The sequence below is a fragment of the Oncorhynchus mykiss genome, chromosome 17, assembly GCF_057628025.1.
Source record: "Oncorhynchus mykiss isolate SJ-2025 chromosome 17, ASM5762802v1, whole genome shotgun sequence".
Lineage (NCBI taxonomy): Eukaryota > Metazoa > Chordata > Actinopteri > Salmoniformes > Salmonidae > Oncorhynchus > Oncorhynchus mykiss.
The window spans coordinates 9954783-10078709 of NC_143038.1; the positions used below are offsets into that span (position 1 = coordinate 9954783).

A 123927-nucleotide genomic window follows, 5' to 3' on the forward strand; every position below is an offset into this window, starting at 1 on the left:
TGCAACCACAACTAGTTTCTTTTGATCACCTGGCAGATGCCTGGAACTGATGTGGTTGGTATTTTCTATTGACAATTCACTGTTTATCAGTTCCGGACCATTTCCTTGTCAATCCACACAATACAGTTGAAGTCGGAAGTTTACATACACCTTAGCCAAATACATTTTAAACTCAGTTTTTCACAATTACTGACATTTAATCCTAGTGAAAATTCCCTGTCTTAGGTCAAATAGGATCACCACTTTGTTTTAAGAATGTGAAATATCAGAATAATAATAGAGAGAATGATTTATGTCAGATTTGAATTATTTCATCACATTCCTAGTGGGTCAAAAGTTTACATACACTCAATTAGTATTTGGTAGAATTGCCTTTAAATTGTTTAACTTGGGTATAAAAAAAAATGCTAACCTTACACAAGCTTCCCACAATAGGTTGGGTGAATTTTGGCCCATTCCTCCTGACAGGGCTGGTGTAACTGAGTCAGGTTTGTAGGCCTCCTTGCTCGCACGTGCTTTTTCAGTTCTGCCCACACATTTTCTATGGGATTGAGGTCAGGGCTTTGTGATGGCCACTCCAATACCTTGACTTTGTTGTCCTTAAGCCATTTTGCCACAATTTTGGAAGTATTGTCCATTTGGAAGACCCATTTGTAACCAAGCTTTAACTTCCTGACTGATGTCTTGAGATGTTGCTTCAATATATCCACATAATTTTCCTCCTCATGATGCCATTTATTTTGTGAAGTGCACCAGTCCCTCCTGCAGCAAAGCAACCCCACAACACAATGCTGCCACCCCCGTGCTACACGGTTGGGATGGTGTTCTTCGGCTTGCAAACCTCCCCCTTTTTCCTCCAAACATAACGATGGTCATTATGGCCAAACAGTTCTATTTTTGTTTCATCAGACCAGAGGACATTTCTCCAAAAAGTATGATCTTTGTCCCCATGTGCAGTTGCAAACTGTTGTCTGGCTTTTTTATAGCGGTTTTGGAGCTTTGGCTTCTTCCTTTCTGAGTTCCTCAGTTATCTTCACAATGTCCTTTGCTGTAGTTCTGGGATTGATTTGCACTTTTAGCACCAAAGTACGTTCATCTCTAGGAGACAGAACGTGTCTCCTTCCTGAGCGGTATGACGGCAGCGTGGTCCCATGGTGTTTATACTTGCGTACTATTGTTTGTACAGATGAACGTAGTACCTTCAGGCATTTGGAAATTACTCCCAAGTATGGATTAGACTTGTGGAGGTCAACAATTTTTTTTATGAGGTCTTGGCTGATTTATTTTGATTTTTCCATGATGTCAAGCAAAGAGGCACTGAGTTTGAAGGTAGGCCTTGAAATCCATCCACAGGTACACCTCAAATTGACTCAAATTATGTCATTAGCCTATCAGAAGCTTCTAAAGCCATGACATAATTTTCTGGAATTTTCGAAGCTGTTTAAAGGCACAGTCAACTTAGTGTATGTAAACTTCTGTCCCACTGGAATTGCGATACAGTGAATTATAAGTGAAACAATCTGTCTGTAAACAATTGTTTGTAAAATTACTTGTGTCATGAACAAAGTAGATGTCCTAACCGACTTGCCAAAACTATAGTTTATTAACAAGAAATTTATGGAGTGGTTGGAAAACGTGTTTTAATGACTCCAACCTAAGTGTATGTAAACTTCCGACTTCAACTGTACATCTTATACATGGCTTGGACTGTAATAACATCTCATCTAATTGAATTTGAAGGAATAATTACCAGCTCCCTTACATCACATCCCACTGTGCACAGACGTCAGTTCAAAATCCAATTTTGATTAACATTTGTTTGTCAACATACAGTACATGAATTCAAGCAGTTTTTGCGCAGTGGAATTTCTGCTCATGATACTTTGATCATAAATATGAGAGCGATCATGAAACACACTTGTTTGAAACATCCCTGGAAGAAATTGTGCTTTCTTGTTACAGTACCGTACAAAGTTCAGATTAGTATCAAAAGTAAGTTGAACACATTCTCCTCCTCATCCCAAAAAGTCTGTAGAAATGTATCTGGCTTGGGACTTGTGTGAGGTGAGAGAAGGAACATTTCTCATAGGTGACGAATTCTACTCATAGCCCTCATGTTAGCGTATTCTAGACAAGGAGAGGAGAAAACCCTTGACCTCTGCCCAGAGTTTCAGACACAGCATGGCATGATTGGCATCAATAACTATCTGTGAAAGTCAAAACAACGACTGGAATGCAGGTCTCAGTGGAACTGGGGCATCTCCAAGGGCAATGCAAGATAGCCAAGCACTAGCTGGATGTGAATTTCAACAGCGCGGCTCTGACTTGGGTCTGCACACAGTGCCATGGGATCAAACACTATCATAAATGTGCCAGTGCTAGCATCCCTGTTGTGTCATTGAGATAGACGGCCACTGACATCACACCACATCTCTCTCCTCGTTTATCATAGCGTGATTCATCATACGACCATAAAAAATGTGCCGCAATAACTGTCATGACAAGGGAGCAGTTTGTTTCACAACTATTATGAAGGGGTGTTGTTGCAGTGGAGAAAGTTGACAACACATCAGGAATGGAGGCTGGTAAGGGGCCAGCCAGTTGACTTAGGCAACAGTCAGACTGGTTCTCAGTGTCAACCACAGCCTGTTCTTATCAGCTATATGCTACTGACAGTAGCTACTACACTGCTGTGAGATATACGTGGGGTCAAGAAAGACAAAACAATCACAGCTTACCTTCATTTAGCTAACCGCCGTGATTATACACAGCTGCTGTACAAATAGTGGAAGGAAGACACATTATGACATTCTTAATAAAATCAGATAATGTATCTCTCTTGGTGGCGAGATAATCAAAAAGCAAAGCCATCCAGGATGTTTAGTCTTCATTCTGTTGTTGCATTAACATGTAATGTTCCCTTGACCAAGGAACTTAACCCCCTAAACTGCTCATTGGGCACTGCACTGTGGATGCCCTCTGCTCCAGGCTCTCCAACCTAATGTGTGTTTGTGTGTGTGTGTGTGTGTGTGTGTGTGTGTGTGTGTGTGTGTATATGTGTGTGTGTGTGTGTGTGTGTGTGTTTGTGTGTGTGTGTGTGTGTGTGTGTGTGTGTGTGCCGGAGGGGATGGGGAAGAAGCAGAAGACAAATGTCCATCCCATCTGGACTAATACAGTAAATCGTAAACAGGTGTGACATATAGATAAGCGTGTAACAAAGTGGAAGATGATAAGTATACAGTAGTCTTGATTTGTTCTTCATTAATATGTCTGTTATAGTTAGTGGAAAGTCATTTGCCTTCATATGCCCATAAACAGGCATTCCCCACAGGGAACCGCACGGTGTACACAATGCAACATACTTGTCACACCTTAAACATTGATATTTGTTTGGTTCAACCAAATGTGGTACAAATAATGGTAGGCCTATATAGCAAGTTACCTAACAGTGATGTAGCGAGAGTATTGAATAACACTGCTACAGTAACTGTCAGAAAGGAATGTGAGCTGTGAGGCACATTTTCCAATCAAGTTGGCACTGCAAGTGAAGGTACGACTCAATTCAAACTTTGAATGCTTTTGTAAAAGTCTAGTGCACTTACCTGACCAGTGGGACTTTGACAAACTAGCTACTTTTCTATAGTGTGCTTTCATTCTGGCATGTTTACAATTCCAAAAATCACTGGTGTTGGTCTTAGTGACTAACACATTCACTGATTCAGATAAGGATTTTAGTGTACCACGGTGTTACCACACTGACATCCAGTGTTTGATTCTCTCCATTACAATGAGCGTGAGACAGAGAGCGAAAGAGAACACACGCCCTATCTTTGTGGAAAGTGCGCCCTCTATCCATCTCTATGCCTCACACCAATGGCATTGAGTTCAAGGTGGTTTTCCAAAGTGGATGGTGTCCTCTAGTGGAAGAACACTAGAATAAAGGCTCTCCTAGTTGAAATGACCACATGCCAATATGTTTGCACCTCTGTGAACTTCGTACTCCAATCCAGGGATGGAAGGTATCGCTGTACTCCTAAATATCCCACAACAATTTACGGCAAATCCAGAGGCTATAAATACTACTACTTTTTATTAAAACTGCCGTTTTGGTTCTCATGCTTGGAAGCTGATAGATCATTCTTGAATTTGGGTGGCATTTGGGCATGGCATTTTAGGCAAGGTTGCCATTCCACCATGCTGAATTCTCTGAATCTGCAGAGAGAAATAAACATTCTATATCTCACTATTTCTAAGCACAACTCAAATATGAATGAATACGATTGTAGACTGAATGAATGACGGAATCATGTAGATTGTGGCCGAAAGGCTGCTGTCTAACTTTACGGCATACTGGGAGGTCCATAGTAAAAGCACTGATGGGAGTCTGACCACTACCAGCAAATAGGGAGTCAAAATGGTGGGACCTTTCCTTAGCTCACCAGCCTATCAAGCATGTAGAAGAATAGCAAGAACAACGTATAACCAATACTGACCATCAGGTGGGACTTCCATCGGTGCCATCCGACCATACATGTCTGTCATGAACAGCTGTGGTCCGGGTTTGCCACTCTGGCTGAGGGCCTCCGTTATGTTCCCATCCGGGTTCATCTGGGGGTTAGGGTCACCCCACAGACCTGCTGTAAGTAGGGGGAAAACTTAGACCCCAGACATCTACCATTGATTGGCTGAAGCAGTATGAGAAGTTAAGTCTCATGTAGGCACCTGCTAGAATATTTATACCCTTGGGAAGACTGCCAGAGTCCCCCAGATAGCCTGTGTTCCCCATTGGTGGAGGGGGGTACATCCCAATTGGTGAGGGACGTGGTAGAGGTTTTCTCTGTAAAAAGATATATCAATACAATTGAAAAACAATTAGTAAAAGCAATTTAATAACACACAGTTCATTCAATTGCTTTGCTCTGATTTAAAATGTCAGTTGAAAGTTTATACCTCCTCCTGTGGTACGCTCACATCCAACCACCTGTTGAGCATAGGATTCCAGACAATATGACAGAGAGAATTATAGGAATGAGAATCAATCTTTAGCCATCTACCATTTTCTATCTTTAACTATCCCTCGATAAACATTTTCCATCTACAAACTCAGTGTGCAAAATATACAAAGATTCTGTGTATTAGTCCACTACTGTTTCAGGACAGGCTATGAAGAGCAGGTTTCTTACAGATTTGAGGAATCCTCTGGCAGGAGTGCCTCCTTCTTCTGGCAAAAGCCAAGCCAGCCCTCTCCGCTGGTCTTGGCCCTCACAATGAGAGGCTCAGCAGCAGGTCCGCTCTGGACCACAGGTCGTTGAGCGGGGCAGTTGGGGACCGCAGGACATTTAGTCACGGGCTGTTCTTCCATTCCTGGCTTAGGACATCCACGTATCTGCTCTGTGGGTCTGTGACAAGTAGGACAGACGGACACAACCTCAACCCTCTGTAGGCAGTACAGGGCACCAGCATGATTAAAGGCAGGTTGACATTTATTGGGATGATTCATGTACTGAAGGCAGCTCTTCAGGGTGGTCACAAGCTGGCACAATCACAAAGTCATAAAATCACATTAAAACATACCCCTAACCTTAACCACACTGCTAACCTTATGCCTAACCCCAACCTTAAATGAAGACCAAAATGCACATTTTGTTTCCATACATTTTTTATGATATAGCCAATTTTGACATTGCGGCTGGCCAATCTAGCAGAAACCACTCAGCGCTGCCTCCAGGACAAGATTCATCCCAATAAACGTTGAAGCCTCAGTCTCCATAAATTACACTATTCCTGTTAGTTACATGCACACTTACTCAAAGTCATACATGGGAGTCCTCTATGTTCACTGCTGTTAAAAAAAAGATTGTCTTTACTCACCTCTTCCATGTGCGCAGGTTGTTGGAACAGGTTGAGGACCACAGGGATCCCCTGGCCATCCGGGCCTCATGGAGGGTGGTGGTGGAGGAAGATAGGTCTGTAATAAACATCAACCAAACAACCAAAATATGACACTTCTTATCATTAACATGACACTGCATATCAATGATATGACACCTCACTGTTTCAAAAAAGAGTGAGGTGAGTGACTTGAATATACATCTTGAAGTATAAGCTACATATTGCCTGCTTCATGGGAAATAAATATGTTGTACTGTACACCGATGGATAGAGCACTGGGTGAGATCTGTCATTTTCGTTGCATTTACCTTTGGGAGCCTCCTCACTGAGTACATTGGCACTGACGGTGCCGCTACTGGAGCCTCCGTAGAGAGCTTGGGTTCTGCCTGGGCCCTCGCTGCTGGGAGGCACACCAAGCCACCACTCCCCTGATGACTCAGCTGCTCCCTCTGTTTCAGGGAGACCTCTACCCTGGATGGCTCCAGGCCCAACTCCAGGCCCATCACCTCATTGCATTGAGGAATCTCAGCCACAACTGGGGGGACGGCCTGATGCTGATTTCCCCTCAGTAAAACTTCCTGGCACAGCTGTGTTAGAGGACCAACTGGATCCCTTGGATATCCTGGGCTCATGGTGGGAGGTGGGGGTGGAGGTAGAGGATAGGTCTGTAATAAACATCAACAAGGCATCCATAATATGACTGTCGGCTGCCTATGATGGCAGATTGACGAGGGCAGCATTTTCTAAGCTAAACTGACGAAGATACACCTCCAACAACAACACATAGAACCTCATGTAATTCTGCTCAAAAACAATGACAATTTCTCTCAACCAGTGGAAAATGGGTTTTTTAGGTGAGCGCTGATTCCGCCCTTTGATAAGCAGTGCCCACTTTGTCAAAGGCAAGGGCGCAAAATATTTTGCTTGTCCGTTCCCCAGGGTGCTGTTGTAGAGATGCATCTCTGAAGCGCTCCACCAACGTTTCATCAACAACAACAACAAAAAAGCATGTGGCCTTTTCTGCAGCCTGCAGGCTGGAGATAAAATGTATGACAATGTGATGAGACGGGACACTTGTTACGTTTTCTCCGATTTCTCCGATTAAGTAGCCTAACCTAAATGGCACTCATTAACAAACAACATATGCTAAAAATAGGACAGTATGGAATGGACAATTACAACTGTGGTCCAGGAGTTTCACCCCATTGTCATGATCGGTGGTTTCAAGTTTGTGTCCTGATCATAGAGAGAGAAAAAAAATACTCCTGCATTTTCCGCATTGTAAACACATTGCAAATAGGCTCGCGATAACTCTTGATAAAGTTGGGTAGCAAATATTCAGAGCTTAAATAGACAAATTATTCACAGGAATCATTACTATTAAAGCCAATGCAATGGCCTGTTTTACAAACGGTAGGCTTACCACATAGATGGGCATTCATAAAATCCAATTTCAGGCAACACTGTAGGCTACACCTCAGTAAGCATGGATCGAAGCTGATGCCGGTCCGGACCAAATCTGAACCAATCATAGACGTCTATGTTTGGTTCAGATTTGGTGCGGTCCAGACCAACCTTGATTTGGCCCAAACATAGACATCTATAAATGACTTATTTCAACTTTTATTCAGAACCCAAAATTTGCCTGATTTCAACATCAGGAAAATAGGTTTTTTCACCTTTCATTCAGAACCTAAATTGAACCTAACTTCCCCGTCTGGAAAATATATATTTTAGACATCTTTTCAATGTCATTTTGCTTACTGTGACTAAAATAGTTTTACGGAGGTCAGCATTTTTTGGTCTTGCTTATGGCGGCAGAACCGCAAGGACCGGCCCTGGACACTGATATTAGGCATTTGATCATTTTCCATAGCTCATTGGCCCTTAAGACCCTCACAAACTTTTATAGAAGCACAATTGAGAGCATCCTGTCGGGCTGTATCACCGCCTGGTGCAGCAACTGCACCACCCTCAACTGCAGGGCTCTCCAGAGGGTGGTTCACCCAGCTACCATCCAGAAGGCGAGATCAGTACAGGTGCATCAATGCTGGGACCGAGAGACTGAAAAACAGCTTCTATCTCAAGGCCATCAGACTGTTAAACAGCCATCACCACCAGATTACTCAACCCTGCACCTTAGAGGCTGCTGCCCTATATACATAGACATCTGTCCAAAAATGATGCAGAAAAATGAATCCATGCTTTTGTCACTTCTAGGTTAGAAGTGCTCTACAATGCTCTACCTTCCGGCTACTCGGATAAAGCACTAAATAAACTTCAGTTAGTGCTAAATACAGCTGCTAGAATCCTGACTAGAACCCCAAAATTTGATCATATTACTCTAATGCTAGCCTCCTTACACTGGCTTCCTGTTAATGCAAGGGCTGATTTCAAGGTTTTACTGCTAACTTACAAAGCATTACATGGGTTTGCTCCTACCTACCTATCTTTCCGATTACATACCTACACGTACACTACGGTCCCAAGACGCAGGCCTCCTAACTGTCCCTATAATTTCTAAGCAAACAGCTGGAGGCAGGGCTTTCTCCTATAGAGCTCCATTTTTATGGAATGGTCTGTCTACCCATGTGAGAGACGCAGACTCGGTCTCAACCTTTAAGTCTTTATTAAAGACTCATCTCTTCAGTAGGTCCTATGATTGAGTGTATTCTGGCCCAGGAGTGTGAAGGTGAACGGAAAGGCACTGGAGCAATGAACCGCCCTTGCTGTCTGTGCCTGGCCGGTTCCCCTCTCTCCACTGGGATTCTCTGCCTCTAACCCTATTACAGGGACTGAGTCACTGGCTTACTGGTGCTCTTTCATGCCGTCCCTAGGAGGGGTGCGTCACTTGAGTGGGTTGAGTCGCTGACGTAATCTTCCTGTCTGGGTTGGCGAGCATTCATTAAGAGACCATTCATTAAGCTGAAACTGATTAAAAAATACTTGAGGCCCACTTTGTCCCAGAACAGGCTTTGCAGTCTTGCCCTGCTTTTCATGGAGCCCAAAATCCCTGGCGGCACCCCTGCCTAGTAAACAGTATCTATGCACACCAAAGAAATTGAAATATAACCATTAAACTTCCACCTGAGGTAATGCTTTCATTTTCTATAGTACCCCTCATGTTCAGGGTGTTAAACAGTAGGTAGGTATTTGAGTACTCACAGGAGGGGCATCCATGATGGGCAGTGTCCTTTGTAAGGCCTTAATCCCTTAGCGTACAATATATTGGTCCACAATAGACATCCAAAGACAGTCCACAATAGACATTCAACTGACTTTGGTCATAGGCCTGGATAATGAGACAGTACTGGTTGCTATAGTTCATGAAAGCCATGTCATAGTTAACGATATAGTTTATGTCATAGTTCATGTCATAATGATGTATCATCAGGGCCGCCGGAAAACGTGTGGCGAGGCGACATTTGCCACACCACTTTTCAATCAGCAAAATAAATCAGGGAGATGGACCTGGAGGAGCGAAGAGTGCGTGTGGAGCAGGAGGGTAGAATGAGGTCAGACAGGTACTTGGGTCCAGAGTTGTGGATAGCTTGGTAGGTGTGAAGCAGGATATTGTAGTCGATGCGTGAACATATGGAGAGACAGTGGTTGAACAGCGCTGGAATGATGTGCTCGCAGGAGAGGGTGTGGGTGTGGGCACGTGCAGCACAGTTCTGGACATTTTGTAGCCTGTTCAGGCACTTGGCAGATGCGGCAACAAAAAAGGTGTTACAATAGTCTAGACGGATGAAATAAAGGTGTGGATGAGTCACTCAGCTGCAGGTTGTGGCAGCATAAGTCGTAACTTGGAAATGTTCCGTAGATTAAGACATTTTACTTTGGTCATACTCTTGATGTGCGCTTCAAACGAGAGCCGACTGTCAAATATCTCACGCAGGTTGCGAACCTCAAAGGAGGGGAGGACCTTGGCACCATCAATATTGAGGCTGTAGCTGCTGGTGTGGTTTATGATAGTTCGAGAGCCAATCAGGATGACCCTCTGTCTTTTTGCAGTTTACAGTGTATTCAGAAAGTTCTGACTTTTTCCACATTTTCCACATTTTGTTACGTTACAGCCTTATTCTAAAATGGATGAAAATGTTTTTTCCCTCAATCTACACACAATACCCCATAATGACAAAGCAAAAACAGGTTTTTAGACATTTTTGCAAATGTATTAAATATAAAAAACGGAAATATCACATTTACATAAGTATTCAGACCCTTTACGCAGTACTTTGTTGAAACACCTTTGGCAGCGTTTACAGCCTCGATTCTTCTTGGGTATGACGCTACAGTACAGTACAAGCTTGACACACCTGTATTTGGGGAGTTTCTCCCATTCTTCTCTGCATATCCTCTCAAGCTCTGTCAGGTTGGATGGGGTGCGTCACTGCTTGAGATTTTCTACAACTTGATTGGAGTCCAACTGTGGTAAATGTAATTGATTGGACATGATTTGCAAAGGCACACACATGACTATATAAGGTCCTACAGTAATAAGGTCCTACAGAAATTGTCCATAGAGCTCCGAGGCAGAGTTGTGTCGAGCCACAGATCTGGGGAAGGGTACCAAAACATTTCTGAAGCATTGAAGGTCCCCAATAACACAGTGGCCTCTATCATTATTAAATGGAAGAAGTTTGGAACCAACAAGACTCTTCCTAGAGCTGGCCACATGGCCAAACTGAGCAATCGGGTGAGAAGGGCCTTGGTCAGGGAGGTGACCAAGAACCCGATGGTCACTCTGACAGAGGTCCAGAGTTCTTCTGTGGAGATGGGAGAACATTCCAGAAGGACAACCATCTCGGCAGGACTCCACCAATAAGGCCTTTATGGTAGATTGGCCAGACAAAAGCCACTCCTTAGTAAAAGCCACATGACAGCCAGCTTGGAGTTTTCCAAAAGGCACCTAAAGACTCTCAAACCATGAGAAACAAGATTATCTGGTCTGATGAAAGCAAGATTGAACTCTTTGGCCTGAATGACAAGCGTCACGTCTGGAGGAAACCAGGCACCACTCATCACCTGACCAAAATCATTCCTACAGTGAAGCATGATAGTGACAGCATCATGCTGTGGGGATATTTTTCAGTGGCAGGGACTGGGGGACTAGTCAGGATCAAGGGAAAGATGAATGAAGCAAAGTACAGAGAGATCCTTGATGAAAACATGATCCAGAGCGCTCAGGACCTCAGACTGGGGGCGAAGGTTCACCTTCCAACAGGACAATGACCCTGAGCACACAGTCAAGACAACACAGGAGTGGCTTCAGAACAAGTCTCTCAATGTCCTTGAGTGGCCCAGCCAGAACCCCGACTTGAACCAGATCAAACATCTCTGGAGAGACCTGAAAATAGCTGTGCAGCGACGTTCGCCATTCAACCTGACAGAGCTTGAGAGGATATGCAGAGAAGAATGGGAGAAACTCCCTAAATACAGGTGTGCCAAGCTTGTAGCGTCATACCCAAGAAGTCTTGAGGCTGTAATTGCTGCCAAAGGTGCTTCAACAAAGTGCTGAGTAAAGGGTCTGAATTCTTATGTAAATGTGATATTCCCGTTTTCTTTTCTAAAAACATGTTAGATTGTTGAGGGAAAAAAATATTTAAACCATTATAGAATAAGGCTGTAACATAACAAAATGTGGAAAAAGTTAAATGTCTGAATACTTTAAGAATGCACTGTATAGCCTATTAGCTATGCAATTGTAATGTTATACCCCTGAAAGGGGGGAAATATGAGAAATTATTCATTCTGACACGTAGCATCAGCGAAAGTTCAATCAGATGTAATGATGAATTGCATAAAATAATCAACTGTTTACATAGGTATCTCTTTTTTCAAACTACGTAGCGTTCACATTTTGTATTCCTAGGCATTACTAATAAAACTCTGCACAAACAGACATAAATGGAGCACACATGATTGGATTATCACATTCACATGAATTACTAGAATATTACTTACGATTTTGTATTAATATAATAAACTATAAAGTCCAGTGAGCAAATCGAGATATGATGAACAATCACGGTATAAACGAAAACATGTCACATTTTAGAACTGTATTGTTTGCATTCTGATTGCAATTTAATGGAGGCCGAAAATAAATACGCCATGTGGAGATGTTCATATTGAAACATATCTTCTTTTTTTTCGGTTCCTTACTTGTTTGATAAGATTAGTACAGATTTTCTTAGTGGACCCTGCATGGAGACCAGACTCCAAGTTTGTGAACCACTGTACTAACCTCTCTCTGATTGCTTCCTCTCTCTCTCTCTCTCTCTCTCTCTGTCTCCTCTGTTTCCTTCTGCATGCATTGCAGGCTGCTTCAGCCTCACCACTGACCGCCAAATCACTGTCTGTCTCAGTAGCCTGCTCTCTGTAAAGCAAAGTTATGAGAACTTAGAAGCCTATTTTTTTGCTCCTGCTAAGGTAGGCTCGGTTTAAAGTTAGCTTATTACTTCATCCTTCTAGCTGGCTAAGTAGTAAGAGCCCTTCAACGTTACTGCAATAGATGTAAAAAATAAATAAACACATTTCAAAGCCATGCCTGTGCACGTGACTTTCCCCACTTTAGGATGATTTCTCCTCTTCTCAGCTGTCTATCACAGCCTCCTGGTTTCCACCAATCAGAGTGCCCGAATGCACATTTGGACTCTGACCCCTCCCACTCAAGGTCAGAGTTGTTATCGTTGTCTGCAGACAATGATGCAAATTTGGCTGCCGACCAAGTTATCAGTGTGTTTATTTTAGGAAGAAGTGAGTTGTCGGGTTTATTGTCAGGTGGGTTAATGCTACTTTATGGTGATTGGCTGGAAGCAAGGCCTCATTATCTTGTTACATCTGTAGCTGAATAATACTGCTGCATATTATGTATACTGAACAACAGAAATATATATTTCTGAATGTAATAAAACCCTTTTGTGGGGAAAAATTCATTCTGATTAGCTGGGCCTGGCTCCCCAGTGGGTACATATACAGTACAGCTGTTATGTGAATATCCCTTCGTAGATGCCATGCCTCTATTTCCTGTGTAGATATTCCTTTTGCATAGCTTACAACATTGTATATTTAAGCAATAAGGCATGAGGGGGTGTGGTATATGGAAAATATACCCCGGCTAAGGGCTGATCTTAAGCAAGACGCATCGCAGAGTGCCTGGACACAGCCCTTAGCCGTTGTATATTGGCCATATACCACAAACCCCTGAGGTGCATGATTGCTATTATAAACTGGTTACCAAAGTAATTAGAGCAGTAAAAATACATGTTTTGTCATACTCGTGGTATGCGGTCTGATATACCACGGCTGTCAGCCAATCAGCATTCAGGGCTCAAACCAGCCAGATTATAATTGAACCACAAGTTCATCCTATGTAAACTGATGATTTCTGTCTGTGAGTGTGAATACTATAGTGTGTGGTGGTGATGAAGATAATAAAAGTCCTGGTCTAAGAAGCATCCGTACTGTTCTGGCCGGACAGTCTGTAGCGAGTCAGAACCAATTATATCAGCATTAAGTACTAGCGTGTGAGGGTATTCACAGCCAACCACTCAGACAAGCTCCAGCTAGCCATTTTTACAATAGAAGTCTCCTAACTGACTGACGTAAAATATCTACAAGCGACTATTTACCTGTTCTGTACTCATTCTCCGAGTCGTTTTTATTTTTAATTAGAGCTCAGTCAGATCAAGAATAGCTTATAATTTTTCTGAGCTTTGATCAGTGTTGGGAGCAATATTTAGATTTTGACCCATCATTTAATTTCTTTATTGTGTACAAAATATACAGTACCAGTCAAAAGTTTGGACACATCTAGTCATTGCAAGTTTTAAAAAATAACTATTTTCTACATTGTAGAATAAAAGTGAAGAAATCAAAACTATGAAATAACACATATGGAATCATGTAGTAACCAAAAAAGTGTTAAACAAATTACAACAGATTTGAGATGTGAGATTCGCCTTGATGACAGCTTTGCACACTTTTGGCATCATCTCAACCAGCTTCATGAGGTAGTCACCTGGAATGCATTTCAATTAACAGGTGTGCCTTGTTAAAAGTTAATTTGTGGAATTTATTTCCGTCTTAATGCGTTTGAGGCAATCAGTTGTGTTGTGACAAGGTAGGTGGGTATACAGAAGATTTGGTAAAAGACCAAGTCCATATTATGTCAAGAACAACTCAAATAAGCAAAGATAAATGATAGTCCATCATTACTTTAAGAAATGAAGGTCAGTCAATACGGAAAATGTCAAGAACTTTGAAATTTCTTCAAGTGCAGTCACAAAAAACATCAAGCACTATGATGAAACTGGCTCTCATGAGGACCACCACAGGAATGGAAGACCCAGAGTTACCTCTGCTGAAGAGGATAAGTTTATTAGAGTTACCAGCCCCAGAAATTGCAGCCCAAATAAATGCTTCACAGAGTTCAAGTAACAGACACATCCCAACATCAACCATTCAGAGGGGACTGTGTGAATCAGACCTTCATGGTCGAATTGCTGCAGAGAAACCACTATTAAAGTACATCAATAAGAAGAAGAGACTTGCTTGGGTCAAGAAACACGAGCAATGGACATTAGACCAGTGGAAATGATTGCTTTGGTCTGATGAGTCCAAATTTGAGATTTTTGTTTCGAACTGCCATGTCTTTGTAAGACGCAGAGGATGATCTCTGCATGTGTGGTTCAAACTATGAAGTATGGAGGAGGAGGTGTTATGGTTTGTGAGTACTTTGCTGGTGACACTGTCTGTGATTTATTTAGAATTCAAGGCACACTTAACCAGCATGGCTTCCACAGCATTTTGCAGCGACTATCATGTGGGAGTATCATTTGTTTTTCAACAGGACAATGACTGCTGCTCCAGTTTCAACTGTTCTGCCTTATTATTATTCGACCATGCTGGTCATTTATGAACATCTTGGCCATGTTCTGTTATAATCTCCACCCGGCACAGCCAGAAGAGGACTAGCCACCTCACATAGCCTGGTTCCTCTCTAGGTTTCTTCCTAGGTTTTGGCCTTTCTAGGTAGTTTTTCCTAGCCACCGTGCTTCTACACCTGCATTGCTTGCTGTTTGGGGTTTTAGGCTGGGTTTCTGTACAGCACTTTGAGATATCAGCTGATGTACGAAGGGCTATATAAATACATTTGATTTGATTTGATTTGACCCAACACACCCCTAGGCTGTGTAAGGGCTATTTGACCAAGGAGAGTGATGGAGTGCTGCATCAGATGACCCGACCTCAACCCAATTGTGATGGTTTGGGATGAGTTGGACCGCAGAGTGAAGGAAAAGCAGCCAACAAGTGCTCAGAATATGTGGGAACTCCTTCAAGACAGTTGGAAAAGCATTCCTCATGAAGCTGGTTGAGAGAATGCCAAGTGTGCAAAGCGGTCATCAAGGCAAAGGGTGGATAAATCTAAAATATGTTCTGATTTGTTTAACACTTTTTTGCTTAGTACATTATTCCATATGAGTTATTTCATGATTTTGATGTCTTTGCTACATTTCTACATTGAAGAAAATATTAAAAAGTAAAGAACAACCCTTTAACTATTAGGTATGTCCAAACTTTTGACTGGTACTGTATATATTTTATTGTTATTTTTTATTTTTAAATTAGAAAAAATGACCAAGGTCCGGACCTCGGTGTCCTCATATGTAGTTACGGCCCTGATGTTTGTCTAAGGTTGGTGAGGTTGTGATTATGTGAATTTCTATGTGGATGTAGATATGAAAACACGTTTTCCCCTACAAAGATGACAACCACATTTTGTTAAAAGGAAAACACTTATTTTAGTGCAGGTCCCATAAATATTTGCCTTGATGATGACAGAGTTCTCTAAAGCCCTCTCAAAATGATACCATTTGATACTTGGCACCATTGAAAATCAAAGCCAAGACCAAATCATACAGTAGGAAGTGCTTGCTGCCATCTGGTGGAACACAGCTGAATGAGAGGAGAAACTATTTGAGAGATCATGTTCAAAACAAATACACAATGATCAAATACAGTAGATACTGAAACACATCTTTTATTGTGTATTTTGGGACAATTCAACCAAACATCATACATGATCATTTGATCAACACTGAAATATGGTAAAGCATGTTTGTTTTGTCAACTTAAATATGCTAAATTTATCAATCACTACTTTCACATCCCTAGCTCACACTCACTTTGTTTTCTCATCCAATATACACTGCTCAAAAAAATAATGGGAACACGAAAATAACACATCCTAGATCTGAATGAATGAAATATTCTTATTAAATACTTTTTTCTGTACATAGTACATAGTTGAATGTGCTTTATCAACCCATGGAGGTCTGGATTTGGAATCACACTCAAAAGTGGAAAAGCACACTACAGGCTGATCCAACTTTGATGTAATGTCCTTAAAACAAGTCAAAATGAGGCTCAGTAGTGTGTGTGGCCTCCATGTGCCTGTATGACCTCCCTACAACGCCTGGGCATACAGTGCCTTGCGAAAGTATTCGGCCCCCTTGAACTTTGCGACCTTTTGCCACATTTCAGGCTTCAAACATAAATATATAAAACTGTATTTTTTTGTGAAGAATCAACAACAAGTGGGACACAATCATGAAGTGGAACGACATTTATTGGATATTTCAAACTTTTTTAACAAATCAAAAACTGAAAAATTGGGCGTGCAAAATTATTCAGCCCCCTTAAGTTAATACTTTGTAGCGCCACCTTTTGCTGCGATTACAGCTGTAAGTCGCTTGGGGTATGTCTCTATCAGTTTTGCACATCGAGAGACTGACATTTTTTCCCATTCCTCCTTGCAAAACAGCTCGAGCTCAGTGAGGTTGGATGGAGAGCATTTGTGAACAGCAGTTTTCAGTTCTTTCCACAGATTCTCGATTGGATTCAGGTCTGGACTTTGACTTGGCCATTCTAACACCTGGATATGTTTATTTTTGAACCATTCCAATGTAGATTTTGCTTTATGTTTTGGATCATTGTCTTGTTGGAAGACAAATCTCCGCCCCAGTCTCAGGTCTTTTGCAGACTCCATCAGGTTTTCTTCCAGAATGGTCCTGTATTTGGCTCCATCCATCTTCCCATCAATTTTAACCATCTTCCCTGTCCCTGCTGAAGAAAAGCAGGCCCAAACCATGATGCTGCCACCACCATGTTTGACAGTGGGGATGGTGTGTTCAGCTGTGTTGCTTTTACGCCAAACATAACGTTTTGCTTTGTTGCCAAAAAGTTCAATTTTGGTTTAATCTGACCAGAGCACCTTCTTCCACATGTTTGGTGTGTCTCCCAGGTGGCTTGTGGCAAACTTTAAACAACACTTTTTATGGATATCTTTAAGAAATGGCTTTCTTCTTGCCACTCTTCCATAAAGGCCAGATTTGTGCAATATACGACTGATTGTTGTCCTATGGACAGAGTCTCCCACCTCAGCTGTAGATCTCTGCAGTTCATCCAGAGTGATCATGGGCCTCTTGGCTGCATCTCTGATCAGTCTTCTCCTTGTATGAGCTGAAAGTTTAGAGGGACGGCCAGGTCTTGGTAGATTTGCAGTGGTCTGATACCCCTTCCATTTCAATATTATCGCTTGCACAGTGCTCCTTGGGATGTTTAAAGCTTGGGAAATCTTTTTGTATCCAAATCCGGCTTTAAACTTCTTTACAACAGTATCTCGGACCTGCCTGGTGTGTTCCTTGTTCTTCATGATGCTCTCTGCGGTTTTAACGGACCTCTGAGACTATCACAGTGCAGGTGCATTTATACAGAGACTTGATTACACACAGGTGGATTGCATTTATCATCATTAGTCATTTAGGTCAACATTGGTTCATTCAGAGATCCTCACTGAACTTCTGGAGAGAGTTTGCTGCACTGAAAGTAAAGGGGCTGAATAATTTTGCACGCCCAATTTTTCAGTTTTTGATTTGTTAAAAAAGTTTGAAATATCCAATAAATGTCGTTCCACTTCATGATTGTGTCCCACTTGTTGTTGATTCTTCACAAAAAAATACAGTTTTATATCTTTATGTTTGAAGCCTGAAATGTGGCAAAAGGTCGCAAAGTTCAAGGGGGCCGAATACTTTCGCAAGGCACTGTATTCCTGATGAGATCCTTAGGGATCTCCTCCCAGACCTGGACAAAAGCATCCGCCAACTCCTGGACAGTCTGTGGTGCAACGTGGCGTTGGTGGATGGAGCGAGACATGATGTCCCAGATGTGCTCAATTGGATTCAGGTCTGGGGAACAGGCGGGCCAGTCCATAGCAGCAATGCCTTCCTCTTGCAGGAACTGCTGACACACTCCAGCCACATGAGGTCTAGCATTGTCTTGCATTAGGAGGAACCCAGGGCCAACAGCACCAGTATATGGTCTCACAAGGGGTCTGAGGATCTCCTCTTGGTATCTAATGGCAGTCAGGCTACCTCTGGCGAGCACATGGAGGGCTGTGCAGCCCCCCAAAGAAATGCCACCCCACACCATGACTGACCCACCGCCAAACCAGTCATGCTGGAGGATGTTGCAGGCAGCAGAACGTTCTCCACGGCGTCTCCAGACTGTCACGTCTGTCACATGTGCTCAGTGTGAACCTGCTTTCATCTGTGAAGATCACAGGGCGCCAGTGGCAAATTTGCCAATCTTGGTGTTCTCTGGCAAATGCCAAACGTCCTGCACATTGTTGGGCTGTAAGCACAACCCCTACCTGTGGACGTCGGGCCCTCATTACCACCCTCATGGAGTCTGTTTCTGACCGTTTGAGTAGACACATGCACATTTGTGGCCTGCTGGAAGTCAGGCACAAAGGCGGAGGTAGCGGTCTTGCTGCTGGGTTGTTGCCCTCCTACGGCCTCCTCCACGTCTCCTGATGTACTGGCCTGTCTCCTGGCAGCGCCTCCATGCTCTAGACACTACGCTGACAGACACAGCAAACCTTCTTGCCACTGCCCGCATTGATGTGTCATCCTGGATGAGCTGCACTACCTGAGCCACTTGTGTGGGTTGTAGACTCCGTCTCGTGCTACCACTAGAGTGAAAGCACCGCCAGCATTCAAAAGTGACCAAAACATCAGACAGGAAGCATAGGAACTGAGAAGTGGTCTGTGGTTATCACCTGCAGAACCACTCCTTTATTGGGGGTGTCTTGCTAATTGCCTATAATTTCCACCTATTGTCTATTCCATTTGCTCAACAGCATGTGACATTTATTGTCAATCAGTGTTGCTTCCTAAGTGGACAGTTTGATTTCACAGAAGTGTGATTGACTTGGAGTTACAGTGTGTTGTTTAAGTGTTTCCTTTATTTTTTTTGAGCAGTGTATACATATTTTAGGCATTTAGCAGATTCTTATTTAGAGCAACTTACAGGAGCAATTAGGGTTAAGTGCCTTGCTCAAGGGCACATCGGCATATTTTTCACGTAGTTGGCTCAGGGATTCAAAAGAGCGACCTTTCAGTTACTGGCCCAACGCTCTTAACCACTCGACTACCTGTAGGCCCGTTCTTCACTGTCTCCAATCTCACTCCTAACTCAATAACAGGCCGGCTCAAGCATGAACCATTACATAGAGTACTGTTTATGCCATAGCTCTGAGTCTTACTCAACTGTCCTCAGTCACACTGTTTATATTGGTCTTGTCCCACCCTGTCCCAATAAGAATTCACCATTACAATGCTTTTATTACCCCAGTTCCTTCCCACCCTTGGAACTTGAAACCGTTCAATTGAGTTATTCACCTCCCTGTTTATTGACTCCAGTATCTTTATAATCGTCTGTAATTAAAGTCATTTGTTTGGGGAATTTAGACCGTGACCTCAAATCATATATTTTATTGGAGCTGTCTGACTGCTTCAGTGTCGTCAGCCGAGATCAAACTTTATAGATTATCTCAACCTTATAGATGCAAAAGGTGCTACATGTACAGGGCTGTGATCCACACCCATTAGACTAACTGTCCTTTGACAATGGCCGTCGAAAGAAGTGGACCAAAGTGCAGCGTGGTGAGCGTACATTTTTATTTTATTTAAAATGTCGCCAACAAAACAACAAACGAAGAAACAACCATGAAGCTTACAGGGCTAAAGTGCCACTAACAAAAGTCAACTATCCACACTGAAGGAGGGGAAAAAGGGCTACCTAAGTATGATTCCCAATCAGAGACAACGATTGACAGCTGTCCTCGATTGTGAACCATACCCGGCCAAAACATAGAAATAAAGAAACATAGAAAACAAAACATAGAATGTCCACCCAAATCACACCCTGACCAAACCAAAATAGAGACATAAAAAGGCTCTCTCGGGTCAGGGCGTGACAGTCCCAGGATTATGTTTCTTTAAAGGAATCGCATAAAGAGTTCGCAGCCTATTCATTTGTCCGTGTTGATTTGTTAATGACATCATACTGAATCATACTATCATCTAATGTGCATTTGTTGAAAGAGCATGTTAAATGGTTGGGTGAAATTGAATGATATCAAATATAAACAAAATGTTATTATGAAGATAACATTATTACACTACAGAATGTGTCAAACTCATTCCATGGAGGGCCGAGCATCTGTGGGATTTCGCTCCTCCCTTGTACCTGATTGATGAATTAAGGTCACTAATTAGTAAAGAACCCCCTTCACCTGGTTATCTAGGTCTTGATTGAAAGGAAAAACCCGCAGACACTAGGCCCTCCATGGAATGATTTTGACACCCCTGACCTATAGTATAAAATAAACTGATGTGTTTATATATTTATTTTTTATTTCACCTTTATTTAACCAGGTAGGCAAGTTGAGACCAAGTTCTCACTTACAATTGTGACCTGGCCAAGATCAAGCGAAGCAGTTCGACACATACAACAACACAGAGTTACACATGGAGTAAAACAAACATACAGTCAATAATACAGTAGAAAAATAAGTCTATATACAATGTGAGCAAATGAGGTGAGATAAGGGAGGTAAAGTCAAAAAAAGGCCATGGTGGCAAAGTAAATATAATATAGCAAGTAAAAATTGTAGTTTTGCAGTGGAAGAATGTGCAAAGTAAAGATAGAAATAATGGGGTGCAAAGGAGCAACAAAAAAAAAAACATTAGGGGGAAAGGTAGTTGTTTGGGCTAAAATATAGATAGGCTATGTACAGGTGCAGTAATTGGTGAGCTGCTCTGACAGCTGGTGCTTAAAGCTAGTGAGGGAGATAAGTGTTTCTGTTACTTCCCTGAAAAAGGGGAGAAATAATCACGAGAGTGATACGGTATCATTTCCTCAATAATAACTTTTAGTGCAATCATTTTACAAAAGTAACACATTTTACAGAACACCAGATCTACAGGAAATAGATAGTTTTTAGGGTGCAAGGCTTATTCAAGTCACAACAGTATACACTAATTCACTGAAACAGTTACTAATGTCAATATAACTGTCAAGCACAAAGCTTTAACTCAGTAAACCATAACTGAATTTATCAACAGGCAATAAAGTATTTGATAAACCATTATACAAATAACACCGCAAAATATCTTATTAACAACGCACATGTTCATTCACAATCGACATAAAATGGCAGCTACTCTCAGTACGAAGCTATTCTTCGCTACAACCGAGCAGGGCTCATATTACTCTCTGCAAACTTAATTCTAACTTCCTCAAGATGTTACTAAGACACACCTTAAACACTCTTGACATGTTAGCGAGTTATTGCATTTAAATTACTATTTTTTTATCATCAATAACGTACCTGAAAAGGGGAGAAATAATCACGAGTGATACGGTTTGTTTCCTCATGGGTGGAGACCAGAGCAATCGATTTTAGGCTTATAAATTAAGAGCATTTAGTAGATCACAGATTAACACTTTTACCCTTTCATTAGGCACCACAAAATAAAGTAATCAATATAACGTTTACACATTCCTCTCACAATTCGTACCCTTTGTACGCTTGACGGATTTGAACTTCAACACAATTATATGAATGTTATCAATCTCTATCCACTGATACTGAATGCATGATATTTTTAACCTTAGATGTTTTAAGATCCTTACATACTATGAACTTACTAATACTTTTTAATGTATAACAGGCTATGAATATTTTCTTTAACCTGTCACATTTCCAGTTTCAGAGATTTTTGCAGTTCGTTCCAGTCATTGGCAGCAGAGAACTGGAAGATGAAGTGGCCAAAGGAAGAATTGATTTTCGGGGTGACCAGAGAGATATACCTGCTGGAGCGGGTGCTACAGGTGGGTGCTGCTATGGTGACCAGCGAGCTGAGATAAGGGGGGACATTACCTAGCAGGGTCTTGTAGATGAGGAGTATGAAGCGAGGGCCAGCCAACGAGAGCGTACAGGTCGCAGTGCTAGGTAGTATATGTGGCTTTGGTGACAAAACGGATGGCACTGTGATAGACTGCATCCAATTTATTGAGTAGGGTATTGGAGGCTATTTTGTAAATTACATCGCCAAAGTCGAGGATCGGTAGGATGGCCAGTTTTACAAGGTTATGTTTGCATGAGCCGCAGGAGTGAGGGATGCTTTGCTGCGAAATAAGAAGGCAATTCTAGATTTAACTTTGGATTGGAGATGGTTGATGTGAGTTTGGAAGGAGAGTTTACAGTCTAACCAGACACCTAGGTATTTGTAGTTGTCCACATATTCTAAGTCAGAACCGTCCAGAGTAGTGATGTGGGACGGGCGGGCAGGTGCGGGCAGCAATCGGTTGAAGAGTATGCATTTAGTTTAACTTGTATTTAAGAACAATTGGAGGCCACGGAAGGAGAGTTGTATGGCATTGACGCTCGTCTGGAGTGTTGTTAACACAGTATCCAAAGAAGGCCCAGAAGTGTACAGAATGGTGTCGTCTGCGTAGAGGTGGATCAGAGACTCACCAGCAGCAAGAGCGACATCATTGATGTATACAGAGAAGAGAGTCGGTCCAAGAATTGAACCCTGTGGCATCCCCATAGAGACTGCCAGAGGCCCGGACAACAGGCCCTCCGATTTGACACACTGAACTCTATCAGAGAAGTAGTTGATGAACCAGGTGAGGCAATCATTTGAGAAACCAAGGCTATCGAGTCTGCCAATGAGGATGTGGTGGTTGACAAAGTCGAAAGCCTTGGCCAGGTCAATGAATATGGCTGCACAGTATTGTTTCTTATCAATGGAGGTTAAGATATCGTTTAGGACTTTGAGCGTGGCTGAGGTGCACCCATGACCAGCTCTGAAACCAGACTGCATAGCGGAGAAGGTATGGTGGGATTCTAAATGGTCGGTAATCTCTTTGTTGACTTGGCTTTCGAAGACCTTAGAAAGGCAGGGTAGGATAGATATAGATAGGTCTGTAGCAATTTGGGTCAAGAGTGTGTCCTCCCCCTTTGAAGAGGGGGATAACCGCAGCTGCTTTCTAATCTTTGGAATCTCAGACGACACGAAAGAGAGGTTGAACAGGCTAGTAATAGGGGTTGCAACAATTTCGGCAGATAATTTTAGAAAGAAAGGGTCCAGATTGTAGCCCGGCTGATTTGTAGGGGTCCAGATTTTGCAGCTCTTTCAGAACATCAGCTGACTGGATTTGGGAGAAGGAGAAATGGGGAAGGCTTGGGCGAGTTGCTGTGGGGGGTGCAGTGCTGTTGACCGGGGTAGGGGTAGCCAGGTGGAAAGCATGGCCAGCCGTAGAAAAATGCTTATTGAAATTCTCAAATATTGTGGATTTATCGGTGGTGACAGAGTTTCCTATCCTCAGTGCAGTGGGCAGCAGAGGAGGTGTTCTTATTCTCCATGGACTTTACAGTGTGCCAGAAATGTTTTGAGTTTGTGTTGCAGGATGCAAATTTCTGCTTGAAAAAGCTAGCCTTGGCTTTTCTTTTACCTGTGTATATTGGGTTCTAGCTTCCCTGAAAAGTTGCATATCACGGGAGCTGTTCGATGCTAATGCAGAACACCATAGGATGTTTTTGTGTTGGTTAAGGGCAGTCAGGTCTGGAGAGAACCATGGGCTATATCTGTTCCCGGTTCTACATTTCTTGAATGGGGCATGCTTATTTAAGATGGTGAGGAAGGCATTTAAATAAAATAACCAGGCATCCTCTACTGAAGGGATGAGATCAATATCCTTTCAGGTCGATTAGAAAGGCCTGCTCGCTGAAGTGTTTCAGGGAGCATTTGACAGTGATGAGTGGAGGTCGTTTGACAGCTGACCCATTATGGATGCAAGCAATGAGGCAGTGATCGCTGAGATCTTGGTTGAAAACAGCAGAGGTGTATTTAGAGGGCAAGTTGGTTAGGATGATATCTATGAGGGTGCCCGTGTTTACGACTTTGGGGTGGTACCTGGTAGGTTCATTGAGAATTTGTGTAAGATTGAGGGCATCAAGCTTAGATTGTAGGATGGCTGGGGTGTTAAGCATGTTCCAGTTTAGGTGTCCTAGCAGCACGAGCTCTGAAGATAGATGGAGGGCAATCAGTTCACAAATGGTGTACAGAGCACAGCTGGGGGCAGAGGGTGGTCTCTAGCAGGCGGCAGCGGTGAGAGAATTGTTTTTAGAGAGGTGGATTTTTAAAAGTAGAAGTTCGAATTGTTTGGTACAGACCTGGATAGTAGGACAGAACTCTGCAGGCTATCTCTGCAGTGGGTTGCAACAGCGCCCGCCTTTGGTCGTTCTATCTTGTAGGAAAATGTTATAGTTAGGGATGGAGATTTCAAGATTTTTTGGTGGTCTTCCTAAGCTAGGATTCAGACACGGCTAGAACATCCGGGTTGGCAGAGTGTGCTAAAGTAGTGAATAAAACAAACTTAGAGAGGAGGCTTCCAATGTTAACATGCATGAAACCAAGGCTATTACGGTTACAGAAGTCATCAAAAGAGAGCGCCTGGGGAATAGGAGTGGAGCTAGGCACTGAAGGGCCTGGATTCACCTCTACATCACCAGAGGAATAGAGGAGGAGTAGGATAAGGGTACGGCTAAAAACTATGAGAATTGGTCGTCTAGAACATCTGGAACAGAGAGTAAAAGGAGGTTTCTGGGGGCGATAAAATAGCTTCAAGGTATAATGTACAGACAAAGGTATGGTAGGATGTGAATACAGTGGAGGTAAACCTAGGTATTGAGTGATGATGAGAGAGATATTGTCTCTAGAAAGGTTGGATAATGTATAATGAGCAGGGCTAGAGGCTCTACAGTGAAATAAGCCAATAAACACTAACCAGAACAGCAATGGACAAGGCATATTGACATTAAGGAGAGGCATGCTTAGTCGAGTGATCATAAGGGTCCAGTGAGTAGTGAGGTTGGTTGGGGTAATGGCAATTCAGACAGCTAGCCGGGCCATCGGTAGCAAGCTAGCATAGGATGGAGGTCTGTTTTTAGCCACCTCATGCGTTTCCGTCGGTAGATTAGTGGGGTTCCGTGTGGTAGAGGGGATCAATCCAATTGGCAAAATAGATATAGTTATAGTGACCCAAGAACAATTGTCCGATAGACCTATTCAGATAGCAGCCGATGAGACAGCTAACGATTAACGGGCCGCAGATGGGCATTCAGGTAGCGTCGCGACGGAGGGGCCAGTTGGATAACTCCCTCGGGCAGATAACGTCAGTAGTCCAGTGAAGAAAGGCCCGGTGGGGCTCCGCATCGGCAGTAAAACACAGGTCCAGATAGGTGATTGTAGCTCAGGAGTGGCTGATGGAACTCTTCAGCTGGCTAGCTCCGGAATAATTGATGTTTGCTCCGGGATCGACGTAAACCAATAGTGACACGGATAGCAGCTAGCTAGCTGCGAGATCCAGCTGTAAATGTCCAGAGCTTGTGGTTGAAATCCGGGGATATGCAGAGAAAAATAGGTCCGGTGTGTTCTGGTCTGAGTAGCATTGTACAAAACTGGTGATAGCTTTTCGAGCTAAAGGATGGCTGATGACCACAAACCGTGGTTAGCTGAATACTAACGTTAGCCAGTAAACTGGCTAGCTTCTGGTTAGCTTCTGGCTAGCTTCTGGCTAGCTTCTGGCTAGCTTCTATTGTGGATTTCAGATAAATTCTTATTTTATTTTTTTAATTGGTGAGGCGGGTTGCAGGAGAGTGTTTTGAAGTTGAATTTTTGGAAAATAAAATATATAATGATATGCGAAGAAAGATGTAAATATATATATATACACGGGACACGACAAGACGAGGACGTCTGACTGCTATGCCATCTTGGTAAGAAAATATAAGAAAAAAGTTATAAGATAATCTCTTTAAATGTTCCTTGATATTTTATCATCCCCTTTTGAACAATGTTCTTTTCCAATGATAAGACAGTGGACTGAGAGGAAAAATTATTTGAGAGATCATGCTCAAAACAAATAGACATTGATCAAATACAGTAGATACTGAAACATCTTTTATTATGTATTTTGGGACAATTCAACCAAACCTCATACATTATCATTTGATCAACAATGATATTCAAAGGCATGTTTGTTTTGTCAATTGAAATATCAAATATGGTCAATTTATCAAAGATTGCACAGTGCTGTACATTCACCGAGCATACAGGCAACACCAAAGCGATGCCATCCAGAGGAGATTAAAACATTTTAACATTCCTGGTATTCCTTTTAGCTGTAGGTGGAACCAGGCTTTTAATGACAGGTGGGTTTGGGTGGGCAAGGGATCTATTTTTTCGGGACCTCCATCTCCACATCCTCTGTACGGGAGACCACCTTTCCATCAACCATCTCCTCAATCACCGTCCTCACTCTCTTTGTCACCACTGGCTCAGCTACAAAGTAGGGACAAATAACCATTAGTACACTTAGGGTTGGGCATAGCTAAAGAGGAGAAGCACAGAGCTATGAGAACACATAGCAGCTTAACACATTCAAATCAACCAAATCCTTTGTGTTCTAGAGTGCTTCACAATTACTACCGCTGGGTTCAATCAATATGGAATTTGATATGATAGAAAATGGTCTCGCTCTACTTACGTTTTTTGACCTCAACAATCTCAACCTTCTTGGTGATGACAGCTCTCCTGGTGTGAAGAAGATATTTTAAGTGTTAAGTACCTTCATACTGAACAACTCTACATTAATCTCTCTACTCTGTAACACAGTCTCTATTGCCCAGTTCCAAATTGACCCATGGCCCCTTCCCCTGTGCACTTCTTGTAGATCTGTAATGATCAGATAGGCTGCTGTAGGTCATTTGCGTAATGATGATTGCTCCATCTTGCTCTCTAGTAATATTCCCACCATAGTTCTTGCATGTATCCAATCCTTTTAGATTCAAAGTGCCTACAGCAGGTGTTGTGTCAAAGGGATAGGGGAGGGGTTGATTTGTAATTGGGTATGTAAAATGCACATTTATAATTTACATTGGGGATGTGAAGCCCATGTAAATCCCATTGGGTATGCAACTTAGGGATCTGCAGCCTTCTCTTCTCTCCTCTCCTCTCCTTACCCGACATCCTCTCCGTCCAGCAGCCTCCTGTACTCTGCGATCTCCATCTCCAGCCTGGTCTTGATGTCCAGGAGCATGCGGTATTCGCCGGCCTGCCTCTCGATGTCCGTCTTCATGCGACCCAACTCCTGCTCCAGGCTGTTGACCATGCCCTGGAGCTGGTTCAGCTGCATGCTGTAGCGGGACTCTGTCTCATTCAGCTGTCCCTCCAAGGCTGATTTCTATAGGGAGAGGGGGAGGAAGAGGAAGGGTTAAAGACTTCAGACGATTCAACAAGTAGTGTTGATTTAGGCTACCCACACTGACATCAGTGAATGATTGAGGTGAAGTTCCTGGTGAGCAAGTGTTTTTAGAACTCAGTTTTGAGGATCACAGCTGTGGTATAACAAAAACTGTTATCCTCAACTTAACTTCATATATCCATCAATCAAAGAGCTTGTCAAAAATGAAATGTAATATTATTATAGTTAGTGATCATTACAAAGCTCGGAGTTGACTGGTTGCTTCTCTCTTCTCTCTCTGCAACTAATCCATAATCTTCAGTTTCTAAAAGGTAAACCTGAGGACTCATATGTAACCCGTAGGGTAGGAATGTATTTATGAGGTCTAAATTATCATATTTTTACTGTGAGGTGTCAGTTGTACTGTACTGTTCAACTGAAGGTGGAATCTTGTAAATGTCATGTATTTCCGAATTCCGAGTAATCTTCTACAGTAATTACACCTAGTCTAGCTCTAACTCAAACTCATACGTGTAGCATCAACTAGGAGGCAGAGAGGGGTGTGACGTTAGGGGGGTTGAGGAGGCTTTTGTTTCCTCACCAGGCTGAGCTGGGACTGCAGCTCGATCTGCAGGGCCTGAAAGGTCCTCTTGAGCTCGTTGATCTCACTGCGGGACGTCTGGAGGGTCTCTGTGCTGCTGGTCACCACCTTGTTCAGCTCATCAAACTGGGACGTACACAAGGAACACGGTAAGGGTTGTGTAACTCCACTTGTTCTGGTAATATGCACAAAAGTCATTCTCCGTGGTCTGATATCTCTATATTGACATGATCAAACTAGTATAAGATAGCTTCAAGTATGTGATCACAGTAATTGGTTGTTTATAAGCACTTTAAATACTGCCCTCATAGGACATAGTGTTCCTTTTAAGATGTGCATTTTCATATTTTCTAAAACAGAACAGATGGATCAAGAGTTTCTCCCTAGACAAGGTTGGGCTCTTCTTCTCCTCACCTTGCCCTTGTACCAGGTTTCCATTTCGCGGCGATTCTTCTCGGCAATGCCCTCATACTGAGTTCGGATCTCCTCCATCATCAACGCCATGTCCTGCTGGGGTGCTGCATCCACCTCTACGTTCACTGAGCTGACGTTCATGTGAGCCCGCATGGCAGCAATCTCCTATAAGGGGCACAGAGTGATGACAGAGGTCAACACCAGATGAGAGGCCAATGGAGGTTGCCACTGGGTAGGCTGTCACTGGGTAAGATAAGATACAACTTGACTGTCCCAGACAGGGAAACTGTCTAGCACAATTACATAGGGGTGTGGGGTAAAATTGGGTCACAGACAGGTGGTGTCTCAGGTTCAACCCCATCTTTCATAACCTAGTTACAGTGTTCATGGTCAGCTTCTCTGACATTCTGTATAACCGTCCTAAAGTAAGTATATGATAACTTACACTCAAGGTACTCCAACATGAAATAATACTTGTGACCATGTGATCTCAAGTGTGGTTTTAACATCTATGCCATACTGCTGCAGTGCTTGTGACAAATTTGCTGACAGCTTTAATGCTACCCAAACAGAGACAGCACAGACACTTCAAACAAAGTCTGTTTGATCTCTTGTTTGCATTGTCATTGATACAGCCAAAGACAACACTGCTTGGCATGCGATGAGAATGAATTATGTCTCTGACAACTCCATTTGACTCTCACAAACCACATTGTTTTCATCTAGGTAAAATGTATAAGAATTTTGAACTGTGGGGAGGTCTTGCTATTGACAGTGCTGTGCCATGACTCTTGGGGATATGGTATGATAAAAGAGGGGCTTTGTAGGGGCTTACAAGGCCCCTACAGTGCCCTGAGGAACACCCACCTCCTCATGGTTCTTCCTGAGGTAGACCAGCTCCTCCTTCAGCCCCTCAATCTGCATTTCCAGGTCTGACCGGGACATGGTCAACTCGTCCAGAACCTTCCTCAGTCCAGCAATGTCTGCCTCCACTGACTGACGCATAACCATTTCATTCTCAAACCTTTCCAGAGGGAAATGGAGTTAACCAGCATTATTAACAGTTGCCGCCAACAGTAAACATACCAAATGGCACAAATCCAGTCAGACCAGTTTTATGTGCAGTTGACCGCTGATGATGTATCTAAGGTGTACAGTAATGTGACATTTAACATCACGTCATGGGCTCATTGACCTTGAGTAATGTTATAGTAGGTGTGGCTTCATACTGTAATAATGGTATAAAAGTTGCATGACTCAAGTTTACATATGACGTATAGTTCCCATTCCAATCCTGATTTAAAGTATTATTCTAAGATGAATTCAACAGTTGTTTGCTGCTTCCATCTTATAGACCCTTTGTACTCACTTGACTTTGAAGTCCTCTGCTGCCAGTTTGGCATTGTCTATCTGCAGGAGGATACTGGCATTGCTCAGAGTGGCAGCACTGATCTGAGAACAGGACAACAAAAAATGGTTGGTACATGGTACATAAAAAAGGAAGACAACTACACACAGTCAGGCTTATCACAATGATTACATCATTTGCTTGCGTGCTAAGGAGACGCCTATCAGAGCTATAATAGTGTGTTAGTAACTTATTGATTAGCCTCCTACCCACGCATATAAATACTGTAGCCTATCTATGACAAAGGCCACACCGTTATGTATGGGAAATGAAAATAATCAGCATGACTTGGATCACATCAGATGAAATAATACAAGATGCTATTGAACAGTGGTATGATTCAATCCGTGTCATCATCACGCTCACGGCTCTCCCGCTTGAAAGAAGTAATGTAGGCGGCGTGAGTGTGAGTGTGAATGTAAATGTTGACAGGGAGATAAGTTGAACAGAAGTGGTTTCACCTGCCAAGCCCTTTTTTTGGTAATTGCTTTCTTTCAATAGAGACAAATATACTAAACAACACTCATGACATGTAAGTCCTATAATCCACCACTACTGTAAACGTGGTATGATTCCTCTATTAAAGTCAAGGGTTTACAAATTCACATCCTGAGGGCACACTTATATTGCAGCCTGACAGCTTCATAGATGCAGTCAGTCAATGAACAGTATGACTAGAAGCTAGAACTGAATTGTATATGAGAATATATGTTGTTTCCTGCCTGAGTAGAAATGTTTAGACATTTTACTTTTGTAAATTATATATCCTAATTTAATTTTTTCTCATCATAGAAAACTTAATCCAAACTCAATAGTAAATAGGGGTGAGGTTGATGAAACAAAATGTAATAATATCAATCTCGCTCAATATAGAAATATACTGTATTTATGATGCCCTAAGAATACGCACCTTTCTGCGCAGGTCGGCAAGAGTAGCTTCGTATTTACTGTAATCTCTAATGACCGGTGTCTTCTTCTCGTACCACTCGCGGATTTGACGCTCGAGCTGAGTATTCGCCGTCTCCAAGGAGCGCACCTTCTCCAGGTAGGTGGCCAAACGGTCGTTGAGGTTCTGCATGGTGGCCTTCTCGTTGACCGACACTGCATTACTACCATAGCTGCCATTGTCACCTCCAAGCGCACTGGACAGATCGAAACCGCTCCTGGTGCCCGAAGCATAAGATACGCGGACACTCTGTCCCCCTGCCCCTCCATAGACGCTTGGTGCCCGTGATGCGATGCGACTCTGGTAACCTCCTCCGAGAGACATGGAGGATGAGCCTCGGCTGCCTCCATAACTTCGAAGTGATAAAGCACTCATGGCGACGTTGTGATGATGGGTATGTAGAGCTGACAAAACCCGGAGTGGTACTTCGAAGAGATGGTGGTGAACCAGTTCAAGCCTGATAGCAGAATATATACCCCCTTGGAGGTGGGAGCGGCTGGATGTCGCATTGAGATAATTATGTACGTGAATAGATATTCATTAGGCATCCAACAGGTGTGTCCTTAGTCAGCTCATTAAAAAAGGGAACTAAGGTGTGGTGCGCGTGAGAGTTAGCTGGCATTCTCCCTACATAATTGTTTTCACTTTCCTGTACAGCCTGACATCTGTCACGGCATGATAAACCTCAGATAAGCAAGTTATGAATATGATAAGATAATAGCTCACGTTTTAAGAGATAACAAACGACTGGAACCCGCAACAGAAAGTCTGCTTTCCCCTCTAGTCACCGAAAAATTTAGGATACAGTAAAATAGGCTCCTCTACCTAAACTTTGTAGAACAGTAGGCTAGCTCACATGACATGCTCATGTTGGTAGGCTATATTTTGAGGAGATGGAAGGATCATAAATATTTTTTAAATACAAATTATACATTTCATCAATATTATGTTTATTTTTCAAATGTTATTGGGCAATTATATTATGTTCAAGGGTAATGGTAACAGGTTTAGAAGTCTCCCAAATGTGGAGGCTAATCCAAATCTGACGTCCTTAGGTCTAATAAAAATAGGTAACGTTATTTCCTCATAGTTAGTGAAAATATATAGGTGTTCCATTCAGAAAATGTAAATGCATTGATCATCATACCATAAAAGTAGTCGGTGACGTGACATGGGGCGTTGATAAAGAGGAATTTATGAAATGGTTACCCTGATATTTATTTGATGGTTCACTATGTTAAAGATTCAAATAGGAAGTTACAAATTGTTAGAGAGATGTCACTTGAATCAAGAGGACATTCAGGACATGAGAGAGACTTCAGGAATACAATAACTATTACCTTCAAAAGGGTCTCTAAACTTCACATCAAAGTTATAGTTGGTTGCCCATTATTGCACAAATACAGGTATTTGTGGATTGCCCAAAACAATACACAGAAACACACTCATATACACTGAGTATACCAAACATTAGGAACACCTTCCTAATATTGAGTTAATTTAGCACAGATAGCATGCGGAAAGATTGACATGCCATTTATAAAAAATATTGATGTGCCCTTTATTAAAAAGATTGATATGCCATTGATGTTAACTGAATTACACAGAAAACTGGTTTCATGTTTGGCTTCTGCCGTAGGCCAGTGTTGGTATACGGGCCACTAGACGTCTTCTCCCGTCAAACTCAAGTCTCTGTTATTTTGTCAACAGGTGCAAAGTGTGAATCACGAGCTAGGTGTTTCCCAGATGTTGAGCGTAAACACAACCTTTCCATCCCTCTATGGAGTTGTTTTCACAGACATGTCCTCTAGTATAAGTCATTTGCAATGATATGATTAGCATGTAAAATAGAAAGCAACCACAAACTGGTGTTGTTCTTATTACTTGCCCCTAACGGTTACTGATACTGATGTACTTTTCACCTCTGAATTCAATCCATCAGTCTTTTGGGAAATCAAACACTATTATATGTTCAATAGCATGTTGTATGATTATATCTGACGGAAGGCTGCAAGTCATGCTTAGGTATCATTTTCATTATCCATTACTATAAAGCCTTTGCCATACTGTGGTTATGGTATATCTGTGTGGGTAGGCTAATTAATCACTTACTAACACACCTTCATAGTTCTAGCTGTTTAAGGAAAATTAAACATTCAAACACAGCATCCCTTATCTTTCAATCCCTGTTCTGATTTATATTATATCGTCATAACCTCAGAATAACACACTTGTTTACACTTTGAGAAAGTGTTATTGTGTTTGTGACTGCATGTGACACAAGAATAGTATAAAAAAAAAACTTTACTGGCTCAGATAGCCGACCAATCAGCCTGTTACCAACCCGTAGTAAACTTCTGGAAAAAAATAGTGTTTGACCAGATACAATGTTATTTCACAGTAAGCAAATTGACCACAGACTTTCAGCACTCATATAGGGAAGGACACTCAACAAGCACGGCACTTATACAAATGACTGATGATTGGCTGAGAGAAATTGATGGTGAAATGATTGCAGGGGCTGTCTTGTTAAACTTCAGTGCAGCTTTTGACATTATCGATCATAGTCTGCTGCTCAAAAAACGTATGTTCTATGGCTTTTACACCCCCTTCTATAATGTGGATGAAGCTGTTTAGGCCCCTTGCTTTTTTCAATCTTTACTAACGACATGCCACTGGCCCGTGTGTCTATGTATGCGGTTGACTCAACACTATACACGTTAGCTACTACAGCGACTGAAATGACTGCAACACTTAACAAAGAGCTGCAGTTAGTTTTGGAATGGGTAGCAAAGAATAAGTTAGTCCTAAATATTTTCAAAACAAAAGCATTGTATTTGGGACAAAACATTCACTAAACCCTAAACCTCAACTACATCTCATAATGAATAATGTGGAAAATGAGCAAGTTGAGGTGACTAAACTGCTTGGAGTAACCCTAGATCGTAAAATGCTACGGTCACAACATGTTGATACAACATTAGCAAAGATGGGGAGAAGTCTGTCCATAATAAAGCACTGCTCTGCCTCTCCAAACAGGTCATGGACAAAGTTGTGAAGAAGTACAGATCAGGGTTGGGTTATAAAAAAACATCAGAACCTTTGAACATCCCACGGAGCACCATTAAATCCATTATAAAAACAAATTGAAAGAATATGGCACAACAACAAACCTGCCAAGAGAGGCCGCCCACCAAAACTCACGGACCAGCCAAGGAGGGGTATTAATCAGAGAGGCAACAAAGAGACCAAAGGTAACCCTGAAGGAGCTGCAAAGTTCCACAGCTGAGATTGGAGTATTTGTCCATAGGACCACTTGAAGTCGTACACTTCACAGAGCTGGGCTTTACAGGAGAGTGGCCAAAAAAAAAGCCACTGCTTAAAGAAAAAAATAAACAAACACGTTTGCCAAAAGGCATGTGGGAGACTCCCCAAACATATGGAAGAAGGTACTCTGGTATGATGAGACTGAATACGCAATGTCTGGCGCAAACCCAACACCTCTCATCACCCTGAGAACATCATCCTCCAGTGAAGCATGGTGGTGGCACCATTATGCTGTGGGGATGTTTTTCATTGGCAGGGACTGGGAAACTGGTCAGAATTGAAGGAATGATGGATGGTGCTAAATACAGGGGAATTCTTGATGGAAACCTGTTTCAGTCTTCCAGAGATTTAAGACTGGGACAGAGGTTCACCTTCCAGCAGGACAATGACCCTAAGCATACCGCTAAAGCAACACTCGAGTGGTTTAAGGGGAAACATTTACATTTCTTGTAATGGCCTAGTCAAAGTCCAGACCTCAATCCAATTGAAAATCTGTGGTATGACTGCTGTACACCAGCGGAACCATCCAACTTGAAGGAGCTGGAGCAGTTTTGCATTGAAGAAAAGGCTAAATTCCCAGTGGCTAGATGTGCCAAGCTTATAGAGACATACCCCAAGAGACTTGCAGCTGTAATTGCTGCAAAAGGTGGTTCTACAAAGTATTGACTTTGGGGGGGGGGGGGGTGAATAGTTATGCACGCTTATTTCTTGTTTGTCTCACAATAAAACATATTTTGCATCTTCAAAGTGGTAGGCATGTTGTGTAAATCAAATGATACAAACTCCCCCAAAAATCATTTTTAATTCCAGGTTGTAAGGCAACAAAATAGGAAAAATTCCAACCAGTAGAATCAGATTTAAAAAGCAAGTAAAAATACACCTTATGGAAGAGCAGGGACTGTGAAGTGACACAAACATATGCACAGACACATGCATACACACTTGATAACGTTTTTCACTATACATACACTTACACATGGATTTTGCATTGTAGATATGTGGTAGTGGAATATGGGCCTGAGGGCAAACACTTAGTGTGTTGTGAATTCTGTAATGAATGTATTGTAATGTTTTAAAAAGAAATCCGGACCCTAGGAAGAGTAGCTGCTGCCAAGGCAACATAAGTCACCATAATGAATACAAATACAAATAACAAACAGCTTTATCTGTAATAGTTCAATGTTGGCAATCCTCAATGCAGAAATATTTTACTTAGGAGAATCAAATCGCTAATAGCCTCAAATTAGTACTTGTGGACCTCAATGAGAATGAACAAAAAACATAATGAAAGAACACAAGCTTTTCCAAAGGAGCCACCTGGTCCATTCAGAACAATATGTACTTTCTAATGAAAACCACTGTATGATGTTCCATTCAAAAAGCATGAATAGCTTTTCAGATGAACAAGACTGGAGAGGAGCACATTCCCCATCCCCACCCTCATAATCATAGCTTTGCCCCATTAAAAAAGACTTGTTTATTTTGGACCTTTGGTTTTGATGCTTACAGGTTTTGCAGCATTGCTGAAAGTTACCCAAGCGTGGCTTAGAGCAGGGTTATTCAACTCTTACCCTAGAAGATCTGCTGGTTTTCTGTTCTACCTGATAATTAATTGCACACACCTGGTGTCCAAGGTCTAAATCAGTCCATGATTAGAAGGGAACATTGAAAAGATGCAATGGAGCTGGCTTTCAAAGCCAGTTGAATTTGAAGGGCTTAGAGTATCTTTAGGGCTTAGAGTATCTTTAGTATAATTGCTATCCCTCCCTCCCTGTCGCTCTCTCTCTATCATTTTTAAGGTCAGAGTGGGTTGATGTTAGCTGTTTGTCAACACGCTTTAATTTAATTTCGGTGGCCTTCACACAGGTGTGATGGAGGTCCCTGTCAAGTCCCTACACTTTCCGCTTGTTCATGAGTGACACAGCGTATTGACAGATGGCTACTGAACTACTACCCAATGGGCACACACTGGTTGAATCAACATTGTTTCCACGTCATTTCAATTAAATGATGTTGAACCAACGTGGAATAGATGTTGAATTGATCTCTGTGCCCAGTGGCTAAGTACTTAGCAGTTATTTTCAAGCCCACACAGCTGATGGGGAAATGGAATAAGATGTTGTGTCCTCTAGGCGAAAACAGTAACAGACAGACATAATTCATGCACACTTTGTGCCACACAAACTGTTTACTCATTGCAACACTCATTACAACACACATTTAAAGTGTTCCCATGATCTTATGCGATTTCTTAACATACAGTAATTTATCGGTAAGACGGTCTTAATTAAGACTGTCTTAATTAACCACGCATGGGCCGCATGAAATGGAATCTAAAATGATTGACCGATTACTTTTGGCCAATTGGGTTGGAATAGGAGATCCCTGCTAGAGGGTGTCCTCTCACATTCGCTCTGTGAATTGAACTGAACTGAATTGAGACCTTATTTTTTTATTTTTTATTTAACCAGGCAAGTCAGTTAAGAACAAATTCTTATTCTCAATGACAATGATTAACTGCCTGTTCAGGGGCAGAATGACAGATTGTACCTTGTCAGCTCAGGGGTTTGAACTTGCAACCTTCCGGTTACTATTCCAACACTCTAACCACTAGGCTACCCTGCTGCCGAACGTGCTAGGCTTCAAAGGATGCAGACAGACAGTATAATTGCTCCATTTTACTCCCTGACCTCCGTAAACCACCTTCAGACCTTCAGGGTGTCTTGTCAGGTCTAAGCAGACAGCCCCAGGGACAAAAAACATACATTTTAGGCTGTATTTAGACAGGCAGCCCACTTTTATTTTCTCACTAATTGGTCTGTTTATCAATCAGATCAGCTCTAAAAAAGATCTGATGTGAAAACATTTAATGTGATTGGTCAATATACCAATTAGTGGAAAAAATATCAGAATTGGGCTGCCTGTCTAAACGCAGCCTTAGTCTTCTTTCCCCCTGGCTATCAAGTTGTTCACTTGCTCTGTGTGCAGTATTTAAAATTAAATTAAACGCATCTACCCCCATGAATAGGCCTATTGGTCATTTTCTACCATTTCTACCTATACGTACACTACAGTATCAAGGTTATCATTCAATCAATCAAATGTGTCTTTAAAGCCCTTTTTACATCAGCCTATGTCACAAAGTGCTGGTTATTGAGGGACCAATCATACAGCTCTAATATAACTGTCTTACACTCCTTGTTGTAGCAAATAAGTTGCTCTCTCCAGTGTTGTGGTTGTGTAAGCCATGCTTGTCTGACCACAATCCTTGTAATGCTTTTGGGCCAGCCTGCAAATATTGTTCTTTTAAGCCCTTAAAGCTAGAATCCATAGTTGAAACAATAACAAAGCCCTCACCCCACCTCTGTTTTTGTAAAAGCTGAGGAATGGGCCTAGAGAAATGTATCCACTCTCAAATTCATAGACAGATGTACGGATTCAACAACTGACCATCCATGATATCAACATTATAGTTTTAACCATGTTTTGAAGCTATACAGTGTTAGTTTACATTTACTTTGTTTACAAACATGGGGTAAAAAAAAAGCTTATATTCTGGGTTCTGATGGGGTACAACAATTGAACTGACTCATGCGGCATTTATAAGTCATATTCTTCAAGAATCAATGGGTACATATAAATAATTGTGAAGTACAAAAATTAAGGTAGCAACTAAGGATTCTAGCTTTAACCAACTGACCAAGTTGAAATGATCAATTATAATTTAGGAAGGAACGGTTCATCCTAAATCAGTTGTGATGGCCAGAGGATAGACTAAACCAGATAATGCCAGTGCACACAGACACCGCTCCCTACCTCTTGCTCTTCTGGCGACCCCTCCTGCTGTCTATGGATTGCCTTTGCCTTGACTTGTTTGGACATGTGTAAAGTATGTCCCCATCCTTGTTCAACAGAAAGGTGATTTCAGGAAAGTGTGCCACTCCTAGGTGTAATTGTTTTTTCAGATCAACAAGGACTCCTAAGCCCGGAGGCGCTTTCACAAAACCATGTCGAAGAAGATTATGCTATGGCCTAATCATTTTTTGTTGTTCCTCTCTCCTCAGCTTTAACACTGTAAGTGCACGGAGCGTCATGTGGACGCAAAACGAATTTACATGGCCCCCCCATCCTTGGGTTTTCCTAAATAAGTCTATATAACGTACCATCGTTGTTAGAATCTTAATATCACAAACAGAACCTGCGTTATGACCAGTTTTAGGAGGATATGTCCTTTTTTTTTGCATGGTTTTCCCCCGCTGCCCCTCCTACTCCCGACAGTTGAAGGTACCCTGCCCAGTTGATAATCACTCCGGAACTGAACCTAAACCATATCAAAACTAATTTCACACATATAACAGAAATATAGTACGGTGGGGGAGAATGGGTGAGTTGATGAGCGAGGGGAAGCGAGCGATACATTATTATGTAATCACCAATTGTGAATGACAAACAGGGCTGGCCATTCTATTGTGGTGGGCAGATGCACTCGGAACACCCCTGTGTTACCTGCAAGCAACATGTTTGTGGGAAGTGTTGCAAGCAAGTGAATGTGACGAAGATTTGTCTCGAACAAGGGATAACAGCTAAATGAAATCCAACTGATGCCATTGCGTGAAGATGCACACCGTACTGTAAGGCAAGCATAAGCGAGGCCATGAATAATGTCTCCAATAACTGACAATAAGGGACTATTTTTGACTGCTGTCACATCAACACTTACAGTGCTGGGAAAAAGGTTCTCTACTTTTGCATATTTTTGATACTGAATGTTATCAGATCTTTGACCAAAACCTAATATTAGATAAATGGAACCCGAGTGAACAAATAACAAAATAATTACATACTTGTTTAATTTATTTCATAAACCAAGTTATGCAACACCCAATGCCCCTGTGTGAAAATGTTTTTGGACGAGATGGGTCCCATTATGCCTGGCGAAAACCAAACACTATTTTCCACAGTAAGAACCTAATACCAACAGTCTAGCATCGTGGTGGTAGTGTGATGGTTTGGGGACGCTTTGCTGCCTCAGGACCTGGCTGGGTTTTCTGTGCATTGGCAAGACAGAACAGCTACTTCCGGTAAGAAGAGGGGTGGTGGTCTGTGTCTGTTTGTCAATAACAGCTGGTGCCCGATCTCTAATATTAAGGAAGTCTCAAGGTTTTGCTCGCCTGAGGTAGAGTACCTCAAAATAAGCTGTAGATCACTCTATCTACTGTACCTAGAGAGGTTTCATCTATATTATTTGTAGCTGTCTATTTACCACCACAAACCGATGCTGGCACTAAGACCACACTCACCAAGCTGTATAAGGCCATAAGCAAACAAGAAAGCAGAAGCGGCACTCCTATTGGCCAGGGACTTTAATGCAGGAAAACTTAAATCCATTTGACCTAATTTCTACCAGCATATCATATGTGCAACCAGAGAAAAAAAACCTCTAGACCACCTTTACTCCACACACAAAGATGCGTACAAAACTCTCCCTCGCCCTCCATTTGGCAAATCATACCATAATTCTATCCTCCTTATTCCTACTTACTAGCAGAAACTAAAGCAGGATGTACTTGCTCAATACGGAAGTGGTCAGATGACACAGATGCTAAGCTACAGGACTGTTTTGCTAACACAGACTGGAATATGTTCCGGGATTCATCCAATGGCATTGGGGAGTATACCACCTCAGTCAACCGCTTCATCAATAAGTGCATCAATGACATCATCCCCACAGTGAGCAAGGGTACATATCCCAAACAGAAGCTATGGATTTACAGGCAACATCTGCACCGAGCTAAAGACTAGAGCTGCTGCTTTCAAGGAGTGGGACACTATTCCAGATGCTTCTAAGAAATCCCGCTATGCCCTCAGACGAACCATCAAAAAGGCAAAGCGTCAATACAGCACTAAGATTGAATCCTACTACACTGCTCTGACGGTCATCAGATGTGGGAGGGATTGCAAACTATTACGGACTACAAAGGGAAACCCAGCCGCGAGCTACCAAGTGACACGACCCTACCAGAAGAGCTAAGTGCTTTTTATGCTCACTTCGAGGCAAATAACACTGAAGCATGCATGAGAGCACCAGCTGTTCTGGACAACTGTGTGATCATTTTCTCCATAGCCGATGTGTGTAAGTATTCACAAGGCCGCGGGACCAGACAAATTACCAGGACATGTACTCAGAGCATGCACGGACCAACTGGCAAGTGTCTTCACTGACATTTTCAACCTCTCCCTGACTGTGTCTGTAATACCTGTAAGACCACCATAGTCACTTGTGCCCAAGAACGCCAAGGTAACCTGCCTAAATGACTACAGCCCCGTAGCACTCACGTCTGTAGCCATTAAGTGCTTGAAAGGCTGGTCATGGCTCACATCAACACCATCATTCCAGAAACCCTAGACCCACTCCAATTCGCATAACGCCCCTGCAGATCCACAGATGACGCAATCTCAATTGCACTCCACACTGCCCTTTCCCACCTGGACAAAAGGAACACTTATTTGAGAATGCTGTTCATTGACTACAGCTCAGCGTTCCACACCATATTGCCCACAAAGCTCATCACTAAGCTAAGGACCCTGGGACTAAACACCTCCCTCTGCAACTGGATCCTGGACTTCCTGACAGACCACCCCCAGGAGGTAAGGGTAGGCAACAATACATATGCCACATTGATCCTCAACATGGGGGCCCCTCAGTGGTGCGTGCTTAGGCCCCTCCTGTACTCCCTGTTCACCCACGACTGTGTGGCCAAGCATGACTCCAATGCCATCATTTAGTTTGCTGACGACACACCGATGGTAGGCCTGATCACCGACAATGATGAGACAGCCTATAGGGAGGAGGTCAGAGACCTGGCAGTGTGGTGCCAGAATAACAACCTTTCCCTCAACGTGAGCAAGACCGTAAGATGCTGACCAAACCGGACGGGCATCTGCGTCTACGTGCTCATGCACCATCGCTCGCACGTTGATTTTCTTCACCCACACCAGAAGATATCAGGACACGCAGGTTGAAATATCAAACAAACTCTGAACCAATTATATTAATTTTGGGACAGGTCAAAAAGCATTAAACATGTATGGCAATTTAGCTAGCTTGTTGCTAGCTAATTTGTCCTGGTATATAAACATTGGCTTGTTATTTTACCTGAAATGCACAAGGACCTCTACTCCAACAATGAATCCACAGATGAAACCAAATTAGTTTCTCGTCATCTATTCTCCTTCCTTCAGTCGTCTTTTTTTTCTTTGGACTTCATGTGGCGGTTGGCAACCAACTTTACAGCATTACTACAACCGACCGGAGTGTGGACCTTAGTTCATTTTTTAATCACCCACGTGGGTATATGCTCCTAAAAACCAATGAGGAGATTTTTATTTAAATGTATTTTGCAACACTCGCACACACGACGCAAGTGGTGTGGTCAGCATGTAAGGCGCTACAGAGGGTACTGCATACGGCCAAGTAAATCACTGGGGCCAAGCTTCCTGCCATCCAGGACCTCTATACCAGAGCGCCAAGTCTAGTTTCAAAAGGCTCCTTGTGTCACGCCCTGGTCTAAGTATTTTGTGTTTTTCTTCATGTATTGGGTCAGGCCAGGGTGTGGCATGGGTTTTTGTATGTGGTGTGTATGTATGGGGATTGTAGCTAGTGGGGTGTTCTAGCTAAGTCTATGGCTGTCTGAAGTGGTTCTCAATCAGAGGCAGGTGTTTATCGTTGTCTCTGATTGGGAACCATATTTAGGCAGCCATATTCTTTGAGTTTTTCGTGGTTGATTGTCCTATGTGTCGTTGTTCCTGGCTATGCGTTAGTTTTCACTAGTATAGGCTGTTTCGGTTTTCTTTACGTTTATTGTTTTGTATTGTTTGTATTTAGATTCGTGTTTCGTTTGTGGAATAAACATGGATCGCAATCTACACGCTGCATTTTGGTCCGACTCTCCTTCACACCTAGAAAACCGTTACACCTTGAACTTCTTCAGGATCGGTGTCCCATCCACGGGACGATTGAGCTAATATAGGTTAATGCGATTAGCATGAGGTTGTAAGCAAAAATAACATTTCCCAGGACATAAACATATCTGATGTTGGCAGAAAGCTTAAATTCTTGTTAATCTAACTGCACTGTCCAATACAATAGCTATTACAGTGAAAGAATACCTATATGCTATTGTTTGAGGAGAGTGTACAATTTTGAACACGAAAATGTATTAATAAACAAATTAAGCACATTTGGGCAGTCTTGATACAACATTTTGAACAGAAATGCAATGGTTCATTGGATCAGAAATCCAAGATGGCGTAGCAGTCAGATGTCGTTTGTCCTCGTCTTCTCGTGTCCCGTGTAAAATACATTTTTATATATTTTTCTTCCCATATCTTTTTATACATTTTTTTCTAAAACTCAACTTCAACTTCAAAACTTCACTCTCCTGCAACCCGCAGCACCCAATGTGGTGCGGATCTGTTTTTTTTTTCTAAAGTATTATTCACCTCGAATCCGGAATCCCCCCCAACAGAAGCTAGCCAGCTCACTAGCTACTAGCTAATAGTCAGCTAACCACTGCTAGCGGTCATCAGCTAACCTTTAGCCCGGAAAGCTCTCACCAGTTTCTACAACGCGACTCAAACCAGAGCATACTGGACCTATTTTCTCTCCATATCCCAGGATTCCTACCACAAGCTCTGAACATTTTCACCTGGATCCTCGCAGCTAGCTAGCTGCTATCTGAGTACTGGCTAATGTCGGTCCCGGAGCAAGCACTAATTAGCCTGAAGCTAGCCCATGCTAGGCCTTTTCTCCCGGCTAGCTAAAGACGTCCATCAGCCACTCCTGGGCTACAATACCCGGACCCGTTCTACTGCCAGTACGGGGCACGGAAACCTGCCGATCCTTTACAACTGGACTATGACGTAATCTGCTCGAGAGGGTACTCAACTGGCCTCTACATCGCAACCACCCCTGAATGACCATCTGCTAGCCGCGGCCTGCTAGCTGCTAGCTGTCTAGAGCATATTGGACTGTAAATCCTTCGTCCAATTTCTTTGGCCACTATACCTATTTTGCCAATTGGACTTGGACTCCCCTGCTACTCGGAACCCTACTAATCCATCAAGACTGGTCTATCGACGTCACCGTATGCGGATTCCAAAACAGACTTTAGTCCGTCGAGACGTCCATCTAAGGCCCTCCTGCTAGCTTGCTAGCCTCAGTCTGCTAGCTTGCTAGCCCCGGCCTGCTAGCTGTCTGGATCGCCGTATCTCCAACCAGCCCAACCACTCACTGGACCCCTATTGATCACCCAGCTATGCATGCCTCTCCCTAATATCAATATGCCTTGTCCATTACTGTCCTGGTTAGTGATTATTGTCTTATTTCACTGTAGAGCCTATAGCCCTGTTCAATATGCCTTAACCTACCATTTAGTTCCACCTCCCACATATGCGGTGACATCATCTGGTTTAAACGTCTCTAGAGACAATATCTCTCTCATCACTACTAAATGCCTAGGGTTACCTCCAATGCACTCACATCCTACCATAGCTCTGTCTGTACATTATGCCTTGAATCTATTCTCTCACGTCCAGAAACCTGCTCCTTTTACGCTTTGCTCTGAACGCACTAAACAACCAGTCCTGATAGGCTTTAGCTACTCCTACTCCTCCTCTGTTCCTCTGGTGATGTAGAGGTTAATCCAGGCCCTGCAGTGCCTAGCTCCATTCCTACTCCCCAGGTGCTCTCATTTGTTGACTTCTGTAACCGTAAAAGCCTTGGTTTCATGCATGTTAACATTAGAAGCCTCCTCCCTAAGTTTGTTTTAGTCACTGCTTTAGCACACTCTGCCAACCCGGATGTCCCAGCCATGTCTGAATCCTGGCTTAGGAAGTCCACCAAAAACACTGAAATTTCCATCCCTAACTATAACATTTTACGACAAGATAGAACTGCCAAAGGGGGCGGTGTTGCAATCTACTGCAGAGATAGCCTGCAGAGTTCTGTCTTACTATCCAGGTCTGTACCCAAACAATTCGAACATCTACTTTTAAAAATCCATCTTTCCAGAAACAAGTCTCTTACTGTTGCCGCTTGCTATAGACCACCCTCTGCATCCAGCTGTGCCCTGGACGCCATAGATTAATTGATTGCCCCTGTCATGTCTTTGGCTATGCCGGATTAAGGGATATGCCATGCTATTCTATAAAATCATTTCTCTGTAATTAATATTACCTGATTAAGCTAATTAGGTAAATGTAATTAACCAGAAAGTCGGGGCACCACAAACAAATGTTTAATGAGCTGTTATCTTCCAAATAAACTCTTAAAGACCTAGTAATCTTTTACATCTGTCACGATCGTCGTAAGAAGCGGACCAAAGCACAGCGTGGTTTGAATACATTCTTCTATATTTAATGAAGAACATGAAGAACACTTAAACAAAAAACAACAAAACGAATAAGACGAACGTGACCGCTATATAAACACTGTGCTAACATGCAACATAACATAGACAATCACCCACAATGACAAAACAGGCTACCTAAATATGGTTCCCAATCAGAGACAACGACTAACACCTGCCTCTGATTGAGAACCATATCAGGCCAAACACAGAAACAGACTAACTAGACCTACAACATAGAATGCCCACTCAGATCACACCCTGACCAAACAAAACCTAGAAACATACAAAGCAAACTATGGTCAGGGCGTGACAGTGAAGGGTAGCTCAGGACTGAGGGGCAGCTCCGGACTGAAGGGCAGCTCCGGACTGAAGGGCAGCTCCGGACTGGCTGACGGCTCTGGCAGCTCCTGACTGGCTGACGGCTCTGGCAGCACCTGGCTGGTTGACGACTCTGGCAGCTCCTGGCTGGCTGGCGGCTCTGGCAGGCCCTGGCTGACTGACGGCTCTGGCAGCTCCTGGCTGACTGACGGCTCTGGCAGCTCCTGGCTGACTGACGGCTCTGGCAGCTCCTGGCTGACTGACGGCTCAGGACATACTGGCGGCTCCTCCCCCCAATAATGTTTTGGGGCTGCCTCTCGTGCTTCGTACCGCGCCGCCTTGCTGACTCCATTCGCCGGTATCCCTCCTCACACTGCTCCAGAGAATCCCAGGCGGGCTCCGGCACTCTCCCTGGGTCGACCGCCCACCTGTCTATCTCCTCCCAAGTAGTGACACAGTCCAGATCTCGCTCCCATGTCCAGAAATCCTGACATCACTGCCTCTCCTGCTGCTGCCCGTTACCACGCCGCTTAGTCCCTTTGTTATGGGTGATTCTGTCAGAGATTGAGAGCAGAGTCAGGCGCAGGATGGTTTGAATACATTCTTCTATATTTAATAAAGAACACGAGGAACCCTTAAACAAAAAACAACAAAATGAATAAGACGAACGTGACCGCTATATAAACACTGTGCTAACATGCAACATAACATAGACAATCACCCACAATGACAAAACAGGCTACCTAAATATGGTTCCCAATCAGAGACAACAACTAACACCTGCCTCTGATTGAGAACCATATTAGGCCAAACACAGAAGCATACAAACTAGACCTACAACACAGAATGCCAACTCAGATCACACCCTGACCAAACAAAACCTAGAAACATACAAAGCAAACTATGGTCAGGGCGTGACAACATCAGTAGCAGTCAACATTTAATCGTCACTTCATTCAGTCTCATCTGAAAGTTGTACATTCTTGGTTATCTTCACGAACCCTGGCTAACAAGTTGAATCAGCAATACAAAATTTGGTTTAATTATTTATTTACTAAATACCTAAATAATCACACAGAATTACATCTACACAGAATTAATCATAGTGCAGTAGAATCGAACAACCCCCGTGAAATGCAACTTTTCAGATGAGTTAAGAACAAATATACACAGGCAGTTAGGAAAGCTAAGGCTAGCTTTTTCAAGCAGAAATTTGCATCCTGTAGCACAAACTCAAAAAAGTTCTGGGACACTGTGAAGTCCATGGAGAATAAGAGCACCTCCTCCCAGCTGCCCACTGCACTGAGGCTAGGAAACAGTGCCACCACCGATAAATCCACTATAATTGAGAACATCAACAAGCATTTTTCTACAGTTGGCCATGCTTTCCACCTGGCTACCCCTAAACCAGTCAATAGCCCTGCGCTCCCCACAGCAACTCGCCCAAACCTCCCCCACTTCTCCTTCACCCAAATCCAGATAGCTGATGTTTTGAAAGAGCAGCAAAGTCTGGACCCCTACAAATCCTCCGTGCTAGACAATCTGGACCTTCTCTTTCTAAAATGTTCTGCAGAAATTATTGCAACCCCTATTACTAGCCTGTTCAACCTCTCTTTCGTATTGTCTGAGATTCCCATAGATTGGAAAGCTGCCGCGGTTATCCCCCTCTTCAAATGGGGATACACTCTAGACCCAAACTGCTACAGACCTATATCTATTCTACCCTGCCTTTCTAAGGTCTTCGTAAACCAAGTTAACAAACAGATTACCGGCCATTTCGAATCCCACCGTACCTTCTCCGCTATGCAATCTGGTTTCAGAGCTGGTAATGGGTGCACCTCTACCACGCTCAAGGTCCTAAACAATATCATAACCACGATCGATAAGAGACATTACTGTGCATCCGTATTCATCGACCTGGCTAAGGCTTTCGACTCTGTCAATCACAACATTCTCAGACTCAACAGCCTTGGTTTCTCAAATTATTGCCTCACCTGGTTCACCAACTACTTCTCTGATAGAGTTCAGTGTATCAAATTGGAGGGCCTGTTGTCTGAACCTCTGGCAGTCTCTATGGGGGTGCCACAGGGTTCAATTCTCAGGCCGACTCTCTTCTCTGTATACATCAATGATGTCGCTCTTGCTGCTGATGATTCTTTGATCCACCTCTATGCAGATTACACCATTCTGTATACCTCTGGCCCTTCGTTGGATACTGTGTTAACTAACCTCCAGATGAGCTTCAATGCCATACAACTCTCCTTCCGTGGCCTCCAACTGCTCTTAAATGCAAGTAAAACTAAATGCATGCTCTTCAACCAATCGCTGCCCGCACCTGCCCGCCCGTCCAGCATCACTACCTTGGACGGTTCTGACTTAGAATATGTGGACAACTACAAATACCTAGGTGTCTGGTTAGACTGTAAACTCAAATTCCAGACTCACATTAAACAACTCCAATCCAAAATTACATCTAGAATCGGCTTCCTATTTCGCAACAAAGCATCCTTCACTCATGCTGCCAAACATATCCTCGTAAAACTGACCATCCTACCGACCCTCGACTTCGGCAATGTCATTTACAAAATAGCTTTCAACACTCTAGTCAACAAATTGGATGTAGTCTATCACAGTGCCATCTGTTTTGTCACCAAAGCCCCATAAACTACCCACCACTGCAACCTGTACGCTCTCGTTGGCTGGCCCTTGCTTCATACTCGTCGTCAAACCCACTGGCTCCAGGTCATCTACAAGTCTCTGATAGGTAAAGCCCCACCTTATCTCAGCTCACTGTTCACCATAGCAGCACCCACCCATAGCACGCGCTCCAGCAGGTATATCTCACTGGTCACCCCAGAAGCCAATTCTTCCTTTGGCCACCTCTCCTTACAGTTCTCTGTTGCCAATGACTGGAACAAACATCAAAAATCACTAAAGCTGGAGACTCTTACCTCCCTCACTAGCTTTAAGCACCAGCTGTCAGACCAGCTCATATATCACTGCAGCTGTACAGAGCTCATCTGTAAATAGCCCATCCAATCTACCTCATCCCCATACTGTATTTATTTATTTATCTTGCTCCTTTGCACCCCAGTATCTCTACTTGCACATTCATCTTCTGCACATTCTACCATTCCAGTGTTTAATTACTATATTGTAATTACTTTTAAAAAATGACTATTTATTGCCTTACCTCAATTATCCTACCTCATTTGCACATGCTGTATATACATTTTTACTACTGTATTATTGATTGTATGTTTGTTTATTCCATGTGTAACTCTGTGATGTATGTGTCAAACTGCTTTGCTTAATCTTGGCCAGGTCGCAGTTGCAAATGAGAACTTGTTCTTAATTAGCTACCTGGTTAAATAAAGGTGAGATCAAATAAAAACAATTAAATCAGTCTAAAACTTTGCGCATACACTGCTGCAATCTAATGGCCAAAATCTAAATTGCACCTGGGCTGGAATAATACATTATGGCCTTTCTCTTGCATTTCAAAGATGTTGGTTTTTTCTTTTTATTATCTTTTACTAGATCGATTGTGTTATATTCTCCTACATTCCTTTCACATTTCCACAAACGTCAACATTTTTCCTTTCAAATGGTTCTAAGAATATGCATAGCCTTACTTCAGGGCCTGAGCTACAGGCAGTTAGATTTGGGTATGTCATTTTAGGCGAAAATTGAAAAAAAGGTGCGGATCCTTAAGAGGTTTTAACAGCTTCTACTCCCAAGCCATAAGACTGCTGAACAATTAATCAAATGGCTACCCGGACTATTTGCATTGACCCCTCCCCACCCGTTTTTTGACCCTACTGCTACTCGCTGTTCTACTATCTATGCATAGTCACTTTACCCCTTCCGACATGTACATATTACCTCGACTAACCTATAACCCCCCACATTGACTCGGTACCAGTCCCCCATGTATATAGCCTCGTTATTGATATTTTATTGTGTTACTTTTTTAAACTTTAATTTGTTTAGTAAACATTTCTTAACTCTTATTTTCTTAAAATTGCATTGTTGGTTAAGGGCTTGTAAGAAAGCATTTCATGGTAAGGTCTACTACATCTGTTGTATTTGGCACATGTGACAATAACATTTGATTTGATTTCATTTGATGCCAATTGAGATGTTGTGGCTGGATGTGAAACGGGCAGTTCATGCTTGAAAACCAACAAATGTCGCTGAGTTAAAGCAGTTATGCATGCAAGAGTGGGCCAGAATTCCTCCACAGCGATGTGAGAGATTGATCAACAACTACAGGAAGCATTTGGTTGCAGTCATTGCGGATAAAGGTGGCACAACCAATTATTGAGTGTAAGGGGACAATTACTTTTCAAACAAGGGTATTGGGCTTTGCAAAACTTTGTTAATTAAATAAATAAATAAGTATCAATTTATCTAATATTAGGTTTTGGTTGAAGATCTGATAACATTCAGTATAGAAAATGGGCTAAAATAAAAGGGGCAAATACTTTTTCACGGCACTGTGAAAAACTTTCTGCCCTGGACCTTAAGCTGCATCCCTGCGCCTTCTTCTCCCACCGCCTCAACGCAACAGAGAGGAACTACGATGCGGGGAATCGAGAGCTTCTCAAAGTGAAGATGGCGTTGGAGGAATGGAGGCACTGGCTGGAAGGGACGGAACATTCGTTCATTGTGCGAACCGACGACAAAAACCTGGAGTATCTCCGCACCGCCTAGCACCTCAAATCCAGGCAAGCAAGACGGGCCCTGCTGTTTACCCGGTTCAACTTTTCCCTCTCTTACCGGCCAGAGTCCAAGAACGTCAAGCCGGACACCCTGTCTCGCCGCTATAGCCCCACAGTTACCACCCCAGAGCCTGAGACCATCCTTCCCACCTCGTGCCTGATGACGGCACTCAGCTGGGGTATAGGGAAACAGGTCAGGGAGGCGCAGCAGTCCCAGCCGAACCCTGTGGGAGGCCTAGATAACCAGATGTCTGTGCCTGATGCTGTCCGCTCTGCGGTCCTGGAGTGGGCCCATTCCTCTAGGCTTGCCTTCCACCCGGGCTCCCGTCAGACCCTAGGCCTTCGTGCGACAATGCTTTTGGTGGCCTATCATGGTTCCGGATGTCGCCGTTCTTGGTGCCGCCTGCACAGTCTGTGCTCAGAACAAGACTCCTCGGCAAGCTCCGGCTGGTTTTCTGCAACCACTGCCTGACCCTCACCATTCCTGGTCCCACATATCCTTGGATTTCGTCACGGGTCTTCCCCCATCGACCGGTTTTCCAAGGCTGCTCACTTCATTCCTCTCCAAAACTACCCTCGGCCAAGGAGAGAACCCAGCTCATGGTGCAGCACATCTTCCGGATCCATGGACTGCCCGTGGACATGGTCTGCGACCGGGGCCCTCAGTTCTGGAAGGCGTTCTGCACGCTCATTGGGTCGTCAGCCAGCCTGTCCTCTGGGTTCCACCCACAGTCGTCCAATGGCCAGTCAGAGCAGGCCAACCAGGACCTCGAGACTAGCCTGCGTTGCCTGGTCTCCGCCAACCCCACCATCTGGAGCCAGCAGCTTGTGTGGGTGGAACACACCCTTCCCTGCTCTTCCAAGGCCCTATCGCCATTTTATTGTTCCCTGGGGTATCAGGCCGCTCTTCCCCAGGCAGGGAAAAGCGGTCGGCATACCTTCTGCCCAGATGTTTGCCCGCCGCTGTCGTCGTACCTGGAGGAGAGCCCGGTCGGCCCTCCTCAAGACCACCTCTAGGTATCAACGACAAGCGGATCGCCATCGGATCCAGGCTACCCAGTATCATCTCGGGCAGAAGGTATGGCTATCCACCTGGGATCTGCCCCTCCGGGTGGAATGGCCTCCACAATCACCCAAACTCAACCAAATTGAGATGGTTTGGGATGAGTTGGACTGCAGAGTGAAGGAAAAGCAGCCAACAAGTGCTCAGCATATGTGGGAAATCCTTCAAGACTGTTGGAAAAGCATTCCAGGTGAAGCTAGTTGAGAGAATGCCAGGAGTGTGCAAAGCTGTCATCAAGGCAAAGTGTGGCTACTTTGAAGATTGTAACATCTCAAATATATTTTGATATGTTTCACACTTTTTGGTTACTACATGATTCCATATGTGTTTTTCCATAGTTTTGATGTCTTCACTTTCATTCTATAATGTAGAAAACAGTAAAAATACAGAAAAACCCTTGAATGAGTAGGTGTATCCAAACTTTTGACTGGTACTGTATATATATATATATATATATATATATATATATATATATATATATATATATATATATATATATATATATATATATACACACTGCTCAAAAAAATAAAGGGAACACTAAAAAAACACATCCTAGATCTGAATGAATGAAATATTCTTATTAAATACTTTTTTCTTTACATAGTTGAATATGCTGACAACAAAATCACAGAAAAAGTATCAATGGAAATCAAATGTATCAACCCATGGAGGTCTGGATTTGGAGTCACACTCAAAATTAAAATGGAAAACCACACTACAGGCTGATCCAACTTTGATGTCATGTCCTTAAAACAAGTCAAAATGAGGCTCAGTAGTGTGTGTGGCCTCCACGTGCCTGTATGACCTCCCTACAATGTCTGGGCATGCTCCTGATGAGGTGGCGGATGGTCTCCTGAGGGATCTCCTCCCAGACTTTGACTAAAGCATCCGCCAACTCCTGGACAGTCTGTGGTGCAACGTGGCGTTGGTGGATGGAGCGAGACATGATGTCCCAGATGTGCTCAATTGGATTCAGGTCTGGGGAACGGGCGGGCCAGTCAATAGCAGCAATGCCTTCCTCTTGCAGGAACTGCTGACACACTCCAGCCACATGAGGTCTAGCATTGTCTTGCATTAGGAGGAACCCAGGGCCAACCACACCAGCATATGGTCTCACAAGGGGTCTGAGGATCTCATCTCGGTACCTAATGGCAGTCAGGCTTCCTCTGGCGAGCACATGGAGGGCTGTGCAGCCCCCCAAAGAAATGCCACCCCACACCATAACTGACCCTCCGCCAAACCGGTCATGCTGGAGGATGTTGCAGGCAGCAGAACGTTCTCCACGGCGTCTCCAGACTGTCACGTCTGTCACATGTGCTTTCATCTGTGAAGAGCACAGGGCGCCAGTGGCGAATTTGCCAATCTTGGTGTTCTCTGGCAAATTAAAAACGTCCTGCACGGTGTTGGGCTGTAAGCCCAACCCCCACCTGTGGACGTCGGGCCCTCATACCACCCTCATGGAGTCTGTTTCTGACCATTTGAGCAGACACATGCACATTTGTGGCCTGCTGGAGGTAATTTTTCAGTGCCCTGGCAGTGCTCTTCCTGCTACTCCTTGCACAAAGGCGGAGGTAGCGGTCCTGCTGCTGGGTTGTTGCCCTCCTACGGCCTCCTCAACATCTCCTGATGTACTGGCCTGTCTCCTGGTAGCGCCTCCATGCTCTGGACACTACACTGACAGACACAGCAAACCTTCTTGCCACAGCTCGCATTGATGTTCCATCCTGGATGAGCTGCACTACCTGAGCCACTTGTGTGGGTTGTAGACTCCGTCTCATGCTACCACTAGAGTGAAAGCACCGCCAGCATTCAAAAGTGACCAAAACATCAGCCAGGAAGCATAGGAACTGAGAAGTGGTCTGTGGTCCCCATCTGCAGAACCACTCCTTTACTGGGGGTGTCTTGCTAATTGCCTATAATTTCCACCTGTTGTCTATTCCATTTGCACAACAGCATGTGAAATGTATTGTCAATCAGTGTTGCTTCCTAAGTGGACAGTTTGATTTCACAGAAGTGTGATTGACTTGGAGTTACATTGTGTTGTTTAAGTGTTCCCTTTATTTTTTTGAGCAGTGTAGATAGATAGGTAGATAGAGAGATAGATATATAGATAGATAGATAGATAGATAGATAGATAGATAGAGAGAGAGATAGATAGATAGATAGATAGATAGATAGATAGATAGATAGATAGATAGATAGATAGATAGATAGATAGATAGATAGATAGATAGATAGATAGATAGATAGATAGATAGATAGATAGATATGTCTAAAACAGCATGTACAGCAGAAGGCACATTTATGCTCTAATGGTTTTCCGTCCTTCAACTCAACAACCTTTTAACACTTTTCCCCATGTCAGTTCAACATCACCTGACGCTTTGGGCGTTTCTGTCTGTATAGTGGACTGGAATATGATCTCTTTCCCTTGCCTTCGTTTCTAATATAAGTCTCTCTCATGCAACAAGAAATACCTCACACACACAACTTAGTTTTTCTGGCTCGGGCTGAAAATGTACGGAATGACTAGTATGTCTGCCACCTACAACCACAGAAATGGTTGGATCTCAGCTGTCTGAATACCTGTCGTGGTTATCATTTATGTCTAAGGTGGGGCGGGGAGAGTAGATAAAAGCATGTACTATCTGTGATTCACTAGAGTCATCTGATGAGTGTGTTCACCTGTAGTAGGATTATAAGGGGTTTAAGGTTCACGGCTGTCACTCTACAGTATATACAAACTACCTGAGGTTCAGGGAAATAATCTGACAAAAGGGCATTCTCACAGGATTAGAATGGGTGTTGGTGGTCTAAAACGCACACTCCCTTAGTGACAGGAGAGATGGACCCAATGCATACAGTAGGCCTTACTCTAGCCTTTTGAACTCTCTGAACTCTCTGATTTATTGACTAAGTGACTGAAGCTCAACGGTTCATGATGAATTAAGATTGAAAGTTCACACAAGTTAGTTTGCAAAGGTTTGTGGCCCACCAAGTGAAGAAAACAGATGTTTTCTAACCAGGACCCAGTCAGCAGCCGTGAAACGCTGCTACATATGGTTGTCCTGAATATTCATTACCAGTTCAAAAAGACGTCCATTTTCACAATGTGGTATAGCTTCGAAAGTAAGCTATAACAACAACATATTTTACAGCAGAGCCCTGTGGAGCATTGCAGGAGAAGGTAGATAGGTTTTAAATGAGCCATTTGGAAGCTGGGGATAATTCGGTGGCCATGGTAATATGGTAGGCCAGTTTAGGAATTTGGCCCAGACAGACATTATTACCCCTACTCTTAAAAAGTGTGTTTATGAAGTATTGTAAATGTATGTATGTCCCAAACCACCTTCAACCGTATAATAATGGTTTACTGGTTTACAATGGCATGTCAGGTATGTGGAAGCCAAAACGTGACCAGTTACTGAGATAATGCTAAAGAGTTTAACTCCATGGTTTGGATTAATACCATAATAACCTACAAATCAGGGCTCTAGTCTCAGAGGTTGCATAATGATATCATGCTCAGACAAAACCCTCTCGGCTTTAACACAGTACTGTGTGCTACAGTGTGTTTCAAATGACACCTGCAGGTCCCACTGTTGGTTTAATAAAGCTTAAATGCCTAAAGGAATATGTAAAAAAAGAACATATGTCAGTTGTCAGAATTGCTTGTGCTCTTTTGCTGCAGAAAACATGTAGAGCAATGAATTTACTGTAAGAGGAGCAACGGGTTAAAGAGTATGGACTTTAAGGTCTTCAGTAGCACTGTCAAGATCAAGATCAACACTCGATCAGGTTTTTACTTGTTTGTCCCTGCAAATGTCGTGCGACGAAACTGCTTCCTCGGCTTGTGGGAGCAACGCAACGCGGTGTCCTGACTGGAACAGGCTAGGCCGCATTCCCCGTGCGCATTCACTCATAGGTTGTCCCAGGGCACAGACACAGAAGAGCTTGCTGCCTGTATTGTTTTCATCCTGTTAACGACGGCACTATCAATCGCCCATCATCATAGACAGAAAACCATCAACGCCCTCTATACTAGGGGGATAGGCTGCGGGCCAGCGCTGCGTGGGCGGGTGTGTGTGTGATGGCAAGAGCCCTAACAGCCACCTGCTCTAGTTTTCCCTTTGACAAGCTTGTTAGGTCTCACCTGGTTTCACATTTTGGTCTGGTGGATGTGTGGGTCTAACGTTTCTCACCTCTCTCTCGACCCTGTCCGGATGGACTGTCCTAGGACTCTCTCTACTAGTATGCACTTAAGCCAAAACCACAGCACTGGCATGCTCTGAGGGAAACACTTCAATTTGAACCAAGAAATGTGATCACATTACTCCAGTGCTAGCCTCCCTACACTGGCCTCCTGTTAAGGCAAGGGCTGATTTGAAGGTTTTACTGCTACCCTACAAAGCATTACATGGGCTTGCGCCTACCTATCTTTCCGATTTGGCCCTGCCGTACATACCTACACGTACGCTACGGTCGCAATACACAGGTCTCCTAACTGTCCATAGAATTTCTAAGCATCCAGCTGGAGGCAGGGCTTTCTCCTATAGAGCTCCATTTTTATGGAATGTTCTGCCTACCCATGTGAGAGACGCAGACTCAGTCTCAACCTTTAAGTCTTTACTGAAGACTCATCTCTTCAGTAGGTCATATGATTGAGTGTAGTCTGGCCCAAGAGTGTGAAGGTGAACGGAAAGGCTCCGGAGCAACAAACCACCCTTGCTGTCTCTGCCTGGCCGGTTCCCCTCTTTCCACTGGGATTCTCTGCCTCTAACCCTATTACAGGGGCTGAGTCACTGGTTTACTGGTGCTCCTCCATGTCGTCCCTAAGAGGGGTGCGCCACTTGAGTGGGTTGAGTCGCTGACGTGGTCTTCCTATCTGGGTTGGCGCCCCCCCTTGGGTTGTGTCGTGGCGGAGATCTTTGTGGGCTGTACTCGACCTTGTCTCAGGATGGTAAGTTGGTGGTTGAAGATATCCCTCTAGTGGTGTGGGGACTGTGCTTTGGCAAAGTGGATGGGGTTATATCCTGCCTGTTTGGCCCTGTCTGGGGGTATCATCGGATGTGGCCACAGTGTCTCCCGACCCCTCCTGTCTCAGCCTCCAGTATTTATGCTGCAGTAGTTTATGTGTCGGGGGTTAGGGACAGTCAGTTATATCTGGAGTATTTCTCCTGTCTTATCCGGTGTCCTGTGTGAATTTAAGTATGCTCTCTCTAATTCTCTCTTTCTCTCTTCCTTTCTTTCTCTCTCTCGGAGGACCTGAGCCCTAGGACCATGCCTCAGGACTACCTGGCATGATGACTCCTTGCTGTCCCCAGTCCACCTGGCCGTGCTGCTGCTCCGGTTTCAACTGTTCTGCCTGCGGCTATGGAACCCTGACCTGTTCACCGGACGTTCTACCTGTCCCAGACCTGCTGTTTTCAACTCTCTAGAGACAGCAGGAGCGGTAGAGATACTCTCAATGATCGGCTATGAAAAGCCAACTGACATTTACTCCTGAGGTGCTGACTTGTTGCACCCTCGACAACTACTGTGATTATTATTATTTGACCATGCTGGTCAATTATGAACATTTGAACATCTTGGCCATGTTCTGTTATAATCTCCACCTGGCACAGCCAGAAGAGGACTGGCCACCCCTCATAGCCTGGTTCCTCTCTAGGTTTCTTCCTAGGTTTTGGCCTTTCTAGGTAGTTTTTCCTAGTCACCGTGCTTCTACACCTGCATTGCTTGCTGTTTGGGGTTTTAGGCTGGGTTTCTGTACAGCACTTTGAGATATCAGCTGATGTAAGAAGGGCTATGTAAATACATTTGATTTGATTCAAGGAGAGAACATTATTTTTGCCCATGAAGTGTTTCCATGGTGATATTGTACTCTAGACTCTAGACAGACGCAGTGTTTGTAGCAGGTTTATGTGTGACCTCATATTAATGATCCCTAGATCCTGTCTGTGAATGGTAGAATGCAGGCGCGGCTGTTTACACAGAAAGGAAGAGAAATCCTTTATTGATCCAACAAGTAAATCCCACAGTCATCTGCTGCCTCACATAATGAGGTAGATTGGGAGTGCAAAGGACTGGAAAGGACTTGAAAGTGCCTACTCCAAGAGAGAGAGAGAGAGAGAGAGAGAGAGAGAGACGAATAGAGATGACTATGAGTTGTGTTACCTTGACTCACATTCCAAACACCATGTCAGAGTGGCTTAAACGGGATGTTTTATTGTGCTTTTTCCGTCAGACGTTCACTGGCTTCTTTAGATGCCGCACCCACACCTTAACTACCTCAACCATGCGTCTTATCTTATTACCTCACCTGACTTAAAGCTTGTATGACGTATGTGCTGGTGCCAAAATGTCTAAGATCTTGGTTAGATTAATTGATAATGGAAATAACACCCTCACATTACTTGAGGTAAGTCATAAAAAAAAGTCAGCGAAAGACTGAAAGAAAGCGTGGTGGTTGCCATGACGACTCAACACACATTTGGTATCTCCTATACAAGTAGAACATTGTTGTCAACTTCAAGAGGATGAAAAAGTCGTGACCTGCGAGAATGTCTGGTAAATGATCTCACTTGCCCCCCCAGACTGACAAACACACACACACGCACGCACACACACACACACACACACACGCACACGCACACACACACACTCACTCACTCACTCACTCACTCACTCACTCACAAAACAGGCCAATGAGAGGGTAGTGGTAGTCAAGGGAGGAATTGAGCAACCCATGTGACACAGCACAAAGTTCAGTGTTTATTACAGGCTGTTGATCTGATGAGTCAGTGGATAGACATTCGTTTCTCACTATTAATTATTGGTAGATACTAGATATGTTGTTTACACACACACACACACAACTGCAAACAAACACACACATACGCAAACAGACACAAACACAGACACACTCACACAAACAGAGAGTGTTGTCGCAGTGTGTGCCTGAACTTTCCCTCCACACAGGGCTCAGTAATCCTGGATCAGAGAACACAAAGGGCCTCAGAGCGCTGGTGATGTAAGCAACAGTGTGTCCAGCAAGTGAGCGCTTTGCTTTACCCCAGCACTCACACCTACAGCACTGCTGCAGGCTGTATTCGTGGGGGGAAAGAACAGGGACAGTACCACTGGCCCTGTCATGGCTGACCCCATGATAGCTGGCACATAGTTGGTGCGAGAGCAATAGCGAAACTAGCCCTAACCCTACCATTCCTATCTGATCTGTCACAGACAGGGAACCGTCTCTGACCTGGGACCCAGTGGGAAAGTGAAAGTTGTTGAAGCAGTGGAGAAGAATGTGGTCCAGCTCCGTCTGGGAGGGGAGGATCAGGAGCAGCTCGCTGCAGTGACCAGTGGCTACTGAGACTGGTGCTTAACTTACCACTGCCAACACACGGTGCTGCCTAGCCTAGAGAGATAGAGAGAGAGAGGGGGGGGAGGGAGAGAGAGAGAGAGAGAAAGGGACGCCACATTGCCTCACGGGTGAGTATTGCTGGGTAAATATTTACCCAGTAACCACCTCATGGGTCCGTAATCTCACCAGTATCGGTGGCAGGCAGGGTACCGCCTGCCAGCGTTGCAAGTGGGTAGAAGTGACTGTGGTGTGGACATATGCTGCAATAGTAGTGAAAGAGTTTTTGGATAGCATAAGTAGTTACCGTACGTTTGGGTTGACACTTTTTATCAGACACTCTCCTGAGTTGGCGAGCCTGTAAGTATTTGATAGCACCCCTGAGAGGATTCTGTGTTTTTCTTTGGGGTGTACACTGCATAGGAGCACCATGGATTTGCTGCAGGACTCTCGGTGGACAATGCAGGGCCTCAACAGCCGTCTGAAGGGCTTCCTGGAGCAGGTAAACAAGCTGCAAGAGGCAAACTGGCATCTGGAGGGCCAGATTGCATACTGGGGCCTAAAGAACGCCCCGCACCTCCAGGAATGGACCCAGCAGGAAAGGACTGTGGATGATCTCCGTGCCCAGGTGAGACTGGCATCTATTACGTTTTTAACTGGTCCAAACATTGAGCCCTGAGGGACCCCAACTCATTAGACAGTGTTTTTTCTTTTGTCCACTGACAGTAACTTTATTTGCGAGTGATTATGCTGAGGTACTGTAATGCCTAGATTTGTTTGAGCAGCTGTGTTCTAGCCATACAGTAGCTATTAGGACTGACTTGGACTAACTTGTATTGTATATTCTCCGTATAATTTTTTACCAGAGTAGAGCAAAGCAGATGATATGTGTTTTCTTGCGTGCAGGGTTTTGGCTTTGAGACAGATACAGCACTGACTGAGCAAACCAGTTAGATTTTCAGTCCTAGCGATGATTACACTTAATAGCAGTCAAATTAAAACAGACATTTGACAAAGTGGTTCCTACCAAGACAATGTCAACTGTTCCAGAGGGTGAGAAGTAGTGTCATACTGTATGTCAGGACATTTGGAAACAAGCCATCACTCCATTGTCACACTCAAGAATGTGGATCCTTTTATTCCTTTAAAGGCCACTGCCCTAGTAGACCATTAACACGGGCTGCTGTAATTGTCAGCTCACTCGCATGAGCTGATTGGAGGTTTTGCAACCGCTCCTTGATTTATTGTCTCTGAATGTGAATGGAGACAAAGGCAAAGAAAGCACCAAGATCTGACCTATTAGTATTGAAGCCAACGGGTGGGTTGACTTTTATGCCCAATTTCACTTTCAGCGAGAGTGTTGCGTAAAATATGAGCGATTGCCAATCCATTGGATCAATATAAAGATCCATCATGCATAGCAGCACTGATACGATATCTGCAGACTTTCCCATGTGAGAACCTGTCATGTACAAATGTACATATGTGGGACATTTCCTCACACTTTCGCCTGAACTAATACCTGGAATGTTGACTTCTATGGAACCCAGGACTCCCTGTAAAACAGTGGCAATTGTTAATGAGTGGACTATCCTGGCTAAATAAATCAAATCAAATGAAAAATGTATGACTTGACATATACGCATAACTGATAACGTTCTTCAAATCGTCCTTTGACATGAATTCGTGATTTGTTGTAACAATTGTCTTTGTTATGTGCATCTTCCTCAAGGCCGGTTTCAGTGCTAGACTGCTTTTATTGTTGTGGGTTTAGGTTTTAAGACCTGGCGCCACCCTCGTTCCATTGAGAAGCGTTGAATAACGAGCCATAATAAGGAATTCCTGGTACCCGTGTATATAGCTAAGTTATCATTACTCACTGTGTATTTATTCCCTGTGTTATTATTTTTCTATTTCTCTGTGCGTTGTTGGGAAGGGCCTGAAAGTAAATATTTCACTGTTAGTGTACACCTGTTATTTACAAAACGTGACACATTTCATTTGAAATCAATCAGTTAATGTTCAGTTGAAGAGTGCCCTGTTGGAAGACAAAGTGCTGATATCTGGTTTGTACTCTCTCATGTCTATGAATCAACACAGTCAGAGATGAATAACTGACAGAGCTAAGATACTGGAACGGGTAATTACAATGAAAATATGATGATAATCTTTGAGGCACTTCTGTGAGCAAAAACACAATTGCCCAAGTTATTTCAGGTTTTCCTCCTTCAGTACGGGTGTGTTTGTCTTGAGTAAGCATTGTGATGCTGTGATTGGCAAAGGAAGAGTCAGCATTGAAACTCCAAATGGCCCTAGGTTATACAGTAAACATTTCCATATCAAAGATGCAAGAGATTTTGGATAACATTTGTTTAAGTTTCATGTACTTACATTGCAGTTAACGCCAAACATTTAGGGGTTTTGAGGTCAAGTACTAGAATTACTGTGAGAGGCTCTTTGGCTTTAATATCTGTGCCACGGCTGCTTCAGGCCTTGTCTTAATGAACCCAAATCGTGGGACATCATCATGTAATAAAACTGACTCACTGAGCTGGTGGCAATCTGACAAGTATGAACAGGCAGAATATAATTATGCAGTCTTTTAAATGAATGTGAAGTGGATCTATGGGTATCTGCTAGCATGCTGGTAAATACCCATAGACTTCCAGTCATTGCTCTAACGCTAGTTAGCTTTGGCTCGCAAAACGACCTCTAACTTCCTTCATACTGGACACAGAGACATAACAATGGTATCCATGATTTCATCTGACTCTGGGGAAGTAGATAAAGGGCCTCATTGCCAACAATCCCGAAGTATCCCGAACTTCCGTATCTTATCTCTGTTCCAACTTCCTTTCTTTGATGATATTTCAAAGGCTTCTATCTTCATGCTTGTGCTAGTGTATTAGCCTTGTCCCATGCTCTATGTGCTATAGCCAACTCTTCCATTGGTCAATGTCATGCCACACAGTATGAGACGAGGCTAGTGTAATTCAAGGAAGCGAAACCTTTATTACAGTTGTTCTATTGTGATAAGACTCACCCACATGTTTTCACATTTTTGAGAAAGACCCCGTTTGATGCAGCACCTGGTAACGTGAACTTCCAGTGTTCTGAGGTGTATTCGTATGTGATTTCATGTTTCATCGTGTTTTTTTTCTACCTATTGGGCCAATGACATTACATGGATCAACCAGATTGAACACATTCTGAAATCGATCATGTTTTTCACGCATCGTATTCCCTTCCTTGTTATTTTGTCTTGTGTGTGTTGACTGTGTTTTGGTTCTGTAGGTTGGTAAACTGCTGATGGAGAATGCAGAGCTGGTGCTGCAGTCTGACCACATGATGTCCAGGGCTTCTACCATCCAGGCCAGGTCAGTAGTGTTTGGGACATTCTAGGTGAGGCCTAGAATACTACAGTATACTAATATAGTAAAACATACCCTCATAGTATTTATGTTCATCATATCTAAAGAAAACACAGATATACCATAGCAGTTGTGAACGACTTCTGGAAACAGATGCAAAAATCCATCAAATCCTACACCTACTGTTAGTATAATACTAACAACCAATTTCAGTCTATAACACTTTAAATGCACCTCTTGAATAACAATCAGATATCTTATTTTCCCCTGCAGAGATACTTTATCTCTTCTCTACTGTAGCAGCAGTACAGTCCGCACTTTGTTATAACTCGGCTAGTTCCCACTCCTGTTCAACAACCTGCATACAAATCGCAGCCTGGCTGTGTTGTGCCTGGTCGGCACTTTCCCATCTGTATTGATGCAGAGTGACACACCGGCCCGTCTGCTACTGCCAGAGACCTGTGTCCCGAATGGCACCCTAATTCTTATTTAGAGCACTACTTTTGACCAGGAACCATCAGGGTACCCATAGGGTGTGGTCAAAATTAGTGCACTAAATAGGGAATAGGGTCCCATTTGGGACCCAGCTGGAGATCCATTAACCCCTGAAGGGCAAGGGAGGGCAACAACATGCAGGCAGCTATGAGCTATGAATACCCACCTCCTCTATTTATATACGGTGTCCTACTGGCCTTACCTGGGTCACTGTCACGATGTTGTCTGCAACTCTGTGTCACAAGGTTTATATTGTATTTAAAAAATATGTAGATATTATTTGTGTACTTTTTGACATTTTACTGCATTGTTAGGAGCTAGTAACATAAGAATTTTGCTATAACATCTGCTAAACTGTGTATGCAACCAATAAACTTTGATTTGATGTCTGTGACTGTGACTTTAGCATCTGTTGGGAAGTGAGGACTATTGCAACTACTGAATGACTGCTGCAAGATGTTTTCCCTATAAGGTCTTTTACATGATTAGGTTAGATCTGATGAAGGTGTCATGTACTGTCATGTTGTGTCTTGTTTCTGTCCTTTCCCTTCACCCTGTCTCCCTCTGCTGGTCGTTGTTAGGTTACCTTTTCTCCCCCTCTTTTCCCCAGCTGTGCCTTGTCTCCTCCTAACTACCTCGTCACCCCTTTTCCCACCTGTTCCCTTTTTCCCTCTGATTAGGTCTCTATATCTCTCTCTGTTCCTGCTCCTGTCCTTGTCGGATTCTTGTTTGTGTTGTTCATGCCTGAACCAGACTATCGTCATGTTTGCTGCAACCTTGTCCTGTCCTGTCGGAACCTGCCGGTCCATCTGAGCCTACGTTTTGTTTTGTTATTAAAGAAGCTCTGTTTACGTTAATTCGCTTTTGGGTCCTCATTCACGCACCGTAACAGAAGAATCCGACCAAGAATGGACCCAGCGACTTCGGATCCTCTCCACTCAGCCGTCGAGATCCAGGGAGCGATGCTAGGCAGACACAAGCAGGAATTGTCTGCTGCTCGGCATGCCGTTGAGACCCTGGCCACCCAAGTCTCCAACCTCACAGAACAGGTTCACCATCTCCGCCTCGATCCACCGGCCACTTCCAGGGCTTTCGAATCTCCGGAGCCCAGAATCAATAACCCGCCGTGTTACTCTGGGGAGCCCACTGAATGCCGCTCGTTCCTCACCCAGTGTGATATTGTGTTTTCTCTCCAGCCCAACACTTACTCCAGGAGCACTGCTCGTGTCGCCTACGTCATATCTCTCCTTACTGGACGGGCTCGTGAGTGGGGCACGGCAATCTGGGAGGCAAGGGCTGAGTGTACTAACCAGTATCAGGACTTTAAGGAGGAGATGATACGGGTTTTTGATCGATCTGTTTTTGGGGAGGAGGCTTCCAGGGCCCTGTCTTCCCTATGTCAGGGTAATCGATCCATAACAGACTACTCTATTGAGTTTCGCACTCTTGCTGCCTCCAGTGGCTGGAACGAGCCAGCTTTGCTCGCTCGTTTTCTGGAGGGTCTCCGCGCAGAGGTAAAGGATGAGATTCTCTCCCGGGAGGTTCCTTCCAGCGTGGATTCCTTGATTGAACTCGCTATTCGCATTGAGCGACGGGTTGATCTTCGTCACCGAGCTCGTGGAAAGGAGCTCGCGTTCTCCGTTGCCCCCCTCTCCGCATCACTACCATCTTCCTCTGCCGGCTCGGGTGCTGAGCCTATGCAGCTGGGAGGTATCCGCATCTCGACTAAGGAGAGGGAACGGAGAATCACCAACCGCCTCTGTCTCTATTGCGGTTCTGCTGGTCATTTTGTCACTTCATGTCCAGTAAAAGCCAGAGCTCATCAGTAAGCGGAGGGCTACTGGTGAGCGCTACTACTCCTGTCTCTCCTTCAAGATCCTGCACTACCTTGTCGGTCCATCTACGCTGGACCGGTTCGTCAGCTTCCTGCAGTGCCTTAATAGACTCTGGGGCGGAGGGCTGTTTTATGGACGAGACCTGGGCTCGGGAACATGACATTCCTCTCAGACAGTTAAGGGAGTCCACGGCCTTGTTCGCCCTGGATGGTAGTCCTCTCCCCAGGATTCAGCGTGAGACGCTACCTTTAACCCTCACTGTTTCTGGTAATCATAGCGAAACCATTTCTTTTTAAATTTTTCGTTCACCTTTTACACCTGTTGTTTTGGGCCATCCCTGGCTAGTTTGTCATAATCCTTCCATTAATTGGTCTAGTAATTCTATCCTCTCCTGGAACGTCTCTTGTCATGTGAAATGTTTAATGTCTGCTATCCCTCCTGTTTCCTCTGTCTCTTCTTCACAGGAGGAGCCTGGTGATTTGACAGGGGTGCTGGAGGAATATCACGATCTGCGCACGGTGTTCAGTCGGTCCAGGGCCACCTCTCTTCCTCCACACCGGTCGTATGATTGTAGTATTGATCTCCTTCCGGGAACCACTCCCCCCCGGGGTAGACTATACTCTCTGTCGGCTCCCGAACGTAAGGCTCTCGAAGATTATTTGTCTGTAGCTCTTGCCGCCGGTACCATAGTCCCCTCCTCCTCTCCCGCCGGAGCGGGGTTTTTTTTTGTTAAGAAGAAGGACGGGTCCCTGCGCCCCTGCATAGATTATCGAGGGCTGAATGACATAACAGTGAAGAATCGTTATCCGCTTCCTCTTATGTCTTCAGCCTTCGAGATCCTGCAGGGAGCCAGGTTTTTCACTAAGTTGGACCTTCGTAACGCTTACCATCTTGTGCGCATCAGGGAGGGGGACGAGTGGAAGACGGCGTTTAACACTCCGTTAGGGCACTTTGAATACCGGGTTCTTCCTTTCGGCCTCGCTAACGCTCCAGCTGTCTTTCAGGCATTAGTCAATGATGTCCTGAGAGACATGCTGAACATCTTTGTTTTCGTTTACCTTGACGATATCCTGATTTTTTCACCGTCACTCCAGATTCATGTTCAGCACGTTCGACGTGTCCTCCAGCGCCTTTTAGAGAATTGTCTTTTTGTGAAGGCTGAGAAGTGCTCTTTTCATGCCTCCTCCGTCACATTTCTCGGTTCTGTTATTTCCGCTGAAGGCATTAAGATGGATCCCGCTAAGGTCCAAGCTGTCATTGATTGGCCCGTCCCTAAGTCACGCGTCGAGCTGCAGCGCTTTCTCGGCTTTGCGAACTTCTATCGTCGTTTCATCCGTAATTTCGGTCAGGTGGCAGCTCCTCTCACAGCCCTTACTTCTGTCAAGACGTGCTTTAAGTGGTCCGTTTCCGCCCAGGGAGCTTTTGATCTCCTCAAGAATCGTTTTACATCCGCACCTATCCTTGTTACACCTGACGTCTCTAGACAGTTCATTGTCGAGGTTGACGCGTCAGAGGTGGGCGTGGGAGCCATTCTTTCTCAGCGCTCCTTCTCTGACGACAAGGTCCACCCTTGCGCGTATTTTTCTCATCGCCTGTCGCCGTCGGAACGTAACTATGATGTGGGAAACCGCGAACTGCTCGCCATCCGCTTAGCCCTAGGCGAATGGCGACAGTGGTTGGAGGGGGCGACCGTTCCTTTTGTCGTTTGGACTGACCATAGGAACCTTGAGTACATCCGTTCTGCCAAACGACTTAATGCGCGTCAGGCGCGCTGGGCGCTGTTTTTCGCTCGTTTCGAGTTCGTGATTTCTTATCGTCCGGGCTCTAAGAACACCAAGCCTGATGCTTTATCTCGTCTCTTCAGTTCTTCAGTAGCCTCCACTGACCCCGAGGGGATTCTCCCTGAGGGGCGTGTTGTCGGGTTGACTGTCTGGGGAATTGAGAGGCAGGTAAAGCAAGCACTCACTCAAACTCCGTCGCCGCGCGCTTGTCCCAGGAACCTTCTTTTCGTTCCCGTTCCTACTCGTCTGGCCGTTCTTCAGTGGGCTCACTCTGCCAAGTTAGCCGGCCACCCTGGCGTTCGGGGTACGCTTGCTTCCATTCGCCAGCGCTTTTGGTGGCCCACCCGGGAGCATGACACGCGTCGCTTCGTGGCTGCTTGTTCGGTCTGCGCGCAGACTAAGTCCGGTAACTCTCCTCCTGCCGGCTGTCTCAGGCCGCTTCCCATTCCCTCTCGACCGTGGTCTCACATCGCCTTAGATTTTGTCACCGGACTGCCTTCGTCAGCGGGGAAGACTGTTATTCTTACGGTTGTCGACAGGTTCTCTAAGGCGGCTCATTTTATTCCCCTTGCTAAGCTTCCTTCTGCTAAAGAGACGGCACAAATCATCATCGAGAATGTTTTCAGAATTCATGGCCTTCCGTCAGACGTCGTTTCGGACAGAGGTCCGCAATTCACGTCTCAATTTTGGAGGGAGTTTTGCCGTTTGATTGGGGCTTCCGTCAGTCTCTCTTCCGGCTTTCACCCCCAGTCTAACGGTCAAGCAGAACGGGCCAATCAGACTATTGGTCGCATCTTACGCAGTCTTTCTTTTCGCAACCCTGCGTCTTGGTCAGAACAGCTCCCCTGGGCAGAATACGCCCACAACTCGCTTCCTTCGTCTGCGACCGGGCTATCTCCTTTTCAGAGTAGCCTCGGGTACCAGCCTCCGCTGTTCTCATCTCAGTTCGCCGAGTCCAGCGTCCCCTCCGCTCAGGCTTTTGTCCAACGTTGCGAGCGCACCTGGAAGAGGGTCAGGTCTGCACTTTGCCGTTATAGGGCGCAGACTGTGAGGGCTGCTAATAAGCGTAGAACTAAGAGTCCTAGATATTGTCGCGGTCAGAGAGTTTGGCTCTCCACTCAGAACCTTCCCCTTAAGACCACTTCTCGCAAGTTGACCCCGCGGTTCATTGGTCCGTTCCGTATTTCTCAGGTCATTAATCCTGTCGCAGTTCGACTTCTTCTTCCGCGATACCTTCGTCGCGTTTCACCCGGTCTTCCATGTCTCCTGTATCAAGCCCGTTCTTCGCGCCCCCGCTCGTCTCCCCCCCCCCCCCCCCCCATCCTTGTTGAGGGCGCACCCATCTACAGGGTCCGTAGGATTTTGGACATGCGTCCTCGGGGCCGTGGTCATCAGTACCTAGTAGATTGGGAGGGGTACGGTCCTGAGGAGAGGAGTTGGGTTCCCTCTCGGGACGTGCTGGACCGTGCGCTGATCGATGATTTCCTCCGTTGCCGCCAGGTTTCCTCCTCGAGTGCGCCAGGAGGCGCTCGGTGAGTGGGGGGGTACTGTCATGTACTGTCATGTTGTGTCTTGTTTCTGTCCTTTCCCTTCACCCTGTCTCCCTCTGCTGGTCGTTGTTAGGTTACCTTTTCTCCCCCTCTTTTCCCCAGCTGTGCCTTGTCTCCTCCTAACTACCTCGTCACCCCTTTTCCCACCTGTTCCCTTTTTCCCTCTGATTAGGTCTCTATATCTCTCTCTGTTCCTGCTCCTGTCCTTGTCGGATTCTTGTCGGTCCATCTGAGCCTACGTTTTGTTTTGTTATTAAAGAAGCTCTGTTTACGTTAATTCGCTTTTGGGTCCTCATTCACGCACCGTAACAGAAGGGTCACTAAAACACATGGGAGCATAGATTGCTGTGTGCAGTCTATTTACCTTGACCTGAAAACACTTGTATATCTTAAAACCTTTTACTAGAGTGGGCTATATCAGGGTCACACAGAGTGATTCTTGGTGGTCTTAAACAAATCTACTTTGAAACAAAAGTGTACACCTCACACACATGGTTATAGGCTTAAGAAAAAAGAAAACACCTGTACCATGTCAGATATATGAAATGTATTCCATTTTGAGTTTGCATCCCAATGTTACACATTAAGTGCATCACAGAAGACTGAAATATAACAAAACCGTTTGACATACTGTAGAAACTCTGGATTTTCGTCAGTTAAAAAAAAATTACTTGATTAATTAAGACATTTTGAAAAATATTAATAACATTCCAGCCATGAGACCAACGAGGGTGCTTTGAGTCAGTGACTGAAGGAAAGGGCTAGGCACCTGCTTAGATACAATGGATGTGCGGCTGAAACATTTCCATATACTGTATCACAGTGTTTACCTACAGTACATGCACAGTACGTGTAGCTCTTTCACCACCCATGTAAAGTACCCTGACTAGTTGACCCAGAGTAGGGAACATTCAGAAGCTGTATTGAAAAACACTTCCCTATGTTACCATCACCACCTCTTGGTAAAATGTAGGCCTATAGCTGCTTTGCGTAGACCACTGTGGTCAAGGCTAATTACTAGTCAATATCGCCGACTGAAACATGGTAACAGGAACGACCCGTCCAGTAAGAAACACACATTTTTTTTCTTCAGTTTTCCCATTTCAAAAAGTTTTAAAACATTTTCTATTGAGTGCTCTAATGAACACAACCCAGTTAATAGGATGAGATGTGTTCTGTGTCCTGTCATAGATGTGAGTTGGAAGAGTGGCAGACCAAGTGTCTGGAGCAACAGGTGGCTCTGCTGAGGGAGAACAAGACGAGGGTGGAGCATACCAATGTACAGCTGGAGGCGGAACTACACAACTGCATGACAGAGCTGCAGGACATGCACCAGGACTATGTGGTACGGTCTTGTGCCAGTGTCCGTGCGGTTCCGTACACCTGCATTCGTTCAGTAAAGACATCCGTAAAAAGGTTGAATAAATGTGGCCATGGATGTGTTACTCATTTTAAGGTTGAACGTTACATTAGTTTGTAAGATAGCCTTAACATTAGGCTATTTACTGTAAAAGTAATATTGAATTGTGTTTGGTTGACAGTGCAACAAAATATCAACATTTAAAAGAGATGTATCTACTGCTTGGATAGTTCCATCTGAGCCACTGGCTTAATCCCATTCTTCAACTTGAGTCCAGCATCATTTGTTAACATCTCGCCTATTGTATTTTAAAGATAATATTGACTTGTGTTTGGTTGTTAACGCAACCAAATATCAACATTTGAAGGAGATTTATCTCCTTGCATAGTTCCATCTGTGTCAATGACTTAGTCTGGCTTTAATTGCAGTTTTTCTCCAAATTAATCATTGATATGTTGGATTCATGTCTGCATCTCAACCAAAAATCTAAGTAAAAAAAATAGGACTGAATCAAAACAAACTTTGATTAATGGGCATTTAAACGTTGGTTTGTTTTGGATTCAGTCCTTTGATTTTTGGTTGAGTTGCAGACGTGAATCCAACTTATCAACGATTAATTTGTAGACAAAATGGAATAAAAGTAATTGGCACAGATGGAACTATCCAAGCAGAAGATACATCTCCTTCAAATGTTGATATTTGGTTGTGTTGACTACCAAAAACACTCCAATATCACTAAATATCATTACATTCGACATACAACAACATATTACGTTGATTTCTTTTTTCAAATCCAACGTATTTCCTACGTAGATTCCACATCACAACATGTTGAAAAATGACATTGAAACAACGTTGATTCAACCAGTTTGTGCCCAGTGGGAAGTGACTCTGGCAGGGGTTATCCAACTCTGAGTCTTGTTCCAATTAGGAGGAAATTTCTTAACTTTTTACTGATCAGCATCCATTGTGTTTGCACAGTATATTCCACCTTTGATAATTCCCATTGTCTCATTCTTTTTTTAATGTTTATGTGCGGAGGGGAGAGAAAGGTGCGACAAAAAAGAGAGAGGGAAAGAGAGAAGAGAGAAAGAGAGAAGGAAGAGAGAGAGACATTAGAGAGGTGAGAGAAGAGAGAGAGAGAGAGAAAGAGAGGGAGAAGAGAAAGAGAGAAGAGAGAGAGAAAGCAAGAGAAAGAAAAGAGAGCGAGACAGACAGAAGGTGAAACAAGAGAGAAAGAGAGAGAAAGACACAAGAAAGCTACTGTAAAGAAAGAACAACGTCTCAGAACACCTTTTCCCTATTAGCTCATTAACCAGAAGAATGCCTGCTCCTGTTTTCTCACACCTCCCCTATTGATCTCAGTGGAAAGGCGTGTTAGGTTTCACACCATCCTTTCCCTTTCAATGCTTTCCTGTCATCCTCCCACCCTTCTCTCTCTCTCTCTCTCTCTCTCTCTCTTTCTCTTTTACTAACCCCTTTTTATTCCTGCTGACTAATACTCCCCTTCCCTTCCTCCACTCAGGTCTTTACGTGATCCAGCTTCTCTCTCCCACACACACACACATGCACACGCACGCATGCACGCACACACACTGTCCCAGACTCACAGGCTCAGGCTCAATAACAGACTCTACCCCTCCCCTGCATTGCGTGTGTCTGCTCTCACACTGTTCTCTCTCTCTCGCTCTCTTCCTCTGCCCTCGTTCTCTCTCGGTTCCCTTTTCTCCTTCTCTCTCAGATCCATCACCTCTCACTGTCACACACACACTCTTGTATACTCTCTTACATTCATATATCTCCCTGTCTCTCTCTCCGTCTTCTCTCTCCCTCTCTCTGGTTGGCTCATTGTGCAGGCAGCCCGTGCTCTGCAGCAGCAGCAGGCCGACTCCTGCGATGCGCTGCTAGTGACGGCCACAGCGTGGGAGGAGGATGGCACAGGGATGGAGCTCTCCCAGCTCCTCGACCGAATCAGGACGCAGTGCGACCGCCTCAGCCTCACCGGCCTAAATCAAGTCCCAGATGACCGACACCCCGGCCTGGCCGCCGGCCCAAATCAAACTCCATGCTCCGCTGCCGGGCCAAGCTGTTTCGGAGCCAGACTCAGACCCCGAGCCCATGGAGGGTCTCTCCCACAGGTACGCAGTGTCCCACTGCCTTCGTCCCTCCCCCTGTCTTTATTTCCTTCCTTCCATCCATCCCTCTCTCTGTCTTTTCTTTCATCCTCCCTTGGCTTCCTGCCACCTAGTCACACCCTGATCATAGCTCTATCTATCTCTGCTGTTTCCAGGCAACGCAGTGATATGTGGTAAGATAAGAAGAGTTGGTTGGTTTTTGATTTGTTGTACTGAATTAGTGTCGGAGCTCTGAGGTGGTCTGAGGTCTGAGATGGGTTGTTTACCTCTCTCCCTCTTTCTCTCTCTCCTTCTTTCTCTCTCCTTCCCTCTTTATCCTCATCACACCCCTACCCACACAGAAAGGTGCCCCATAGACAATCCATTACCTCCAAAGAAGAGATCAACTTTTACTACGATATTGAAACGCTGCTCTTCTTTAGATATTGATATGTCGTAAACCACAACTGCAGCATTGTAATACATCACTTGTAACAGGCCTCTCTGATCTGCTTACTGCTAAGTCCTTATAAGGCATCAGCTGAGGACAGTATTCTTTTCAGTCTTTGAAATAGGAGCATTAGGATTTCAGTTGAAAAGGATAACTTGCAATTGGCATGTAGCATATGTAGCCACCTTCCATAGCTGTTGGTTTTGACAACATCACATCGGATGGGGACAGTATTTCAGGCTTTGAAATAGTAGCATTTTGATTTCAGGGAATATGATATATTTAGCAAATACCGTATATAGCTTTCTCTCATAGCTATGTTGTTTTCAACAATAATGCAGCCCGTCTAGACAGTTTCGCTTGTTACCCATTTCCGCTCATATTTCAGGTTTTGAAATAGGATCATTTCGGTTTCATTGGAATAGGGGGAGCAGAATGAGTCACTCATCATGGCTGTGTTGTTTCTGTCTGGTCAGTTTCACCGTCTGTGGCACACTGGCTGCATCCAAATTGGCACCTTATTCCTTAGTTAGTGCATTACTTTTGACCAGAGCCCATAGGGCTCCAATAGGGCTCTGGTCTAAAGTAGTGGAATTTTTAGGGAATAGGGATCCATTTGGGATGCAGCCAGTGACTTTGAAGTGACAGGCGTGATTAAGCATCTTGGCCCATGGCTGCAAGCAGGCAGCGACTGATACTTAACCAGCGTCTGCTCTACAGAATGACTTTGTTTGTTGCCTTTTATGTCAGAGTGGACTGGAGTCTGGAGTGGAATACAGCCCTGTTACAGCCTGGTTCCAGATCTGTCGGGGAAGCAGAGTTGGCTAAAGCACAAACAATGCATTCAGAAAGTATTCAAACCCCTTGACTTTTTCCACATTTTCTTACGTTACAGCCTTATTCTAAATTAGATTACTTTTTTTTTTATCCCCCTCAATCTACACACAATACCCCATAATGACAAAGCAAAAACAGGTTTTTTGAAAATGTTACAAATGTATTAAAAATAAAAACAGAAATACCTTTTTTAAATAAGTATTCGGACCCTTTGCTATGAGACTTGAAATTGAGCTCAGGTGCATTTTGTTTCAATTGATCATCCTTGAGATGTTTCTACAACTTGACTGGAGTCCAACTGTGGGACATTCAATTGATTGGACATGATTTGGAAAGGCACATATCTGTCTATATAAGGTCCCACAGTTGACAGTGCATGTCAGAGCAAAACCCAAGCCATGAGGTTGAAAGAATTGTCCATAGAGCTCAGAGACAGGATTGTGTCGAGGCACAGATCTGGGGAAGACACTCCTCGGTAAAAGGCACATGAAAGCCCGCTTGGAGTTTTCCAAAAGGCACCTAAAGGACTCTCAGACCCTGAGAAACAAGAGTATCTGGTCTGATGTAACCAAGATTGAACTCTTTGGCCTGAATGCAAAGCGTCACGTCTGGAGGAAACCTGGCACCATCCCTACAGTGAAACATGGTGGTGGCAGCATCATGCTGTGGGGATGTTTTTCAGAGGCAGGGACTGGGAGACTAGTCAGGATCGAGGGAAAGATGAACGGAGCAAATTACAGAGATATCCTTGATGAAAACCTACTCCAGAGTGCTCAGGACCTCAGAGTGGGGGCGAAGGTTCACCTTCCAACAGGACAATGACCCTAAGCACACAGCCAAGAAAACAGAGGAGTGGCTTCGGGAAAAGTCTCTGAATGTCCTTGAGTGGCCCAGCCAGAGCCCAAACTTGAACCCGATTTAACATTTCTGGAGAGACCAGAAAATAGCTGTGCAGTGACGCTCCCCATCCAACCTGACAGAGCTTGAGAGGATCTGTAGAGAAGAATGGGAGAAACTCCCCAAATACAGGTGTGCCAAGCTTATAGCATCATATCCAAGAAAGCTCAAGGCAGTAACCAAAGGTGCATCAACAAAGTACTGAGTAAATGTCTGAATACATAGGTAAACGTCATATTTCAGTTTCAAAATATAAAATCTAAATAACAGTTTTTGCTTTGTCATTATGGGGTATTGTGTATAGATTGATGAGGACATTTTCTTTAATCCATTTTAGAATAGGGCCTGATTGGGGGTCTGAATACTTTCCGAATGCTCTGTACACACTGTATGGGACAAATGAACTAGCTATTATGTTATGCTTCTCACTGTAAAATGACTGGTTAAGGTCAACACTTACAATAATTGTCCCTAATAGGTTCTTGTTTACATGGTAATTACAGAGTAATGCTATGATGTCGACAGGTTCGAGGAATCCACTGAGCACAATCGTCAGTTTCTGACGTTTAACTAACAAACTTGATTCCACATGTTTGCGCCCTGTGGGAATCTGTGGGGGAAATGATTACAGGTAGATTTATAAAGGTGTGGAGCCTATTTACAATGTTTTATCAAGTTTAAGTCTTTTGGTTTAGAGTTGTTTTACTTTGTGTACCTGATAGTTCATCAGTTCGTGTTAACGCCTAGGGTGTCAGATTACCCTCCTCAACCTGTCCCACATGTGCCCGGAGTCCTCTGGCTCTGTGCCAATGTGTGTGGGTACCAGTTTTTATGAGTGTGTGTGTCAGCTCCATGTGAACTGTGTGAACTGTTCCTGTTTGTGTGTGTGTCAGCATCTATCTCCATCAAAACTTTAATTTTGTGTTCTTCCATGTGAATGATGTGTGTGTGTAGGTGCGTGCATGCGTACTTGCGTGCACACGTGTAGGTGTGTGTGTGTGTGTGTTTAATGACCTCCTTCTCTCTCCCCCAGCTCAATGCAGAAGAGGCAGCATGGGCCCAGGTGAACCTCGGAGGGACTGCCCTGAGGGAGGCGCGGGCAGAGCTAGCCGAGGCCAGGAAACAGTGGCACTGCCTGCAGGTGGAGATCGAGTCCCTACATGCTCTGGTGAGCACACACACACACATGCACAGACACACCACTGTAGCTTCAGCATTGCGGCAGACACATACAGTACTTTCCTGTCTCTGCCACACACCCATAATGGATCAGTAGAGTTTGGAGAACATTCATCTTTATTGATTCTGAAACACTATTGGTGATTCTCTCAATCTTATTCTCTTATCTTGCCTCTTCCCCCTCTACCCCGTCCCCTCTCATTCTCTCTTCTGTTCCACATTCTGTGTCATCCTCTCATGACCTTTTGTCCCTATCCACTCTCTCCTCTATCGTATTCCCTCTTTCCCCTCTATGCTGTCCTCCCTATCCATCGCTGTGCTCCACCTTCTTCATCCACTCTCTGCTCTCTCCCCCCCCCTCCCTTTTTACAATGATTTAATCTCTCTGATCCTGCTTTTTCCCTCTCTCCTCCATCCCCTCTCCCCTCTCCCCACCTCTCCTCTCTCCTCTCCCCTCCGTCTTCTTTCCCCTCTCTCCTTTCCCCTCTCTCCTCCATCTCCTCTCCCTTCTCTCCTCTCCCCTCTCTCCTCTCTCCTCCATCTCCTCTCCCCTCTCTCCTCTCCCCTCTCCCCTCAATCTTCTTTCCCCTTTCTCCTCTCCGCCATCTCCTCTCCCCTCCATCTCCTCTCCCCTCTATCTCCTCTCTCATCTCCCCTCTCTCCTCTCTCCTCTCCTCTCCCCTCCATCTCCTCTCCCCTCTTTCCATCTTCTCTCCACTCTCTACTCCATCTCCTCTCCCCTCTCTTCTTTCCCCTCTCTCCTCCATCTCCTCTCCAATCTCTCCTCCATCTCCTCTCCCCTCTCTCGTCTATCTACTCTCCCCTCTCCCCTCCATCTCCTCTCCACTCTCTCCTTCATCTGCTCTCCCCTCTATCTCCTCTACCCTCTCTCCTCTACCCTCTCCTCTCCCCTCCATCTCCTCTCCCCTCTTTCCATCTTCTCTCCACTCTCTACTCCATCTCCTCTCCCCTCTCTTCTTTCCCCTCTCTCCTCCATCTCCTCTCCAATCTCTCCTCCATCCCCTCTCCCCTCTCTCGTCCATCTACTCTCCCCTCTCCCCTCTCTCCTCCATCTCCTCTACCCTCTCTCCTCTATCTCCTCTCCCCTACATCGCCACTCCCCTCTCTGCCCTCTCTTCTCCATCTCCTCTCCCCTCTTTCCTCCATCTCCTCTCCCCTCTCTCTCCTCCTCTCCCCTCTCTTCTCCATCTCCTCTGCCCTTTCTCTCCCTTTTCACCTGCTCCCTATCTCCTCTCTCTGTCCCACATCATTTTCTCCTGTCCACCCTCTTTCCCACATCCTTCCCTTCCCCAGGAGAAAGGTCTAGAGAGTTCCCTCCACCACACCAAGCGTCAATACTCCAGCCAGCTGCAGGGCCTGTCAGAGGTCATCCAAGGCCTGGAGGGCGAGCTGGAGCAGGTGAGGGGCGGCCTGGCCACGCAGCAAGAGCGCCACGGTCAGCTGCTCAATACCAAGATGAGGCTGGAGAAAGAGATTGCCACCTACAGACGCCTGCTGGAGCGCGAGGAGGGCAGGTGAGGGGGCTAACGGTCACAGACAGGGGCTGTATGGGCCCTCAACAAAAATGTTGCCATTTGGGACAGTTCCTGGGGCAGATGTAGCAGAGGAGGTTTGGTGAACTACATGGTGATGAGTAACCTTTCTTGAGAGTTGAGATGTGTAAACCCCAGAGCAAAAGGCTTTACTCTAGAATGGAGCAGCTGAGCTAGATTCGATTTCTGGTCAATTACACAGACATAGATGCTCACAGATGAATACACACTTACTAAGGGTGAGGTAGCTGATATAAAGGCAAAATGTTATATTGTGATATTAAACTGTTTGAGAAACTTGTATGAGAAACTTTTTGAGGGCACTATACATTTGAAAGAAAAGGGATCGAAAGTGGAGGTCGTGAATCATTAGTCAGTATGAGAAAGATGATCTCAGGATCTGTGAGGACATGAGGCATGGGGGAGACCCTTTGAAGTCGCATGAACTCTCCTTCAGTTTGCAAATGAAACGAAATGAAGATGCCCCAGTTGTTTTTAACAGAACATGAAAACATGTTCTCTCCCATGATCGTCCCACGCCTATAATGATCCATCCTTTGTTTCCCATGGACATTCAGACAGTCATAACCTCATCGGAAAAAGCAACACCTTGTTCCCAAACATGCTCAATGAAATTAAACATCCAAACCATCCAAAAGGAGCTTAAAGGATGAAGTTCATTTAAAAAAGGATTCCTCTTATTTTATCCCTTTTGTTTCTCTGTCAAAACAGCTACATTTATGTGTTGTCTTTCTCTTTTGTTGAGGAGTGTGACAGATGACTTTCTTTACTGTAGCAGCTTAAGAAAGCCTTATTTGCATAGAGAATCCAAAATAATTGCAGGTTGAGACAGAGATGTTTTGGCAGTGACTCAATATAATAGCGAAACTGCTGGTTACTGGAAATTCCCCAGACTTGTGCTAATGTACACTGAGTATACAAAACATGAAGGACACCTGCTCTTTCCATGACATCGCCTGACCTGGTGAATCCAGGTGAAAGCTATGATCTCTAATTGATGTCGCGGGTTAAATCCACTTCAATCAGTGTAGATGAAGGAGAGGAGAACAGGTTAAAGAAGGATTTTAAAACCTTGAGTGGGGTATGGTAGTAGGTGCCAGGTTTGTGTCAAGAACTGCAATGCTGCTGGGTTTTTCACGCTCAACAGTTTCAGGAATGGTCCACCACCCAAAGGACATCCAGCCAACTTGACACAACTGTGAGGGGGTGCCCTTAATGTTTTGTACACTCAGGTGTATTTACCTACATACAGTACAGGCAGATAGACAGCCATGCAGGAAGGCAGACAGGCAGGATGACAGGCAGGCAGACAAGCAGACAGGCAGGCAGGGAGACAGACATGAAGAAAGGCAGACAGACAGACATACAGGCAAACAGACAGACACATTTCTCTGCATTGTGTGTACAGATATAAGACCGTTTTAAACTGCCAGCTGTTCTGTACCAGACATCCCCACATTCACCTCATGGCTTTCATTCACTTAGATCTTTAATGTCGTTTCCTCTTAACATTTATTAGGGAAGATTCCGGTCGATTTACAGGCCTAAAGATAATACTCAGTTATCATCACTGAGGCATTCACAGGCTGGTCACACGAATGCATTCAAGCACAGACAGTTCACGGCCATTATGTTTGTACATCGCAGATCTGTCCCTCTATTGAGCACACTCAGCCCAGCAGGCCTCATAATTATGTTTTTATTACCACCTTCTATTTATCTGGGAGGTGCCCAGCATGATCTAGTTTTATGACCATCCAGGTTGAGAAAGATGACACTCGATGATGCATCCTAGATCTTCTCCCAGTCTATTGGATTTATATCTATATTCTCAGAAGATCACAATGCACTTGCTCAACTCAAGATGCCAGGCTCTGTATTGATTCAATCTGCTCTGTCATATCGTGATTCGGATGTGCTGATCGCACTATAAGACATCCTTCCGCCACGCAATTTCTTTGAGTGCACAGAAATGGCTATAGTTATCCATCAAATATGTAGACAGCATCTGAGACAGCTGCCGAAGGAGTGTCCCCCCCCACACAGATTTCATTGAGTCCTACTCACCATGTTTTCTCATATATTCACAGGTACCCAGGTGGGCGTAACGGACAGGTCATGGGGCTGCGGCGCTGGAGGGGCCCCAAAAGAGAGCCAGGCCCCATAGGGGAGAGGCCTAAAGAGAATGGAGTGGAGGAGAACTGCCTCAGTGACCCCGCGGTGACCCCTGAGGAGCCACTGTCCGAGCCCCTGCCTGAGAGACATCAGCGGTGGTCTGTGACAGAGAACGGCCTGAGGAAGAGCCCTGCACTAACTCTGCATAGGCAACAGAGCCTGGTCATCCTTACAGGTGGGGGACATGGTCAGACACATACACAAACAGAATGGTATACACATATTCATGTTAATGGTCATACACACACTCGTAAACACACAATCAGGCAGGAGTACCATACACACACACACATTCAGTATGCTAAATACACTATATATACAAACATTTGTGGATTTGGATCATTCAGCCACACCCATTGCTGACAGGTGTATAAAATCAAGTACACCGCCATGCAATCCCCATAGACAAACATTGGCAGTAGAATGGCCTTACTGAAGAGCTCAGTGACATTCAAAGTGGCACCCTCATAGGATGCCACCTTTCCAACAAGTCAGTTCATTACATTTCTGCCCTGCTAGGGCTGCCCCGGTCAATTGTAAGTGCTGTTATTGTGAAGTGGAAACGTCTAGCAGAACGGGACCGCCGAGTGCTAAAGCGCATAAAGATCGTATGACCTCGGTTGCAACAATCACTACAAAGTTCCAAACTGCCTCTGGATGCAACGTCAGCACAATAACTGTTCGTAGAGAGCTTAATGAAAAGGGTTTCCATGGCCGGGCATCAGCACACAAGCCTAAGATCGCCATGCACAATGCCAAGCGTCGGCTAGAGTGGTGTAAAGCTTGCCGCCATTGGAGTCTGTAGCAGCGGAAACGCGTTCTCTGGAGTGAGGAATCCCGCTTCACCGTCTAGCAGTCCTACAGACGAATCTGGGTTTGGCGGATGCCAGAAGAACGCTACCAGCCCAATGCGTAGTGCAAACTGTAAGGTTTGGTGGAGGAGGAATAATGGTCTGGGACTGTTTTCATGGCCCGGGCTAGGACCCTTAGTTCCAGTGAAGAGAAATCTTAACGCCACATTATTCAATGACATTCTAGACGATTCTGTGCTTCCAACTTTGGGGCAACAGTTTGGGGAAGGCCTTTTCCTGTTCCAGTATGACAAAGCCCCCATGCAAAAAGCGAGGGTCAAACAGAAATGGTTTGTCAAGATCGGTGTGGAAGAACTTGACTGGACTGCACAGAGCCCTGACCTCAACCCCATCGAACACCTTTGGGATGAATTGGAACACCGACTGTGAGCCAGGCCTAATCGCCCAACATCAATACCCAACCTCACTAATGCTCTTGTGGCTGAATGGAAGCAAGTTCCCGCAGCAATGTTACAACATCTAATGGAAAGCTTTCCCAGAAGTGTGTAGGCTGTTATAGCAGCAAAGGGGGGATCAACTCCATATTAATGCCCATGATTTTGGAATGAGATGTTCGACAAGCAGGTGTCCACATACTTTTGGTCATGTAGTGTATGTGTGTGCGACCAATTAAATTTGATTTGAGTATGTGTTTTATGTGCAGAGCCAGAGAGAGACAATGATCTGAGGATTTCCACAGTGAAGACCCAGGAGATCCTCCAAGGCAACGTGGTGAGGGAGAGCGCAGAGGGCACTGGTACCGTGGAGTAAGTATTTATCAGACATAGGGCTGTTGAGGTGACCGTAGTACCGCCACACTGGCGGTCACAAGTCACGAGGGAAGTCAAATTCCACATGACCGTTTAGTCACGGTAATTAGGCTTCTCTAAGCTCTGATGCTGCTGGTGGTCATTAGTCAACCAAACTTGCTAACTCCCTGGTACTCCGCACTCCATTGTCCCTCTAATCACTCTGACATCAATAAAAAAAAATATCAAACACTTCATGAGAGCCCATAAGCTCATGTTGCGCAACGTTTCTATAGGCTATGCAATTGTGTGAGAAAACAGAATGATGGCTTCTATTAAAAAGAGGATCCCATAAGCTTTCTATAGGCTTGGCCTACTATACAATAGTCCATTCTGAATCAAAACTAATTTCACACATACTACCATTCAAAAGTTTGGGGTCACTTAGAAATATCCATGTTTTGAAAGAAAAGCACATTTTGTTGCCCATTAAAATAACATCAAATTGATCAGAAATACAGTGTAGACATTGTCAATGTTGTAAATGACTATTGTAGCTGGAAACGGCAGATTTTTTTATGGAATATCTACATCGGCGTACAGAGGCCCATTATCAGCAGCCATCACTTACCTAATCCAAGTTTAGCATTCTAAAAAGGCTAACTGATCATTAGAAAACCCTTTTGCAATTATGTTAGCACAGCTGAAAACTGTTGTTCTGATTAAAGAAGCAATAAAACTGGCCTTTAGACTAGTTGAGTATCTAGAGCATCAGCATTTGTGGGTTCAATTACAGGCTCAAAATGTCCAGAAACAAATAACTTTCTTCTGAAACTCATCAGTCTATTCTTGTTCTGAGAAATGAAGGCTATTCAATGTGAGAAATTGCCAAGAAACTGAAGATCTCGTACAACGCTGTGTACTACTCCCTTCACAGAACAGAGCAAACTGTCTCTAACCAGAATAAAAAGAGGAGTGGGAGGCCTAGGTGCACAAATGAGCAAGAGGAAAAGTACAGTAGAGTGTCTAGTCTGAGAAACAGACGTCTGACAAGTCCTCAACTGACAGCTTCATTAAATAGTACCCGCAAAACACCGGTCTCAACGTCAACAGTGAAGAGGCAACTCCGGGATGCTCGTCTTCTAGGCAGAGTTCCTCTGTCCAGTGTCTGTGTTCTTTTGTCCATCTTAATCTTTTCTTTCTATTGGCCAGTCTGAGATATGGCTTTTTCTTTGTAACTCTGCCTTTAGCCTTTTAAAACTATAAACTTGGATTAGCTAACACAACGAGGCATTGAAACATAGAAGTGAAGCTTACTGATAATGAGCCTCTGTACGGCCTATGTAGATATTCCATTAAAAATCAGCCATTTCCAGCTACAATAGTAATTTACAACATTAACAATGTCTACACTGTATGTCTACACTGTATGTCTACACTGTATGTCTACACTGTATTTCTGATCAATTTGATGTTATTTTAATGGGCAACAAGGTGTTTTCCCTTACAAAACAAGGACTTTTCTACGTGACCCCAAACTTTTGAACGGTAGTGTATATTATTTAGTGTATGGAAAGACAAGATTAAATCAAGAATGGTTTGATCGGTGACAATATTAGCCTATCACTTGTGAATTATATATCATCACTTGTGAATGATGCCTAGCGTATGGCAAGAAACAATGTATTTTTTTCATATTTTTCAAACCATAGTCACACACCTCATGTAGCCTTGCCCATAGGCCTATATTTTGATACGATTTGTATCAAAACTAAAGTGGCCAAATGATTTCTTAAAATTAAGCACATTAATCCACTTTACAAGGGGTGTAGAGCCTAACTGGCATACATAAGCAGTGAGTGAGTTTCAAGTTTGGGGAAGATCCTTTTCATCATAAAAATGCACATTAATAATAAAAGCATTACATGCATAATCTCATTTGCGGTCACTTTTGATAATGGTGTTTTCCCGCTAATGGAACATTCGTGCTTATAGCCTACTGCCATGTGTGCATTGACGTGCTTATAATGTGAATAAACAGCCTAATTTTAAGCTAAACGTTATGATCTGTTGCGTCAGCCTTTAATTATGTAAAAAGGTTTTTTTTTATGCTAGTGGTTGTATTAATTTTGGAATCTATCACATCCCACAACTGTCCCTGACTATGTTTGGAATATTTATTTCTTGCACAGAATAGAATAGGTCAACTTTTGTACAATGGGGGATAGTAGATTGACATAGGCTAGTGTTTTTGCTTGTTGTTAGTTCTACTCAACTTGTTGACTGACAAAAAGTAAATGTGGATAGTTCATCCAATATCTTCAATATACACCTTGGAATTGGATAAGGACGTGTGCAGTTTGCGTCCCCGATGTGTCTGTCTTCACTTGTAGCCTGTGAAAAAGACCTGATCATGTGAATGAGAGCCATGTGAGTGAGAAGTGCTTCGGAGCACGCAGCACTTAGGGAGAAGAGAATTGTAATTATTATATTTAGCCCAAGGGCACAACAGTCACAAAAAGCATGGATTTCTTAAGAGTGCGTTACAGTCTCACAAAGGGGATGCCACCGGGAAATTTTAGGCATTATGAAGTGCCTCGAATTGAATGAGAGACTGAAGAAGTGTGTATAGCCTGTGCAAAAAAACAAAACAGAGTTCATGCCTTTCAAGCAACTTTTTTCAAATCATCATTAGAGTGGCGTCATGCCACAACGTATTAAAAATCCAAACAAATAGCCCAACGTTTTTCTAGAACAACTACATTTATATTAATAACTCTAAATTAAGCATATAAGAGTAGATATTTCTTTGTTAACCGCTCAACACAGAATAGCTGCATGTGCACACTCCCTCAAATTGTTTGGAGAAAATATCATTTACATTTTATTCAGCTTTGTTCCATTGTATTCTTCATACTATAAAATACTATAAAATAATGCCACGGAATTCTAAGCAAGTCTTGTCTGCTAAATGAACTAGTGTAGCCCATAGCTATATGGCAAAGCCAGATCACACATAAGGTCAACTCAGAGTTTGCTATTCTGTTCTTGTGAAATAGACCAAATAAATATTCATATCACGTTTATTTATACCTGTCTAAAATAAAGAATGGATTTATTGTTAAGGTGTAGGCTATATTACATTGACTTATTAGACTTTTTAAAATGTAGATGTTCCAAAGTTCTGCATCAGTGGCTTGTAGGCTATGTGTGGAAGCCTGCAGATGCTAAATGTGTTTATGTTAATTAATGGTCAATTACCGTGAGACCGGCAGTCATTTGGTTGACAATCACCGGCGGACAAAATTTCGTCATCACCACATCCCTAATCAGACCTATTAATCGTGATCTTTGAACCAATGTCACCACCACGCCTGCTTCAGTCAGTGTGAAAAGTAATCGGGCCTTAGTGCCAGAAAGTGTCAATTACAATGAAGGGAGCAGGGATGCTTTACTTATGATGTTATTCAAGAGACTATTATGGGATATGTTTACAAACTGTCAAATGAGGTATTCTAAATAGCAGCTGAACGCATCTTTCACATGAACCACCTTTCCCTGTGTATTGTCTTTGTTAGACTAATGATGACACCAATAGTCACACCCACCCACAGGGAAGTACCTCTGCAAGCCTAAGCCAGGAGTGATTAACAGCAGTTTATTCAGTTACGAAATGTGGCATACATTTGGCATGAGCTCTCGGTCTGGGGGTTGTTGGGAATCTTTCTCATGGAGAGACATTCCTTAATGAGCTCCATTAGATGTGGAGACACCGGCGTCTCCCAAGTGGGAGCGGCGTCTGTCATTCCTAAATTCTTTGTGCACACAACAGGAGTTAAAAGCACACACCGTACCAACCGGGATGGGAATGGCCGCATAAGTATTTTTGCTTTCAGAGTCATCGTTGCCCAGTTGTTTTACTAACTGTGTCATCTCGTAAACTTTCCTCGACTCTGAATTAGATAATTATCACAATTAATTGTTAACGAGGCATGTACAATCCTTGTGTGTGTTTGGGAAGGGTTCTCTGACTTATACCTATACCTGTAAAAGACCCACCCATACAATCATATAGGACTAGTCATCAGTTAGAGATACCATATTACAATTTACCCCAGGTCTACTGTGGCCAGGGTACAATTCACAACACCAGCTTTGTAAAGTATTGTCTGTTTGATTGTTTCTATACACATAGTCTACATTTCTAGTTGTAGTCTAGCATCTATTTCATTTTAAAACCTAACCCATTGTTTCCACCCCCCCACCACCCCAGGACGGACAGGATCGACAAGGTGATTAAGCAGTGGGAGGGCTCCTTCTTCAAGGGGAACCCCAAGCTGCGGAAGAAGTCAGTGTCGCTACGATTCGACCTGCACATGGCGGCGGCGGATGAGGGCTGCGCCCAGACCAAGCAGGACAGCCTGCCTGATGTGGAGGTCCGCCTGGTGATGAAGAGGTCCCGCAGTATCCCCACCATCGCGGCAAATGTCGAGGCAACAGTATAGTCAAGGCAACAGTATACCTATCATTGATAGGTGATATCATCATTGAATTGACTCCCTCATAAATGTTGTGATCTGGCAACAGCATCCCTACCCTTGACTGTGATATCACCATGAGATCAGCATTGTTTCCCATTGAACTAGGTTGAAGATGAGAAGGTTAAGACAATGAAGTAATTCCATGCGGAAGCTTTCGAAAATATGGGACCGACCAGCTCCATTAATAACTATTAGCGCCATTGCTAACTAGCAATGCTGGTTTTATGAATTGCAAAGAGTTATGAAATATTATAAACTGGGTGGTTTGAGCCCTGAATGCTGATTGGCTGACAGCTGTGGTATATCAGACCATACACCACCGCTATGACAAAATATTTGTTTTTACTGCTCTAATTATGTTGGCAACCAGTTTATAATAGAAATAAGGCACCTCAGGATTTGTGGTATATGGACAATATACCACGGCTAAGGGCTGTGTGCAGGCACTCCGAGTTGCTCATAAGAACAGCCCTTAGCCGTGGTATATTGGCCATACACCACACCTCCTCGGGCCTTTTTGCTTCATTAGAATCCTCTTGTATTAACCTGTATATTTTGAACCTAGCCATTGACCAGAGTGGTATTGTCATGTCATCAAAGTTCCTGCAACTCCACTATCACCCACAATCATCATTGTGACATCAGCATTACCAGCAGCCATTTTGCAACCCCCATGACCAAACCATCCTGGTGACATCCATACAAAACCACATACATGGGGGGTTAATGTGTGATTCAGAAAAGTGAATGCCATTAATTTGATATATCAGCATTTCTCAATCATGAATAAAAGTAGAAAGTCGTATTGCCTACTTATGATTTTGCCATCAAGACAAATGTGAAAACATGCCATGCTCAAGAGATTTCCCCTGTGGTCAATAATACATCATACCAGTATATAATACTCACTGTTGTCACCACATTTAACAAATGTATAATCCAACCATTCCTCAGTAACAACTAACAATTTATACAGGTGGTGAAAAATATAAACATGAAAAAAGGCGGAACCATCAGAGTTGTATGTGACATTCTACTGTGGACTATTTAAGGGTGGTTATTTTCTTCTCAATTCGCTGTGTGTAAAATGCTAATGGTTTTGCTATGCTGTCATGGATCAACCCAGCACTGAGAGTTCGCCTATGGCTGAAAACGGCTTTTTCCTTATAATGCTGTAAGTTACTGCAGTCTATATATTATCTATATATGGACAATATGGCCACAATCAAAACAAAGCAACAAAGATAGAAATTTATAGTAAAAAAAAAAGAAAAAGGTATTTATTTCCCCCACACTGCTCACTGTGACCCGAAATTGCAGTGAGGCTTCTTCCTGGAGAGCAACCCCTCCTGTAGGTTTTCGTTTCAACCCCAGTTGTAACTAACCTGATTCAGTTTTTCAACCAGATAATTATTAGAATCAGGTGCGCTAGAATAGGATAGGCGCGAAAACCTACAGGACGGTAGAGCCCTGTTCTAATCTAACCCTGCCACTTGTATCGCAGAGATATACCCTGGTTTAGCCAGCAGGGGGCAGTATTTGTAAATAGTTGCTCTACAGTATCCTGAATGCTTTATTTTGGTATTGTTGTGTCGTATACATAATATCTATCTATATGACTGATTACACTCTATATGACAATATCTTTATTTTATTTTTATGCTATGTTTTTGAGTTGGCACCAAATATATTACGCAAAAATAATACCATTGTGCATTGCAGTTGGGTCCCTCCTGTGTACAAATGTTAAAAACAATTATCTTCTATGCAGTTCTTCATGCGCTTGGTTTGCTCTGCTTCGTGGAGTACTTGGGACTAAATCTTCTTTTCGTTTTTGGAGCTCTTTAACTTTAGAATGAATAATTATGCTTTTATCTAACAATGTATTCATTTAAATAAAACACCAAAAACGCTGTCTTCAGTTGTTTTTTTAATCAATATAGAATAGGATATTTCTCTAGTCATGGGTTTTGTACAAATGCTGCGAATTTTTCAGATAATGTATTTCCAGAGTCTGATTATTCAATGTATTTCCGGAATATTTAATGTATTTGGCAGGTATGTTTTTGGGGTATGGGTGCAGCCTGCAGGGATATTAAAGATCCATTACGGGACAAGACACAAACACTCTTCTCACTTTAAGTTTATTACTATCCTAAATATCAAATAAATATGACAAAATATGAAACAGATACGTTTTGTATTTAATACACAAGAATATACAACATCTGAGAAAATAGATATGATAAAGTTAGTGCAGGAAAAAATATAATTATTGTCATGAAGCATAGCAATAGGCTATACATAATCAAATTACCCATATTAGGGCCCAATTCTAACTTGCATGCCCATAAATCGCATTTTCTCATGCATCAGTGTAAATGGGAGAGTTGTGCCAAAATGCAGTGACACATGGATATCAAGTTAGAATTTGTCCCTGAGAGGATATCTCTACTTATCTAATGAACCTCTAGTGCTTTTCAACCTCGTTATGATAACTACTACAGATGTATATCACCGTTTCCTGTAGAAATGAAGATAGCTCAAGTTACTGTCCCCTCCAACATAACCAGGGGGTGACTATTAAATAAGGTACTGATCTACAGTTCATCCGCAGTGTACTTTGTGGAGCCCTTTCCATCCAAACTATACAATGTTATAGCTTGCAACATCTATGACCTATCGATTTTGAAATCTACAGTATCTTCCTACCTTGTATGAAATTAATTGGGGTACCACATTTTTATGAACGGACACCACAGTCTTAGCTTTGGTGGAAATAAAGCTTTTTGTCCTCAGTGGGTCATCAGATCTGCAACATGCTACAGGAATCCCTGTTACGTGTCTTTATGATACAATCAGAGTATCTGTATCAGGTCTGGCTCTGGGCGCCCTCGTTGACGGAAGTGACTTCAAGGGTTTCCGGCATTCAGTCTGGTGATATTGTCTTATCTCACCTTCCCAAACTGGACAGAGTGATGTTATGGTTTGAAAATGATGCCCTGTGTCAACTCAATGGTCGGATTACAGGGCTGAAGAGGGTCGTATTCTGCGAAGACGTGGCACACATTCTCCATACCAGCTTCAGTGCCTTTTGCCACTATACCAAATATCCTGGAGGGGGGAAAAATAATCAAAGTTGGATATTTGCCTACATTGTTGTTAGCTTTCCTTCACAAAATCATACCTATTATAATATGGGCATATGCATGCTGAAGCTATCTAATAATGAAGAACATTACCTTGCTGGTTTGGAACTCTTGCGCCACCTGTGAAGATAAAAGGGGTAAATTAGAGATTAAAACTATGTTTAAAAATGGATAGGGATACAGTCCATTCAAGTGGACTTCATTTCTGATTTGTAGGCCCAGAGTTTTTCCTGACCAGATGACCTTACCAGGAAAAACCCAGGGCTCTTAAAAACAAGCTTTTGAAAGAATCAACTCACAGTCTCTTGTCTGGATCTTCACCACTGTAGCTGAGCAGGTGTGCAGGGTAATGACGTCTGAAGAAGAGTCTAATGGGAACACACACGTTCATCAGGTTTCACTTAATCAAGAAAGGTCTTAGAAGTCATTACCATAATTTGATCATTGTTGAATGCTCAAAAGAAAATGTAATTCAGAAAATATGTTTTTCTTACTTTCTCTGGATGTCTGTCAAAGTGACACCTTTGGGTGACACCTTTAGGTTGACTATGGTGGGTGTGATGGTGCCCTGGTCCATCGTGAAGGTGGAGGACACAGCCTTTTGTACAGCGCATGGCCCTGTCAACATCTCAGTGGGGATTGCACTCAGGTAGAGGAAATTGCAAGCTAGGGAGAAGACAAGGAAGATATTTCATTAATTTGAGAGAAGAGAAACCAGTGTGATGCTTTTTATCACAGCTGTCTACTGCGGCATGTAGGACAACCACTACATTGCATTGCAGATTTCGACACTTACCAGTCATTTCCTAAATATTATAGGAGTCCAAATGCTGTGTGCAATGTAGCCTACTGTGACTGTTTATAATGTAGCATAAATTATTTAATGCAAAAAGTTGCAATATTGTATAAAATCTGTCCACGTTAAGCAGATTCTTAATTAATAAACTGGTGGTGAGTTTTTGTATGAGAGGCAATGAGAGTGTTGAATTTAGTCAAGATAAACATGAATTGCTATTTTGATACGTGAGGCTTATTTGATCAAATATAAGGTAACGACCCTGGGTTTATAAGCGCGGAAATCGACTCTGCGCACGATAATGCTTTTGCTGCACAGTCGATAGCGCGCCGGACCTCGAGCTCAAAGGTCGAGGGTTCGAGACCTGCTCCCTGCCTGTTTTATTACACTGGTGTCAGAAGTGGGATCGGACCTTGCATCTACGACAGTGCGTGTGCTTGGCCGGTGAGCGCGTTCCTGTAAGACGTGGCGTCTCAAGCTAGCGCGGGCTCAAAGGTCGAGGTTTCGAGACCTGTTTAGGTTGTTACGAGTGTACTGATTTAAGTGTGATTCACGTGACATCCTGGCAACTTTGAGAAAACTTTATAGAGTTGTCCCTGTTGAAATTCGAGACGGTCTATGCATATTGAGGCGAGCATAGAATCTCACTCTCCATTAAACACAGGCAGTTGACGTCAATACCCCTCATCGAGTATTCAAAATAGTTTTTAAATAACTAAGTGTATCCACCAATCCAAATAGAGGATTAGGTGGGAACTTGACAGCACGCCATTCCGCTCTGTGGACAACGAATCCATTGTTGAGCAGTATACATAGGTATTTCGTCAATATCGTGCTTCTACACCTGCTTTGCTTGCTTTTTAGGGTTTTAGGCTGGGTTTCTGTACAGCACTTTGAGATATCAGCTGATGTAAGAAGGGCTTTATAAATAAATTTGATGATATCCACATTTCTGGCTGTATCAAGCATACTGCGTTGATCCAGATAATTAGCGGGAGTCGCGAGAGGTCAGGTGGTCACCTCACCTGTGAGCTTTCTTGGCATGCACGGCTTGGGAATCCCTAAAAACATGCTACTTCGATTCAAGTGACTTTTTAGAAATCATTTTCGCTAACCGTTAACCTTCTGCTTAAATTATCCTAACCTATTACACCAAATTCGGGGCTGTATCAAAGTGGCGTGTTTTTAGGGAATCTGCACGGTTTACCTGAAGATGCCGTTCGCTAACATTGTAAACATTTAAATATGTTCCTAATGTATATTACGGGGGAAATAACTTAGTTGAACTGAAACAAGTTGAAGATAACCAATGCAGAAATGTTTACCCTATATGGAAAAAGATTGCAGTATGCTGCAATTATTTCTTCCAAAACACCACAGTCAACTGCATTTACTGTTCTTTTACTGCAGTTTTAAAACTGCAATATTTTTTTGTAAGGGCCAGTTTGCTCAGGTAAGCCATTAATAACAGATAATTAGCCAATATCTTTATATATCTTTAGCCAGTCACCATTAAGGCCTATTAATGTCTTTAGAGACAGAATAATATAAAACTACCTAGCTGATTGGCAAATTGATACCACAACTAGATAACCTAATGATGAATGTTGGGGGCACAATTCTCACCAGTCTTTGTCTTGTCTTCTGGTGCTGACCTGTCAGTTGTTCCCTCCTGTCCTTTATTCAGATCTGTAGACCAAACAGATACTATTTAATTGCCTGGTTTAGAAATAAAAAGGTTGCCTTATATGTGGAATATGCAATTATTCAGATCATCATACAATTTATGTAAACATCTGTGGCTTGTTGCCTAATAGATTTAGGCTATTTGTTAAATTATTATAGCATACCATGTGACTGGAGCAGAAGTTTGCAGGGTAGGGCATATGCAGTGATGGTGTGTTGGAAGACCAGGGCAGACAGACTACCTGCAAGGGGATAAAAAAACAGTCCAGTTGTTTTAACTAAATGTGGTTGAATATACATATCAAGTGATAAAGTATTAATGTTGTTTCAAGGAATGGCCACAAGAGGGCATGGGTGATCTTTCTGAGTCGTGGTATTACATCCATGCATCAGAGTAGCTTTGATGACCCAAGGCAGCAACAAAGCAACCTCAACATCACAAATGTGTTTGAGATCTACATAGATTATCACAATCAGACTCAACCTTGTTTTTTGTTTTTCTATAGTGTGATTGTTTGAGTTGCGGTACAGCCAATATAAATCTGATCTACTTTCTTTCTTACAGGACATAGGATAGAAGCCCACATCTCTCAAAGCCCCGAAAAGCAAACCGCTCCATCCCTCTGCCTCCCAATTTTCAGGACACCGACCAGACATAGCTGACTCAAGTCTTGTGATTCATGCTTCTCCTAAACCAGGGTGTGGGCCTTTTGTCAAGATTGACAGATTGTTCATTCATGGTAAACAAAGAAGTATGGGATTGAGAGATTGTTACACTATGAATAAACAAAGTAGACGTAGCCCACTTCTTACCAAAGTACGGTTCCTGTGAGGAGCCCTTGATACGGACGCCCTTGGCCGACGATTCAATGAGAAAGTGCCTCACGAGCTCTGAGCTGCCCTCCGCTACAATAAAGAAGCCAAGAGTCAGGAAAAGAGACAAGGCAGATAGGCAGTATAGTATTTACTGTAAATTAATCTAATATGAGATATGACAGTTAGACAACATACGGACAGATGCCTTTGATTCTACTGTGACTGGTATTGTTGATGATGTGGTGTTGTGATAATAGTATAATATTGATAATAGTTACTGTTGATATAAGAAGCCAGGATTTAAACACTATAATAACATTCTGGTAATTAAATGCTATGGAGTGTTTGCACTGCCACAGAGGTAGATATTATGAGTAATGAGCAGCCTCCGGTTGCACCACAGATTTCAGGATAAACACAGACAGACATGCCCACTCAAGTCAGCAGCAGAGAGAGTTAGGTAAGTCCTATCAGGTCTTTTCAAGACACATTGGTATTGATTGTGTGCTTTAGTTGTGTATACTCTGTTTATAGGACTGTGTAATGTGGTGTGTGTGTGTGGTTTTTCTGAGCAGCAGTGTTGAACGGGGAGAAGGACTTCAGGATTGTTTACCTGGTTGGCCAGTAGGGGATATATTGATGGGCACCTGGTCCACCTTCATAGCCAGCCCGAAGGAGCCTCTGAAGGACGTGCTGTCTCTCACCACGAAGGTCCCCGGCTCCTTATCTATCACTATGGCCTCAGCTACAATCACACAGGTACCACAGATACAGCTCAGACAGTGCAGGGGTATCCCCATAGAGTCACCATTGTTTGTCACTGTTGTAGACCGAGTATTAATAAAATAATTCATTTTAGTCTAAGATAAGTTTTGGTTTTCTATTTAAACATACATTTGCTTTGCGTCTTTAACTTAATAAAGGACATCAAATGCAACAACGTACATACAGTTGTGGCCAAATATATTGGCTCTCCATTTCTTCTCAAAATGCTTACCCTGAACTCTGTTGATGTGTGGGCGGAACCAGAACTGAGAAGTGTCCATGACAAACTTCATCGAGTGCTGATTGCCTTGGAAAGCTAAGGGATCATGAAAATAAAATGCACATTATTTTATTATTGAATACGCACAAACCTTTTCCCAGCAGAGGGCACTGGACAGAGATTTGAGATTTTAAACAGATTAACGAGGATCATCATCATCAGGACTCACAGTGAGAGGGAGATGGCGAGGATGGCCTGGAGCTGGGCCTCTGCTTGATCTTTACGTCTGGGACCATTGCCTCTGGAGGTGACTGGGGGCTGAGCTCCCGCTCTGGAGCTCCGTTGACCAACACCACAGGGATGTCTGTCAGTGAACCGGCCAGGGAGGCAGGGCTGCTGTGAGGGCTGCTGTGGATCCCCTGGAAGTGGCCGAGTGGTGATGGGCCGGTCAGCAAAGGCTTGTTGGTGAACGGCCTGGTCGAGGACCTGGACACGTCGCTGAAGGAGCTGGATGTGCGGTAGAGGAGGAGAGACTCGGGGCTGTCGCCTTCACTGTCACTGAGCAATGACTGATAGCTGTGTAAGAGCAGAAGCACAGTTGAAGATGTTTATGGCACTGTTGAGTCCAGACAGGGGATTGGTAGAACTTTCAAGTGTCAAGCTGTGACAACACCAGTTAGTGCTGCTCTATGGAGTCAAGAGTGGTCTAACTTGCCATTATCTTTGCATAAAACTAAGATATTAAAGTAATTTCCAAAAGCATGTATTAACAGAGTGTGGAGGGGTCTGACCTGCCCATTATGTAACTGGTTTCTGAGCCGGGCGACGTGGAGAGCATCGAGACGGCACTGTTCCTGTGAGAGTGTGACATGCGCAGGGTAACCGGGGATGAACACATGCCCACATCGCCTCCCTGCGTTGAGGGCAGCCGCCGGCGGACGACACTTCCACACGGCAGTGGGGGGCGAGAGGAGGCATCAGAGAACACCAGGGAGCCTTGGGGGCTGCACCTGGAGCCAGAAGCAGAGGACAGTGGGATGGGAATGCTGCAGGAGGTGGAGACGGAGGTGGAGATGGTCCTTGGAGAACAGCCTCTGGGGACCAGCACACAGTTGGAGACGTCTTCATCTGGAGAGAAGTCATCTGGAGAGGAGGGAGAACGCCAGAGGAAGTTGGAGCAAATGGTGCTAAATATCGAATAGATAAAGGGAATGGAAAACCTAATAGGTCTATACAATTTCTTATATCGTTAATGTTGTGTTATCTGAGAGGAGAGAGGAAGAACATCCAAGAGAAGCGTGAGAAAGGAATGTTCAGTGGCTCAACCAGTGAATGAACTGAACTTCCCTTTTTGGAGAGCAATAAGTCCCACAATTCGTGGGATTTGTTCTCCTTGTGTTTCTAACATAGTCACTTACAAGAAGTGATCACACACATTTAAAATTGGAGGTCTTACACGTTTCCTTCCCCATAATATGAATGAGAAGTGTTGAAATAGTCTTCTTATGATCAAAAATCATATCCATTGCGTGCCGTTACAGATAAAATGTATTGCCTTTTTAAGACCCACATACTCTACAGTCAGAGCAGATTGTGGAGACTCATTTAATCTCGTACGTGTACTCACTCATACATCCCATTCCTTTCCCTTCTATGGCTATGTGTCTGTATAATATGGGCGTGGCTTTATGTCAATGCTACATTGAGTATACCAACATTTAGAACGCCTTCCTAATATTGAGTTGCACCCCCCTTTTGCCCACAGAACAGCCTTAATTTGTCTGGGCATGTACAACAAGGCATCGAAAGCGTTCCACAGGGATGCTGGCCCATGTTGACTCCAATGCTTCCCACAGTTGTGTCAAGTTGGCTGGATGTCCTTTGGGTGGTGGACCATTCTTAACCAGTGACATCAATAAGGGATCATAGCTTTCATCTGGATTCACCTGGTCAGTCTATGTCACGGAAAGAGCAGGTGTTCATCATTTTTTTGTTTACTCAGTGTATACCACACAAGTGTTTTCCTGGGAGGCTAAAGACAGAAGGTTGAAATTCCTCCACATCATGCAGGCTTTTACTTGTTCAAATGAGTCCCAACCCTCCCTTTTCAAATACATCAAGCAAACACTGCGTTCCTGCTGTGAGGGTGAGAATGCAGTACTTTGCCATGGAGAATTTCCCCGGATAAGTTTGAACTTGTCCCCCAAAAATTCTGTCTGACTGTATGATCTACCCGCCTGTCAGTAACGGCGGGAACCTATTGAAATAGATGAGTCTGTTGCCCCATGCCACTGATGTGAGGTGTCCTGTGGTCAGGGTGAGTGAGACAGGCGGGTCACTGTTATGTAGTGACGAGAGTTAACGTGGATCGGTGACAAGTACTAAGGGGGAGATCCATTGATGAGTAGGTAGTACCAGTAACTATATCCATCACAATTACTGTAACCTCATTCAGTACATCCCACGCCATTTGTTCTTTGGTTGTTTAAGAATGAATACTTCTATATATGGAATTGTGCTCACTTCTGTTTTTCAGTTGTTCAGACCATGTCAGACAGGTACTGTTAAAGGTTGACTGTATTTAAAGCACCACTGTGTGTCTGCCTCAGATGTTCTGGGTGTGGTATGTTTTTTTGTCTGGGCAGTAACCCCAGACAAATGTACTCTATTTTGTAACATTAAACTGATGTGAAATTATGGGTGGATTTTTACATAGCCCCGGGCCATGGGCACATGAATGGGGCACAATGGAAGTTGCTATTCAAGGTTCTTAGGCTTGGTCTCCAGCCAACGTAACTGCAGATGTTTCTAGCCATGTTTTACGACGGAAAAGTACCCTAGGTCTAAACTCCTTCATTGACTAAGTTTGACATTTTTCTATGTTCAAAACTGTTGAATTGAATGACCGAAAGTAATTCAGTAGGCGTAGGCCTCCTGACAGGTCTACGTGGAAATATCAATTAAAAATATATATGTAGATAAACTACAGTTGAAATAAAGCATGTGAGCTTGTACTGAAATAAAATAAATAGGCCTATATTACAGCATATGAATCAATATTGGGCTTTATATGCCCTCTCACTCATTGTCCTACCTGTGTGGAGGCTGCTGGACTGGGACCTCTTGTTGAAGTGGATGGGCTCAAACGTGGGGTCCAGTTCCAGAATGAGCTGGTTCAAGTTATTTAGTGAGATGTCCAGGTCATCCTGTTCACTGCAACTCCCGTTGGGGTCCATCATGGCGCTCGGACTGCACCCCAGAGCCGCCTCATGAGCGGAGTCCAGGCAGGTACTCTGACCCACCCTCAGAATGTGATTGGGTATTATGTGGGACATGGCTCCAGCTATAGGCATCACGTAAATCTCTGAAACAGACACACCAGTAGGATTAACTCACTCTAATACATCTACTGCTGTAAATATCGCTCTTAGTATAGGTTGTGTAAATTAATCCGATGCCAATACAGTACCAGTCAAAAGTTTGAACACACCTACTCATTCAAGGGTTTTTCTTTATTTTCTACATTGTAGAGTAATAGTGAAGACATCAAAACTATGAAATAACACACATAGAATCATGTAGTAACCAATAAAATGTAAAATGTATTTTTTTCAAAGTAGCCACCCTTTTCTTTGATGACAGCTTTGCCCACTTGGCATTCTCTCAACCAACTTCAGCTGGAATGCTTTTCCTACAGTCTTGAAGGAGTTCCCACATATGCTGAGCACTTCTTGGCTGCTTTTCCTTCACTCTGCGGTCCAACTCATCCCAAACCATCTCAATTGGCCCAAGCAAGTCTCTTCTTCTTATTGATGTTCTTTAGTAGTGGGTTCTTTGCAGCAATTGAATCATGAAGGGATGATTCACACAGTCTCCTCTGAACAGTTGATGTTGAGATGTGTCTGTTACTTTAACCCTTTGAAGCATTTATTTGGGCTGCAATCTGAGGTGCAGTTATGTCTAATGAACTTATCCTCTGCAGCAGAGCAAAATATGGGTCTTCCTTTCCTGTGGCAGTCCTCATGAGAGCCAGTTTCATCATAGTGCTTGATGGGTTTTGCAGCTGCAATTGAATAAACTTTCAAAGTTTTTGAAATGTTCCGCATTGACTGACCTTCATGTCTTAAAGTAATGATGGACTGTTGCTTATTTGAGCTGTTCTTGCCATAATATGGATTTGGTCTTTTACCAAATTGGTCTTTTACCAAATTTACCAAATATCTTCTGTATACACCCCTACCTTGTCACAACACAACTGATTGGTTCAAACGCATTAAGAAGGAAAGAAATTCCACAAATTCACTTTTAACATGGCACACCTGTTAATTGAAATGCATTCCAGGTGACTACCTCATGAAGCTGGTTGATAGAATGCCAAGAGTGTGCAAGGCTGTCATCAAGGCAAACGGTGGCTACTAATAAAAAATATATTTTGATTTGTTTAACACTGTTTTTGGTTTCATGTGTTATTTCATGGTTTTGATGTCTTCACTATTGTTCTACAATGTAGAAAATAGTACCAATAAAGCAACCCCTGGAATGAGTAGGTGTCCAAACTTTTGACTGGTACTGTACATATAGATTGAATTTGGATTACTGTAACAGCGCTTTTTGAGTTGTTATTTGGATTCGTTCCCACGTCCCATATTAAACTTTGACTTGATTATAGGTGAGATCACTAACATTGGTGTGTCAATGGGATGAATGGAAGTTATTACACTGTGTCCAAACTGACCTAAATAGGACAGCTGTGCCTACCCTACACTTGACCGTTGCTACTGTACAAGTTATATTTACACTTTGCTAAAATGTACATGTATGTATACAAATCTCCATTACAGATAAAATGTTTAGTTTCCCACCGGGGAAAAGTTATTAAAACTGTCTTTTTGTAAGGAACGTAATTTCAACCAGAGTTGCCTACTTAAGAAAAAGCTGTCAGTTAAATGACATTGCAATTCAACAGAACCCAAGTAGAAGGCTCAGTACTAAAAGTTCAGATATTGTAGATGATTTACTCGTTCGTTTTATGATTCACACACATTGTTATCGTGACACAATGTTATCTTGAGTGAATTAAGTTCAAATTTCACTCTTCCACATTGTGTGAACTCCACCCAGCCTTTCCCAGTCTCAATAGACCTGCAGCTGTCCCGTGAACTATATGAACCTTCCACAAACTTTCATTGTATTGTTGATAGTATTGTCAACAAAGGTCAACTCTTTGTGAACCCAGTGAAAGGAGCGGCATCTAAATATGAGTAATATTTAATTATATGAGACCTGTTTACTGTTGGCTTAACAGCTACTGGCGATGAACAAATACTCATATCCTTCTCTTCAGGTTTTCTGTCTACCAGTTGCTTACCAATACTGTGGTTAACTTTACAGCACCACACATGCAAAAGTATAGGTAAGGGCCATAGTAATTTTGAAAGTTACATATTTGACCTAGAAGTATGACGCAATCTCTTGAGAAAGTGAACGGTTTGCGTACAGTGATAGTTGAGGGGATAAAGGAAGCAGTCAAGAGGAAGGGTGTGGAGTGTGTAAGAGGGAGAAGGACTCTACCCCCTCGTCTCAGACAGGGCAAGGCACCCAGTGAGTCACAGGGCCAGAGGGAGTCGCCATGACAACACAACCATTGTTGTCCCCCCAACACTTCCATTGCTGATACAGCAATCAGAGACCATACATTTTCTATACTGATTTACCACTGGTATTTACAGCAATTAAAAGATGTGCAGATGTTACTTCTAAGAACTGCTTCCTATTTATTTTTTATTTATCCTTTATTTAACTATGCAAATCAGTTAAGAACAAATTCTTATTTACAATGACGGCTACCCCAGCCAAACCCTTCCCTAACCCGGACGATGCTGGTCCAATTGTGCGCTCGGGAGGCCCTATAAAGACCCCCTTTAGTGTTGCTGTAGTGTACAGTAGCCTACTATTTCCACATTCCAGACAGAGTGAGGAAAGTTGATGCCTGAGGCTCACTGTTATGTGACACACTTCAACATCGTTCTATCAGCCTTGGGGGCAAAACATACTGTAGTTGCAGTAGCATGAGGTTGTAGCATTAGATTGCGACCCTGCGAAGGACATCCAATCTCTATGTGCAGGTAGCGTGTGCATGAGGTCCTGACCCACCTTCACCACAATATACTTATGGGAATAATAGATATAAGTCTATTACTGAAAAATCACGACCCTAACATTTGGAAATACACAATTATCTATCCTTGATGAATACAGTACTAATGTTTTATGATACTTGTTTGCATAAATCTATTTTTTTTTCTCTCCAAAGTGTAACAGCAGAAGTATAAGTAAACATAGTATACATATTCTAATTAAATGCATTCTTAATCTACCTCCGTCACGTATGAGATTCTGTATACTGAAATATAGTTGAGGTATCTTACCTGTTTTTGTTGTTCTCTTGTCCTCAATGTGTAAGGAAAGGGGTTGTCTATATCCCTGAGGTTTCAAAGTAAATTAATCCAAGAGTAGAATGCTTTTATTGATAGCTCCCAACTCCTCCTACTGTCATCCAGTCAGCCGACTGTTTCACACGCCCTTGCTTGCAGCTCTAATATTCTGGGTTAGGTCTGATGCTGCCATCAGTTGTAGGATATTCATTTGAGGCAGAAACAGGAATTATTCATTATCACGGGGAATATAATTCATGGAGATTTAGAATTTTCTCAGTGGATTTTACAGATCTGTAACTCGAATGAGTGAAAGTTAAAGGATGGGTAGTGTTCTAGAGGACACATTTGTGAAGAGGGCACGAGTGTAACCCATGTCTTTTACTGTATTTTTTGTGTGCAAATTTTGCACTGAGATACAGTAAATTGGACAACTTCCATAAGCTTTACATTTTATGCTGAAAGCCAATAAATGTTCTATAAAACTTACAATTGATCTCCATATATTTTAGCGTCTGTAAAACAAAATGCTGTGGAATCAATAAAAGCTTATCTTATCACTATTACAGTTGTTAGAAAGGAGTATTAGGTAACTTTCAGAAAGGATGTAAAGGGATAACCCCTTTCTTACAAACAATAGCCTATTGTCATTTGCATTTCTGGGGAACCGAGTCAATTGCTTTTCTGGGGAACTGACCTCCCAAGGTTTGTTTTGAAACTAGTAAGTGAATGAGACGATGTCTGGAAATGTCTGACTTGTGCTAACCTCCTCTGTAACCCCCTAGTTTGAATGCAAACCATTTATTAACCATTTATTAACCATGCCGTGTGATGTTCTTTTTTGTCCTGTGGAAGCCTTCAAGGTTACACTTTATTTGGATAGTCCATCTGTAGATGCTCTGCAGATGATCATACTATCAACAAACTATATTTTGATAAGCAACTGCTTGCTAAGATTACGGTTAAGGGTAGGTTTAAAAGAAAGATTAGGTAAGGGTTAATGTTAGGGTAAGGGTTAAGGTCAGTAGATAGTTAGCTGAAATGTTACTGATAGTCTGTAGATAGTCCATCTGCAGATGTTCCATAGACTATGCAAATAAAGTGTTATGGGCTTCAAAGACCCATTTTGAAGCAAGGTACTGTAAATTGGTTGAAATCTAACATGTCAAATAGCCTAGACGTAGGGTTCCCACATGAAAAAAATACTACAGTTTACTATGGAATACTACAGTACTTGCTATATAATTCTATAGTAGGCTGCAGTATACTGTTAATCAGTTCAGTGACTGCCTAAATTCAACACACCTGGTCTTCCAGGTCAGTTAAACCAAAAACATGAAATGCCTGTGGCCCTCCAGGACCAGGGTTGTCTACCGCTGCTGTAGAATACTATGCCACACTGTAGAATCCCTCGATCATGTGTAGTACTTAATATAGAATGTTGTAGTATATAGTAGATACTACAGTATTAACTGCAAAAGAAGCACTGTAGTAAATACTACAGCAATGTCAGTAAAAACACTACAGTCCACAAAAACACTACTTTTTTTACTATATTAAACACTGCAGTGTTTAATTTGCATATACCCTGCCCATTCCCCTCCCCTGTATCGCAATTTGTGCCACCTATAAGTGAGAAACATACATGCCAAGTATAGACCATATATTAATTTCCCTTCAGGTTATTGAAAAGAGCAGAAGCACCGAACTAGCTGTTCAGACCCCAGTCCTACCTACTTACAGGTTATGAAAAATGTGCTGTTTTAATATTTCTCCAGTAAGTTTCTTGAAGGAGAAAGCCTCCACTTCTATTTCAAAGATAGTAAAACAGAAACACCATGTCTACAAAAACAGTAATATTACTACAGTATAGTCTTCAAAAACACTACAGTAAATACTACAGTATACTAGTCTGCAGAAACACAACAGTAAAGTACAATATGCAGAAACACTGAATTTTTTTTTTTTACTTCAGTATTTATACTATAGTTAACTGTAAATACTACAGTATAGTATGCAAAAACACTGCAGTGAATACCACAAAAACACTACAGTATTTATACCATAGTATACTTTCAGTCTTTTATCATGTGAGTTGTTGAACAAGTGGTCAAATGAGACCAGAGCGCACCTTTTTTTTAAAATTCTTATTTATTTACTAGACTTCGGAAATAAGACTCAAAACAACAGAAATAATACAAAGACATTGAGTATTTACAGTGCTAGTCCTCCACTAACAGCTCTATAACAGGAAAAAATGGAATGGTACAGACTTGATCTAAATCAATACCTAGTGGCGACAAGTAAGCTGCCTGATAATTTATGCATACATGTCCTTTAGACCTTTTCAGTGATCTATAGAACACTTACAAAAAAAACTATTTAAATATAGTCAGAAATAAACATAGGCTGTGTACAAGATCTTGTCCATGTTGAAAAGGCTGACAGATTAGGCAGCATTGGCAGCTTTAGGGGGAGAAAGTGGTTGTGGTCTCTGTTTCCATGGCGGCCGCTGAGCTCCTCTTGCCGCAGGTGTACTGGAAGAATCTCTCCTTGCTCATACAGCCCAGATCCTTCAGCAGCTTCAGGAGGTCGCGGCGGAACTTCACCCCGATGAATGCATACACAAAGGGGTTGAGGCAGCACCTCAGGAAAGCCAGGCACTGGGTGATGTCAGCGGCGTAGAGGAGGCTGTTGTCATAGAGGCAGTCCTTGCTGCCCCCCTTAGCCGCGTCGAGAGTGGTCAGCAGCAGTACCAGATTATAGGGCACCTGGCAGAGCAGGAAAACCGCCACCAAAGTGAAGATCACCTTGATGGCCTTGTTCTTCTCAAAGCTCCGGGCCTGGCACAGGGTCTTCACAATGGCGCCGTAACAAAAGGCCATGATTAGGAGCGGCAGAACGAACCCCAAGACCATCTGGCTCACCTGGATGGCCACGCGCACCTGGTCTGAGCCGGCGGTGTAGGGGGTGCAGGTCTTGTTGCTGATGTTGGTATAGGACATCTCGGGCACAGAAAAGACCAGCGCCATCACCCAGATGACCACAGAGGTCACCTTGCTAATGAACACTGCCATGGAGCGGTGGCGGTGGGCAGAGACGGCCTTGGAGATGGCGAAGTACCTGTCGGAAAAATGACATAAAGTAGGCTTTATATAGCAGGCTCATATAATACTTTAGTGAACCATATACAAATATTTACAGAGATAAAGCAGATCAGCCTATTTGGTCACAGCAGAGATAAGAGCAGATCAGCTTATTTGGTCACAGCAGAGATAGGAGCAGATCAGCTCATTTGGTCACAGCAGAGATAAGAGCAGATCAGCTTATTTGGTCACAGCAGAGATAAGAGCATATCAGCTTATTTGGTCACAGCAGAGATAGGAGCAGATCAGCTTATTTGGTCACAGCAGAGATAGGAGCAGATCAGCTTATTTGGTCACAGCAGAGATAGGAGCAGATCAGCCTATTAGGTCACAGCAGAGATAGGAGCAGCCTATTAGGTCCCGGCAGAGATAGGAGCAGATCAGCCTATTAGGTCCCAGCAGAGATAGGAGCAGATCAGCCTATTAGGTCACAGCAGAGATAGGAGCAGATCAGCCTATTAGGTCACAGCAGGACGCACACTGCAACACGTTTCGATCAGGCTTTTATTTAACCAGGTTAGTCTTTGAGAACGCTTTCTCATTTGCAGTAACGTACCTGTCCACGCTGATTGACGCGAGGAGGAACATGCCGCTGTAGAAGCTGACCTTATAGATGGTATGCATGGCCTTGCAGATGAACAGCCCCAGCACCCATTCCGTCATGGAGTTGGTCGCCCAGAGGGGCAGCGACACGACAAACAGCAGGTCGGCGACGGACAGGCTGAGCAGGAACACGTCGGTCCCGGTCTTCAGCCGGTTGAAGTAGACGTAGGTACCGATCACCAGGATGTTACCGACCAGACCGAGGAAGCAGATGAGGGAGTAAAAGGTGGGCATGAACCAGGAGCGGAAGTGGCGGTTGGATTCCTTCTGGCATTGCTGGGTCCAATGATCATAATCCAAGTCAGTATTGTCTGTGGGGTAATCAGTGAAATCAGTGATGAACTCTGTAGTCATTTTTTCATTCTGAGAGAAGCAAGTCTGAAAAAAAGACAATGGGACATACTGTAAATCAGGATAATTGATGATTGACTGGTGTAATCATATGCCTTGAATTCTAATAACATGTCATTCTAATAGATTAGTGTTCAGGTTCAGGGAACTGGGTCCAAAATAAAGCAGACACAATGTACCCTGCATCTGGCCCCTTGATAAACTGGCATGCTTTCAGATAAGTATACCACTTCCTGAGAGGAAGATGTGCTATACAGTATGCTCTCGAATGAAAGACTGTGGTTAGTACCAGTATAGTGTTTGTGCGTTTCTGTGGGTAGATTGTGTTAGAGTTATAAAGATATCAGTTAATTGATTGTCTAAAACAAATTATATCGAAAGACTATTAATAATTCACACAAATGATATTGTATGGTATGGTATACTGAAGACTGTGTTCATACATGGTTCTTACCTCAAAGTAGGTGCAGATCAGCAGAGCTGGTACTAAGATTCGTGTATCTGAAAATCAGATAAGGTGTGGAGTATCAGTTGATCGATAAATAGACTGATATGTTAGTTGACTACAGTGCCTTGCAAAAGTATTTATCCCCCTTGGCGTTTTTCCTATTTTGTTGCATTACAACCTGTACTTTAAATAGATTTTTATTTGTATTTAATGTAAAGGACATTACACAGAATAGTCAAAATTGGTGAAGTGAAATTTTAAAAAATTACTTGTTTCAAAAAATTCTTAAAAATGGAAAAGTGGTGCATGCAAATGTATTCACCCCCTTTGCTATGAAGCCCCTAAATAAGATCTGGTGCAACCAATTACCTTCAGAAGTCACATAGTTAGTTAAATAAAGTCCACCTGTGTGTAATCTGTGTCACATGATCTGTCACATGATCTCAGCATATATACATACACCTGTTCTGAAAGGCCCCAGAGTCTTCAACACCACAAAGCAAGGAGCACTACCAAGCGGCACCACGAAGACCAAGGAGCTCGCCAAACAGGTCAGGGACAAAGTTGTGGAGAAGTACAGATCAAGGTTGAAGGAGCTGGAGGAGTTTTGCTTTGAATGATGGGCAAAAATCTCAGTGGCTAGATGTGCCAAGCTTATAGAGACATACCCCAAGGAACTTGCAGCTGTAATTGTTGCAAAAGGTGGCTCTACAAACTATTGACTTTGGGGGGATGAATAGTATTGCACGCTGAAGTTTTCAGTTTGTCTTATTTGTTGTTCGTTTCACAAAAAGTATTTTTCATCTTCAAAGTGGTAGGCATGTTTAAATCAAATGATAGAAACACCCAAAACATCTATTTTTAATTCCAGGTTGTAATGTTACGAAATAGGAACAATGTGAAGGTGGTAAATACTATGGCAAGCCACTGTATAAGAACAACCTTTGGAAAGAGTTCAAGACACGTCACTTATGATGACACGTAGGAGTTGATATCCCTTGTTATTAGCATAAATTGTTTTTCTAAGTGTCAATAATACATTTGAGTTGTCTCAACTGTTCGGTATTTAGCTTGTACTGCAGTGTTCCCCAATAAGTGGCCAATAGGCCAAATTCATCCCACAGGTGATTTTATTTGGCCCCCCAAGTTTTCTGATCTTAGTGTTTGTTGTTGGACATAACACTAGAAAATCACCAGGAAATCAGCTCAAAGTGTTTGGGATTTCTGCAATGAATTTGCAGTGTGCAAATCTTTTATGTTCTGGACCTGTGACCATCCACCCAAGGAAAAATATTCACACTGATTAATGTAATTGAGGAGCCCTGTTGTCCAGTGTGCAACAAAGACATAGCAAGGACATCTGGTGGTAACAGAAGGGGATGCACCAACCCAAATATGAAAAGCATTACAAATATCATTTTTCTAAAGAGGCAAAAAGAAAAACAAAAAACACGGTCAAAAATACCCCTTTGGCACGTCCCCCTGAGGCCCATCTGCTAGCCTGCTGTACCCGGGCTGCTAGCTGTCTGAATCGCTGTGCCTCCAGCTTAACATTATTAATGTTAACATTAGAAGCAACATTAGAAGCCTCCCCCCTAAATTTGTTTTATTCACTGCTTCAGCACATTCCGCCAACCTGGATGTCCTAGCCGTGTCTGAATCCTGGCTTAGGAAAGCCACCTCATTAGGGAATGAGAGTCCCTAACTATTTTTTTTCTGATAAAATAGAACTGCCAAAGGGGCGGAGATGCAATCTACTGCAGAGAAAGCCTGCAGAGTTCTGTCATGCTATCCAGGTCTGTGCCAAAACAATTCTAGCTTCTACTTTTAAAAATCCATCTTTCCAGACAAGTCTCTCACCATTGCTGCTTGTTATAGGCCCCCATCTGTGCCCAAGACATTGATCGCCCCCCATCTATCTTCAGAGTTTGCACTGTTAGGTGACCTAAACTGGGACAAGTTTAACACCCCGGCCATCCTACAATCTAAGCTAGATGCCCTCAATCTCACACAAATTATCAAGGAACCTACCAGTTACAACCCTAAATCCGTAACCATGGGCACCCTCTTAGATATCATCCTGACAGACTTGCCCTCTAAATACACCTCTGCTGTCTTCAACCAGGATCTCAGCGATCACTGCCTCACTGCCTGGGTGTGTAATGGGTCCGCGGTTAAACGACCACCCCTCATCACTGTCAAACGCTCCCTAAAACACTTCAGCAAGCAGGCCTTTCTAATCAACCTGGCCCTGTATCCTGGAAGGATATTGACCTCATCCCGGCAGTAGAGGATGCCTGGTTGCTCTTCAAAAGTGCTTTCCTCTCCATCTTAAATAAGCATGCTCCATTCAAAAAATGTAGAACTAAGAACAGATATAGGCCTTGGTTCACCCCAGACTTTGACTGCCCTTGACCAGTACAAAAACATCCTGTGATGTTCTGCATTAGCATCGAATAGCCCCCGCGATATGCAACTTTTCAGGGAAGTCAGGAACCAATATACTCAGTCAGTCAGGAAAGCTAAGGCTAGCTTTTTCAAACAGAAATTTGCTTCCTGTAGCACTAATTCCAAATAGTTTTGGGACCCTGTAAAGTCCATGGAGAATAAGAGCACCTCCTCCCAGCTGCCCACTGCACTGAGGATAGGAAACACTGTCACCACTGATAAATCTATGATAATCGATAATTTCAATAAGCATTTTTCCACGGCTGGCCATGCTTTCCACCTGGCTACCACTACCCCGACCATCATCTTAAAACCCCCTGCAGCAACTGGAAGTGACACAACTAAAAGCCAACACTTACTTTGGCCGCCTTTCCTTCCAGTTCTCTGCTGCCAATGACTGGAACGAATTGCTAAAATCTCTGAAGCTGGAGTCTTATATCGCCCTCTCTAACTTTATGCATCAGCTGTCAGAGCAGCTTACTGATCACTGTACCTGTACACAGCCAATCTGTAAATAGCACATCCAACTACCTCATCCCCATATTATTACTTACCCTCTTGCTCTTTTGCACCCCAGTATTTCTACTTGCACAACGTCATCTGCACATCTATCACTCCATTGTTAATGCTAAATTGTAATTATTTCGCCTCTATGGCCTATTTATTGCCTATCTCCATTTGCAAACACTGTACACAGATTTGTCTATTTTTCTTTTCTATTGTGTTATTGACTGTACGTTTGTTTATGTGTAACTCTGTGTTGGTTTTGCCGCACTGTTTTGCTTTATCTTGGCCAGGTCGCAGGTGTAAATGAGAACTTGTTCTCAACTGGCCTACCTGGTTAAATAAAGGGGAAATAAATAAAAAATATATAACAGAAATCTCATGATCAGAAAACTGGAAATTCTCAATCCGTCAAAACAGAAGTGACTCGGTTACAAAACATATTATGAGTGAACTGGGGCTGTACCTGCAACCATCTCAGTCTTACAAACCTGGTTCCAGTTTCAGTATTTCTATACTCAATTGATTTGAAACACTTAAAAAATGAATTAACACTCTCCCTAAACATTAATTTAACAAGGGCAGCAGATGTCAGCGATTCACAGATGTTGTGTTAATAAGAAGTAGAAGCTCAATTTAATGATCACAGCCTACTGTAGCTATACAGCTGTATGGCTTGTTATCAGCCTTTCCATCTTAGCACCCTACATCACATACACTATGTTCACCTAACGGAAGCACATTTACTATTTTCGTATTTTATTGTCTACATGCATGCAGCAATTGACTGGACACACTGTTTTGCTAAACTTGCCCCACAGTAGAGCTAATATCCTATGAATAATCAACTATTTAAGAGGTTCAAATCACTTTTCCACAGTTATGAAATTGTTTGAAACATTGAATGATCTTCTCACCTTTGACAGCGGTCATGTTGATTGAGAGTTACTACTGCGCTTTAGTTCAGTACACAGGTTGTGAAAGTAGAGAGACAGCCCGCAAGTCTAGATGAGGCTGTGTGAGGCGCAAGTTTCTCCTTTGAACTATACTAAAAAAAAAGGGCCCCTGGATCATAGTTACTCTCTCAGTGTCTTGTAAAAAACAATGATTAGGAATGAGAGTGAATGCAAATGTTGTTGGTTTTACGCATTGTGCAGGAAATTGACAAATGAACAATTTGAGGTATAATCTATGACAGTACAGAGAGATAGAACTGCATCCTGTGTATGTTGGTGATTTACTGCCTATTAAACATTCACGTTGAACTGTTGCATACAGCAATTGCACGCTATGAGAGGAAATTAGTGTTCATGTTGTTCAGCACAGACACTCAGACACACAAAGATCTCAGTGACCACAGTGGTTGAGGGAAAATGTATTGTCTGTTCTATTTTCAACACACAGTCACTAGAAAGATAACACCATTACGCTTGTGCTGTTGAGGCTTATTTTTGTAGTCCACAGTGAAGAATAGGCTACATCGGTCCTAAATCGGTATAGACTTGGTTTCTCATCTCGCCATTACAACCCCATTACTTAACAATAGGCTTAGATGTTGATGAAATTGGCCATGCCATCTCCGACTGAGTTTACAGCTGATGTTGGATTAAAAGCCATTAGACATTGATTTTAATTGTATTTTGTATTGTATTTTAAAACTTTTGTCTACTATTTTCTATTGTCTGCAGTTTATCCCCACACCTGCCTGTACTTTCAGGTGGAGCAGGGATGAAGGTAAGGAAAAGCTCAGTGTCTGGGTCAAACAGGGCATACTGCTTATCATTACAATACATGTACTGTATGTACTCTTAGAAAAAGGGTTCCAAAAGGGTTATTCGACTGCCCCCATTTTCTAAGAGTGTACTAATATGTTGGATGAAAAGGCTGTATTACAAAGTCTGTATTAAAATGAAATCTTTAGCATAGCAAATAACCCACTTTGAGTTACATTTAGCTAGAATAAAAGTACAAATATAACTAAAAAACAAATACTGCACAAGTAAGTAACAAACAAGAGCGATGCTCATTCTGTAAACCTCATGCATTGAAGGGACTATTTTTAAGTGTCTTACCAATTCTGGGTGTTTGCCAAACCAACAGCTACAAAACAGCCCTCCCAGAGCAAGTGGCTGATATGTACTTCTAAGGTGAGATAGACTCATTACAGTCAACGCTTCATGCGTGTCTAATCCAAAATAATATAAATATGCTAATGTTTCTTCATGTCCCCTTTGAGAACTTTGACAAATAAGTGATTTACACAAAAGTCTCAGTAATTTCTCCAAATGTCCCCAAATGTTCACCAATACTCATACAGTATACGTTTGTCATTGTGTTTACCACCACAACACTTTTGTTTAGGCAGTGGTGGCAGTTCCACTGCTGTCTTGGTTTATCTTGGTCAGTAAAGGGCACGTTCAGTCTTATTCTCCCCTACTTTCCATCAACTCTGCACAAGCTGCACACCTGTCTGCCTGTGCGGTTGCGGCTTTGAGTTTTCAAGGCGCTCAGGAAAAGAACCCAGCAAAGAAACACTAACCACAATTCTGTGCAACAGGTGACTGCTGCAGAGGGACGACTGTGCATCTCTGCACCTAAGGTAAAGCTGTGACAAATCTCATCACTATTGCAAAAGGCTGATCATAGAAATATAATTACTATAACGGACAATTATGAGCTGCAACAATTTGACTGGTACACTCATGGGTAAACTCAATAGGTCACCGGCCCACCCATCATGGATGTTGATCTGAATGAGAATGTCTTTTCTACTAATTAAAATTATATGGGGCTGCTGGTATGGTTCCTACACATGGTATCTAGCTGCAAAAGTGACAGACATTTTTTTTTTTAAGTGTGTTAGCAGGAAGACGACTGTAGCTGTACCTTTATCAGTTTATATTCTACCGGTCTCTCTTATCTGTTTATCTTCTACCTGTCTCTTATCTGTTTATATTCTACCTATCTCTTATCTGTTTATCTTCTACCTGTCTCTTTTGCTCACATCAGGTCAATACAATATAAATACTGTTAGTTAAAATGTTAACTACAAATGATAACACTACTAAGACCGCTGGAAAGAGTGGTGCAATATTGAAAACAGGAAACCCACTTCCTTGTACCTTGCAGATCAGAGGACACAGACCAGTGGACCACATCTTTAACAAATAGTATCAAATCTGTGATCAGTATTGGGTGCCATAGATTGTGTATGATAAGCTGTTGGATAACACAGTGCCACCGATTCGGCCCGCTACCAAGGACTGTGGGTTCTCTTCCGTGGCCGACGTAAGTAAGACATTTAAGCGTGTTAACCCTTGTAAGGCTGCCGACCCAGACGGCATCTCTAGCCGAGTCCTCAGAGCATGCGCAGACCAGCTGGCTGGAGTATTTACGGACATATTCAATCTCTCCCTATTCCAGTCTACATGTCCACATGCTTTAAGATGTCCACCATTGTTCCTGTACCCAAGAAAGCAAAGGTAACTGAACTAAATGACTATTGCCCTGTAGCACTCACTTCTGTCATCATTAAGTGTATTGAGAGACCAGTCAAGGATCATTTCACCTCTACCTTGCCTGACACCCTAGACCCACTTCAATTTTCTTACCGCCCCAATAGATCCAGAGAAAATGCAATCGCCATCAAACTGCACTCTGCCCTATCCCATCTGGACAAGAGGAATACCTATGTACCCTCCAAGCTCATCATTAAGCTTGGGGGCTTGGGTCTGAACCCCGCCCTGTGCAACTGGGTCCTGGACTTCCTGACAGGCCGCTCCCAGGTGGTGAAGGTAGGAAAAAACACCTCCACCTTGCTGATACTCAACACTGGGGCCCCACAAGGATGCCTGCTCAGCCTCCTCCTGTACACCCTGTTCACCCATGACTTCATGGCCATGCACACCTCCAACTCAATCATCAAGTTTTTTGTTTACCCCCTTTTTCTCCCCAATTTCGTGGTATCCAATTGGTAGTTACAGTCTTGTCTCATCGCTGCAACTTCCATACAGACTCGGGAGTGGGGAGTGTCAAGAGCCGTACATCCTCCGAAACGCAACCCACCCGCACTGCTTTTTGACACGATGCCCACTTAACCTGGAAGCCAGCCACACCATTGTGTCGGAGGACACACCATACACCTGGTGACCATGTCAAAATGCACTGCACCCTGCCCGCCACAGGAGTCACTAGTGCATGATGGGACAAGGACATCCCTGACAGCCAAACCCTCCCCTAACGACGCTGGGCCAATTGTGTGACGCCCCATGGGTCTCCTGGTCGCGGCCGGCTGCAACAGAGCCTGGACTCGAACCCAGAATCTCTAGTGACACAGACTGTAGCTGTACCTTTATCAGTTTATATTCTACCGGTCTCTCTTATCTGTTTATCTTCTACCTGCCTTAGACCACTGCGCCACTCAGGAGGCCACAATCATCACGTTTGCAGACGACACAACAGTAGTAGACCTAATTATCAACAATGACAACACAGCCAACCCTCCACAGGAGGTCAGGGCCCTGGGAATGTGGTGCCAGCAAAATAACCTCTCACCCAACGTCAACAAAACAAAGGAGCTGATTGTGGACTTCAGGAAACAGCAGAGGGAGCACCCCCCTATCCACATCGACAGGACCGCAGTGGAGAAGGTGGATAGCTTTAAGTTCCTCTGCGTACACATCACTGACAAACTGAAATGGTCCACCCACACAGACAGTGTGGTGAAGAAGGCACAACAGCACCTCTTCAACCTCAGGTTGAGAAGGCTGAAGAAACATGAGGCTGAAGAAATTTGGCTTGGCACCTAAAACCCTCACAAACTTTTAAAGATGCACAATTGAGAATATCCTGTTGGGCTGTATCACCGCCTGGTACGGCAACTGCACAGCCCACAACCGCAGGGCTCTCCAGAGGGTGGTGCAGTCTGCCCAACGCATCAACGGGGGAAACCTGCCCTCCAGGACACCTACAGCACTTGATGTCACAGGAAGGCCAAAAAAATCAAGGACAACAACCACCCAAGCCACTGCCTGTTCACCCCGCTATCATCCAGAAGGTGAGGTCAGTACAGGTGAATCAACGCTGGGACCGAGAGACTGACAAACAACTTCTTTCTCAAGGCCATCAGACGGTTAAATACTGTTAAATAGGCGTCACTAGCACATTAGAGGCTGCTGCCCTATATACATAGACATGGAATCACTGGCCACTTTAATAATGTAACACTTGCCACCTTAATAATGTTTACATATTTTGCATTACTCATCTCATATGTACAGTTGAAGTCGGAAGTTTACATACACTTAAGTTGGAGTCATTAAAACTTGTTTTTCAACCACTCCACAAATTTCTTGTTAACAAACTATAGTTTTGGCAAGTCGGTTAGGACATCTACATTGTGCATGACACAAATAATTTTTCCAACAATTCTTTACAGACAGATTATTTCACTTATAATTCACTGTATCACAATTCCAGTGGGTCAGAAGTTTACATACACTAAGTTGACTGCGCCTTTAAACAGCTTGGAAAATTCCAGAACAGGATGTCATGGTTTTAGAAGCTTCTGATAGGCTAATTGATATAATTTGAGTCAATTGGAGGTGTTCCTGTGGATGTATTTCAAGGCCTACCTTCAAACTCAGTGCCTCTTTGCTTGACATCATGGGAAAATCAAAAGAAATCAGCCAAGACCTCAGAAAAAAAATCTGCTTCATCCTTGGGAGCAATTTCCATATGCCTGAAAGTACCATATTCATCTATTACAAACAATAGTATGCAAGTATAAACACCATGGGACCACGCAGCCATTATACCGCTCAGGAAGGAGACGCGTTCTGTCTCCTAGAGATTAATGTACTTTGGAGCGAAAAGTACAAATCAATCCCAGAACAACACAAGGACCTTGTGAAGATGCTGGAGGAAACAGGTACAAAAGTATCTATATCCACAGTAAAAACGAGTCCTATATCAACATATCCTGAAAGGTCGCTCAACAAGGAAGAAGTCACTGCTCCAAAACCGCCATAAAAAAGCCAGACTATGGTTTGCAACTGAACATGGGGACAAAGATAGTACTTTTTGGAGAAATGTCCTCTGGTCTGATGAAACAAAAATAGAACTGTTTGGCGGGGAGGCTTGCAAGCCAAAGAACACCATCCCAAACGTGAAGCACAGGGGGTGGCAGCATCATGTTGTGGGGGTGCTTTGCTGCAGGAGGGACTGGTGCACTTCACAAAATAGATGACATCATGAGGGAAGGAAATTATGTGGATATATTTAAGCAACATCTCAAGACATCAGTCAGGAAGTTAAAGCTTGGTCGTAGATGGGTCTTCCAGATGGACAATGACCCCAAGCATACTTCCAAAGTTGTGGCAAAATGGCTTAAGGACAACAAAGTCAAGGTATTGGAGTGGCCATCACAACGACCTGACCTCAATCCCATAGAAACATTTTGGGCAGAACTGAAAAAGCGTGTGCGAGCAAGGAGGCCTACAAACCTGACTCAGTTACACCAGCTCTGTCAGGGGGAATGGGCCAAAATTCAGCCAACTTATTGTGGGAAGCTTGTGGAAGGCGACCCAAAACGTTTGACCCAAGTTAAACAATTTAAAGGCAATGCTACCAAATACTAATTGAGTGTATGTAAACTGGGAACCCACTGGGAATGTGATGAAAGAAATAAAGGCTGAAATAAATAATTATATCTACTATTATTCTGACATTTTACATCCTTAAAATAAAGTGGTGATCCTAACTGACCTAAGACAGGGATTTTTTTTGGAGGATTAAATGTCAGTAATTGTGAAAAACTGAGTTTAAATGTACTTGGCTAATGTGTATGTAAACTTCCGACTTCAACTGTATATACTGTACTCTATCGTATTCTACTGTATTGTAGTCTATGCCGCTCTGACATTGCTCGCCGAAATATGTATGTATTCTTAATTCCATTCCTTTAGATTTGTGTGTATTGTTGTGAAATGGCTAGATATTACCGTTAGATTTTACTGCACTGTTGGAGCTATAAACACAAGCGTTTCGCTACACCCGCAATAACATCTGCTAAACACGTGTATGTGACAAATACATTTGATTTGAATTCCAACATAGATTTATCCTCTGTCACCTCAGCCTGAGTGTGGGAATAATTGTTAATATGAACAAACACGTCACCTTAAATGATTACCATTCTATACACAATGCGTGAGACATTGAAAACAAACCTATCATCAACAACTCCATGTCAGGGTAGAAAAGTTTATTGGTATAAATATGTCAAACAAAATTGATTTTAAGACAGTATGTTGATGACTCACTCTGCTCTTCAAGTTGCTTTAGGATGAGATGGAAAACCACTCATGTTCACGCAAACCTTGCAACACTGCTTATTACATTGCATATTAACATTTAAGAGTTTGTTCTGGGTTGAACATTGTACTTACTGGTCATAATAACATAACACTGAAAGGTTGTTCTAAGCATACAGCTTTTGATTTGATTGAGAGCTAGCAGACTTTGGAACACTGACTGGTAAAACTGTACAGTATGGATGAACTCGTGGCATTACAACAGGTTGGTGGACGGATGGACTGGGCCCAGGACTCACAATACACAAGAATATTAATAAATAATGAAAACAACTACTTATTTCTATTAACTCCTGAGACAATACTGTCACTTAATACTGATACTTAGAGTAAACATTAAAGAATATTGGGCAGAGGAGTCGCCCCACTCCCTCCGCTACTAAAGCAAACTCTCCCATTAGAGGAGTTGCGACACCATGCAAAAATAACATTGAAAGCAACATTACACTCCAAAGAACAAGTAATTAAACATTGAACAACTCATTTTTTTGTGACAGTTTTTACAACCAGCCTCAATTGGTAAGATCTGGTGTCTGCCAGATATAGTACCATAGAATAAGACAGGAGATATGTTTTGATATAGTGACAGGTGATGGATGGTTGCTTTCGACTGGCACTGCGGTCTGTGATGGAATTACGGGGAATTCACGTGGGCTTTATTGTGACTCAATTTAGACATCATTCACTTTAGTTGGGATAATTGCTTTGCTTTGAGGACTTGAAGCGCTTTGCAAATTGACAGCAGGTCTATTTTGACCCTGCCAACAGAGCTCTGAAGATTCAACCAATTGCATAAAACCCCATCTAAACACAGCTTTTGTTCACATAGATACTAATGTGCAATGTGTTATCATCAGAGTGTGACTGTAGAGATGGAGTGATGCATCATGGACATTTCTCGGCCCAAAGGTCATAGGTCGAAACCTCAGTGGGCGGTAGGGCGTGCCCTGCTCGGCCCCTCTGAGGCTGCTGGCTCGCTGGGCGGGGCGTCCTCCGTCACGGCAGAGGTGGTCTCCGACCCTGTGTTACTGTCACTGGTGCCCTCCTCCATCACCCCTTCTGGAACACTCTCCTTGTCCTCTGACGGCGCCCCCTCCTCAACCTCACTGGCAGGACGAGCCATTGACTCCTCCGAGGCCTTTGACTTCTCTGTAACCAAGAAAGCAGGAAATATTAGGAGACAGCAAACACGTTTGGACCAATGTAGTTTCAAGTGTGAAATTAACATTGTCTGATGAGCGCATTTTACAACCTCCCAAAAGAAGCATCTACCGAAGAGAGAATACCTAACTCAGGGGACCTGACCAGAACCTGACCAGAACCATACATTAAAAGACCATACGGTTTAGTGATTAATACTGTTGGGCCTCACCACCAGTATCCATGGGGCTGGGTTCAGTCTCCTCTCTCTCCTTGTTGCTGTTGTCACTGAAAGACTCCTGCTGGCTCTTGCTGCCGTTTGACGGGCCAACTGGTTTCTCCTCCTCCTCCAGGCAAGAGGACGTGGACGCCTCCTTCTCCCGCTCCGACAGGCGCCTGCGGGATGCATCCTCTGCCGCAGCGACCTCTGCAGATATCTTCTCCATGTCCACCTCCACTTTCATACAACACAGCTGGGCACAGAGTGGCAACATGTTGAGTCTCCCCACCGGGGGATTAATTCTGGGGATTAATGCTCTTAATCTCACAATCAATCTCACACCTGTGCAACTGTGATTAGTAACATGGACTGTGATTTAGTGAGTACACCGTGATTAATGTTGCCACCTTGATCAGATTTCCTATTTCCTCTACAATGATACTACATTGCAAGGCAGTTAACCCACTGTTCCCTGGGCGCCATGGATGTTGATGAAGGCAGCCCTCCACACCTCTCTAATTCAGAGGTGGGTTAAATGCGGAAGACACATTTCAGTTGAACGCATTCAGTTGTACAACTTACTAAATAATCCCCTTTCAATCATTTTATTTCATTGAATTGCCCATTGTGAAGCATAGAGGAAGTAGATGGACTCTAAGTAAATAGCGCCACCTGGGGTATGGACTACACAGTGCATTCACTATACAGTGCAGTATCTGGATTCAGAACTGCAACGAGTCAGTCTACAAATTCTAAGCGACGACGCCGCAAGTTAGCCAGGACACATGGATAAAGTTAGCCGCTGCGGATCTCTACAATGCAGAACTGGTCTGAGGTCAACACTGTAATATTATAGGTCAACACTGTAATATAGGTCAACACTGTAATATTTACTATGTGCAACACAATGGCTTGCGTACAAGTTCCTGGATGATGATTCCATACCCTTTTCAGCTCGCTGGTGAAAGACTCTGTGGCATCGATGAATTTCCTTTTCTTGTCCTGGTGGCGGTCTTCAATCTGAAGTAGCTCCGCCTCCAGCTTCCTCTGTGGACCAGACACACAGAGAGAGACCTGCCAATTTACCGGACTGATTACCTGTTTTTAATGATTACTCAATTATCAAATAAGAAGAAAGGATTTGATATCCAGGTTACCATGACAATAACACCATGACTGGGAACATCCAACTTAATAGTGCTAAGTAGAGTAACATCTGTATTTCTGTAGGAAGACTGATAGAAGACTGACTGAAGACTGACAGATCCAGCGTAGCGTACCTGGTGCACCATAAGAGACTGGACCTGCCGTTTTAAGACCTGCATGCGGGCGGTAGTGACGACGGAGCGCACGTCGGGGACCACGCTCTCGCTCAGGATCTCGCTGATCAGGCGGTGGTTGCGCTGGAAACGGGCGGCAGCCGAGTGCTTCATGGAGAATCCATCGTCGTAATCTGGGAAGGAGAATGGAAAAGGCATGTGGCGGGTGCTGTGTGTCTATCAGAGCTCAATGAATACAACTGTCCATGGGGAAAGAGCGGAGAGATCCCACCCAATAAGTATAGATGTGGTCGGCCTCAGGAAAGAAATCTGATCTGGCATATCTTAATCGGACATAGCTTAACATTGACATACCTACGTTTGGTTAAATCATTTATAGCAGTAGGAAATGTCTGCATATTTGGCTGTTTGCATGTTTGTTGTATGAATATACTTGAATATACACATTTGCAAAGGAAGTTTGAACATCGTTGTGGTGAATGGTATTGATATTCATGTGTGGGTGGGTAGAGAGTTAAAGATACATCTTTCTCTCTCTCTTAACTCTGAAAAACCTTCCTCATTTACTCCATAAACGTCTTAGTGGTTTTTACTGGCGCTCATGCTCTTATTATTTCCCAGAAAAAGTAGAGGATGTTGCGAAAACTAAGGGAACATCCCAGCTCTAAGTACGTGAGACTTTTCTTTTAAATCCAGAGTCAAATGAAGCTGTCCTCTATAACACTAACATCAAAGTAAGTCATAAATGTAGGAGAAGAAATTGTCTCTTTTAATAAGGTCAACTTCTTATTGAACACATGGAGAATTCATTCATTCCACGTTGGGCCAAAAGTCATTCAACTGACAAAACAAAAAATCCCAAACTGCAGTGAGTAAATAAATAAAGTGATTTATTGTAGTAGTCAAACACCTCTTTCATTTGAGGTCTGTGAAGGATGCTACCCTTTGAAAATCGCAGTGGGGGTAAGATGGATTGTCTGTGCATTTGGGAGCAAGAAATACCATTTTGGCTTCATAATAACATCGTACATTTTATGGTGGAGAAAGACGTCATTCGAAAAATGATCATCTTCATCCAACGGTTCCATCGGTTGATCCTCACTTATGATTTTTTTTTTTTTGTGCTTTTTCTCCAACGGAACAATTTGTTCAGACTCTCCCCGTTCTCTGCATCTATGAAGCAACTGATGTGGCAAATCTTTCTGAAGTCGTCAATGTACAGCTTGTTGAGAAATGAATCCATAGGGATACTAACTATCACATTTTTACATCTTGGGTGTTTCCAATTACCACAAGATTTTTTATGCATTTTCTGTATACCATTATCCAGCTCGATATGAGACAAGCATCATTTCCTATAGGGTGTAATTCAGAAGTCCAGTTTTAATGTATGTTTCTATGTGATGTGCGTTGCCTTGCTTCTTACTGGAACTCAGTGAAGCCATTGATCTCAAATACAGGGCCCAGACTTATACTACAGAACTGAAATGGAGTGTGGCCTATAAGGTGAAGTAGCAAGTGTGACAAACACGAAGAGGTAGTGTAGGGATAGAAATTGACACCAAGGTGATGTCACAGTTGCTGAACCATGGTGTGGGAACCAGAGTGCGACTGACATGGTAATACTAGTAGTGCTGAGAGCGTCTTACCATCTGGGTCGTCTGCTGGCTGGATACTCATGTACGGTTCGCCTTTGTCGAGACGAGACTGGCGCTGTCGGCTTTCCTCCTCCAGAGCGGCTTCGGCGCGGCTCTTAGCGTTGACGTAAGCCAGGTAGGCTGGAGAGTTGTGGTAGGCCTTCATGCTCTCATTGTACTCAATCTGTAGAGGAGAGACAAAGATGTGACACGTGCCCCTTCAATGCAAAACAAACTATTCAACATTGAAGAAAAGTTACTCAGTATTTTTTTTTTTACAAAGGAAGGAATGATGACTGGAGGGACCCTTCTGACAACTGCTGGAGACACTTGTTACTGGTCACCCGTAACAACCCCGTAAATAAACGCCCCGGTAAAACAAACCAACCTTCTCTGCTTCGTAATCATTCAAGTAATCCTGTTTCTCCTCATCAGTGAGGTCCCTCCACATGCCACCGATTATCTTCCCAATTTCCCATAGCTTCAGATCGGGATTGGAGGCTTTTACTTGATCCCAAACCTGGTGATGAGAACCAGACAGGGGCTCATTATCTCTAAGCAGATAGGTCATAAACCTATGGAGGCCGTGTTTAAACTCCATCTCCAGGGAGATATCCCATAATCTGTCTGTAGTGCTCTTAATGGCTAGGCTGCTGTATGTCTAGTTTCACAGTTCACACCTACCTCCATGGACAGGCAGATGATGTGTTGTGTACATTAAGAGTGCTCGTCCCTAACCCTGGCTAAAGTGTTGCGTGTTGTAAGGGTATAGTACAGTATTTTAATATGTCTTGCAATGGTGTGCACGATGGAGTAGTTTGGGTTTAAGTAATGTTACGTGTAGACAACTTACCTTGCGACTATATCGCATGTATGGCATCAACGGCTTGTCTGGCGGCTTGGGTGGCTTTGGAATGTTTATTCCTGAAGAATTCTGGGAAATAAAAAGGCACTTATTAGATTCAAAGTTAGGACACCAACAGGTGCTAAAAATGTCTAGTCATACAATTTGACACTATGCAAAGTCTCGACTGAGAACCACCCTGCAGGAAAATATGCATCCGCATAGTTAATCATCCGACCTTCAACAAAGTACATGTAAAAATAAAACTACAACACCCTCAGTCCAATCACCTTCATTTAATTAAAGCCTGTTTGAGCCCAGCCAGTGCACAGAAGTCACACGGAGACTATGATTGAGTAACACTGATTGAAGAAAATACAAAATCTCCCTAAAGCTGAGATTTGCACACTGCGTGACATGATGCCATTATTAGAATCCGAGTGCCAACCACAGCTTACATGCAGTGACTGTATTATTCCCGTAGCAGCCCGAAACCCATGCCAAGCATTGGGTCTATAATGCCATGGCAACACTGATGGCATGGGTTACTTAGCATGGCTGTCAGCAATGCAGACTTTGAAGGGCAGGATCGAGCAATTTTGAATACACACAGATGGACACTTGGCCAGTCTGCACTAGTATGATGAAGGCAGCAGAGGAGCGTTGGGATGGCATACATCTCAGAAAGCCTTGGTAATGGAATGGGTTAGACGAATCATACTGTCTGTCTGTTCAAGAATGTCCGCTCTTATAAGCCCTGGAAAAAGTACTATTTCTAAACAAAGCCAAAGAGCAAAGTTGTCAAGAGCTGTTATAGCTTATATCTGCCTATACGTTATTACTGAGTTTTACTAAGCAAGCTAGATTAGGCTGTTTCAATCCAACTAGATAGTCATTTTAAATATTGATGTTAGTTTCCTTCTGTGTCTGGCGTTTTCATCCCGGTGTTTTCTCTATGTCATTATTCCTACCGTTGCCCGACTGTTGTTGCTTGTTGTCCCTCCCAGCCTGTAGTTGTTATAAGCCAGATGGCTGTAGGGGTTGTACCCCACAAACCCAGGGGTGTTGGGCAATTGCTGATGGAAACAAATGAGACAGAAACACAGATGAGAAATGACATAAAATAATGGGGTAAAGCATGACAAAATCAATGAAAAACTGGCGAAAACATGAATGTTGAAAAGCTGTAAAAAAAAATCAACTGAAAAAGACTTGCACTCATGCTAAACCAACAAGAAGGATCATCAAGACAGCAATGTAATCTATACATTAGTGTTGTTTGTAAGGAAAATAATGTATAGTCTACAGTATGTTGTATATGGTACCTCACATCTTAGGGAGTGGAGCTTATTATCTGAGACTGCAAAGCGTATTGCATTGACCAATTCTACTGTGGTAACAGGACTATCTGCAGGGTATACCGTATTAATTGGCCAAATGGATTCCACTTTTAAAAACAAGTTAGCCCCCAAAAATGTAAGCCTCTCAAAATGGACAGTAGCAAGTTAACATTGAAAGATAATAGATGGCATGAATGTTATTATTGGACATCCCTTTCCAAATGGCTTCCCATGTGCCATCAGAAATACTTACTGTTGTAGGGGCTGGGGGAGGGGGAGGGGCATATGGCCTTTCTCTTTCTCTTTCTGTTATGAAAGAAAAGGTCAGATGTTAAAATCAAGGCAAAAATGACCCTTTTTACATCTCTCAATGTTGATTAAATCAATCCTATCAAGGTAGATCTGAATTTTGTGATTTTCTATTTCTCTCTCAGCAAATACATGACGGATAATTATTAACCTATCAATTATAATACAAGGAAATCATATAGCCTACCAGAAACTAATATTTCATGCAGAAACTACATTTATTTTATTGTGATCACTTTTGTAGCCATAGTTGCCCAGCTTTGTCAGAGACCTAACAGAAATACTCATATTTTCATTATCTGATGGCTAAACTTGTATAAATGCAAACAATTTCTTACTTGACATCTTGGCAGAGAGGAAGAATTATATCAGTTTATTCCAGTCATTTGGGTCTGTAATAAACACATTATAATGGGGGAAAGCATTTAGGTGTTTCATTAACTTCATTTGTTATTACAGTACTTCTACAATTGAATAGAAAAGAAAGTTAATAGCTTGAGAGGGAGAACAAAAGAGATGTTGGTGCCAAAATGATGTCAGGCGACGTATGTGCAACATCACAACAGTGTCAGTGGACAGGCATGAACATGACAGAGGTTTGATGTGACTACTAGCAAGCTGTTCGCGTCCAAAAACATCGCTTACACTATTTGGAATGGCATTTGCTTATAATTGCATATACGCAAATAAATCAGATAAATGGAAATGCATTTGCTGAAAAATAAAGCGCTGTCATCTTGCGTAGTTGGCTGACACCCAGCTGTGCTAGCTAGCGAGGCTAGTAACGTTGAGCTAACTACTTCATTAGTAGTATGCAGCTACTAGCTATAGCTAGCCAGCTGGCTAACTTGGACCATCTGATCAATAGATGATGAGTATGCAAACGTAGATAACACAATCAGTTAGCTTGCTAACTTGTGGAGAAGGCGAATCATCTGCAGTTTAAATTGTTTAACCATAGCTAAAATACAGAATATTGTATTTGATACTCCGCATACGTTGTCAGGTAGCTCGCATTAGCTAGCCACTAAGCATTCAGATTAAAACAATCTAACGTTAGCTATCTAGCTGTCACTGAAACAATTTGATTTTGATTTGAGGCGGTAAAACAGCAGATTAACAGTGACTATACCCGAACCGTTTTGGATGTGGATTGAGCAGTGGAAAACCTTGGATCAGAGAATTTAGCAAGCACCATGCTAGGTTGATAGCCACTACCTCATACGCTATATATGAATAAGCGCTATTTTCTAGCTAGAGCTGTCACAATATAGTCACATCATCACCTTGCATGCATCTGTAAATCTGTTATTTAAACAAAAGTGGCATTTTATATAAATTCTTGACATACAATTGAAAGACAATTCAACATAAATCAATTAATGAATATTATTGCTTTTCATATTTTGGTTAGTTCACATAGCAAGCAAGTGAAAGTAATGGCCAGCAAACTCACCCCAAAATCCTTTGTCCCCCACCAGTGTGTGTGTGGCTAGAATCAGGTTTAGTTAGCTAGCTAGCAGAAACAGTCCTCAAAATGAAAAAATAAATAAATAAATGATATGGGGTTCACACAGATTTCAGTCGAATTTTCCAGAACTATTCCTTTCTCCTCTGTTAAGGGCATCATGTTTGCATTACACCCCAAGGCTAGTCTACTCTAAATTGAATCATCTAATTTAATTGCTAACATTTTTCAATCAATCTATTACTAAAATAATTGCTACGTAATGAATACACATTTGTGATGATTTTGCATTATAATACTGAATTTGAGACTATCAAATTCATAATTAACCAATTACTGATTTGGAATCAAATATTCTGAATACACACGGGTTCAATATAGTGAACTATGAATGAATCAGTGATGAACATGAACATACAATAAGGAGGACATTGCAAGAATTCATTGACAATTTATAATTTATACATAACTCATATAAACTGCACTAATTGAACTATGTTGCTGCAGTTACATGATGACAGGTCTTGTCATCAGTGCACTGATCCAAGGTTGAGCTGCTGCTGGTTATGGCAGAAGAATGCATCTTGCTAATTCATTCTGACCATACATTTTCATATTCCATTGCTTGCAAAGAGCTATTATCCTTAGCTTCAAATTCCATATGATAAAAATGCAAAAAATAATAATATTATGTCACCCAAGCATGACATTTAGCTGCATTCATTCTGCATCACTGACAAAAAAGGGTTTTGAGAAAAGCCAAGGCTGGTCCATTTGTATCTTCTATATTGTTAGCAGTGGTGACCTGTCATTCAGGGCAGGTTGGGCTTACCTTTTTTGCATGTTATTTTGGCATTAATACATGTCACATATCAGTTTGCAGACAATGTAAGACATAAAAATAATAATTATTGAGTCAATAAAGTTGCATACAAACACAGTCTCTTTTTTGCTTTCTTGAGTAAGGCAGCTCCAAAATACAGGTGTTTCCGCCTAGCTAAATGCTTTCTGTGGTGGTGGGAGTGCTAGCAGAAAATACATAGCTTAGGTGTTGGTAATGTTCTCTAGTTGCACCATGATTAGTTCAGTGTTCTGTCACTCGTGAGGACAGTACGTCACCACCAAGTCTAAGGGTAGACCTCTAAAATTCAAGATCCTTGGGTGCTGCTATAGAGTTACATTAGAAGTGTCGATCCAAGAAGGCTCAAGGTCATCGGCCATTGGACATAAACATTACACAAGTTGGAAATCGCAAATTCAACAATGAGTGGTTGGGAAGGAATCAGTGACAGTGGCTAACTGAAAGCATTGCAAAGCAATCACTAGCTTGCTATTCAGTGGCTGTGTGGTCCCAAATCTGGGATTATGTATCTCTTTTCCAAGTTTAAAATGGTAAACATTCAACATTGGCCATGCTGTCAATGAAGCATGATTGGTGCTGCGCTCAAAACAACTATTAACTCGGAACAGTGAAAACTCGACTTCAGTGAGTTCAAGACAACTGGGAATTCCGGAAAAAAACTAATGAGAAATATGTTTTGAACGGTTATCCAACTCGGAATTGTAAGTTGGGAACTCTGGCATTTTTCTAGAGCTATGACTGGAGATCAATGATGTCATCATGATTCAACCTTGTTTTTTTTCCCAAGTTCCCAGTTGTCTTGAAAGCACCATAAATCCAAAGAATGCCAGACTTTGATGACAACATTTTCCTACGAAGGACAGCCGTACCACCTTTCTGTTCAAGTGAGCACAGAGTCCAAAAATCTCTTGTATGCTGTTGCATAAATTATGTAATATGCCAGGGAGATACAGTTGAAGTCGGAAGTTTACCTACACTTATGTTGGAGTCATTAAATCTCGTTTTTCAACCACTCCACAAATTTCATGTTAACAAACTAGTTTCGGCAAGTCAGTTAGGACATCTACTTTGTGCATGACACAAGTAATTTTTCCAACAATTGTTTACCGACAGATTATTTCACATATAATTCACTGTATCACATTTCCAGTGGGTCAGAAGTTTACATACACTAAGTTGACTGTGCCTTTAAACAGCTTGGAAAATTCCAGAAAATGATGTCATGGCTTTAGAAGCTTCTGATGGGCTAATTGACATAATTTGAGTCAATTGGAGGTGTACCTGTGGATGTATTTCAAGGCCTACCTTCAAACTCAGTGCCTCTTTGCTTGACACAATGGGCAAATCAAAAGAAATCAGCCGAGATTGTAGACTTCCAAAAGTCTGGTTCATCCTTGGGAGCAATTTACATACACCTGAAGGTACCACGTTCATCTGTACAAACAATAGTACGCAAGTATAAACACCATGGGACCACGCAGCCGTCACTCTGCTTAGGAAGGAGAAGCGTTCTGTCTTCTAGAGATGAACGTACTTTGGTGCGAGAAGTGCAAATCAATCTCAGAACAACAGCAAAGCTTTGCGAAGATGCTGGAGGAAACCGGTACAAAAGTATCTATATCCACAGTAAAACGAGTCCTATAACGACATCATCTGAAAGGCCGCTCAGCAAGGAAGAAACCACTGCTCCAAAACCGCCATAAAAAAAGGCAGACTACAGTTTGCAACTGCACATAGGAACAAAGATCGTACGTTTTTGGAGAAATGTCCTCTGGTCTGATAAAACAAAAATATAAATGTTTGGCCATAATGACCATCATTATGTTTGGTGGAAAAAGGGGAAGGATTGCAAGCCTAAGACCACCATCCCAAACGTGAAGCACAGGGGGTGGCAGCATCATGTTGTGGGTGTGCTTTGCTGCAGGAGGGACTGATGCACTTCACAAAATAGATGACATCATGAGGGAGGAAAATTATGTGGATATATTAAAGCAACACATCAAGACATCAGTCAGGAAGTTAAAGCTTGGTCGCAGATGGGTGGACAAATGGACAATGACCCCAAGCATACTTCCAAAGTTGTTGCAAAATGGCTTAAGGATAATAAAGTCAAGGTATTGGAGTGGCCATCACAAAGCCCTGACCTCAATCCTATAGAACATTTGTGGGCAGAACTGAAAAATCGTGTGCG

At 43.2% G+C, this 123927-nt stretch overlaps 5 protein-coding genes and 1 long non-coding RNA gene across 19 annotated transcripts; 2 read left to right on the top strand and 4 right to left on the bottom strand.

Annotated features, from left to right (window-relative positions):
- Positions 1–26263: 26263 nt before the first annotated feature.
- LOC110493627 (keratin, type I cytoskeletal 50 kDa) lies at positions 26264–33267 on the bottom strand. Its single transcript, XM_021568007.3, has 8 exons — positions 30892–33267; positions 29943–30025; positions 29441–29597; positions 28574–28738; positions 28160–28285; positions 27338–27558; positions 26863–26909; positions 26264–26657 (listed from the first exon to the last, which is right to left on the bottom strand). The coding sequence occupies exons 1-8, from the start codon at positions 31300–31302 to the stop codon at positions 26551–26553; spliced, it is 1317 nt and encodes a 438-aa protein (XP_021423682.1). The 5' UTR covers positions 31303–33267; the 3' UTR covers positions 26264–26550.
- Positions 33268–56073: 22806 nt separating this feature from the next.
- On the top strand, positions 56074–85812 carry LOC110493632 (keratin-like protein KRT222). 4 transcript variants are annotated; one of them, XM_090204746.1, is made up of 10 exons: positions 56074–58154; positions 58561–58765; positions 61432–61514; positions 68361–68514; positions 70386–70667; positions 73862–73996; positions 75322–75542; positions 77672–77931; positions 79272–79374; positions 83630–85812. In XM_090204746.1, the coding sequence occupies exons 2-10, from the start codon at positions 58568–58570 to the stop codon at positions 83859–83861; spliced, it is 1668 nt and encodes a 555-aa protein (XP_090060872.1). In that variant the 5' UTR covers positions 56074–58154; positions 58561–58567; the 3' UTR covers positions 83862–85812. The 4 variants fall into 4 exon arrangements, with proteins under 4 accessions (XP_090060872.1, XP_036805513.1, XP_090060871.1 ...); XM_036949618.2 differs by having other exon boundaries at positions 57849–58268; XM_090204745.1 differs by lacking the exon at positions 56074–58154 and having other exon boundaries at positions 58271–58765.
- A 212-nt stretch (positions 85813–86024) lies between these two features.
- On the bottom strand, positions 86025–97976 carry LOC110493630 (tensin-4). Its single transcript, XM_021568009.3, has 13 exons — positions 97758–97976; positions 94424–94693; positions 92121–92472; positions 91559–91905; positions 91342–91425; positions 90958–91089; positions 90342–90434; positions 89693–89770; positions 89469–89531; positions 87541–87712; positions 87346–87414; positions 87140–87166; positions 86025–87011 (listed from the first exon to the last, which is right to left on the bottom strand). Exons 2-13 carry the CDS (start codon positions 94680–94682, stop codon positions 86879–86881), a joined length of 1809 nt encoding a protein of 602 aa, XP_021423684.2. The 5' UTR covers positions 94683–94693; positions 97758–97976; the 3' UTR covers positions 86025–86878.
- A 1920-nt stretch (positions 97977–99896) lies between these two features.
- LOC101268960 (CC chemokine receptor 7) lies at positions 99897–102604 on the bottom strand (the record flags this gene model as incomplete). Its single annotated transcript, NM_001281396.1, is given in 3 exon segments — positions 99897–100886; positions 101466–101890; positions 102318–102604. Coding segments are annotated over 2 exon segments (1056 nt in total). The 3' UTR covers positions 99897–100231.
- A 5784-nt stretch (positions 102605–108388) lies between these two features.
- Positions 108389–110601, top strand: LOC149975719 (uncharacterized). The gene is made up of 3 exons (XR_016487735.1): positions 108389–108551; positions 108687–108745; positions 108886–110601. It is a non-coding gene; the product is annotated as an uncharacterized LOC149975719 (long non-coding RNA).
- A 1911-nt stretch (positions 110602–112512) lies between these two features.
- On the bottom strand, positions 112513–121186 carry LOC110493634 (SWI/SNF-related matrix-associated actin-dependent regulator of chromatin subfamily E member 1). 11 transcript variants are annotated; one of them, XM_021568018.3, is made up of 11 exons: positions 120863–121186; positions 119745–119798; positions 119351–119403; positions 118729–118833; positions 117767–117847; positions 117302–117433; positions 116926–117097; positions 115277–115449; positions 114942–115043; positions 114009–114249; positions 112513–113785 (listed from the first exon to the last, which is right to left on the bottom strand). In XM_021568018.3, exons 2-11 carry the CDS (start codon positions 119749–119751, stop codon positions 113562–113564), a joined length of 1290 nt encoding a protein of 429 aa, XP_021423693.3. In that variant the 5' UTR covers positions 119752–119798; positions 120863–121186; the 3' UTR covers positions 112513–113561. The 11 variants fall into 11 exon arrangements, with proteins under 11 accessions (XP_021423693.3, XP_021423689.3, XP_090060875.1 ...); XM_021568014.3 differs by having other exon boundaries at positions 114942–115070; positions 120863–121124; XM_090204749.1 differs by lacking the exon at positions 120863–121186 and adding an exon at positions 120539–120694.
- Between the last annotated feature and the right edge of the window lie 2741 nt (positions 121187–123927).

Bases quoted from the DNA above. Each gene is read 5' to 3' on its own strand.
- LOC110493627 (XM_021568007.3), bottom strand. From the start codon at position 31,302: ATGAGTGCTTTATCACTTCGAAGTTATGGAGGCAGCCGAGGCTCATCC. The intron at 26,910-27,337 runs GTAAGGAGAGGA...TCTTCACACCAG, and splicing joins CTGGACGGAGAGGATGTCGG to GAGAGCTGTCATCACCAAGA. The intron at 26,658-26,862 runs GTAAGTAGAGCG...CCTACTTTGTAG, and splicing joins GATTGTTGAGGTCAAAAAAC to CTGAGCCAGTGGTGACAAAG.
- LOC110493632 (XM_090204746.1), top strand. From the start codon at position 58,568: ATGGATTTGCTGCAGGACTCTCGGTGGACAATGCAGGGCCTCAACAGC. The intron at 70,668-73,861 runs GTACGCAGTGTC...TCTCTCCCCCAG, and splicing joins ATGGAGGGTCTCTCCCACAG to CTCAATGCAGAAGAGGCAGC. The intron at 73,997-75,321 runs GTGAGCACACAC...TCCCTTCCCCAG, and splicing joins TCGAGTCCCTACATGCTCTG to GAGAAAGGTCTAGAGAGTTC.
- LOC110493630 (XM_021568009.3), bottom strand. From the start codon at position 94,682: ATGCCTATAGCTGGAGCCATGTCCCACATAATACCCAATCACATTCTG. The intron at 91,426-91,558 runs GTGAGTCCTGAT...ATGATCCCTTAG, and splicing joins CTCGCCATCTCCCTCTCACT to CTTTCCAAGGCAATCAGCAC. The intron at 90,435-90,957 runs GTAAACAATCCT...TCTTTATTGTAG, and splicing joins ATCCCCTACTGGCCAACCAG to CGGAGGGCAGCTCAGAGCTC.
- LOC110493634 (XM_021568014.3), bottom strand. The intron at 115,071-115,276 runs GTACGCTACGCT...GTAAATTGGCAG, and splicing joins AGTCTCTTATGGTGCACCAG to GTCTCTCTCTGTGTGTCTGG. The intron at 113,786-114,008 runs GTGAGGCCCAAC...TCTTGGTTACAG, and splicing joins CAGCCCCATGGATACTGGTG to AGAAGTCAAAGGCCTCGGAG.